Source organism: Colossoma macropomum, unplaced genomic scaffold, assembly GCF_904425465.1.
Source record: "Colossoma macropomum unplaced genomic scaffold, Colossoma_macropomum, whole genome shotgun sequence".
NCBI lineage: Eukaryota > Metazoa > Chordata > Actinopteri > Characiformes > Serrasalmidae > Colossoma > Colossoma macropomum.
In genome coordinates this window covers 9,862,878-9,970,037 of record NW_023494797.1, presented here as the reverse complement: position 1 = coordinate 9,970,037, position 107,160 = coordinate 9,862,878, and the positions used below count along the sequence as shown (strand labels likewise).

The 107,160-nt window shown below is 38.3% G+C and overlaps 1 protein-coding gene across 1 annotated transcript; it reads left to right on the top strand.

The window, feature by feature from the left end:
* Positions 1-23,598: 23,598 nt before the first annotated feature.
* Positions 23,599-105,557, top strand: map2k5 (mitogen-activated protein kinase kinase 5). Its single transcript, XM_036584245.1, has 22 exons — positions 23,599-24,046; positions 25,878-25,926; positions 26,998-27,065; positions 36,459-36,528; positions 37,311-37,351; positions 38,190-38,257; positions 40,096-40,144; positions 42,584-42,648; positions 52,056-52,095; positions 53,389-53,457; positions 54,153-54,234; positions 54,391-54,452; positions 55,208-55,256; positions 55,676-55,749; positions 58,056-58,106; positions 59,835-59,906; positions 65,384-65,413; positions 74,737-74,763; positions 75,105-75,137; positions 87,068-87,129; positions 89,188-89,233; positions 100,979-105,557. Exons 1-22 carry the CDS (start codon positions 23,915-23,917, stop codon positions 101,087-101,089), a joined length of 1,350 nt encoding a protein of 449 aa, XP_036440138.1. The 5' UTR covers positions 23,599-23,914; the 3' UTR covers positions 101,090-105,557.
* The last annotated feature ends 1,603 nt before the right edge of the window (positions 105,558-107,160 follow it).

The following is a 107,160-nucleotide window of genomic DNA, read 5'->3' as shown; positions in this document are numbered from 1 at the left end:
CTTAATTCACACTGTTTCTTGTTGTTACAGGTTTTTTTCATTAAATACTTATGTTAATGTCGTTCAGGAAAAATATTGCTTGTCATTTAAATTATGTTCTTAAATTCACAACATTTTCCTTTCTTCTTCTTTGTATATATATGGTTATCTATCTATCTATCTATCTATCTATCTATCTATCTATCTATCTATCTATCGATCTATCCCAGCTGCCATTTTTACTGTGTCATAATGTCATGACAAACAGATCTATATACTATGTACCATATATGTACATTTTATAGGTTTACAGTTACTGACTGTAGGCCAACCGTTGCTGCACTATTTATCTACCACTTGGAAGGGACCATCATATGACCACATTTGACCACCAGACATTGTGTGAGTGGTGGGCTATTTTCAACACAGCAGTGACATTAACATGGTAGTGGCATGGCAGTGTTAATGGGATTACCTACTTATCAGTATCTATAATTTATATGCAACAAAAGATTTCCCATTATTCATATGTGGCAACAACTATTTGAAGACCATTTTAAAGTTTGTATAGAATATGTATATCATATATACTGTATTTCTCTCACTCCAGCACCATGAAACAATCATCGGCAAAGAACCTGCAATTCCACACTGCAAAAAAGCTGCAGAATTTTCAGAATTCCCAAGTCTCTTCCATCTTGTCAGACTGTATACAGTTACATATATTATAAAGAGAAAAATCTAAAACTTTGTACACTGACAACCAAAAGAATCTTCCAGAATGTGTCTCAGTGTAGGAGCACGCTTCAGTTTACTTCACTGAAACTGAGTAGTTTTTCAGCTTTTCACTCCAGTTTAAGTTGCAGGGTGGTTTGCAGTTCCCTGAATGTCCTGCAGGAGGCACTACTGTAGTCCAGGAGTTTGAATCAGCCATGAATTCTGCCACATTTACTCTAAACGCCCACATTACTGTAGAACACGTAAGGTCCCAAATACAAAAAGTGAAGCAGGACAGAGCCTTAAAAAGTAGCCCTACTATAAAGGTCTTAATAAAGGCCTTATTCTTATGTTTCAGTGAATATGAGTAGTACTGAGTCTATGCCTGCTTGTAGTGTTATAAGACCTCTTTTCTAGTTATTCCTCATGAATCAGGCAGTTCATATTTCAGATAGGCCTTATTCAACATCCACCACAACGATAGCCTCTTTTTTTCTGCTTTATTCATGACTGTGCGCTCTTCGTGATGTTGTTTTCTTTTCTGAGAGGAAGAAAGTGCAGACGCAAGTGATTTTTCCCTCTTCCTCTCCATTTTTCTTATTGATTTAGTCTCCTCTTTGACGTTAAATTTGCCCGACACGTCAGAGAGATGAATCTGTGTTGGCGTACATCCCTGACAGACGGGGTTTGTTCCGCACAGGCTGCGTAAATACAGATGTGCAGTAATTAGCTCTGTTCTCAAGGAGTTCACTGCTTTACACTAAAGACGCTACAGTGGAGTTTCTTTTAAGGGCCTATATCTTGGAAAATCAACTTGTCCTCTTTTGTAAGAAAGGTGTTTAATGAAGTAAATAAGTTTGAGAATGTATCCACTCCTCAGTCTATACAAAGCAAAACTGGTATGTTCTGGGTGAGTTTTTCTCTGATGTACATACATATGCCAATTCTACTTACAGCACTTTAGCCTGCTCATTCGCATTGGAATTATGTGTTTCAGTGTTTCAGACTGGACTGCTTGTGGAATGATACACAACACAGGGCAGTCAGTCAGAAAATAGCTCATTCAAATATATCAATTTATGAGGCACAACAACAAAAGCAGCCTATTTAATTGTAAGGGATAAAGAGAGGTTGTAAAATGGTCATTTTCTGGCATATAAAAAACATCCTATTTAAATATCCTAATGTCCTGTGTCCTAATTGTAGAATATGGGCCTTCTTCTGTTGTTTTTTTTTTCAAATTTTCTCCATAATTTTTAATATAACAATCATTAAATTTTTAATTTAATAATCTTTGAGGTGTAAACAAAGTCATTCAGAATGGTTTGGTGAAAAATGGTCCATTGTAGAGAAACTTACTAATTTGAATGGGGTCACAATGACGGCAACACAAACACAGCCAATTTATTTGCTATCTAAAATGTCCAGTGAACTTACATGTCTGCTGAGTTTTTATATAAAATGTTGATAATGGTAAATTAGTCATAAATCTAAAAAATTATGTTTTCTTTAGGGACGTACAACAATCTGCATGAACTTCTCTGACAAATAGATTTTAAAAACTATCATAAAACAATGTCGCAGGTGTCAGACAGCGTATTTTTAACTATTTCATGTAAACATCTGGTTCCTATCACCACCACTGTATACAATTCAGCCTCGGTAAAATTCTCTACAGTGAAGAATCTGAGTTTGTTTACATCTTAACGATTGAATAATGCATTTTGAAAAATTGATGCAATTCCATTTTAATGCATGAATGACCATTAGCAATGTGTGTGTAGTGTGTTAGATGTGTGTGTGATTGGGCTACCATCTCAAGACAGACTGGACAGAATTAGAGGCCTAGATAATTCTGTCTGCTGCAGGGTCAAAGGTTTCAGAATGAGGGCATTTTCATCTTGAAAACTAGATGCAAGCTTGAAAACGTAGATGTTGTTTGAAGCATATTCTATGTGTCCTGTTAATGTCTTTTTGTCTGCATGCGATTAAAATCCTTTTACATAATTTTTGCCCAGCTTGATACACTGCAGGCTCCTGTCTTTGGATAATTCGAGTGGGTTGGACCCATAATTATAGTGTAATTAGTGTAGACTGGGCTTTGATCTGTAGGCCTGTCTGGTGTGTGGTGTATAGGGGGGCCTTCTAGGAAAGCCCTTCCATGGTGGACAATGGATAATAATACATGGTCGGGTCTACACTTTGGGCAAGAGCCGTAATTCTGCGCCTATGTAATCCTCTCCTACCTTTTTGAAGGAAGCAGGGCCAGTCCTCCATTCTCCCGCAATTATAGGCTCTTCACCCAACAGCTTATTTGTGCCAGCAGTTAGCAATGCATTGATTTAATATGTTTGTAATCAGTACATACAGCCTCAGGCCAGAAAATGTAAATTTTTTTCTTTTTTTTCTGAGGCCTACAAAGTAGCCTTTGATTTTCTGTCACGTGTTAATTACTGCGATTCGCCGCTAGATGGGAAAGCTTTTGTAAACTAATTACAAGGGTGATCATCGTCTAACCACGAGCATGTTGTTTTTCACCTTGGTTTAATTTCGCTGTCCAAGATAGCGGCTGCCACCCACCTTGCAGTGAGCTACTGGTCTCCCAGCTGCACCCTACAGCTATTAGCTTTCGCTAATTCAGTGTTTTGGTGGTGGTGGGGGTGGGGGGTGTTGCAGTGACTAGATCCGACCCAAAAATGGTCGTGGTATCAGCGCTGTTAATTACTGGAGTAAACGGTTGAGCCGCTGCCAGGGACCTATTGCAGCGGGGCTTTCAATTGTGTTTCCACCATCTGGGGAGCCTAGAAGAGGAGAGAGAGAAAGAGAGAGAGAGAGAGAAAGAGAGAGAGAGAGAGTGAGAGAGAGAGAGAGGCTTGATCGCTTGCCTACAGCCTCAGGGTCTGAGGCCATATGGAGACAGCACTTTGCCTGCGCTTTATTGCACACCTTGCTGTTTTAATCAATGGCAAGCTCGCTCACACGATGGCAAGAGCAGGGGTTATTGCAGGGGTTATTCGGTGTCATTGGACTATTTGCTCTGCTTTGTTTCTTTTCTGACTTCGTAGCCCGGTTTTGTCTTCTTGCTCGCCTGTTATTGAAGGACCATTACTATTCATATGGCATGCCATAAACAGCCATTGTTAATGTACACAGGCCAAAGCATTTCCTATTATACAAGTTTATGCCATAATGTGTAGTTATTCATGCGTTTTAGTAGTGTTGTTAAAAAGTCCAAATCAAGTCCAAATAGTGTGGCTGAGCAGTTCAGACATAGCACAGATTGTGTTTGTGAGATTTAGATGAAAAATTGGTGAAGAATATTTATTTTCTTCTTCACATATTTATCAATATTCAGTATTCATTAATACAGGTATATATCTATATCTATATACACACATATATCATATATACATTTCAATCCACAATTTCTGTTTATTCAGTAATTGTGCATTGAAATGTGCAGAAGTGTGTGTAGAAATTATGTATTTATTTCAAGAAAACAAATTTTAAAAATCTGACAATTTACATACAAAAAATATTACATAAATATACATAAATTACATATTTAAATTTATTCCCTGGAGAGGGTGTCAGCTTATTTTCCCTTATGAAATCAACACAACCTGTCTGTACATATATTTCAGCTAAACTAAATTCCATTGACAAATTCCATATTAAAAGTCAGATTGGCCAAAATCCAGCAGCCACAGCTCTTCACAGTGAGCTCATTCTCTCTGTAGTTGCTTTCATCATGCCATCATGGTTGCCACAGCCTAATGTTACAGCTTCTGTTAATGGCATATATCGAGTGTATGCGTGTGTTGGGTGTAATGTTATAGCTTGTGTTAATGGTGATGGTGCAAGTGTTAGTGCCACAGCTGTAGCTCCAGCCTTTGGTCCCCATGCTCCAGCAGTGCTGGGCCCTAAAGGGTCCTCTCCAGCCCGGCCGAGGGGAACGTAGAGAGGCCCCCGCTATTCAGCAGCCTGTGTGCATGTTGCTTAATTATTGTCTGTGCTGGGGGCTCTGCAGGAGGCCAAGTCAGAAAACTCACCATGAAGAACACGAGAATACACCCTCCTGTGAGGAAGCAGAGAATAAAAACCAAATGTCTCACTGCAGACACAGAAGGGAAGTTGAAGTGTGTGTGTGTGTTTGTGTGTGTGTGTATTTATTTTTGTTCACTTTCAGGCATAATGTCCTGACTTTGAAGAAAACCAGAGTGAAACAGGGGTAACCTGTCTTGTTAGGACCTTTGTAAAGAACCTTTTACAACAGCCATGTTTTATTAATTTTTTTGTTAAACTGAAAAATACATACATGTATGTGTGTTTTTTTTGTTTTTTTTTTTTCTCCAAAATGATTTTGCTTCACAGGAGAAGGAAAAAACACACTTTACTTTTAATGCAAGCCAACAGAACCAGATTTAAAAATTTTTTCCAAGTAATTTTGGGCCTTTTCTTTTGGTCTATTTATCATGCAATTTACACACAATGCAAAGAGCATCAAGCCTTTTCAAATTATGTCAAAAAATGAAAAACAGTGTGCGTATACATATATATATATATATATATATATATATATATATATATATATATATATACTGAAAATAAGTAAAAAAAAAAAACAAGAGTTTCAAAATTAAGACAACCAAAACTGTCACCATCAGATAAACAGCACTTAAACCTTACATCAGTCTTCTGAAAGTCTAAAAGTCTTCTGAAAAGAATGGAAGCTGTAATAAAAGCAAAGTGTGGATTCATTGAATACTGGAAAAAAAAGATGTCATATTCAGTTGTTGAGTCTTCTCTGTAATATATATGTTTTTTAGTTTTTTCCCCGATACTGAAAAAGGAATGACTTGTACTTAATGATCAGGAAATGAATTCAATTAATGGACAGAAAATTAAATGCAGGGTGGTCTCTTACTTTGGCATAGTACTGTATATAATACATATGGGACTTGTTTGTTACATGTAGATGCATATTATTGCGTGTATTTGTGCATACATATGTTACATATATGTAAGCTCACATCCTGAGATTGTACAAAAACGAGTATATGTGTGTGTGGATGAGAGTTGGGGGGGTTGTGGGAAGTGTGCCTCTTGTTGATCTGACTGTTTGGACCCTGTATTGTTGCACTGCCTGAAGCAATGAAAGATAGAGTGCTTGTGTGTGTGTGTGTGTGTGTGTGTGTGTGTGTGTGTGTGTTGTCCTCAGGGCGTTTAACATTGCTGACATGTGAAGGCCTCTGGGGAGTTTGTGGGCTGCTCGACTTCATATAATGGACACAAGTACCATTCACAGCTGATAATCTTCACCATCCATACTGCATCCATGGACATTAAACAGCAACTGGATGGATGGTATCCAAAAATAACAAGCAATACTATTATTTAACAGATATTGGCCCATTTCATTTCATTTCATTTCATCTGGTCCAACACGTCAATTATTTTTACCTGATGCTTTGCACCATGTATCAGATGAGGCAATTGAAATAAAAAATATTAGGCTCGTTATGAAGCTAGTAACAGAGAAAAATGAATATGGCTCCTCAAATTACAGTCAAGATCTTGAGCTCTTGCTGTTTTAACTGTAGTAGCTTATGTATTATCAATGATCACTTCAAACGCTATGGTCTCCCTTTTAAGATTCTCTGAGGCTACAAGTCATTGAAAACTCCTCAGTCTCTTATGCACAGCAATTCCAGTAGTTCAGAAAGAGGGAGGTATGGTGTTCAGATTGAGGGAAATTGGAATTTTGGTGCTAACACATCACATATTTTGACATAAATATGTACACATATATTTTGAATACAGGGAAATACATTGTCATATGTTTGTTTTTATTTATTTACCATCTAAAAATGTCAGATTCACAACAAATGGACCAGTAGAAATGGTCTAAAGTGCCTCCGAATAAAATCTTGTTAAAGTGATTTTTGTGTTTTTTTTCTTCTCCTATTAAGTTACCATTTCAGAGATAGCTGGTATTGTTACGAGAGTACATTTCATAACAAATGGACCAATAGAAATGGTCAAAAACTTACTTGGAAAAAAAAATAAAAGAATATTTTTTCCTCCTGCTTTTTAGTTTAAAATGATAAAGTTTAAAATTTTAGGCTGAACCTTCACATATGTGGTCACATATATTGTGGACATCAGTAAGTATAAAATATATTGCTGTTGTCGGAAGAAAACCTTGTATCTCTAAAATGGAAGCTTTACAGGAGAAGGAAAAAACATACTTTACTTTATTTTTAATGTAAGTCAATGGAACCAGACTTTTTTTTCCAAATCATTTTGAGCTGTTTCTTTTAGTCCATTCATCATGAAATTTGCACACAATGTAAAGGGTAACGTTTTTTCAAATCTTATAATGACGGAGCATGTTAACTAACAGATGTCCTTGCACAACCACATTAATATTTTTCAAGGGTTTGAAATCTTTAAAATACTTTGTTTTTTAACTCACGTAAGCATTGGACTGCAGTTCGCCATTGATATTGATGTTCTCCACCGGTGCAGGTTAGCTGTAAGGCCAGGCATTGGAGAGCAGGCTCTCCACAGACAGTCATTAACACTCTGCTCCACTTATTGAATTTGTGAATTAATGCATCGTGCTGGGAATCTGCGGGCCCAGCCACCCTCAATTACCAACCTGGGGGACCTCCTGCAGAAAGCTTAACACAGCAATTAACAACATAATTAAGTGCTAAAGTCGTCATGCCATTTCTCCTACTGCAGGAACAAGAGTGGTATTGATCAGAGGAGGGCCAGCTGACCCCTGATTGATCTGTCGATTGATCGGCTTGCATAGGCATTCATCACCTGCTCCAAAAGAGAGAGAAGAACAGTTTCAGAGAAGGAGAGGGTGTGTATGTGTGTGAAAGAGAGATAGAAAGATGAGGCTGTTAGGCCAGCTGATGTGTCAGAGATCCTGCATCATCGTCATTAGGATGCATTGTGACAATCTGGTAATGGCTTGTGTAGGTTGTATAATGCAAGCGGTGCTCCTCACATGGGGCATCATTTGAATGTGCTATTGGTGTAATTGGTGTTATTAATTGGGGTTATAACATTCTCAATTAATAAATTAATAAAAAATGGAATTTTAATGTTAATTAAAACCCCAAATGCTGTTAAGATGCAGATCATTTTACAAGACTTATTACTTGCAATGTACTTGCAATGCAATTTATATCAGCAGTGCTTGCACTTGTCACATTCAGCACTTTACCATGCATGTTTCTGCTGCTGAAGCTGTCATGTTTATCATTTGTTTTGCTTTTTATTAATTGCTTTTACATTAAAGGGGAAATCCACCAATTAAAAAAGGTGTAATTTAATCCTTTAGATGTAAACAGTCATTCAGAATGGTTTGATATGAAATAAACGCTCTATTCTAGAGAAACTTCTCGTGCCAAAGCCACAAGGCTAATGTTGCTAGCAAACACTAGAAGTCAATAGTCACCCAATTTTTTTCCATGAATTCAAATTCAGTTCATACCCGAAACTTCTCTCAACCTGCTCAAACTGTACCCAGGTCTTCATTAGGGTTGCACAGATGTGTTGATGTGGTTTAGAGTACAGCAAGACTTAATGTGAACTATAAAAATGTTGTGTGAACACCGGTCTAAAATGACTTTCCACAGCATTCAGCTGCACTATGAAGTTTTGTTCATTTTTTACAGTACGTCATACTGACCCCGTTTACACCTGGTCACTTGATGCATCTTCAGTAGCAGGCAGAGGTGGTAGTAGTACACAAGTCCCTTACTTAAGGAAGCATAACAGTAATCTAGGAAAAAAACTGCTCAAGGAAATGTTGAAGTATGACTTAGATTTTTTACTCAAGAAGAAGTGTAAAAGTACATGTTCATGTACATATTGTATATACTGTACTGTAAGTACTCGTACTTAAGTATTTCTTAAAAATCATTTTTAATTTATTTTTTTACACAGGATATCTTTTTATTGAGGGTTGGAGGGACACAACCATCAAACTAAGTGTATATAACAGTTTATCCTAGAACTGCAGGCAACATCCACAAAAATGCACTTGTCTAGAGCATCCACACTTGTTTATATGTTTGACTTCCTTTACAAGAACTTGAGATGGACATTGTCAAAAATTGTCAATTTTTATTTTAGCAGTCAATACTGAACACCAGATCACGTAATTCCTTTAAGTATGACCAGGACTGGAGTGGGTTTTCTAACTGGGAGTTACATGATGCATACCAGCATACACTCCATACACACGCACATGCACACACACACACGCACACACACACATTTTATAATGAATGGACCAACAGAAATGACCCAAAATTACTTGGAAAAATGTCTGGTTCCATTGACTTACATTAAAAGTAGAGTATGCTTTTTCCTTCCCCTGTAAAGTTCTAATTTTCTAGTTTTGATCTGACAACAGCACATTACATCAGGCTATAGGTTAGTCCTAGCATCAGTGCAGTCATTGCCCTACATATTCCACTTCTGCCCTGACACAAAACAACAGCAACTAATCAGAAAGATGGATGCACACAAACAACCAACACTTCAGCACCTTCCGCTCACCACAGACACAGCTTCTACACAGAGAAGATAACAAAACTAAGTTAAAATCAGACAGCTGGGATGTTCGAACGTAAACCTGATAACTTTCAAAGCCAAAAACACACTGCCGTAGTGGCAGACCCAATTGAAGATGACATGAAAGTTAAATCAAACAGCTGATGTGTGAAGGTGAGAAAAAACAACACAGCAATCTTAAAAACCTAAACCCAGTCATCCTAGGCTAAAGCATATTGCCACGTCGGACATGAAACATGTTTATGGTCTACTTACGTTTTACCTGTAATGACTCAAAGCACTGAAGTAACGTCTGTACAGGCATCTGAACATAATCGCTACATCATTTAAGGTGGAACGGGAAATGAAGCTAACTTCAGCTTCATCTAGTCTCTATCTACTGTTCAGTTACAGTCAGTAAACCGGGGCTGTATCACTTGAGATGCAGGCTGCTGATTTAACCCCTAAATTACTACATATATACACTTAGATTGACATTTACAGTTTGACCACTCTTGTGCTGTGAGTTTATTCATTAGCTCACGCTAACCGGCCCAAAATACTACCGGCCCACCAGGAATTCTCTCGAGTCTTCTGGCACTGAATAAGGCCGTGGATGTAGGTTTTTTTCAGACACGTCACCCAAATTAAGCACTGGCTTGTTAAAGTTTTGCTTTGACATTTTCACAAAGTCCATTTTAGCTTTTGTAGTAAAAGAGTATTGTAAGGAAACTGATGATGGCTTTGAATAAGTAGAAAACAGTGTACTCTCTGGCATGGAATCTCACTTTTAAAGGTCCCCTGTTTATGTTTTAACTGAAAGGAAAAAAGATGGAGACCTTAATGATTTGATTGGCCATAATACAGTGACAGCACTCACAGAAAATAAAGGCAGTGGAAGGAGAGCAAATAAATCTCATTAAAAATAAAATAGCCAATCACAGTCCCTGAATTATTTGTCACTCCATGCATAAAACTGGCTCTGTTGATGTAATCTGAGCAGGGTGAGAGAGGTTTTGGGGATGAATTTACAGAAAACATTTGGGTGATTATTGACTTCTAGTGTTTTTAAGCAACACTAGCCTTGTAGCTCCAGCTGTAAACTACAGAACCAAAATTTGGACAGCAAACATCTGCGTATTTATGGCAGAGAGGTATACATGCAAGGCATAATGAAAAAGCTATTTTCCCAGATCAACATTATGTATGAATGTACATACAAAAACTGATTCTTTAAGATAGCAATTAAAATGGCAAGATTTGCATTATAAACATTATGGCCCCTGGTTCCTACCACCACTGTAAAGAAGTTTGTGTTTAAATCTACAATAGAATAGTGCAGACATTCAGAAAAATCTATGTAATTCCACTTTAACTTCTTTTTTTTCCTCATTCTCCTATAAAGTTACCATTTGAAAATATAAGGTTTTCTTACAACAGCAATGCTATATGTGTCCCCAGTGACCAGTGCGACTGGTCTGATCCACATCAAAACCTAACAAACTACTCTCCCTCAAACCGAGCTGACTGCTTCATCTTTTGGTGCGCAGAACATATGTCTTCAGTATTTGCAGAAAAGATTGTTTGAATGAGGAAAAAGAAGTCGCAGTGCTGCAAGGCTGCTCATTTGCTGAACAGATGCTAGTGTGCAGCATGGGTTAAATGCTTTTCAAGCAGCTCTCCAGGAGCATAATCACTACAGATGTGTCCTGAGCCAGCAACATACTGCCAGAATGTAAAACACGCATTGTCAAAACATTTCACTTTCTTTCTGAAATGATACCACCAATAATAGCTAAGGCAACACCATCCTGCCTGCAGTCTTCTGGGGTTAAATGATAGTAAACAGTGTCTTTGCTAGAGAGGGTCTTTTAGAAGCCTCCGTCTGAGGGCCTCCCGTGGGACCTGTGAGATGGAGAAACAAACAGGAGATAGGCGGGAAAATGGGGCGATGGAACATACAATAAAGTGCCAGGTCTTATTGTGTCAATAAACTAATCCACCTTTTAGGGTCTGACCCCTGACCTTCAGACACTGGACAATCCAGGAACGTGATAGAAGGTCCCTAGAGAGTGGGAGGGAGAGAGGGAGAGAGAGAGCGAGCTAGAGAGAGTGAGTGAGAGTGAGAGAGAGAGAGAGTAGGTAATATTTTGCTGCTACTACCACATTTAATATTTTGTCGCTGTCCAAACAAAAAAAAATGTATCTTCATTTTTGTTGATCTTAATTTTTCTACATTATTTGAAAATGGTGGCTTTATTTGAAGACCTTGAACATTAACTTACGTTAAAACTTAAGACCGTTTTTGCCTTCTCTTGTAAAGTTATTATTTTGGAGGGTTTTTTTTTGGACAGTAATAATATATCAATGTGTTTTAGCACAACATGTTTATGTTACCACCGCGACCCAGTAGGATAAGCGGTTTAGATGATATGTGTGTGTGTGTGTGTTTATGTTAACGTATATATTATATAATTCAATTAAATATGGAATAAAGCTGAATTTGACAGAACTCAGCCAACATTTAGCCACTATTGCCCAGGCATTTTCTATGTGAAAGGTCATGTGGTCTGAGTTTATGTTGAACATTAGAATATTTTTTTACATTTCTTAGCACTTGGTAGATTATATTGGGTAACACTTTACTTGAACCCTGCTTCATAACACTCACATGAGGTCTGATGATATGTCACATGCTAATTTTTGCTGTGTACTCAAGTTAGCCATCATAGCATCATGATAATTACCAGTACTGGTAATGTGACACTCTGTGTCCTACCACTAGAGGGCAGCATTATATGGAAAGGCTACAGAAGGAACATTCAATCAGGTTCACTCTCAAATAACTAAATATTTTTAGAAGAAATTCTTTGTTAGACATTAAGATTGGAAACTTTGACTTTACTGAAGTCATGGATATATTTTCACAATGGTTTTGCCACAAAACTTTGGAATGTCACCAGTCCTGGTCTTGGAGATCTACTATCCTGCAGAGTTGGTTCCAACCACAATCTTCCACTCTTCCTTCAGCTGATTAAATTCTTCAGATATGCTTAATTGACTGGATCAGATTCATTAGTATTAGGTAAAGGGTGGGCATCATGTTAGATGCAGGTTGGAACTAAACTCTGCAGGAAAGTAGGTCTCCAAGAAATGGTTTGATGACCACTCCTCCCTTGAGACGAAAAGCAAACCAGACTTGGAATAGTATCAGGAAATAATAACAATTATTTGCTAATTTGGCCTCAAAATCTGCTAGCATAATGAGGTAGGCTACAATATTTCCCCTCATCTTTATCCTTTTCACTGCTGTCTGTGAAACCAGAAATGTTGAGATGGTAAAACAATGGGCATGTAGCAGTCAGAGGTTGGTAGTATTATAGTCAAGCATTTTCAGACTGTTGGTTCTAATGAGGTGAACTACTGCCCTGAAATTATGCTACACAAATATATACTCGATAATGTACATTCAAATTCGCACTGTTCTGAACAAAAATTCTTACTCTTAACCTAGGGAAACTCTCATTTCCAGTTTGTTGGGAATGAAAATGACTTGGAGTCCAGCCCTATTTACAAAGCAGTTGTATGTAATATTATCGGTTATACAGCTTATACTATACTCTAATGGTGTATCAGCATAATACATCAAAGGAATCAAAGCAGACAAAGGCAAAGGGGGGCATTCTGTCCCAGAACCTTAAAGTAAAGAAAGCCACAGACAGACAAAACCCAAACAGCAGGCCGCCCAGAGAGACGCGTGTGTCCATTCAAGCCTCCATTTACATTCAAACCTGTTGCAGAAAACCATCTTGTTTTATTATGGCTGGAAGGCCAGCGGCGGGTCATGGGCGTTTGCCCTTGTGCTCCAGAGCTGTATTGTGGCTTAGAGGGGGCCTCAGCTGCACGACTGTGGTTTTTAATGAGAATGTGGCGCTATAGAAAACAGGTACAATCCTGGTTCGTATGTCACTCGCCTTTGTTATGTCTGACAATGCGGTTTGATTCTTACAGACGTGGTAAACGTCTCTCTGGAGTCTGCCCATCACGCGCCTCTTTGGATCCAGCAGACGGGAGCCATCTCGGGATCAATACGGCACTAAATCAGGATTACTCTCCCTCTCTCTGATACCTTAATCTGCACTTTTATGTCTCTATGTAGTTTTAACCATTGATCGGTCATTGGATCTACACGTTTTTTATCATTGTGTTGAGAAGGAGATTCTTTTCGCTTTGATGGTGAAGATGTCATTATTTAATTATTATATATACTAAAGGGAAATTTCAATTACAGATTATTTTCTTGTGTTCTCTCATTGAATCCATAGATGTTGAAAAAAAGGTTTATTTTTTACATGAAACAGCCCAAGCCTAACAAATTATATGCTGTTTGATGCTAAAGAAAAAGGAGCCTTTTCTTTCAGCATATTAGTGCAAGACTATATGAAAATTTTTAGATACAATTTTCTATTCTATTAATATTGTAGGAGCAGTCATAGTTACTAGTTCATAGCTCAGTGTCAGAACATACAGTCCAAAAGTCTGTGGCCACATTGGAAATCTGGGATTTAAATCTGGAAATAAACAAGAAGAAATATTCAACATTCTGCTCTATTTTCAGGTCGCTATTTAAATTTAGGTCAATTTATGATACTGTTAAAGCCTTTTGTATGAAAAGGTCAGATTTTGTATTTTGGCTCTTTTCCTTTCCACTGACGTGGGTGTTCAGATGACTCATCAGTCTTTAAAGAGACACACTATCAGTCTTTAAAGAGACACACCAAATACTAAGAAAACACTGAAATTCATGTAAATATTTCAGAGAATGTACTTGTCACCCAAATTGTTGTACTGATAATATAATTTGCAATGAAACATTTTGTATCAAGCATTTTCACTAGTATATGCTAAATTGCCCCTAGGTATAAATGTATATGTCTGTCTGTCTGTCTGTCTGCCCTGTGATGGACTAGCGACCTGTCCAGGGTGTTTCCTGCCTTCCACCCAGTGACTGCTGGGATAGACTCCAGCTCTCCCGCGACCCAGAAGGATAAGCCGCTTAGAAATGTAGAAATTTTCACTAGTGGTCTCAAATTATTTTCACAGAGAAAGTGATCTGAATGAACTGATTTAACATATTAGTAAAACCTACTAAATGAACCCAGGCTGCTATGATGTGTTTTATTCATGTGGACATGATGTGGGCATTTGAATCATATTAATTCAATTGAATGCATTACTTTTTTCAGTGCTTGTGTGCTAAAATGTGTATTTATGTACCATTGGTCAGTTTTTGCTCCTCAGTGACACTGAAGGGGAGGAATCAAGCAGCAATTTGCCTGTCCTAGCAGGACAGATGAAGAAACTGCTCTGAGAACACTGTGTACTATATCTACACACTTGCTCAGAAAGTTCTGTCACTCAGAATTTCGCAGATTTTTCTACATTTCTGCATAATTCAGTCACTGAGATGTAAACAAAGTCGTTCATTGTAGACTTACTTTCCTGATTTCTTTGCAGTGGTGGTGATATGAACCAGGGGTCACAATGTCTGTAATGCAATTACAGCCATTTTATTTCATTTATCCAAAATGATCATTGAACTGACACATGTCTTTACCAGCTTGAATCTTTCACAATGGTAAAACAATAGCAAATCTGTTCAAATAAGTTTTCTTTGGGTATTATTTGCATTATAAAGCCTCACATGTTCCTCTTTGCCATTAATGTCTTTAAAAATGTGTTTTAAGGCAAATTCTCATGTCGAAACTATCAACAATGGCTTTAGGCAGTGCATTGCAATTGTTTCATGTCTTATTTTCTGTGAGGTACCTTTTAAAGACAACTTGAGCCCTTTGGACGTCTGGTTATCACCACTGCAGTGAACAATACAGACTTGGACAGTTTCTCCAGAATGGCACATTTGACATCAAAATACTCTGTATTTTTCACATTTTAATGACTTAGTCATGCAGACATTTTGAAAAATCAGTGGTATACAAGTCTGTCTCCTCTAATCCTTTACTTATATATAATGCAATTATGCCATTTAACATGTCCATGTAACATTTGTCATGGCTGAGTCTGTGCAAGGATACGAATGTATTAAAGGCACATCATGACCCAGTTCTATAGGAGGTACACTCTACTTTCAATTGAATTCAACTGAGCTTCTGCACTTAAGCTTTGTACAATTCACAGTATGTAGGCCTACATTTACAAAATACTTTCATTCAGATAATTAGGAAGGTTTTTGTATTTTTTTTATTGTATTTAATCTGTGGTTCTTCTCATCTTTTCAGAACAGTTCTTCTGGAGTGCTTTCGTGAATTGTGAACTGATTTCCTCTGTGACAAATTCCTCTGAGTAACAGTTGGCCTGATTTCTTTGAAATATTACTTTTGAAGCAAAGTGAAGGAGGTGAACTACACTTTAGTGCATTTTGTATTGTAAGTAACGGGCTCCTCAGAACTCACAGTGGAATCTGCCTAAAAAATCTATGATGAGCAAACACAGATAAAATGATTTGGGATAAATGAAATTAAATAATAAGGTAGGAAGAGAGATTTTTTTACTGAACTCAGTACATGCTGTTCCAATAATGAATGTTGCAAAACAAGTATGTATTAAATATTCATGTGGCCGTCATTATGCATGCATCCATTCTTTATAGACAAAATGGACAAAATGATTCTGATTTGCATATTGCTTACACCTCAATCATAAGACTTCACCAAGCACAGTTTCGGTATGCACTACAATATGCACTACAAGATGGTTTAACCAATCTATAATCTTGCTTTCAGACACTATGCAACACTTTGAAATGGATGCCAGTCCATAGCATTTAAGGCCCCATATCATGGAAAACATCGTTTTCATTACTTTTTGGAAAAATACTTTTATGCTGTATGTAAACATTGTCAAAGTTCCAAAAACAAACCATTCACTTTCCTATCTATATGCCTCTTTTGCAGAAATGAATCTGCAGCCCATTTTGGATTCATTGTACTTGTGATCTCACAAAAACCAATGCATTCACATACATCCACTTATTCAGTCTGCAGGCATTTAGCTCTGCCCATTTACAATTAAGTTATAAGGAGTCTTTCAGCATCGACCATTTTTTGTTTGAGGAGAAATCCAGGGCAGCCAATCAGAACATAAGTCATTTACATTTATACGTTTTGCAGTACAGTCACAAAGCAGCCTATTTTCATCCTAAAAAAGAAAGATAGGTTGGAAAATGGTCATATCAAATTTCATTTTTGGTACATAAACCCACACTGACATTAAAAGTGAATCTCAGGGGAAAAAATAAATAAATGCAAGAAAAATGTAGGACATGGGCCCTTTAATACACATGAGGAGGAGAGCTCAGTAGCTGTATAGGTCATCAGCTATATGTAATTGCATTGTTATTATTGCCCTAATCATGACTCTGCTCTCTGAGCATCATTTACCTCACTCAGCATCAGTTATTCACCTGGGATGGAACTTTCAAACTCTCCTACACTTGGCAGTAATCTGACCCTGAGGAGCTCCAGTGTGGTATGGTCAGAGGGTCGTAGACTCTTGTCCATCTCAACCCTGAACCACACTTACAGTCTGACCACATCAGGTTTAAATATCCACCTGTTCTCTCAGGTGTTCCTAACCTTAACCTGACCCTTTACCCAAGCATTTAAGATTAGGCTCCTTTCTTTTTGCTTTTTTAGAACTATGTATTCTTATGAATATACTCTTTTATATGTATATGAATATCGCTGCTGTCAGAACGAGATATCTGTTTTTACCGTTTTTCAGGTTTTGAAATTATTTAAAAGTGTCTGTTGCTCTTTACATTGTGTGTAAATTTCATGAGGAATGGACCAAAAGAAATATTCTACAGTGGCTTGGAAAAAGTCTGGTCCCATTGACTTACATTAAAAGTAAAGCAGGTTTTCTTTGTGTAAAGTTCTCATTTTGGAGATATGAGGTTGTATTCTGACAAAAAGCGTTCTTTGGAGTGATGCCACAGAAGAACCACTTTTAGTTCCCTACAGAACCTTTCAGTGTATGGTTATTCAAAGAGCCTTTTTTGAGATTTGGATATGTTAAGAACCTTTTTGAAGTTCACAACATTCACAACATTCACATATTGTAAAGGCGCAATACAATACAAATTAAGGTTTTCCTTGAACTGTACATCTAAGCACGGAACTGGTTAGGAAAATTTATTTTCAAGAGCATAACGACCTGAGAGCATATTCTGTGCTAGGTACACCTACGTAGAATGAAAGTGATTTCTTACAGAAAAAAAAAAAAACATTGTAAAGTACTAGAAACCATTTCAATTTAAGTTAGGTTGAAGTTTCCAGATTCGTATTTTGTCTTTAATTTTGCCTAAACTAATTGATGTAGTCTCCAATAACCTCTAATTCTAAATGGTGCAATGCTTTAGTGCTAAAGAGCCAGGACTGGGGTTGACATTAGGGTTTAACATTGATGTTAATGACGTATATGGCTTAAGGTCACATTAAGGTCAAGACAGGAGCAGGAGATATTCAGGAGAATTATTCTGGGGAAGTTACATAAAAAATATATCTCACTTGGAAAAAGAAGGGGAAAGTCCAAGGAAAATAAATGAAAAGTCAAAATGTCCTTCAAAAATGATTGAAATGGGGCTTCACTGTGAGAAGACAACTCAACACGATAAGTATGAAGGATGTGTAGCCATCAAGAAGCCCTTGCAAAGAAAATTAACTACACAAAAAAATTAAGAAAATTTGCAAATGAAACAAAGAAGATGCTGGTGTTCTTAGAACAATGGACTGACCACCCCAGAGTCCAGACCTCAACATCACTGAATGTCTATCTCTATAAGTTTTTTTTTTTTTGAGAAAATGTACACTTTCAGATTGGATTTATAATGCTATGACACATGCTTATCATTATGCAATGTATAAATAATGTACTGTAAACAAGCCATCAGAGTAAATAATAGCTTGTGTAGTGCAGGGTGTAAAACACTGCCATAAATCTGACAGCATGTCAGGCACTGTGTGCAAGCCTCTTTATTGATTGTGTGGATGCGGAAGCCAATGTCAAGCATGATCCGTTATCTCCATGGTGGCAGACACCATAAATCACACAGTAATATGGAACAATAGTTGTTTTAGAGGGGTCAGAATTGGATGTACAATGTTGGATATACAAAGCTTTATATTACACACTTCTACATTCTCAGAAATAAAAGTACAAAACTGTCAGTGGGGCAGTACCCCTCTTGTCATTTATTGTTCTGTTTTAAAACATTAGGTCATGAAAAGGTACAAATATATATTTTTCACCTGGGAAAAACTTATTTAAGGTACACGATTGGACCATAAAACCACTGTTGTGTCTTTGAAGGTACATTTACATTGTTTGTACCTTGATGAACAAAAAATGTACCTGAACAGAACCTTTCTGACAGTGTATAACCTTAGAATAGCTCAACCAGTTTGCATTGAAGTGCCTGTAGTTATTTAACAATAAGCCTTAGTGTGTAATAATATTTTAAGGGGTTAAAGTAATTGTAAACTAAAAAATGTGCACAGGTTCCTTCTTGCCTAAAATGTAGTAGATCTACAAGACATGTTTGTGTCTGAAGTTTGCTTGTTTAGTTTTTCTAGTATAGCAAAAAAGCAATTTAGTTTCGCTTCATAGACCCAGTGCAAAAGTAGAAAGGGAAAACTTCAGACACCAAGTATATCTTGTCTGATTGATTACATCTGAGATAAGTTGACAACTTTGTGAGTTTAGAAAAAAGAAAAAAAAGAAAGTGATAATTTTTGTGATGTTTTGAGATGGTTGCCAATGACAACCAAAAAATGTAAAGGTATATAAAGGTCACAATTAAAAGTCAGATTTTCTATTCTTTCTTAAATAGAACAGTTTAAAGCAGTATGTAAACATGGCTAAAGTTTCAAAATGTTCCATTCACTCCCCAGTCTACATAGTCCATATACAAAAAAAACAAACTGCAATAAAGGTAATGCGTGGACACACAGAACACCGGCAAAAGATATTTTATTTAGTAGTTGAGACTTTCATGTAATTTTCTGATAAATATTTATTTTAAGTTTTTTCTCGATGAAGAAAAATGAATAACTTGTATTTAAAGACTGTTTTGACTGGAAATGATATTAAAGAAGGGTGGTCTTCTGGACTTCTGGATGTAGACATTTTCTACAGAATGATATTTGAAGCAAATCTTTATGAGGTCAGAGATTCGCTTACCTGCTACACATATCACATGATAGTTTCACAGAAGTTACTAAATAATGTGTAGTAGTAGTGAAAAATAAGGCGAGTATTATCTGAATAATAGTATTATTATGGAGAAAAGTATGGGGTGATAAATTAATTTAGAGTTCTGTTATTTCTAGTAACTGTGATTTTCACAAGTTTCTTTGTTTCTCCTTTTCTTCTGCCTGAATAAAGTTAAATACCTCCAGCTCATCCGTCTGGAGTCAAACATAGCTTCCTCTCAGCTAAGCAGCTTGTCGATAGGGAAGAAGAAAGAACAGAGAGAGTTTAGGCTGATAAAACTGCTTTTAATTACCCACCACTGTGCGCTGGCCCTCTCTCTCCTCACCTCTCTCTGATCCTCCTTTAAGCCATCTCCTGAGTTTGATTTCTGATAATTAGAAGTGCTGACTAGACTTTTAAATTCACACCAGCGCAAGGCCGTAACACTGCGGCCTCAGAGGGTCAGTTTGACAAACTGCCATCTGCATTTGTTTCCTCATCAGCACTCTCCTGCTGGGCACATTAACCCTGCTCCTCCATTAACATCTCTGTCTGTGTCTTACACCAAGGGCTCAATGCAAGAGGATGCCACCCCCCGTTTAAAATAAATGACCAAAATAATACCTTTTGTAAAACTGCCATCCAGCCTTTCCATCCCTATTGTATTAATGTCATTATGTAAAGTCAAAGGTCTAATGTCTGAATTATATATATATATATATATATATATATAGACACCTCTTCTAATTACAGAATTCAGCTACTTTTATGTGTACAAAATTGTATAATCTCTGTAGAAAAACACTGCTAATAAAACAGGATGTTCTGGAGTACCCAGACATGAGCCTGAAGTCACCATGCCAAATCCCAGGCATCAGCTGGAAGGGTATTATGTTACCCAGAAGTGGAGCAGTGGAATTGCCTTCTCTGGAGTGGTATGAGTTGGAGTGGCATTTGTGATCCAGACTTAATCATCTAGGCTGTTACTGCAGTAAAGGTGGGGGGACAAACTCCTTATTAAAGTACTTATATCCTGACTATTGACACGTCTGTTAAATGTGCTGGTTTTGTTACTGTGCCTTTAAGACTGGTATAAATGAGCTCTGTTCTGATTGGCTTACTTACATTGTGCCTCATTCAAAATACAGTCAGAGCTGAAACACTCCTTACAACTTTAGTGTGAATGGGTGTGGCTAAACTGCTCCTGCCTGAGTAGGTGGATATATTGCCGCAAGTCAAAAAAATAAAAGAAATGTACCAGAGCTGTCGTTCACACTGTGTAAAACTTTTACGAAGAATGGACCATAGAAATGCTCCAAGATCACTTAATGTAATTCTCCTTTCATTCACTCAAAAATTAAAGTAGCACTACATAATATTTTTTTGCAAAAACTGAAAGAAGTAGCATTACTGAGTATGGAGAAAAAAGAACACACTAAAACATGGTGTGTATGCGCCACTGTGAGTCATCCGGTAAAGCCTGAAATTTAAATGTCTGAAGTACTGACAATAGTAGATACACATCCTTCACCAAGTTCTCTTTCAATACTCATTCAACGCACTCACAATCATGAGATTAATGCACTTCTGAAGCACAACTGATGTTTCACATGTTTTGTGCAATTACATATTCCCACCAGAGAGGCTGCCAAATCCCCAAATCCTACATAGTGTTGCTTTAAGAACTTGCCTTCTCCTCTGAAATTACAATTTTGGAGATACTTGTTTTCCTTTGTAGAGATAAACTGTGTGCTTTTGTCACAAAAAAAAACAATAACAATGAATTCAGAACAGTTTTTGCAACCTAATTTTCATAAATGGACAGATGGACTGAATAAACACACACACACACACACACACACGCACACACACACTATATCAACTAAAACTATATCAAATTCGCTTATTTTAAAAAAGAAATGAGAATTGGCCCCTTTGATACCCTTTTATTTCAGAGGAAGCCTTGAATAAGCAGGTGTCTACAAACTTTTGGACATGTGTGTGACACAGTGTGTCTCAAAAGGCTTTTTAGTTACACTTAAAAAAAATATTTTAAAAAGTATGACTACACTGCTTATACACAATAACAATTAACCACAATAAATAACTCAAACCTCTGATTTTTGCATTAGATGACATTCGGTCAGTATTGCACAAAGGAAGCGGATATCCTTTGTAAAATGCTGACATAATAGAAAGTTAACCACGGATGTTAAATCTAATGGTTATGCACTTGTGTGGAACCGGGTGGCCTCAACATTATGTGCATCCAAAGTGTGTATTCACCTGCATGTTTATGTGGTTGCTCGATTTATTATTTTAGGACTTTAGCAAAAGCTCTTTTCTCTTTCTGAAACTGAACATTAATCTAATGAGTTTGCAAACATACAAGTTTGAAAGCATACTGTTTAACTTTCACCTTGAGACGAGAATAAGCTGCAGTCGCACTTAACTCTGCTGAGTATTTAAGCTTTTATCTTTTGTCCTCGTACAAAGTGTGTGTGGAGAACGTTACGAGTGGCATTCTTCCACTCCCCATTCAGCCTTTGAAATGAAGCCTATTGAGGGTGCAGCTTGGAGCTGAAATGCTCCATGGCATGGAGAGACCACACAGCACTATTGTTTTAGACTGTGATATGCAACCTGAGCTGCTCATCCCATGGTTGACAATTTCAGCTTAAAGACTTACGTCACATTGTGCATTAGCTGGTCAGTTGGATAAGATATCAAGACTGTATTTGTATAAATGTTGAAGGGAGCTCTTCCTTGTGGAGAGATCAATGTCTGTTATAGTCTGTATACTTAAGCTCTGACTAAGATCGAGTGGCTGAATCACAGTACAAAGACAGAGTGTCAGCAGCAAAGCACTAAATGGTATTAATATGTATATCTAATATCTAAAATGCATGTATATCTGAGGTTTGTTGTATTTATTAGCTCATACCAGTCAGGATTGGTTGACAACACAGGGATTCCAAAAGGTTGCATGATGTATTTGCATCACATGTTTATGAAAACGTGAAAACAATATAAAGTAGTGAATACTGTCAATCCAGGCTGAGGCACAGAATACTACACTAGGGTATAGTGCATAACATGATAAATAACTTACTAAATCTTAGTTTTAGACTGGTCTGTGCATTTAAGCATGTAAATGAGTTAGTCTAGGTTCACTTAGACTACAGACAATGGACAAAAGTTTGGATTTCCCTGCAACAACAAGTGAATATACTTTACCATTGGGAAGCTCATATTTTCCCCCAAGAATTGAGTACACTGTAATTTCACACATGCTTCTTATTTATTTTTTATTGTATTATGTGTGTGTGTGTGTGTGTGTGTGTGTGTGTGTGTGTGTGTGTGTGTGTGAGTGAATGAATAAATGAATGAATGAATGAATGAATGAATGAATGAATTAAACAAAGGTAAATAAATAAATAAATAAATAAAGCATTTGCAGCCATGACATTCATGTGACTTCTTGTAAATACTCAATCCTTACACTCTTAAAGGTTTATAATATTGGTATTGAATGACAGAGAGAGAGAGAGAGAGAGAGAGAGAGAGAGAGAGAGAGAGAGAGAGAGAGAGAGAGAGGTGCAAGATCAAAAAACAAAATAAAAATTATATACATATACGTGTATATATATATATATATATGTATATATATATACACGTATATGTATATAATTATATGTGTGTGTGTGTGTGTGTGTGTGTGTGTGTGTGTGCGTGCGTGCGTGTGTGTGTGTGTGTTTAGATTTTTGTAAACAAGTCAGTCTTTATTTTGTAAAAGGATATCATCGTTTTTTAAAAGGCTAAATCGACATTCAAAACCACATAACTTACTACTACACACTACACATTCTTCACAAAAGAATGACCGGTGGTGTACTAATATTTTTGATATACTACTAACAGTGTGTCCCAATTCAGGGGCTGGATCCTTCGAGGGTGGTAGTGTGCGGTTTTGGACTCTATGGTGCTCTATTCAGCAGAACTCTATGGTGCCTTTCCCTGTTCCGGCTAAATGTAGCTTTCTTCCGGCAAACTTCCTCTGAGTTTGTGTTGACAGTTAGCACGTGAGAAAACTTTAGCAGTATTACAGTTAAAAGATTAATATTTTAGGGCTGTTCTACGTCTTAAACATATGCCATGAGGGCCGCCTTTTACTAACCCGAAACTGAAGCGATGCCTGCCCGTCTTTTCAGAATGGAAACGTTAGTGTTGGTGTTAGTTAGCCAGCGCGCTAGCCGGTTAGCTGCGTAAGTTTAGCCATGTTGTTGCTGAGCTGCTGCTGCAGGCGGCTGAGACTGTAATCAGTTTCAGCTCAACCCCATCCCAAAAACTCACACACTCATCTGTTATGCTCTTACTCGTTCTGAATAACCTCTGCGCTATGGACACCGAAGCTATTGTGATCCGAATAAAGACGCCGGTTGGAGACATGGACTCTTCAGTGGACTGTCCTTCCCTGCTGAGCTTCAACGATTTACTGGTAAACAAAACCCTATTAACCTTATTAAAGTCTTATGAGTCCTTATAGACCTTATAGGAGCCTTATGAATCCTTCAACACTCCTAGCAGTTCCATTTCACTGCCTCACATCAGTGTATGTTTCTCAGTTCCTTTCCTGTAGCTTAGTCCTCCTGCATTGCACAGCTCAGTGTTTTGCCTGCACATCAGTAGTAACAGTAGGTAACGCTACAGTATCGACAAAATAATGTTTGAAATGTTACGCTGTCATCACTGTCTACACTTGTGGTTTTCCTGAAGTGTGTGATATATTCCCAATTTAAAGGGGTATTTCACCAATGTTTTGTTATTTCTGTATAATTCCATCTTTGAGATGTAAACAAAGTAATTCAGAGTGGTTTGGTGTGAAGTGGTGCATTACAGTGAAACAGTGAGACACTGATTTCTTTATTGTTGTATTGATGATTTAAACCAGGAGTTGTGTTGTCTATAACACAAATGTAGCCATTTCATTTGAAAATGCTTGTGGCCCTTTACATTGTTTGTAAATTTCACGATGAGTGGACCAAAAACGATGGCCCAAAGTTACTTTGAAAAACATCTGGTTAGGTTGACTTGCATTAAAAGTAAAGTGTGTTTTTTCCTTCTACTGTAAAGTTACTGTTTTGGAGATACAAGGGTTTGTTCCGCCAGCAGCGATATGCAAAGTTGATAATGGTGAAACAGTGGTAAATCTGAAGAAATATCTTTTTCTTTTGGTACCTTTTGCCTTACAAGGCATATACATGTCCACCATATATATATATATATATATATATATATATATATATATATATATATAATATACATATATATAATCACCACAAAAGTATCAGAAGATAATGTCTCGGAAAATGCATTAATAACCCTGTCATGTAATTCTTTCTGTCACATAGCTTTTAGAGGCATTAAATGCTTAAGAGGCTTCTGGTTCCTCTCACCACCATTGTAAACATTTCTGACTCTGGAACAGCACATTTCATATCAAACCACTTTGAGTTACTTTGTTTACAGCTTGACCATTTAATTATGGAGAAATTGTTAAAAATTCAGTGGAATAAGCAAAAGTGCACAAGCAGTCATTAAGTATGTACAGATATGTATCACATCTTTGTGGGACAAGTTTTTGTGGCGGTTCTGTTGATGTTAATGTTCTTCCCTGATATTTTACCAAACAACATGTTACAACATCAGCAACTTGTTAAACTGTTGGATCTTACACTAACCCAATAGTGCTATGACGGGGTGTTCAGGAAAGGGTGTGTTTAGTGTGGGCTTACACACTGTGCTTTTGCAGGCTTGAATACTTACCAGAAAGCATACAACACGTACAGAAATGTACAGGACTTGTAACAGGAAGCACACCCCCCCATGTACCATCTTTCTTGGAAACCACCGTCACTGATAAAAACTAGTCACCTAGATACATCTATTGTTGTATTGTTGATAGCAATTGTGGTCCTCAAAACAGTCCTCAGGGACCCCTCTATTCCTGTGTGTTGGAGTTGGAGCAAAATTATGCACTGTCTGGGAGGCTCTGAGGACCAGTTTGAGAACCACAGATTTATAGATCTTTTGCACTGTTAGTATTTTTCTGGGCCAAACCACCTTATGTAGTATCTAATTGGAACTCTTTATAATAAAGATATTTTTGAACACATTAAATATTTGAACACAGTAAATGTTGGTACTTTAAATGTTGTTAGTTTTTGCAAAAAACATATTCATTTATTTTTGAAAATGCAGAGTCAGTTGTTACTTATTAGATGAAATGATCATTGTCATGATTCCCTGTGTTCATGTGTGTTTTTCAGGTTGCAATCAGAGACGTCATGCCAGAGGCGACAGTTACAGCATTTGAATGTAAGCATTACTGGTTTAAAGATTCTTAATCTAAATGCAATACATTTTATTCATGTTATCAGCTGTACAGTAACTTTTAAGAGTACATTTATATTGACTGAAATAGCTGTAAATTTCCTTGGGCTTGGTAGATGAGGAAGGTATAGTAACATCAACACTACTTGTAGAAGAAAAACTGTATAGCTTGGGCTGGGAGACTAATCATTTTTATATTGAAACCGCAGTTGGAAAGAGTGTGATTTTCAAATAACAAGAGCTGCAGCTTTTATTATTGCTTTCAACAGCATTGGTTTAGCAACATACTTTTAAGTGGGGAAATTTAACCTAATAACGCTGAGCTTGTGATGAGTCAGCCCAATCAGAAGTAACCAAACACCCATGTGACATGTACACGATAACTCAGCTACAACTAACTGACAGTATGGCACATTACATTGACTGTCCAAGCTTTAAGCCAGAAAAAGTGTCTATGCCGGTTTTCATGGCCAAAAAAACAGGGCTGAACCTCAGTTTATAGAAAATAATTGTAATTTACATATTTGCAAACTTGATGCTCTTCGACAATAATCCCAGTTTTTATGCTGATGTGTACCATTCATGTGAATCATGTAGATTTAAAGCGTTTTCAGTTTTATTACACAATATCAACAGCAGTTCAAAGTGATGGAATTGTTGTGGATTTCAGGAGTCTAGTCATGAGCTTGAGGATTAAGAATCTGGGACAAATCAAGGTCCATTTTAGCACGTTAGCCTTGTCTTTAGATTGCAGAAAAAGTGGAAGTGCCGTTTTCTGTTACATATTACCATTATTATCATTTGCTACTACCATTACTAAAGGAACTCTGAATTTGGTGAATTATAGAAGACTATTCGCTCTGGAATTATTACTTAGTGCACTTGTAAAAATTACAAACATGATGAATTCATACTGTTTTAAATCTTGTCGGTAATCACTCAAATTACAGCACCTCTCCAGATCAAACTAATCTAGCTTGAATAGGGCTTTAGTTGACTTGACTCTCAGTCATTGAGCAATCTTGGTGCACTTGGTGATGTACTCCTCTATTTTAGATGAAGATGAGGTCGGTGACAGAATCACAGTTCGGAGTGACGAAGAGCTCAAAGCCATGCTGTCATACGTAAGTATTTAAGGTTTCAACTACCAGGTCTATGACAATAGACTGTCTAGAAAAGTCTAGTGCCATATTGGTAATAAATGCCAGTTTGAGACAGTGAGGACTGGTGTACTTAAGACTATTCTGTTGTATCTGGTGTCACTGGTGAGTAGTGTGCAGATTTGGAAGGACGTTTGTTATAAATCACTGTTAGAAAATGCTGTTCACTGTAACTTAGTTTGAATACTCCAAACTCTGTAAAGAGGTGATGATAAGCTATTTAGTGATGCCTGTGGATATAATAATATAAATTGGTATGTAGGTTTTAATAAGCACTCACAGATTCCAGGACTGGTCACTTCCTATTAAAGGTGTGGTCGATACAGTAATTTCCATTGTAGACAAAATGGTCCAAAGCTGACTGTCCGGCCCTTCTTCATTTAAAAAACAGCATCTGTATGGGATGTGTGAAGTGCGATCAATCTTTATTTAAAATGAGATGTTTTTTTTATTAAATAGAGTTTTATTCTTTTCAAGGAAATGGGGTTGTGTGCAAGGTGAATGTTGTTTTCGAAAAGAGAAGATGGAAAAAAAATGTATTTGAAAATAATCTTTCTTTATGTGAAAGTGTTCAAAGTATTTGTGGCCCAAGTGAATTATAATTACTGACCTCAGACTATTGAAGTCTGAACCACAGCCTGTTTTCATGTACTATTGAGTCTTGAAAGTGGTTTTGTTAGAATGGAAAAGCTATTAAAAATCTATTATCGTAGATCTATTCACCCTTGGGCAAAATCTTCTCATTACTTAGTGGATGGGCAGGGATAACAAGTAGCTACGTTTCCTTTTCTCTCTCTTTATCATCATCTTGCATTTTTGGGCTGCAAGAGTTGAAGTTTCCATGGCAACTCATGACCTCTGGCAGGGTCCTTCTCTCCTTTTTTAAATTATGCTCAGCATTAACTACACACAGTGAATGTAGCAAAATGTAAAACTAAATTTCTATTTCTTTCCTCACTGAGGTTTGAAATATCATGCCCTAAAGCACAGTGAGGATTAAATTAAGGGCAGCTTTTTATTGTTCGGTTTTAAACCTGTATTAGTCACACCATGTTTTAGAGTAAGTCTTATTTGCCCACACTCTGACAATCTCTGATGATATCAGTGCTTGCTTCTTGAAATATAGATGATCTTGCATAAAGAATTTGTTTTTTTATTTTATTAATTCTCTTTTGAAATAGCACAATGCAGAGTGAGTCCAAATCTATGACTCTGTAGGATGAGAATGAGTTTTGATTTATGAACATCGACTTACAGGCGCATGAATGATTAAATGGCTAATGGACTTTTTCTGCCATGACATGTTAATACAAGATGTTAATTTCACCTTTTTTTGATTGAAATAGTTTTCATCAATAGTTTGATGAAAATGTCTTTTAAAATTACTCTATTTTTTGTCATATTGATCAAATTTAGTATATATTAATAAAAATGACTAAAATGAGTGTTTTAGGAAAAATACCATTTTAGACAACAGAATTGTGCACATTTGACTGCAGAGGTCAGACAGACAATAAAACAGTGCATACTGATTACATTCATGCAAATAGATGTTACAAACTTACAAAAATGTCTGTGTTTTTAAGCTGTACTTGCCTTAAGTAGCATTAAACCCAGTTTGGGAGTGTGATTATACACAAACACTAACTTGGTACTAACAATTTTGAAAAGTGCATAAGTGTGCTAACGCTATATTGAATTCATTATTCAGTGTTCCCTTGTTGAGCTTTCTGGCAGTGACAGTCATTGCTTTAGACACCATGTATTACTGTAAATAGATTATTTGAACAAAACAGAAGTAGACCTCTGAAGTTGTGTGTCATGCCTGCGTTGGGAACTCCAGGGATAAGCTAGTTTTTCCTATGGGAAAGATGAATGACCTTTTTAAAAATGGCTGATATTGTGTCCTGTGGTAAATGAAAATGCTCCAAACTTAATTTTGTCTTGTGAACATTTTTCTCTGAATTTTACTGAATCCTATGACTTAGGAGGTTATTTAGTAGTCATAGGAATGATGCTACATACATACTACGAGCAAGCTAGCTGTCCAGTGCTTTGAGATGATGTTGCATTAAAGAGCTTGCCAAAGCTTGCTGGTTTGTATAGGTATTTTGGTGAGGTTGTCTTTCGTATAGTGTCAGTTCAGTGCACAGCTGTGTTAGCTTGCGTGCAGTGAAAACTTTGACAACTTAAAAACCTCATCATTTGATGGATTAGTGATTTTTTTGTTTAAAAAAAACAAAGGTGAAAAAATTTGCGAATGGCAAAATGTGTTGGCTTTGAAACATTTTGGCTTACCACAGGACAAAATAGCAGATTTTCGAAAATCGTTGAAAATTGATTTCTCCCTTAAAAAAAATCTAATATGGTTCCTGAATGTGGGCATGACTGAAACCATAGAATGATGACGTGACTTCAGATGTCTCTACAATAGTGCTAAAATAGGTTTGATTGTTTTGTTTCATATTATCGTTGGAAAAAAGTAATCAACGAGCATTTTTGAGTGATTTCACTGACGATGGCCAGCACTGATCGATCAATAGCCAGCACTGATAGAAGAAGCTGTTTTAAGTTTTTGTAGCTGTTATGTTTTTTAACATGTGCCAATTAGAGCTTGATCAATTTAGCAGCTTTGTCTTGTTATAAATTTTCAAACTGATTATGAAGTGACATCTTGAAAAAGATACACATGATCAGGTCAGCTGTGAGAGTACACCACTAAATTGCTTGAAGTTTTTCCTATATGCTTTGAGTGGAAGCTGCATTGCAGATTTGCAGCTATAATGCAGATTCACACACTTACAAGAGTAACTACACCCTAAGACCTTTTTTTCCAGTAATAGCTGAAATGCCTTGTTCTGTAGTAATAATACACCCCAGTCTTGCTTGAAATGTGAACACATCTTCTCATCAAAGTACAATGACACGTCACGGTATGCAAATCAGTCAGCCAATATTACCGCGTCTTGATGATGCTGTACATGTGCCCAGAGCCACGTAGAGAGATGGCGTTGCTCGTGCCGCGCTCATAAATATGCAACCATACAAGCGAGGGAGAACATCAGTGCTGTTTTTTATGTTTTCCTGTATATATCGTCTCATCGCGTTTAGCGTCTTATTTAGTGCTCAGGTTGTATTGAATAAGGACCTGCTGAACAGATAATTAGAAGCTAGCTGTCACGATTTTAGGGAATGTTCTGCCATTCGAACGCCTCTTACACTTGCCGTTAATCATTTTCTGGCCCTACGTTAACTCTTTGGCCACTTGAGTCACGTGCCCCTCCCGTTTTTGAACATTTTGAGCCAGGGGTGGAGTTGGCTGAAAATAGTGGGGTGTAGTTACTCTTTAAAACCTGATGTACTGTTTCAAGTTTGAACTCATGGCATTTGTAAATAAGGAAAAAACAAAAACAAGTAGACAACAAAGAAATAGGATATTTGTAAAGCTGATTTAGCTACAGTACAGTTTTGGTTAATGATGGAGCAAGTAGCTGAGTTGCTGCAATTCATGTTGATTAATGGGGCTTATTTAATACGTGTGACCAATTTACTGTCTAATAACAAAAATTCAACAGTGATCGTTGAAATGAAATGCAGTCTTAAACCTTAAATTTAAAACGTTATGCATCGCCCCTCTTTTCCTTTATAAAGGCTGTTTATCACTGTTTTGCTTATTGTTTCCCTTTGAGCCAATATTAAATGCATTCTGCAATAGTTACTGTTCACATTGCGGACGTCAGGAGTAATGACTTGTAAACGTTTCTCTCTGAAGTACAGGGGAAACTAAATGAAGTATCAACTTTTATTATTTATTATTCAGTACTTAAAGTTTCGCCTCATTAGAAGCATGCCCCCCTCTGGGCAGAGAAATTTTTCAAAATCCACTTTCAGCTGGTGTTGTCTTTTACCCCCCATCAGCTTCCAATGACTATGCTAGCCACAGGCTCAATAATCATGATTTCTGATTCTCTAGCAAAAAAGTGGATATTTATTTATTTATTTATTCATTTCTATGCCAGCTGCTTTATTACTGCTTCACAAGACTGACTGTTTCCTAAATTAAAATCAAGGTTTTCATCAAAGACATCTATTACGAAACCCTTGCTCAATGCTCTGCTTAAATAACAATATTTCAGTGGATCTGTATAAAGACGTGGAATATTTATAGCCAATTAAAAGCTTTTTTACAAACAGAGACTTCTAATACAAACATCTTTTTCTCTTATTACTACCTCTGTGCCTTTTGGAAGAAAATGCAGTGCTGAAGGAAGTGAAGTGTTTAATGCAGGGGACAGACAATATAAACGTTGCATGGATCTTTTGCAATGCATGTACGTTAAATTTTTCTCTATGCATTTATTCAAGCATAAGGGCTTTTTCTTTTGCCTACGTGGCCATTTGCTCTCCAGTGAGACGTGTGCTTGTGAATTGCTTTGATGTCATCAATTCCAGATGAGGGGATGGTTATTATGTTGAACTGGTAGGAATTAAGAGATGGCTCTTTCTAAATACTTAAGCAAAGACAAGAAACTGAAAAAACAGAAGATTGCATTGAATATGTTACATGTCACAATTGGTTTTAAGGGTAGCAAAAAGGAGGGAAAAATAAAAGTGTAATTAAAAATGAATTAACAATCAAAATACATTATGATTGTAAGTTAAAGTATAAAACATACAAAAGAAAAAAGGAGATAAATGAGAAACTGTACGACTGTACCAATACAGTCTTTCTCAAAATACATACATTTGAAGTGTTTAAAATTTAAAGTATATTTAGATGTATATGTTTAAAGTGTATTTGAGCTTGAGAAGGATGTGTATTTTGAATACATGTAAAAAGGTCCTGCTGTTTGAATTCAGTAGATGTTTTTTGGATGAATTTTAGTTCAGATGCCAGATTGTTTCATTAATTAATTCATTGATTAATTTAGTTTTTTCACGTTCAGTTTAATATACTTCCTTTCTGGGCACTGATTCTGTATTCAAATGAGAAGACTCTCATTGGCTGACTCCATAGAAGCTGTGTGATTAGGAAGAGCATGTGTGGATGTGGGGTGGGGTTGGGGTTGTCATTATGTTTATAGCTCAAAAATGGCTGCAGTGACCACAACATTGTGAAACCATATAGCATCATGTAGCAGAGCAGTGTGGCACACATAAACAAATTTTGAGATTTTTAAATTATTTTTAAACATAAATTTAATGAATTAAAATGTCATTTTCATTATTTTTATTTATCACACTTGACCAGTTGACTACCTTTTCTTCACAAACTTGCTGTTTTTGAGCTGAAAGGTACAAGGTGATAAAAAAAGACTAGGCTAGTAACATTAGCTAAGGTAACAGACCATTTGCATTTGTGTGTTTGTCTAAAAGACTGACAGCCTTTCTCTTTGCAAATTTCAAGCCAAGTGATAGTTTTGTATCACTAGCCTGATTAAGGTCAGAAAGCTCAGTACTTAAGTTTAAGTTAAAATGTCACCTACATTGCCTAGCAATTGCATTATTTTTCAAGAGTTTAACAAGCTGACATCTTCAACAGCAAACATTTGACGGGCGGGCACGTCATGTTATAAAGTGTAGGGCTTGACAACATGGTTTACTGGAAACATGGCATCGAAACACCAAAAAATTACTCTTACGTACCTCCGAAATCACGTCAGAAACAGTGGTAAAGGTGAGCTTGGTGGGTGTGGTTATGTTGGTGGAGGGGGAGCTACTACTTTGCTGTGACATATAAATGGGAAAAAAAATGCCAACAGCTTATTGAATCGCTTGCCTTTTTGAAAGAAAAATGCTCCAAAAAGACACAGAATTCACATTTCATGTTTTCTAGAATAGAATAGTGACAAGTAATGCATATATGAACTGGCAAGGAAAATACAGGTTTGTTAACTTCGTCTCTTTTAGCAATGGTCCAATCTGGCTACAGTAGCTATAAAGAATGCATTTGAGGGCAGAACTTGGATAGATCAGTTGTGCCCTTGGTTTATTAGTGTGAAACAGGAATCTGTACAAGATTCTTTTCTCATCGTGATCAGTTGTCTTTCTCCAGTGGACATCAGATGACCATTTTATCGCAATTGGTTCAAACCTGATGGAAAGTTAAAAGCATTTGTGTTGACATCACCTCCTGTGTTTTCCTGGTTTCAACTCACTAATTGAGGAACACTCCATTCTGAGTGTGTTAATGATGATGCGGTGGGGAAGGGTCTGCTCACACTGTCCCCATCGGCACGCAGCAGCAGCCAGCGTATGATCAAAATGCCTTTAGTTATTGTCCAACAAAGGAGGATTTCTTTAATACACTGCCACAGATTAGTTGGTAATTGTGTCCCTAATCAATAAAGTAGTGGAGCAGAAAATTAAAGGTGTGTGTGTGTGTGTGTGAGAACACACATATGTTTTGGAAGAGCCACATTGTTTCTGAATGACCCAGTGACAGTGCTCGAGGCGATAGAGAGAGCACAGTATGTATAGAGGAGAGTGAGGGAGGAGAGAGAGGCACTGGTGAGGTGACAGTGATAAATAGGGCTTTTAATATAACAGCTGCAGCAGCTCTGCTTCCACGGCATGTCTTCATGTACACTTATGTATTTATCTCGCACAAGCGTACACACACACACACATACACACACAGAGGATCTTGACATTACTGGTGCCCTACAGTGTTTTTGTGGGTGACATTTTCAGGATCCAACAACATAAATAATTATGATTACAATTTTTACTACATGACTACATTGCTGTAATTATTAGGAGAAATATATAGATATATTGCACGATTGTATTGAACTTTTAGACCGTAATTATAAACATGTTATAAATATGAGCTTATTACAGTAATATTTTCATAATTTTAGAACATTATATCAACTTACAATAATTACATTAATTGCATTAAACATAAATATAGTAAAATATCACACTACTATGTACTGTCACACTGTTACTGTAATTTAAGAACCTTGATTGTTATTAAATAATACTGTATTAATATAATTATAAAGCCATAGCTCTAAAGCTATCATTGTGCTTTATTATACTGAACAAAGTAATGTAAGCATATCTTTAGTCATGTCACAACAAGGACTGACCAGTGTGTTTTTAATATACTGCAACATTGCAATCACAATATATTTATAAAATACTTTTTTCCCCAATATTGCACAGCCCCACTCCAGACCCATGTTTACTTACTTTGACTTGTTCTATTTTTCACCAAAATAAGTTCAGCCGAATTCATTTCATTGTTATTGCCATGACGCTACTTTCTAATGATTGTGTGTAACAGAGTCAGAACAGTCACTATAACAGGGAAACTGTATTTGATTATTTAATTTAAATATACACAAAAATGTTTTACAAAATCATTGAATTGTTTGAGAAACCTTGATTAGAGATCCTGTTGGGTCACATAGCCAGTGTGATCACTGAGACAAGGTTGATAAGGTTGTTTTTTTTTCTTCTCACAGTGGTTATAAATCCCTGTTTACAGTTTGTCATCTGATTAATCAAAACACCTGCATAAACTAGAATTCTGTATGTTGCACTTGCATAAAATAGATTTCAGTATTTTGAAAGATGTAGACTGTCTACTGCAGCCCCTCAGGCCCCCTAGAGAGTTCACATTTTGGTTGTAGTCCTGAACCTGAAACACCTGAACCAAGTTGTAAAGGGCTGTAGAACACTGATGACCTTTCTCCAGTGTATTGGGAGCAGAAACAGAACATAAATGTGCTCTGCTCTAATGCTGCAGTTTACTGTGTAGGTCTTGAACTGTGTAGGGCCTAAATCATAACCCTGTGGCACCTCTTGTAGTTGAGCTGTTTTGTTTTAGCACAATTTAATTGCAAAAATACACCAAGACTTAGCATGCCACTACAATGACAACTACACTACAAATGTTTACTGGCTGTAGGCCCAGTTTTTCTTTATTTTTGAAGATAATTGCTGGAGATGTATCGAGATCTTTTCAATCTTTTGGTCTTTCGATTATTTGTTGTTGGTCAAAATGTAGATACATATTGCTGAGTTGACTTTTAAAGTGTTCCCTCTACATATATCATTCATTTGTGCACTGACTTTCTCACACACGCCCAAACCTACCTCCCCCCCATGTCCATCTGGATTTGTGGTTGCAGGAGGTTGATTGTGTGTGATTGGAGCCTGTGTCTGGGTACAAAGGTCTCATGCTCGACAAAGAGGAGGGGTGGCCCAGCTCAAGGCCAGATGGTTCTGTTAACACAAGCATCAATTGAAATGTCCTTTTGGCAGGAGGCAAGGCATTCGGGTTTTTGTGTGTGTGTGTGTGTGTGTGTGTGTGTGTGTGTGTGCGCGTGTGCACGCATATACTCTCAAAAAAATGAACCAGGGAGGTCATTTGACTTAGAAACTGAAAATATGTTGACATTAAATAAATTAATTGGTGTTCTCTTTGAGTGACTGGTTTAAGTAAGATGGACAAAAATTAATTTCAGTGAAATGAAAACTGTTTATGTTGATCCAAAGAGAATTTCATTCCAATGAAACCCAAATACATTGCACAGACACACAGAAAAATCTAAAACCAAACTAACCAGTTCATGAGATATTAATTACTTTTTTGAAAACGAGTTTCTCATTACTTTTTACTGTATTAATGTTTATTCGTATTTATTCAAATGTTACATAGTGTTTCAGTTGACAGAAACACTGTTACTGCTAACATAATTGGTTTATGTAGTTTGCTTAAAGACTTTTGCACGATACTGTAAACTGGTGAATACTAATGAATAATAAGTATTAAGATTAATAGTTGAATATTAAGTTTATGGTTGAAGACATTAATGAATAAGTAAAGTAATGCCTAAGAAGTAGGTTCTTTCACAACTATGGGTCAAGCTATTAACCAGATATTTGGTCTGTGCAATGTCTTTAATATTAGTAATATGATTCAAAGCATTATGAAATTAATGCCTTCATAAGAATTGAATACTTTTTCAACTATGGATGAAGCTGTTAGCCAAAAAATTCTTAACCAAAAATATGATTTGTTCAATCAAAAAATGTAAATAAATAGTCGACTTCTGAGTTTGCTAGGTAATTGAAGTTTAAACGTGCCTTTTCAGATAAATGGAATTCTAAAAAGATAGTTGGTAGAATAAAGTGTTACACCTGCATGACAGTACCAATGAAAGAAGTGCTTACTATACATAAATAATAAAGACAATGACATTGCAGACAGAATTATGCCTAAACAAAGGGCTGCTTCCAGTGACATCCCATATAGTGGTTCTCTTGAAGGACTGATATTTGTTCAGTGTAGCTTTAATTGCTTTATTAATGGAATGTGTGTCTGTCTTTGATTATCTGCAGTACTGCAACACGGTGACAGAGCAGCGCATGAATGGACTTCTACCAGAGCCGCTGCAGATCTTTCCACGAGGTTAGTGAAGTGTGCATTATGTATGTGTATATCTGGACCGCACTGATTGTCCCAATCACACTATCGTTTCTGAGTGGAATTGTGGGAGTCGTTCAGTCATCACACTGGATTAGCATTGTGATTAGGGTCTGGAACTGGAACTGGAACTCCAAATCTGTGATTTTAGTACAAATCTGCAATGTTTGTAGTCTTTACAAGTCTGACAAGTAGTAATGCATAATGGTATTGGAATCATTACAGTATCAGCAGATAATTGTTTAAAAAAGATTTTCAGCTTCGGATTGATGTTTAGATTTGACTGATAATTCAAATGATGTATTTGTTGTACTCTGCAGAGGAGAGTGTATAGACAAGACTGGGCTACAGTGCTAAAATATCAAAATTTTATACTTAACCCTCTGTAAGTGTTACATTTCTCTTTTAATGCTAATCCAGGTAGATTTAGTCCCAGTTTCTAGATTTTGTGTATATAAAACCATCAGGATTGGCAGGTTTAGGATTTTGAGTTTACGCAGGATTTCTCAGGCCTACTATAACATGCTCTTGTTTGCCTGTTTTGTGTAAGTACATTATGCATGCCTAACCATGTTATTGGTAAGCATACACCATTCTACATGAATAGTGTAAATAGCTTTCCCTACAGTGGGCTTTAATTCTTTGAGGGGCAATTGTTAATTTATCCCTCGGCCTCATTTTCTCTCCAAAGCGCTTCAAATGTTTTTTTATTGCTCCTTGTTCTCTGGCCCCAAAGTGCTTTACAATCTAGCCAATTACTTTTGCAGCCGGCAAGACTCCTGGGATCCGGAACATCCACGGCCTCAAGGTAGGTGTCCCTGTGATTGTTTCAGTAAAGTTGCCCACGGACGGTTCATGCTGCGTTCCACTTATTGAAATGTCAATTGAAGTCAGACCACTTCGCTCTTTGTCTCTGTTTCCACATTTCCGTCCTCTTATCTCATTCATAATCGAAGGCGAAGGTGTGTTGGGTTTTCTCTGTGCAGATAGTTTCTCTTTTCCATCTGTCTGGCTCAACAAAAATTCCAACCCAGCAACTCTTCACTGTAGTCATAAACATGCTGATTTCAGCTATTTATGAAATGATCCTTGAGTCGATCAACTCACAATCAGAGTTCAGCTTTTTTTCAAATAATCTTAAGCGTTTTGTCTTTTCTCTGTTTTAATCCAAACTTAATTGGCTTGAAACAAGGAGGGGGAACAGTATACATCTAAATGAGGTCTTGGTGGGTACTAATTAAGGAGAGAATCACTGCTTTGCTGGACTACACACCATGACCTAAAGACCTCAATTAAGCTAGTTATTTTTAGTCACTTTGCCCCCCTCCCTTCTTTATCGGCCCCAGTTGGTGAAATGTAGATCTTACAACAAGCAGCCCTGTTAATCTCCTTGTTGAATGACAAATAAAGGGCGTCATGTTGATTTGTAATTATTCTTTTTTTAATAAATACATAAGGATGTTCCCAAAGTTGTTTTCAATTTCATCAAGTAAATGGAATGACCTCTTTCCTCAAGCCTATCTTTTCCACTCTCATCTTCCCTTCCTCAGTTCTGTCTTCTCTTCCTTACACATGCCCTTTCTCAGCTAGTTATTGAACTGCAGATCGATTAGTTGAGGGTAGTAATATTTTTTGTTTGCCTGCAGGTGAACACACGACCTGGATCGTCCAGCAGCCGCGGACCCTCTCCTGCTGACTCTCTGCCCAACAACAGGTGAGACACTCACAAATGCCTGATTTAGATGGAGCGTAAAAAAAAGTACAGCTCTGTTCAAGCTGGATTAGCAGTTTAACCCTTTAAGGCTGACAGTTATGTGCAAACATTTGGGCGCCCCTCGTCAAAGCAACATGTTTTGTAGATTTTCTCAGTGAAAACAAGTACACATCCTCTACTGAGAACACTGAGCGGAAAAGAGAGCTCTGAGCTTACAAATACCATGTTTAGGTTCCTTGTAGAGGATATGTTAAATTATTTTCACTTAGAAAATCAACAATATGCAGTTTTACCAGGGATACCTAACCTTTGCATACAGCTATATTTCTGCTGTGTAATGTGTTCTTCTCCATTAATGACATGATTCTTAATGCTTTTGTTACGTGAAGTTGATATATATAGAACATGATCTAAGTTGAAAATTTGTCACAAACTGTTTTTTTGAAAAAGAAAACACATGAATGGCAATATAAGTCACACATCAGTCATGGTTTATTGTTACTCTCATTAACCAACACAATAATAGGTGCATACTTGTCCAAACTGGATCAGAAAAAAAGCAGAGTGCATTACATTCTTTACTTTGTATTTACTTGGTGAAATTACCTTCTGTAATTGGCTGAACTGAGAGCATCTTGTTACTAAGCATAACTGAGCATAACACTTAACATGTACATCTGTGACGTCTGAATCCAGACTATCTGTGGTAATTTGGGGAAATTACACAAGTAAATTTTATCCCATACCAATCGCCCAGTTAAATCCTGACAAATTACATTACAGAATGTCCCTGGTAAAACTAATCCAGCTCAAATAGTGCTTATTATAGAGAGAGGATCTCCTTATCAGTGACAATGATGTCACTGAAGACACCAAGATGTCCAGTTCACTGTACCTAATTCATTCCTCCTGTTTGACCTACAGGAACAAAATGATTGGACAGACGATCATAGTAAACATTCTTTAAGCTGCTTTGAAGCTTCATTCCATCCTGTTCAGTTGCATCATCCCCTTTGTTGGAGCTTAGCTGTGGAGAGCTGAGAGCCCCAAAGTCAGCCTGTAGGTTCTATAGAAACATTTGACAAGGTTTAATTGCATTTGAGTAGATAGAAAAACAGCTCTTAGCACCTGTGAACCACCACCAATTATAGACTGGTATGCAGACCACCAGTGCTCTTTTTATCCACTTCAAGTCTAAATGTTTCTTTATTACATCTAGATTGGTTTTATTCAGTCTCGCTCTAAGACTGCCACAGCATTGCACAGTTATGGGTTTCTTTGCTCTAGTTTAAGTCAATTTATCAGCCAGTTAGCAAGCATTTTATGAGCTGAAGCTGAGAAAGGTGCTAAATTATGCAGTGGTCTACCAGAACACTGATCTAGATTCATATACTACAAGGATAAATTTTTTAAGACTGGTTATTTGGTCGACATCTGACTATATTTTGCTGTCAGTATGAATTCTTCATTATGTGTCCTTTTTAGTCATGGATGAGGTTTGAAAACCAGACACAGGATTCTTGAAATGGAAATGATTAAGTGAAGATATTGTTGCGGAAATCCTAATGGCTCCTTTTTTTGATCTTTTTTTTTCCATGTTACATCATTTGAAAATGCCAATTGCCCCTTACATTATGTGAAAATTTCATGATGGGCAAATATAAATGGTCCAAAATTATTTGGAATAAAATTGAGTTATGTTAGCATACACTCAAGGTTGGGAATATTTTTCCTTCTCCTGAAAAATTGCCATTTTGATGATAGAGTGCTGATATGTTACAGCCATATGTATTGTTTGTAATAACGAGAAAGATCAAGATTTTCTTTCTTTTCAACAGTTTAAAGAAGTCCTCAGCAGAGCTGAAGAAAATATTGACCAATGGCCAGGTACTACACAGTACACTCCATAGACCTCCTCAACAGGATTTTTTAGCTTGTCCTGTATCCTTCACATACATACAATATTGAGTAATTTTCCTTTTTTTCCTGTAAGTGCCTGAGTTTTTAAGTGTCCTCATTCAAGTCCAAATGATACTTGAACTTGACAGCTTTCAGCTTGTTCTCTTGCCTGCTTTGTGAATAGTGAATCTATATGCAGCTGATGCTTTTTACAGTTCTCTTTCTCTGTGTACTTGACACAGAGTGTGAAAAGCATTTCTTCACGTTTTTAGGCACTGACCTATATTTTGACACATCCTAAAAAATGGTCAGTGTATGCTACACCTATTAAACCAGCTCCCACTTGACCATCACTTAGCCTGTCCTATTAGCTCCTGTTGACTGCCATGTGTGAGTGTGTGCATGTGTGTCACTAGATTCGTATCGATAGCCTCTTGAAGGGCTGTTCAGGTCCCTTTTCTCCATGGTGCGTTGGAGATCTTTATCTTGACTTGAGTGGAGTGATATCTGTATTCGTTTGTTGATTGTCTCGTCCCTCGCTTGGCCGACCGCTCCCCTCCTCCTCTCTCTGGCAGCACAGCAGGGGAAGCGTGGAAGCGAGACAGTGTCAGATAGACAATTAAGTGAGTCAAGCCCCCTGTGACACCTGTAACATGCACAACTAATGGAGCTGTGGCCTCCATCCCCTGGCACATGCTTGTTCTCGCTCTCTCTCTCTCTCTCTCGCACCCACACACTGAAACCTAATCAATGGACCTGCATTGGAGTGAATGCCATATTTCCCAGTTAAAACGAGGCTTGACAGCAGGACATTGACTTCATTTCAACCTCAGCTGCAGGGGAAAATACTTGTCAACCAATAACACCAGGTATTGACATGCTGCCTCCCTGGTAAACCAATCAGATCAGATATCAGTGGGTGAGATGTAGAGCAAATACTTGTGGGCAATGAGGTAAGATTGTGACTCATATCAAGTGAATGAAACAGAACAGAATATTCAAGCATTCACATCATAGTATATTCAGAAATTGAACAGTATGTATGCCTACCTTATAGGTCCACAATATGCAGGTACTATGCACAGGTCAGAGACCACCCATTCATTTATTTAATTTATAGTCAAAAGAGCCATAAATAAATATAGTCATAAGTACAAATTATAATTTTTTCTGGGTCAGAAAAAAACAGGAAACATACACATTTACACAAATTAAATTACACAAAGGCCTCTGACACTATCTATGATATCAGATCTATCAGGAGATTTCCAAAACTGGAAGGACCTGAAAGAATGTGAAATCCACAAAAAATAAGAAAATTTGTGCTAGAGTACCAAAACTGAACAATATGAGATGTGAAGAAAGGTTTTATGGACTATGAGTCTAAATTTGCATTTGGAATTATTTGAAACATTCAAAGCAGTGACACTGAAATGATAGTGGCATGGCAATGTGTGAGGCACAGCATCGTTGGTGAGGTGTTTACGGCTTAAAACTAGCATATAAAGTGTTATGTGTCGTTGTATAATATTCTGTAGTACAGCATTGCATCCCTCAGCCTCATCAGTCACTACAATGTCCAGCATGCTTTTTGCTAATACGTCATAAGACTACTCTGAATTTTTGAACAGAAGTAAAGAAATCCACTGATGTCTCAGATGGCGTGTGTGAATGTTTCCCTACAGTGTGGCTCACATGAGTGATGCAAGTCTGAAGTTGTCATAAACTTGCTGCAGTTTAAAAGTAGGGGCATTTATAAGCTTTAACGCTGTTTTGTAACTTTATTAGGTGTCTAACAGGCCTTGTTTGATCAATAAAGTAGATAGTTAACATTGACTGTCCACAATAAAGTGATGATTAATCGTAGGTACACTGCCACAATTTTCTCATCCTCTGAAATACTCCAAAAACTACGAAAGGTCAAGGAGATGGTATCTGCTGTGGTATTATGTGTGTAAGAGAGAGAGGAAGGCAAAGGGGTCACTTTGTTTACTGATGATGCAGGGTTTTTTCTGTGTCTCACTGACAGGGAGAAAGAACAACCGTCTCCCTGTAGCCCCCTGGTGTCAGCAGGGGCCAAACTGTATTACACTCTTTTGACAGCTTTTATCAAAGTCGAACAGGACCGAACAGGCAAACAAATGGTCGTTAAACTCTCCATCACTCTCTCCCCCACCCACCCAAAACTCCTGTCCTTTTATAAATTGGAAGGCACATGTTGTTATTGATCCTGCTCCCGCTCTGCTGCTGAACGTGAAATGACCTGAGAACCTAGTCTTTTATTTATGGCCTCCAGTAGCATTTTTCCTCCCTCAAATATTTCTGTCCCCTAGTGACATCTTTCTATTTTATACTTGTATGCCCTCTCCCTTTCTCTCCCTCTCTCTGTATCTCTCTCACTACGTACTCCTTTTTTTTCCCTTGAAGATAAATGAACAAGACATCCAGTACCAGGAGCAACTTGGCCATGGAAATGGAGGCACCGTATACAAGTGAGTGCTCTTCACCTCTTCGTTACCTTGAGTTTTAATTGGACCCAGCATATGCTTATCTCTTCACTGGGCTTTCCATTTCATTACTGTAGAACGGAGCCACATTGGATACGGTGTAATTGAAGCAAAAGGTCATGCGCTGTTTTCTATATGTTTACTCATCTTCTGATCATTTCTTTCACACTGCTCTCCAAATTTATTCAATACTCCAGCGTCCACTCAGCCTGACTGCATCTTCTGGCAGCTTTGAGGCGCTGGGGTGAGACGATTATTTATTTTATAAAGTGAAGGTTGCCAAACGCGGGCGATATTGATTGTGACGTTGAGGAATGGCATTGATTCAGTTTGACTCCCTGTGAAGCCGGTTTCAATTACACAGATGATCTATTAGTAGCAAACGGCTAACATGACAGGTCAGCACACGCGCACCCTCACACACAGACGCTGTTGAACCTTGCCTATTCTCTGTCTGCTATCTACTGAAATGCTTTATTGAGATTGATAACCTAGACCACTGTGGATTCTTTGTGTCATTTACTGTGAATTACATAAATAGCCATTCACTATTCAGGTGAACCAGACTAATTAAATGCATTTTATTGGATGAAATTGAGAATGATCAATGTACAAACCTCACGGCACTGCATTCAAAACTGTAATGCTTCTCTGATGGATATCCACACATGGGCACAAGAATACTTTGACAAAACCATTATCAATAAATACTGTTCGTCGCTGCATCCACAAATGCAAGATAAGACTGTGCTATGCATAGTGAACACATACGTCAGCAATGTCCAGAATCACCGCTGACTTCTCTGGGATAGAGGTCATCTGAAATTGGCTGATGCACCGTGTAAATGTGTATTGTGGTCTGACGAGTCAATCTTTCATGTTGTTTCTGGAAATATTGTACGTAGTGTCCATTAAGAAGAAAAGGACCACCCAGATTGTTGCCAGTGTAAAGTTCAAAAGCCAGAGTCTGTCATGGTATCGGGTGTATTAGTGGGTAACTTGCACATCTGTGAAGGCACCATTAACACAAAGATTTTTTGGAGCTACAGATGCTGCCTTCTAGACAACGCCTAAACATGTTCCTGTCGCAAAAGACACGTTTACATGCAGCTGGAGCTGGGCGATATGGCCAAAAATGTTATCACGATAAACAAAATTCATATCGTTCGATATCGATACATACTGCGATAAATGTCAAATCATTATTTCTTTCAAGTTTGAAGGCTGATTTTTGCTCCTCGGTGGTTAATTGCTGTTTTAAACTATCCTTTATGGTCGGAACACGACAAACATTCACCAAACAGTGGAACATTTTACCAGCTGGAAAAGCATGGCTATTTTGTAATAGTCATAATTTAAGAAAGAAAACAGATTATTTTTAGCTGGTGACGAGCGCTCGGCTACCCCGCTACAAATGACATCACAGTATTCAGACACCAGCTAGCGACGACTGGATATTCAATTGTAGTAGTTTAAGTGGTGAACCGCAAAATATCAACACTAGACAAACAGAGTCCTCCTTTTAGGTACGTTTAAACTGAAAGCGGTGCTTTTGTGTCGTGTTTGATCTACAGTATCATCAATTCTCCGTGTTTTGGAGTGACGGAGCGCTGCTTCAAGTTAGCCAGCTGCTAAAAACAGCTAGCCTGGAAAGATAGCGCTCTCCTGCTCTTCAATGCGTCACAGCTTCCTCAGTTTACTTTCATTTAAATCGGAGCTGTAATTTACATGAACCCACTTCTTTCTTTCACTTTCGTTGCTTGGGAATGCACTAATATTAAAATATGACTGTCCGAGTGCTGCAACAGCGCTTTAGTTGTGAGGATTGTGATTTAACGCTGCTAAAGCTGGTTAGGATGTACAGAAAGAGGTGAGTTCGCTGTAGGTCAGTATAGTTACACCACTGACCTTGTCACACTCGGTCACAGGAGAACAGATCGTCGGTCGCTCCACTCAAACAGGGAATGTATAACTCCGCGTTTCAGCCGTTGCTAAAGACTCATCTTACTCGTGGCCCCCTCCCTCTCTAATCATGTAGAAAACTTCAGAAGTGTGCCCTCTCCTGGCGACAGCAGAGTAGTGTCGCCTTCCTTGCAGTAGAAAACGCCTCCAAGGCTTTCGCTGAACGTGGGAGTGTGAGAATGGTGTATTATATCGAACATTTATCGAACGTGTCGTATCGCTCTATCGAGGAAAAGTTAAATCACGATAATTATCGTTATCGTTTTATCGCCCAGCCCTACATGCAGCCTTATAATCCGTTAATAATCCAACGAATAACAATGGAAATAGAATAGTCTGACTGAGGCCATTTGGAACACAATTCTGTCCGATTGATCAAGGTAGCTAATCCTGTAAATAATCCATTAAATATAAGAATAATAGCCATGTAAACGCCTGTATCCAATTGGAAAGTACATTCTGCACATGTGCGTCACGTCATAGCAAAGGTTTATAACGTTCAACATGGCAGGAGCAGAAACTGGACTGCAGAGGAGATGGAAGTTTATGCTTTGAGGTTTAAAAGACGGCGGTGGGACGGGCGTCCAGCTTATGTCTCTGAACATGAACACTTACATGTGAAGTACATTTTCCTGAGTCTGCCATAATTTTAAAGTGATCAGAAACACAAGCACTGCTTACTGCTGCTCATCTCACTTTGACAGGATTCGCGTGATGCTTGTTGTCATGGTTACATCAACGCTAAGCATTATTCTCAGCATCGATGTAATTTGCGTCGGATTACTTGTAGTGTGTAAGTAAACAGATTTCCACCAGATTGTTGAGTAGTCTTAGTCTATAATCGGAATGTATTCAATTGGATTGGCAAAAATCTTTGCATGTAAACACAGCCAATGTCTAGCAGGCATTACATTTGGAATCAGCAGATATAAAAAAAATAATAAAAACAACAACAAAACAATTAGTTATTAAAGTAAAACATTAAAAATAGTTTTCAACTGAAAACAGGTACAACAGAATTCACAAATGCCAGTATTAACATTTGACATACTTTTTGGAATTGAGGTTTATAGAACCTGTCAGCTTTATGCCTTACCTGTTTATAAATGAGTTTAAAAACTAGTTTATCCTTTAAATCCTTTAATGTAGTAAGTCCTTTAATATCAGCAGTTTCTGCATTTATGCTGTACAGTACTCAATGTGGTGTTTGAGGACAGGTCGTTTGCTTACTTTTGTTGTTGCAAAATGTCCTGGAAACTTATATCTTGAGATTATTGAGGGCCTTGGTAGAAATTTAATTAATGACACGTCCCCTGGAACAGAAAATAATTAGAGCTGATAAACAGCTTCATTTTTAGTTGGTTTTATGTTCCTTTCATTCTTTCTTTATTTATTTGTTAATGTTGTTTATTTATTTAATTTTAAAAGCCAATACTGCAACCCAAACATATTCACAGGCTGCTGAACTCAGCACAAAAGCCTATACCCCCATTTTTATTCCCATGTGAGAGAGTGCTTGCTGTCTTTATTTGCATTTCATTGAAATCAGTTATTTTAAATGCTGTTTTGGCTTTTGTTAACATGAGAAGCAGATATTTCTGGACCCATTTAAAGAACATTTTCCATTTTCCACACACTGGAAAACCTGAGTGCCTGTTGATAATGCTAGCCAGGCAACTGAAGCTACAGATCGTAGCTGAAAGATTTTGTGGTCTACCAGGTCTTGCATGGTTGTTAGAGGTTCCATTTTCTCTAGAACTTTTCATAATTTTGTAAGCTCCAGTTTTGAAAACTCAGATTTCTTTGACTTTCCCCCTCCGTATGCAAGTGGGTTATCTTAAATGTACTCAGAAATCTCAAATCTCAAACATCTCTGAAATATCTCCTGAAAATAAGTAACTAGTTAATGGTTGTTTTGACTGGAAATTATGTAAATGAAGTGTGGTCTTTGACTTTTTCTCAGTGGATTTTATATGAATGTAATATTTATATAAATCCAAGTAGATCTGTAGGAAAGTGGGGGGAAAAAAACAGAATGCATAGGGCCTTAGAAAATCAGGCTGTGTTCCCAGTCCATCTCCACCACTGTCCTCAGTCACCTTTACTTTACACTCGCACTCTTCCCCTCTTGCTGTCTTTCTCTCTCTGCGTTATGTAAAATACACACCTCTGTGACCATCACACAGGCTGTGTGCTCCACAGTGCCTGGGGTATTAGCTTAAATTGCTTTTCTTAAAAAATAAATAAGTGTGCTTTTTTCCCCCACAGGGTATTTACCTAACCTGCTGTGCCTCCAGGTGTGCTGTTATTATGTGTCAGAGCGTGAGGAGTTGATAACCCTACCTCTTGCTTACATCCACACGTTTACAAAAATAAGGGTACTTAGATTCGCCCCCAGGGTATTTAAAACCTACATTTGGAAAATAGATGCAAACACCTTACTCTGCATTTTGTCATATGCGCTTCGCTGTCCTACACAGCCTCTTTGTGCAAGTTCTAGTCTAAATCTCTGGCAACCCAGTTAATGGCTGCTTAGCTGTGCTGAGCATCCTTGAGGACATGGCAACCCAGTCATCACATGTTAAGCTGGAGTGACCAGGCCATGATCCTGGCCTTAGCCTTCAAAACTGAAGCACGTTTATGAGCCTTGGACATCCATTCACAATTGCACAGCAGTGTGTGCGGTGTTATTGTTCTGCTGCGCTGATCTGGTAATGGATCAATACAAGCCCTGTGGTTTATTGCAGTGGCCCAGACTGGACAGTGCTGTCCGCCTGCAGTGAGTTTAGCCTAACGGGACTCTTAATGCCTAAATGCTCTGACTCTTGTGTACCAAGAGATTGCTTGTTGCTGCAGTGCTTTATTATAATGAATCATTTTTGCTTTTGTTTTTTTCTGGTTCAGAAGTCATTCTAGCAGCTAGAATAGTGTGTGTGTGTGTGTGTGTGTGTGTATTTGTATACCTTTTTATGGGGACCAAACATGCTTGGAAAACATGAAATTAAAATGACATGGAGAGTTTGTGGTGATCATCATGAGGAATAATACTTAAACACAAAGTATTTGCGTGTGTTATAAGCTGTAATCATTGTTTTTTAACAGTGCCCAATATAGGTTAAAAATAAATAAATAAATAAATAAAGCAAGCAATATTTAATCTGCCGATCATGCTGCATAGATATATAAAAGCTGAAATTAACTGATCTGACCATTCATATATCACAGCTGTTATTGCTTAGTGAAGCCACTCCCACAACAGTTGATTGGCTTGATTTATAAAAATTGGAACAGTATTTCCAAGTTTCTTTCTGTTACGTGTAGGAACCAAGTCCGCTATTTCATTTGAGTCCTGCCACTAAAAGTTTAACTGTGTTGGTAAAAGCTGCTTCTTAAAATTGAATGTTGTTCTTTAAGCAGTGAAGCAGTGACAAAGTCCATGAAAAGACTAAATATCCTATACTGCATTTTATGGTGATGGTGTTATCAGAGCACCTTCAGAGCTGTAATGTGTCCATGTTTATTCATAACAATATTAGATTTTGGTAACAAATTACTTGATGGCTGCGACATAACATTTGCATAAGATGTTGTATGCTGTCATTGTCCTAACAGAGTTTGTTCAGTTATAAAGCAGTATCTTGTTACCTTTACCCATGTTTGTCATGAAATAAGTCATAATGTTTAATGTCAGGACAGCTAACCAGTGTATACTTAACAAAAAATAGAATTATATTCCATAAATTATGTCATGACAGTTTAGGTCACATACTAATTTAATAGGGTTATCTTAATGTCATGTAGCAGAGTAAATTGTTAGCTACATTTTGTCTTCTTTGTTATGACCTGGTCTAGGGTCAGGCTAAAGCAGAGAATGAGAGTGGGCTTTGTTTTAAAGTGTAGCCCCTCCCCCCAACTACACCAGCCAGGCTTCTGACTGGTTAGGTCCTCCTCACATGACTGATTGCAAAACAGGTACCCCTGAGAAGGGAGAGACCAAGACAGAGAGAGAGAGAGACACACACACACAAGCAAAAAAAAAAACAAACAAAATTTGTGCTTACTTGTAGTACATTGAGAATATGATATTCAAATACTGCTTGTTTAAAAATTTTGACTCTCATTTAGCAAAAATGGTTGAAACACCCATCCCTACTGATAAAACGGTACTTGCACTGTCGTTAGGAAGAAACAGTCTATTTTCTGCGTCTTGAGAGCGCAGGTTTGTTTTCTTTCGTTTCTCTCGTCATGCGCTGATGTTTAACTCTCTCTCTGCTGACCTCTGACTTGATTCCACACACTCAGTGAGCCAAAACGCCCCTGATGAGGACTGACTAGAGCCTGACTAGAGTTGACGTGCAAACTACAGGTGACTGTTGTCCACTGACGCTCACCGACAGTCTGGTAGCATCGGCAGGCCAATAGTCGGCTTGGTGTGTCAGGGCCCTTAGACTTTCACCTCGTTCATACCTTGTCACTGTGTCCTCTGTCTTTTCTTCTACCCCTCCCACTCTCTCTCTGAGGTCATCACCTGGTCATGAGTGATCTCAGGTGAGACAGGGAGATGGAGAGAGAGAGAGTGCATGGTCTGGTGGCTTCTGTAACTCAAACCTGTGTGTGTGTTCCGATGGGTGCCGTCAAGAGGCCCATGAATAGTGCATGACAGAGCTTTCATTACAGCAGACACTGGAGTTTAAATAACACTGCACAGAGGCACGTTTACCGAGGCCAGGACCGGTTACTGACTGTCGCTACGGTTACCTCACCCAGGCCACAGGCCTGTCAGTCTTCAATCATCCTTTCCTTTGGCTAGCTAGCAGAGTGCAGAGGTCAAGGACAGAGACCATATCTGGACCATATTAAAATCCCATAAAGTGGGCTTTATATGCTCTCTCTTACTCTCACAACTGGGCATGGCAGTATTAAATGCAGTTTGTCATGTCAATCTGTCTAAATCTTTTTTTTTTCTTTCTACAAAATTGTTCCCTTAACTGTTTTGATGACTGTTTCAGCTCTGTTGTGTGCAAATATCCTAGAAATCCATATATTCTATGTTCTTTACAGTATAATTACTATGTGCATTTGTGACATTTGCTTATCAGACCAGATTTAATAAACAGTGCCTTTGTTAAATTACATTTGATTAAACACAAGGGTTCAACCAGCAAACCAAACATTCTTAGACTGTTGCAAAATTTCTAAATTGACTTTACTGACGTGTGTTGTGTTGTTTTGTCTTGTCTTGTATAGTACATGTCCTAAAAGTCTTCATGCATGATCATAAAAAGACAAGAGTTTGCCTCACTTCTGCGGTGTCCCCAATAAATATGTTATCAGTGGGTATGTAAAGGTGTGCTGGAAGGCTCCGAATGTTCCAAGGTAAAGTCTACCCTGGCTAGGCCGGCGGGTCAAACTGGATCGAGTGTCTGTGGCGCAGATGAGGCACGTTAGCCGGCGCATCACTTAGAGGTGTCATTAATTAAAGGCCTGTGGCAGTTACGAGGTGTCTGGGGTAGAAACCAGATCAGGCATCTCTTCCAAATTAATCACACACACACATGCACAGCTGCCGGAACAACAGGGGCAAACTGGCATTCTTCTCGATTTAGTTCTGTCTTTATTTTGGAGGGGAACTCCACTCTCCCTAACCACAACCCTATTGGCACAAGCTGACATATACTCAGTGGTAACCAGTTAAAGTCTCCATTTCAGCTGGAAGGGGAGGGACATGTACTTTATTAAATTATATTAAAATGAGTTATAAGTGATTGTAACATTCCAAAAACTGATGCCACCTTCAGATTAATGCATTGTGGTACATCAATGAAATGTTACACCACTACTTGCAGTTTATATAATTGCTGTAATTTTAATCAGTAATAATTTAAACAGTGTGGTTTGAAATGCTGTGAGCTGGACACCCTGAGGTAATTTAAGATGTGTTTTTCAACATTTTAAATGTTTTTTTGGGAACACCAAAATTATTTATAGTAATTTTGAAAAGCATTTTTAACTTACTGTTTATAGTAAATCATCTGCCTGAGGTTTGATCACCACTTTTCAGATACGAGGCAATTGGAATGTTAATAATGAACTATTAACCTCATCCTCAGTGTTTTACAGCTGTATCAGTCAATAAGGAATCATCTACAGCTCTGTTGAAAACTCTGGACACATCTTGAAGTTCTTTTTTACAATGTGTTGCTAATTAATTGAACAACTGTAAAGCTCTGAAACTATCAAGAATAACGTAACTGTGAAACTATGATGAAATATAAGAATAATAATATTAGAATTGTTTCATACTTTTGTGTTAATAGTGATGACAGACTTTAGAATTGTGTTTCACATTTGAACATTTGAAGACACATTTGTGTCTCTCTCTGCCCTCTCTTTCCGACACTCATTCCTTCACCATGTCTCTGTCTCTGTCTCTCTCTCTCTCTCTCTCTCTCTCTCTCTCTCTCTCTCTCTCTCTCTCTCTCTCTCTCTCTCTCTCTTTCTTTCTCTCTCTCTACCTGCCTACCTGCTCATTTAGCATCTGTGCGTGTTTTGCCATGTTATTGTAAGCTGATCCAACCTTCAGAAAACAGAGCTACCAGTGAGCCATGATCAAGCATCATAATTAAATCATCGCCATGTTGCTGTTTATTTGCCTAAAACCAGAGGCCACTCCAGGACAGCTTGAGCTGAAAGTGGGCTGATAACTCTCATGTAGTCCCCCTTTTCAACCTTGCCATTCCTGTACAGGTCCTCTGCACACACTCAAGGAGACATGCTTGACAAGAAAAATGCATCATTTTTTCTGATTAATATTTACTTTAATATAGTGGCCCTGAAAAATTTATAGTGGCTTTCTCCTTCCTTCAATATCAAACAGACTATGTCCTTTTTCACTGTATACATAGTGGGATAATTTACTTTGTCACTTTGTTGACCTGTTCATGTCCCATGTTTCCCCAAAAATGCATTCTTTCGTAGCTGTTGCTAGGTTGGACAAGCTTTACAGAACATTAGCAAAAAAAAATCATTTTATGAGTAATTGTAGAGCACAGCTTATGTCATTTGGAGTGTGTTAATAATTTCAGATAATATTTATACATTATATGCATGTGAAAGGTCAGATTGTTAAACTAGGTTGAGTTTATTTTTCTTTTGTCATTCCCAAGTTTTGATTAGCTGCACCAATGTAAAATCCAGTAGGTTGTGAATAGGATTTTTGCCAGCATTCTGTAAAGCTTGTCCAACCCAGCAACAGTTGTGGAGAACGACTAGGTGAGTTGGTTGATTAGCTGTGTTCTGCTGCTTTATTATGGCTGTCCGACAAGGCAGTAGGATGTTATGACTCTTTACTGAGTGTCTCTCTCTCTCTCTCTCTCTCTCTCTCTCTCTCTCACTCTCTCTCTCTCTCTCTCTCTGTCTCTCTCTAACAGAGCATACCATCTCCTGGGGAAGAGGGTTCTGGCAGTAAAGGTAAGAGGAGAACACGTCTTCAATTTGAGAAGAGAAACTGAGATGTGGTCTTAGAGAGTGGGCACTTAATTTGACCTGTGAGTGGTGTGTGTGTGTGTGTGTGCGTGTGTGCGTGTGTGTGTGCGTGTGTGTGTGTGTGTGTGTGTGGAGTTATCCATGGCAGATAATGATAAATGGCTGTTAGTCTGGTGTTAATAGGACCGTACTAATTGGAGGGCACTAAGAGCAAATGTAGCACTCCATCACTTGATGGCTGCAGTTAAGCTCACCATAGCCCCAGTGACCCCAGCTGTCTGAGCTTCTTTCTTCCTTTTCACTGCTCTCTCTCTCTCTCTTACTCTCTCCTTCTCTTTTCTTACTCTGTCCTCTCTCTCTCATTACACTCAGTCTTTCTCTCTCCTCAAGTCATATGACATATCTTGTCACAAATACATTATTTATTTACACATTTATTTAGCCAATGTGTTTCCATTGTAATTTCCCCACAGTTCTTATCAGCAAAAAAAAATATCCATGTGAGCATACAAACTTTAATATAATTTAATTTCCTCGTTCAATAAAGTCTTTTCAAAATTCGCACTGAAGTAAGTAGAGGGAAAATTACCTTCTCTCTCTCTCTCTCTCTCTCTCTCTCTCTCTCTCTCTCTCCTCTCTCTCTCTCTCTCTTCTCTCCTCATCCTCTCTCCTCTCTCTTCTCTCTCTCCCTCCTCCCTCCCTCCTCCCCCCTCCCTCCCTCTCCCTCCCCCCCTCCCCTTCCCTCTTTACTCTCTCTATCCGTCCTTATCTTCTCTCTTCCAATTCGGTCTCCTCTCTCTTCTTTCGGGCTGACCTTTAACATTTGGCTGCCATGGCCCAGTTCTCCTCTCTGCTCGGGCTCCGGGCCGGGCTGTAAGCGATCTTCTCGTCCCCAGCCTTACTGCCTTACCTGTAATCAATTATTTCAATGGGAGTACGCTGATCTAACCTTAACTAAAGAAGCATTTTAGCTAATCTGAGGCTACATTACACATGTTTTTCCACTCTGTTGGGATAGGAGAGAGAGAGAATAAGAGACAGAGATACCTCATTAACTATTCTGTGTTGTGGAGTTTTTCTGTGTTTTACTTTAAGACTGTCAGTGCTGTACGAATGCTTCTTTACTGTATGTCAGAATGAGTGTTGTGTATTTCAGTATTATCAGTAAGTGTGTTTATACAACCCCGGGTGAGCTGTGTGTGTATTAGAGAGAGATGTCTTATAATAAATATGTCTTCTAATAAGAGCCATGTCCATGTACTACTTCTTGTGTTGTAGGTCATTCCTCTTGACATCACAGTGGAGCTGCAGAAGCAGATCATGTCTGAGCTAGAGATTCTTTACAAGGTCAGACCTGATCTCTCTGCTACTGTTTCTTTGTGCTTTCTCTTCTCTTTCTCTTATTCACTTATATAGTGTAATTGCAGCCAGTATTTACCTATTAGAATTTGGAATTTCAGTAATTATCAATCAGCACCTTGTTGCTGATATTGATACTTGTAACCAGTAAGTTCATACTATAGTCCTTGTATAAAGTGCAGTGAACATAAAATCTCTTCTTGCCTGTCATAATTCTGAAACTGTAGCTGACAAGTAATTGCCGTGTGAAGAATTGCAATTAACATTATAAATGTCTTTTTTGTTCATTGTGTGCAGCTTTTGGTGTATTCATTATATTAAAGTAGGAGTGGCCAAAGTGCCTGATTAGCTGATCTTGCTTTCTAGTTGTTGGTACTTAGTTCCTAACTGACCTCAGAAACAGCTTGAGCTCAAATAAACAAACGTTACTCACCTCTGCCTTTCAAGCATGGTATAACACTAAGATGGAAGTTAGAACTTTTCATAAGACTGATGATGTGTCAGTAAAATGCTCTCTTGCATGCTTTTATTTCTTATACATTTTCCTCAGCACAATGGATGAAAATGCACCTCGTTCACATTCTGTTTGTAGTGCTGTAAAACTTTTTTGACCTTTACTGGCGTATATTTATAGGCTGCTGGTGCTGTCTGTGTTTCTGATTCATTGTTTGATTGGTTTGCAGTGCGACTCTCCGTACATCATAACATTCTACAGTGCTTTCTTTGTGGAGAATAGAATATCAATATGCACTGAGTTTATGGATGGTGAGTTGTCCTTATTTTGTTGTTTGGTGCGTGTGAATACAGTGGTCTTGAATTCTGTATATTGTTTCTTGTGATCTAGTAAGATATGGTTGGTTAAACTACAATATAATGTGGATAAAGTACGTTCTATGTGTGTATGTCTGTGTTTGTACACAGGTGGGTCTCTGGATGTGTACAGAAGAATTCCAGAGCATGTCCTGGGCCGGATTGCTGTGGCGGTGAGTCTTTTCCTCATTAGCTCCTTTAAAACATTTCAGTTTTTCTCTCTCTTTTTGATTCATGTTCAGATACCTTTATGAGCACAAATTGTAATTAACTGTTACTGAAAGCAGTGAAAGGAATGCACACGGTTCTTTATACTTGTGTACACTGGTTTGGCTTTAAATGACATTTTATTATTTTCTCAAGACTTTGACAGTTTTATAGTTGTTTTTCTGATACTTTCACAAACTCTAGCATCACCCCATGTATACCACATATCCTCATTTCTAATAATCTTTTCCCCAAATCATATGTTGTACATATACATTTAATTATTTAATTAATTAATCTTTCTCATTCCTGTTGTCTTCCTCTTGTTATAATCCACGTATAGACCTATAAAAGGCATAAGGAGCACACTAATAAGGTGTTTAAGAGCTGTAGGTGTAATCTGAATAAATTTACACTTTGCTTTGTTTTGCTGTGAGCGTTAAGGATTTAATTAATGCCCCTAAGTGTATCTGTGGATCTTTGTATCTTTATTCTCTGCCCTCCTTTGCTGTATTTCTCACCATAATCAGCTGTGATCTGCTGTTTTTGCTGTTTTCAGTGAAATTCACAGCTTTGTCCACACACGCCCACACCCTGTACATATATACACACACATCCTCACATACCAGTTGCTTGACTGATTGTTTTCAAAGATAAACCATGAGGCTTAGGTTTTATTTGTCTGATTTGTTGTAATTGCTAAATTTGAATTCCTGTCTAGGTGGTGAAAGGGCTGACTTATTTGTGGAGCCTGAAGATTTTACACAGAGGTGAGTGACAGACCTCAGCACTAGTGATCAGGGATGGGACAGTTACCAGTTTTAATAAAATACTGTTAAAAATGTATAAACACTATGACAGTCATATTTCATGTTTTAATAATTCTGATAACCCTGTATGATTATAAATTAGACAGAAGAAAAAAAACGTTTTCAGCATATCGTGGCTGAAAAGAAAACCTTTTTCTCCAGATTGGTAACTATAGAAATAGTAAATAAAAAACATAACTATGTTAACATAACCAATTTTTTTATTTTGGGCACAAGATTTCTTGGCTTGGTTATTAATCTGTTTCCCCCCTCCATTTGTGTTTCTGTAGCACATCTCTGATTTTCTGCAGCCACACCCACAGTAAAATAGCCTCTCTTTGCCCCTTTGTACAGAATAAAGTGTGTGTTTCTGTGTGCAGATGTGAAGCCTTCCAATATGCTGGTGAACACTCGAGGCCAGGTCAAACTCTGTGACTTTGGAGTCAGCACACAAGTATGTTCGACTTTGTTTTGCAGTATCTGTGTCAGGGAGAGCCTGTTTGCACATACACCAATCTCAGTCAATCTTGGTCATGATCTCTCCATTCTCTGCTATAGTTTGCCTGTCATTCTTATGTTTCTCCTTGGGGAATTTTATGTTCAATCCCTAAGCCTTTCTCCATCACTCACGTCCCTCTCAACTCTCTCTAATTACCACACTGACCAGTCACGCTGCATGTGCATTTATATAAGATGGTATGCATGTGGTGACAATAGCCCAGGCTGAAAGAATCAGCGTCGTCTTCCCCCTCTCCAATACACAAAGGAGTCTAACAATAAAAACCCTGTCACTCCACACGCCTCTCTTTTAATTATTATTCATCATCCTGTCCTTAGAGATACAGTCTATGTCTGACCCATAGTTAAGGTAGGATACATATCACTGTGTGGGTTGGGCTTCCTTTGCACGCACACACACGCACCAGGCCATAGGGGAACACTCATTATGTTTGCCCTGTCATTGATGGCATGTGCCATTGTGTCCTGTCTTCTCTCGCGTCGCCCAGTTTCTACAGGCTCTCCTGAGAGAGAGAGAGAGAGACAGAGAGAGAGAGAGAGAGCAGAGAGAGAGAGAGGCAGAGAGAGAGCGACTAAAATTACACCAGGCAGACATTTCAATAACACTCTAAAATAACATGCCGTGCCGTGTCAGTAGATTTACACTCATCTCAGAGTCCCTCTGTAGACCTTCTCTCCCCACAGCTAAGAGCTGAGGTCACATACTCTTCCCTCATCTATATCCTCACTCTCAATACGTCCAAACACATAAAGCTGCGCTCTCTCTACATCATTGAATGTGACCCTCCGCTCCATTATCCATCAGCTTAAAGCCATTACAGACAAATTCAGCTCAGGCTGAAAAGTGTCTCTAAAATGCAGGTCCTGGATCGGTCTCCAACAACTGGCTCCTAGCCTTCACTTTTATGGAGAGAGAACACTGATCTGAGATCAGAATCTGACCAGTGAGGCTCTAAGCAATAATCTGTACAGATCTTCCCTTACCCTAAATGTATTTAATCATCAAAGACATGTTTGGCGCCTGAAGTTTGTTTGTTTAGCACTGAAGCTACAAAGTTGATGTAGCTAACAAGTAATAAAAGCTTTTACACGTCACTTAACATTGTGCACACTTGCATCAAAACAGCTGTTAGAGGGAAACTCTGGAAACTCATTTAACCACATGTTCTACATCTGTTGTAAACATGCTTACCTCCTACTGCAGTACAGTAGTAGTGTCTAGAGTGAGATTTTCCACTTTAAAGGCTTGGGAAACCCCTTCTGATGGTGTATTTTGAATGTGGGAGGAACTATTGAGAAAGCTCACATTAGCTGGTGAATGCAGGAGTTAGGCAGATAGCTAACATTACTGCTAGCACGCTGAATATCTTATTGCAGCCGCATAACTGTGGTAACTGTTTTCAAATCATCGTTACAGTGGAGAGAATGGATTTCTAAAATGATATCACTAAAAGTCAGCAGGTTAACTATCTGGCTATCTAGATACCTTACCTCAGTTTTGCTTCTTTTATCTGCCTAAAAGGGTAAAAGAAAATGTCTCTGGCATCCAAGTTTTGCTGAATAAAAGTAGAATCACTGTTTTCTTTGTCATTTTGTTCAGTCAAGGTAAGGGGTACACTAGTGTAGCTTGGTTGTGTTTATTAACCTGTATCTCAGTGGCTAGGCTAACAGTTAGGACTGACACTACAGAGAACTCCAGTACTTGTTTAGTGTGTTTGTGTAATCTACGCTGGGTGTTGTAGTGAGAGAACGAAAATTGATGAAAACGAAATAAAATATGAATATAAAATTAAGAGTTCTGTCAAACTGTTGAGGCAGAGAGATACTATGCTGCACACAGAATATTGCATAACACAACAAATAACATGTTAAATTGTAGTTTTAAGCCAAAGTGCCTCTTACATGGTTCTTGACACTGTTGACAATGTTATCTTTACAACTGAACAAAAGTACATTGCATAACTAAAAACAGTGATTTTCCCATACTTTTGTCCATTTGTATGTCTTGTTTGAGATTACTAGACACAATTGATGTGGGTGGTGCAAATATAAAGAAACAGAGTTCCAACACCAATTGTGATGAACTGCATTTGGGGCAAGGTGAAAATTGTATAAATAACTAACTGATTTTTTTTCTTGGTACTTTGGATTTTCTCATTTTGAATCTGGGTGAGCAGAGGCATGTTATTTGTCTAAATAAAGGTATATAAAATTGATTTCTGCCTTTGCTTTCCTCTTCAGTTGGTGAATTCCATCGCAAAAACCTATGTCGGAACCAACGCATATATGGCGGTAAGCAAGACAAGTTTCATCTGTGTGCTGAATAGCCTCCTTCTAGCCTTCAGATTTCTTTCAGTTTCATATAAAGGGATGCAAGTCATTCAGCAGATGTCTTAAATCATTCTTCTAGATAAATATCCTAAGCAGTGAGTTTCACCCGTGTAAATCTTCAAATGAGGACTGTCAGTGATGAAATAGGCAGGTCACTAAGGCATACTTGCGAAAAAAGACTTTCACTGCAGAAAGAATGCCTCCTTTTACATTTACTGAATTAAAAAGGACCTTTTTCCCCTTTGTACTTTCCTAACAGAATCTAACTTGTGAAATTTTGAGACTGTAACTGAGCTGCCTGTGATCGTCTCATTGGTAGCTAATCTTTGAACTTCCAGGGCTTATTTGTGGGCCACACTTCAATTTTTCAGTGTCATTAACTACTTAGCATCCATAATAGTTTCCCTTAATTTACTGAATAGTTCATAATAGTGAAATTATAACCCTACACTAAGAAGTTAACCACATCCATTATAAACTTTCATTTAAAATGATTTGAAGTGTTTAGACCCACTGCTGCTAACACAGCTTCAAAGAACAACTCTGCATGCTTGGAAAGGGACATCCTACCCACACACCAGAGTGCAAACTTGAGATTTCCATATGATGGGGCCAATTTAAGGCCTAATTTAAGAGTTTTATAACAAATTTAATATAAACTGACCTAATAGTCTATAGTGACAGTAGATTGTAGGCTAATTTAACATAGTATTAACACGTTAACGTATAATTACATAATAATAATAATTCGACAAGTAGTTTAACAAGAATTTACTAAACCTAGAGCAAAGGCTACCGAACCACATTGAGAAGAACCAGAGCTAAGAACAAATGGAAACGTTTACTGTAGGGCAGTGTTCATGAGGCTATATGGCACCAACATAAGCTGTTCATTACAACTGACATAGACCTAAATGCCTAAATGATCATTTATAAACACTTTTTCCAATAAGCGACCTGTCCAGGGTGTTTTCTGTCTTCCGCCCAGTGTCCACTGGGATAGGCTCCAGCACCCCACTGTTAGGAAGGATAAGTGGCTTAAATGATTTATGTGTGTGTTCCAATACGTGTAATTTGTCATAAAGCATTTCATGACAACCCAAAATCAGAAAAAGTCAGCCTTATCTGTATTGTGAACTTTTGAGCTGCCAATGCCTATTGGATTAAACCTTTATAAAAATTTAACTGAAGTTGTCATGACGATATTATGTGGTGTCATGTATACTGAAAAAAAAATAATTTACATGATTCAAATGTGTACATGGGTTCCACACAAATTAAATGTTACATCAACTTAAATTAAGAACAGACACATAGTAATGATGTTGATGTAACATATTTCATGTTAAACTAATGTACACATTTGAATCATGTAAATTCAAAGCAACCCTTAAAACTTTTCCCCCCAATATGAATACTGCCCTACTGTAAAGTGCCACTGACCAAAGCAACATTTCAAGTTTCTGACCAGAAACACAAGTGTGCTGAACATACATATCCTGTTGTCCAATGGCAGTGGCTATAGAGTGCAATTGGAAAATGGTACATTGCACATGATCTTGCAAGCCTATATGCATGCAGCCTTGCTGGCAATTCAGTTACATGGCCAGATTACCAAATTCTATTTCATTTATGTTCTGTTCTAATACTATTTCTGCTTGCTTGTATTTCTGTGTTTGTGTTCTGAAGCCGGAACGAATATCAGGGGAGCAGTATGGCATACATTCAGATGTATGGAGTGTAGGAATCTCATTCATGGAGGTAAATGCTTCTTTTCTGGCCTAATACACTACATATACATAGTGCAGCTCAGCAACCAGAAAGGCACATGTGAACTTAAATGCAAGCACCTAAAATGCACCTCAATAATCACTGTAGAAACTTCTGTTTGTGTGGTGTGTGTTGACTTGTTTAGGCTCAAGATCTTGTTTTATTTGTATATGGGTATTAGCTTCTGTCGCTGCTGTGGACCGTTATGCGTGTGTGTGGTGTGTGTTAGCAAAGAGGTATTAATAGTCCCTGCAGGCAGCCTGTCCAAACAGATGTTGGCCTGCAGCTATGCATGGATCACACTCAGAATCTCCCACTGACAGCAGTAAAGACCCACACTTGCAGGCGCACAGACATAACCTATCCTCTTTTCACCCGTTGCCTCCTTTTACATTTTCTGACATGATTGTTTCTTTCAATCTGTCTTTCACCTTCAGCACTTTCTTCAACAGTATTCATTTTTAGTTTTAGCCTTGTTGATAGATAATAAACTTTTAGCAGCCAGCTGGTATTACACAGCAACAGCCAAGCAACAGCTTAGCAAGCACTTGGGATAGCATAGCAACACCCTAGCAACACCTTAGCAACCACTTGGGATCACTTAGCAACAGCCTGGCAACACCTTAGCGTCCACCTGGAATACGATAGCAATGACCTAGCAACATTTTAGCAACCACCAGGGATAGCAAAGCAATGGGCTAGCAAACCTTAGCAATCAGCAACAGCCAAGCAATGCCTTAACAACCACTTGGGATAACATTGCAACAGCCTAGCAACACCTGAGCAACCACTTGAGATCACATAGTAACAGCCTGGCCACACCTTAGTGACCACCTGGAATAGCATAGCAATGGGCTAGCAACACCTCAGCAACCAGTAACAGCCAAGCAATGCCTTAGCAACCACTTGGGATAACATAGCAACAGCCTAGCAACACTTTAGCAAACATTTGGAATTACATAACAATAGCCTGGCAACACCTTAGCGACCACCTGGAATACGATAGCAATGACCTAGCACCATTTTAGCAACCACCTGGAATAGCATAGCAATGGACTAGCAACACCTCAGCAACCAGTAACAGCCAAGCAACATCTTAACAACCACTTGAGATAACATAGTAACAGCCTAGCAACACCTTAGAAACCACCTGGGATTACATGGCAACAACCAAGCAACACCTTAGCAACCATCTGTTATTACATACGACAGCCTAGCAACACCTAAGCAACCACACATTATTACAGAGCAACAGCTTAGGAACACCTTAGCCACCACCTGTTATTACATAGCAACTGCCTAGCAACACTTTAGCAACCACCTGTCGTTCCATAGCAATTGCCTAGCAACACCTTAGCAACCACCTGTTATTACATAGCAACTGCCAAGCAACACTTCAGCAGCCACCTGGGATTTTATAACAGCTTCTCAAGCCAACTTGAAATTTGTTCACAATTTGTTGATAATAATTGCTGCTGTTTTCTTCAATATAATAACATATACGTCACAATATTTTACCTGGATGTTACAATTATCATCTGATACCATGGTACTGTAATGTATTTGAAAAATATTGTGATGTTCAATTTTAACACCACTACTGTTCAAAAGTTTAGAATCATTTGTCATAATAATTGCTGTTACTCAGTAGTAGCCTATACAGTGCACACTGAAATGCTGTAAGTTATTATAAGATGTTCTTTTCACACATTTCATGTGTTTAAGAACATCAAGAAGTTATTGATAGGTCATTAAATTCTAAATAATATGATTTTATTATTTAGTTATAATGATTTCTTGATACGTGCTCTGCTTCAAGATCCATTTTCCAGTTTTAAATGCTGCATTCTGGATATTAATTTTGTTTTAATTTCATTTTCATTGCTTGCAGCTTTTTCAGTCATTAAGCAATTGTCTGCTTGAATGCAAGAACCAAAATGTTGTTCATTGTCAACACATCTGAAATGTCTTTTTATAGCTTTCTACTAATGAGTTGAATCCTATGAGGTTGTAGAGTAGTAATATCATAAAATCGTTTTGTCCATGTATCTTCAACAAAATTGTTTTCAAATTAATGAAAACAGCAAATCCAAACGTTGGAATTGTGATTCCATGTCACAACACTCTGAACAGTGGTGTAATTCTACGGCTACACTTCTCTTCACATTCACTGAAGTGTGTGGTGTGGCGTATATGTGTGATTTTTGAGAATGTTTGATTAATAGAGTGGGGAGGTGTGTTCACTTGTTTCAAAATGAATGGCTTTGATAGAATGAACAGGATACGTTTTGAAATACCACTTGCACTAAATTTGCCATGCTAGTAATTCACATCAGCTCTATCGATTTTTAATTTATTATTGTCAGCAGCTCTCGGTGACTGTGACAAATAGCCGTCCTGAATTTGTCAATACTGTTGAATATCTTGACAATTACAATAGTCATTGATTTGGAGTTTAAAAAAATATTATTGACGACTTTTTGTTGATAATGATAAACTGTGCTTCGGGCAGTGTGGTCAGTTCCGCCACTCATGCCTTGCACGACAGTCCGAATGAATTAGCCAATGAACTTTACAGTGTAATTCAGATTAATCTTCTAAATGCAGCCAACAAGTCCACGACCTAATCCGGTTCAGAGATTATGTGTGAAGATAATCTGGTTACACTATTAAGTCCCATTTAACTAAGATGAAAGCTGTCATGTAGACTTTTGATGGATCGTCACATTGAAGGCAACCTTTTAAAATCAGACTTTCATCTCCACCTCTCTTTTTTTGTCTTCTTGAGTCTTTATCCTTCTTCTCCTTCTCTTTCTCTCTTAGCAGGGGGTCACTGGGTAGGAATTAACTAATGGCTGCCACTCTTTGAGCGGCTAAAGTTCAGGTGTGCAGCTCTGCAGCTCGTCCTTAAGTCTTCCTTTTAATCCAGCACATGTCTTAGTCCCTCTAAGCCTTTGCTCATTTAAACACACCTGCGGAAGAGGCACAAGCTGCTCCGTAAAGTGAGGATAACGCCACTGCTCTTAGGGCCTGAGGAACAGGACTACCTGAAATCTATTATTTTTTTAAACTCTTAAATGTTTAAGATGAGTGGAACTTATTATTTATTAAGATGCATTATTTTTTTTTTTTTTAAATCTTTAAAGTGTATCTCAGAAGGGTTGCAATGATGAGCCACTTAGTTGTCAATGCCATAAGTTATGGAAAAACTCAATAGTGTTCATTGTCGCTGTCATGTCAAAATCTTGCAACTCCAACTTTTTTCAGTTTTTAATGTTTTTATAACATTTTAAAACATTAGCTGCTACTTACATTATGTAAACTTTTGTAAAACTCCTTGCATGACTAAAATTAAAGAGCCACATCATAGAAAAATAGCTTTTCCTCATTTTTATGAAATAAAAGTTTGATGCAGTATATAAACATTGTTGAAGTTTCAAAACATACCACTGTTCGTTTCCCAGCCCAGACAGTCCATTTACTGAAACTAAACTGCAAAAACAGTTTTGAATTCATTGCTTCCATGATGTCTCAAAAACTAATTTACACACACAAGCCTATCCAGCCTACTGGAGTTTAGCCCCACCTATTCATGCCACAGTTAAAAATTTTTTTGAATGAGGCAAAATACAGGGCAGCCAATCAGAACAGAGAGAATTTACATATGTCAGTCTTAAAAGTGTAGCAATAAAAAACAGCCTGTTTAATTCTAAGAAATAGAGAGAAGTTGATGACTATTCTTTATATAATACCACACAAATGTTATAAGTGGACCTGGGGGAAAAAAAAATAAAATGCAAGAAAAAGGTAGGATGTGGGTCCTTTTAAGAATTTATTTTCCTACTTCAATGTAGTTACAAGTCCAGAGATGCAAGTTATAGAATAGAATATCGTAGAATAGAATATTAATGTTCAGCAACATTGTATATCTTTCTTTATTCTCATTCTATGACATAAAACAATTACAATAACAAAAATGTTACACATGGACATTTCAAACCATTTCAATTTTTTTTTCAAAACAAATACGATTTTGGGTACCTGCCGATACCATGTTGAGTAACGCGGTGTACCTTAACAGTAAAACTGTTAAAATCTAGTTTAAATTAAGTGCATTAGCTAGCTACATTACATTACCTTGGATTGAGGGGTGCTGCAGTGGAGTTGAGTGGGTTTTGTTCCACATCAGAAAACTGCTTCTGTACAGCTGTGAGAAAAGTATGTTTCATAGTTTTGATCCCTACTCTTCATCTGTCTTCATTGTCTTAACAACAATCTCTGTAGCACAGTGACAACAGGAATCACATCCAAAGCTAATGCATCCGAGGAGCTCACTTGTTTTACGCCTTGTTGGAGTCTTTTTAGCCGGTTGGCTGGTGGAGCTGTAGTTGAATGTGCTCTAAAGCCAGACATACTGTGCAAGGTTAGAAATCTTGTTCCATGGTGACTCACGCAGTATTTTTGAATAGACGATTGTGTATGGATAAAGCCTACGGTTTACATGCTCACGCTGATTGGCATGCTGTGACATGGGTTCTCCCACTGCACATGAAACACAGCCCCTACAGACAGCTTTGTTGACAATTGACAATAAGTTTGCTTTTCCTTCAAAACAACACAAAACAACTGTGCACCCGAGTACCAAGCAAAAATGATGAGAAACTGTGCTACAGAAGCTTTGCTAACTTGTGCCACACTGTGCACTCAAACTAAAAGCAGGCGGTGATACGGTAGGACAACATGGTCTCTCTACGGCCAATTTTACGAAGGCAATTTAAAAAATCACTAAAATAAATGAAAGAGTAAAGTTGACATATACAGACATGCTACAGATGACAAGTTTTTTGCCTCCTTTTGTTAGATGTGTCAGCCTGTATTGGGGAAGTGGTTGTGATTGTGTTTCTTCGTGCTTAAAAACAAAAGTCACACAGTGTATACCTGGCAGAAATGTGCCAAAGTGGAATGTTTAAAGGGACCTGCGGCTTTGCATTCGACTGCCACGGCATCAGCAACACTTCACTGAGCGAGCAGACCCTCGTTCACTGCTAGCTTGAGACGTTTGTTCATTAGCGCAGCAGCATACGCTAGGATTTTGTCATATAGTATCAGGTGATGTTGGATGTATCTGTGTATTTTTTTTATCACAATAAGTACGAGTAAATGAGCACGGACAGATGGTCAATACCAGTATTTCAGTGCATCCCTAATTCCGACAGATTGCTGTACACTACAAGAAATGTAGGGGGCAGTGTACTTTCTATTGTTTTGTTTTGCCATAAAAGAAGAAATTTTTGCAAAGACAGAACTTTGAATGATGTGGCTCTGTGATGAAGTCAGTTCATCGAAAGACAGCTGATAGACTAATTGATTATAGAAATAATTATTAATTGCAGCTCATAATCTAAAGTTTAGTCACAGCATTTGTGTGTCTGTATCTGTAATTCTTTCTCTTTATTTTTCTTTTACAGTTGGCGCTTGGCCATTTCCCCTATCCACAGGCGAGTATATATCTATAATCTATTATCTGTGCCTTTCTCTTAGCCTCTACAAACGTAATGTTTTCATCAGACTTTTAAAGACCCTGGTAGCCCTGTAATCTCCCGTAATCAGTCTCTGTGTGGCAGTAATTACCTTCCTTTTGTTTGTGATCACGTTGCTCATCTCAACCCTATTTACCCTTTTACAATCCTGCTGACCCAGTGGATTCCTCAATCCCATTAATCCCTGTAATCAGATTTCACCTTGGGATTTTTTCCTGGATTAACCCATTCTTAGAACCCCAGTCCTGGATTATAATCCTGGTCCAATCAGAGGTCTTCTTCATTTAGGAGGCACATTGTTAACTTGGAGGCATGCTTTTGTTGTTGCTGGCAGGTTGAAGGGCAAAGTAGGTTTAGTGGAGCTGTGTGCAGGTGATCGCTATGTTGGCCAACAAGCGGAATATTATTGGCACATAGAGGTAGAAAATGTTACTGCATTTCTTTCAAGGTTTAAAACTGGCAACAGCTGAAACTGTTTAGATCATCTTCATTCGTTGGATTCTGTATATTGTTGTTGTTGTAACTCTCATATCTGTCATACATCTGAAATTGCAACTTTATAAGAGGAAGGAAAAAGTAATGTTTTTAACTTTAATGTATGTTAATACAGCAAGATTTTATTGCAGTTTATTTTCAGTTGGTCTATTCATTTTATCAGTCCAATCACGTAATGTTTATGCAATGTAAAGGGCAGCTGAATGTTAAATTAGGATGTTGCCACAACAGGCACACTGTAATGGATCAGTCTGATCTGGTTCTGATCCTTTGTGTCTTGTTTTTACCACAAGCAACATGCCACCAGAAGCATGAACAAAATGAATAGTTTCATTCCAAAATGCTGCATTTTTGGGAAAAAAACAGCTGATTTTAATTGAAAACACAATTTTATTTCTCTAGTAAAGGTCGCAATAATCACAGTATAACGTAAATGATTCCTGGACATGTAAACCCCACTCCTAACAACATATAAAAAAATGGAATTCTGTAAGCATAGTCCATGTTTTTTCACTCGCGAGTCACAACCATTTGAAAGTGATGCTATTGCAGAAAAGCTTTGCTGTAGTGGACATACTATTTCTGGTTTAAAATCAATGATAGCAATAACAATGTCAAAAAACAGTCCAGACACATCATGCACGTAATAAAAAGCAAGTAATTTTATTGTAGCATTTATTGCCAGTCAAACATATCTACATTACGTGACTATTATTTTTGAAAACACAAAGACTGGACTGGATCAATATCGGCAGATGCTAATGTTAATTCATTATTTTTGCATTAGATCAGGGTACATCCTTAGATTAAAAAAAGAAATATGAGCCTTTGATATGACAGTGATGTATCAAGACCTGCTTTGTATGTCTGTATGAAAGTATGTTGTCTGACACACTGTAAAAGTGCAGTTTTTGGTCGCTAAAGCCCTCTGGAAGTGTGCAGGGGCTCTTTAATGAGGGAAGTGTTGACTAATGCTCAATAAATTACTCCCAGCATGCCTGTTGGGTTAATTAGCATATTAAACTGAAGCAGCCACTCAGGGCAGCTCATGGAAAACAGGAAGGAACACTCAATAGCTGCTTCCACTGCCAAGACCTTGAGTGTTAGAATGGATGCGGTTAGTTATTTATAAATGTGGCATTGTGGAATATCATATATATGCAACCAACATTAAGCATAAGAATGTCATGATACTGTTGGTGTTTATCCATTGAAAGGTGTATCACTGCATTTAGTTATTTGAGTGTGTCTGTACAATGTATTAGCTCTTAGCCTGAGGCATATCTCATTTGTAAATGTTTTCCGTGTCTCTCCTATGACTGTCTCTTGTCATGTTAATACAGTGAGTGCTAGTACATAAAATAATACACGCACACACACAATGACAGGATGTCTGTTGCTCTTTTGTACCATCAGCAACATATCTGCCACTTTTCACCATCTGATGTTGGTATTTAGAACAAAAATAGAGTGTAGTTTTTAAGTGACTGGACAGTAATGCAGATTCTGTTATTTTGTACTCATAAAATACTCTTTGTATTTTAAATGGCACAATTACTATGAGAATAAGTGCAGAATATCAGCTCTAATATGTGCGTATTATATGTGGTTAATCAATTAGGACCTGTAACTGTTTTTATTAGGTCTGTCAAAGTTAAGATGTTATTTAAAAAAAATAGTAACAGTAATTCCGTTTGCACAGTTTGACCCCTCTGTAGCAGTTCAGGCTGAAGCTCAGCTGCACTTGTGCTGTGTGTTGCTATGGTAGAATTGTTGCCCTCTCATTTATATACAGCTTTTAAATGGCTTTTACCTCCAGCAGACTTTGCTAAGCAGTGCTCACAGGAGATTTAGGGTGCTTTCACACCAGCCTTGTTTGGTCCAGACTCTTAGACTTTTCAGTTTGGTCGGGAACCAAAAAGCAAGTGTGACAGGTGCCTCGGGCCACAGTGCGGACCAAAGGACCAAAATTTGGTCCGACCAAACGGGTGGTCTTGGTCCAGATCAAACTGGTCCATGTTTGGTTTGTTTGCAGCGTGAAAACACTTTTTGGATGGTTTGGACCAATTACAGGAAGTTGAGGCAGGCCATCATCAACCATTAAAGAACAGAAGAATAAAAAGAACCGGGAGAGAAGTAAAAATTAGTCACGGTAGTGCATGGGGAGAGGAGGAGACGAAATATTTAGTTGTAATTTGGTTCAACAAAAAAAATTTAAAGTCAACTTGAAAAATAAAAATGCCCCAACTTATTCCTTATTTTCTGAGATGATGAGAGAGAGGAAATTCATTTTTCTACATTCAAACGGAAAAGGCTTCCCACTGAACTGACAACACGCTGACGTCAGACGCATGCTCTACTACAAACAGATCAATGGGCTTCGTTCACCAACCATTTTGTAAGATGAAATTTCTTCTTAAAATCCACTTACCCAGTTTTCATGAAGATTCTGATATTCGCCAATGATTTCTTATTTGAGATTTGTTCTTAGGTAAAAACAGAATCTACACACACTCAAGAGCACAAAGGTGCAAATAATTCTGCGGTTTAGGAACACGTCATGAATCGTATGTAGACTTTTTCTTAGGACGTTTCTCAAGAACACATCTAAGAAAAAACTTAGACATTGATGAATGAGGCCCAGTGTTAAGTATAGGGAGATGCAGTCCACATAGGTGATGACAACAGGACATAGGTATGTCATGCAGTGCACTCACTAAATTGCAGTGTGAAACTAAAACTAACTGGATCAAATATATGCAGAGTAACAAAAATATGAACCTTGGTTTGGACCTTGATCTGGACTTTCAGGTGTAAAAACACTCTAAGTGTAAATCAATGAAAACCAAACTACCAGGAGCAGTAGCAAAGTGGAAATCTATGGTTCGCATATCCACATATCCAGCGTATCAAGAATCCATATATATATATATATATATATATATATATATATATATATATATATATATAAGTCATCAGATTCATATTGATTGCGCATGTGACATCTGCATTCGGAGCTTGTTACTTCTCAGAATGACGACCGAGGTGTTGATGCTAATAAACCAGGAAAGCATAGGTTGAAAAATCTGAATAAATCAAAATGAGACAAAGTCTTTTTTTTGCCTTTACACTGTTGAGCTTAGTAATAGCAAACATACAAGCAGACTGCAGAGTAGTGGATACAAAAATATTTCGAATCATGTAGAAAAACTGTTGAAAAGATCAAACGCATTATCCAGGATGTAGACATGGATGTGTCAGACACTTCATAAAGAGAAGAACACACCAGTGTGACCCTGGAGGGTTTACTGAAACCTCCATAAAAAGCTTCTGGAGTCTTATAGACAGGTGAGAGGAAGATTAACCTGTGCCAGTGATGGGAAGAGGAACTGAAAGAGCTGCTCTTGTTTAAAAAATACCACCACATCTGTGGCCACATGGTGCTGTTCACATAAATGATTCTTAGTAGAACAGTCATCACTTCCAAAAGTGGCAGTCAGCATTGTAAACTTGATTTTTATGATCTGGACACTTGCCTATATAAGGGCTGTCAAACGATTTAAAAAATGATGATTAGTCACAGTATTTGTGTAGTTAAACAATCTAATTTGCCTTTTTTTCTCAAATTTTACCATAAAGGATACATTTCCATTTAAAAAGCAGTGCATTTTGTTCTAGCTCAGTGAGTGGACAGAACAAGCTTCATCAAATTATATTTATTAGCTTTAGTAGTTTCTAATTTTCATCACCAGTGTCTAGTGAGAGCAGCAGTGGCTGCATGTTTCAGTCTGTGATTTTAGCTCTGTTTCAAGCGGAATTGGATCTTTCTATCTTGTTACTGATATTGCTGGTATTGTCGGCATCAGTACTGTTTTGTTTACTTCAGTCTCTGTGTCCTTCAGAAACTTATTCACCATGGCAGTAACTGGAAATAACATTTCAAGAGAGCAATCAGTGCAACCTCCTGCCATATAGAAGCTGTATTTGAAGAGGTCTACACTTGTGGAGCAATGGCAACAGCGTGTGAGAAGCTATGCTGGAACTAAAACCATAGCAAATACTCTTGCATTTTTGAAAGACTATGTTGGATGAGTTTGATGTATGTAAACCATGTTGAAGCTTCAAAATATAATGCCTACTCTGCAGTAAGCTGCTAATCTACCTCACTTTGAATTCATTGTTTTTGTGATGTTATAAAAACCAAGGTGCCTTTTTGCATTGAAATTATAAGGAGTGTTTCATATATATGTATAAATCAGGCATAACATTATGACCACCTTCTTGTTTCTATGCTCATTGTCCATTTTATCAGCTCCACTTACTATATAGGTGCACTTTGTAGTTCTACAGTTACAGACTGTAGTCCATCTGTTTCTCTGCATACTTTGTTAGCCCACTTTCACCCTGTTCTTCAGTGGGTGAAGGGTGGTGGATCATTCTCAGCACTGCAGTAACACTGACGTGGTGGTGGAGTGTTAGTGTGTGTTGCGCTGATCTGAGTGGATCAGACACAGCAGTGCTGCTGGAGTTTTAAAACACGTCAGTGTCACTGCTGGACTGAGAATAGCCCACCAACAAAAATATCCAGCCAACAGCATCCTGTGGGCAGAGTCCTGTGACCACTGATGAAGGACTAGAGGATGACCAACACAAACTGTGCAGCATCAGATGAGCTGTTGTCTCTGACTTTACATCTACAAGGTGGACTGACAAGGTAGGAGTGGCTAATAGAGTGGACAGTGAGTGGACACAGTGGAAAAAAAACTCCAGCAGCACTACTGTGTCTGATCCACTCGTGCCAGCACAACACACACTAACACACCACCACCACGTCAGTGTTACTGCAGTGCTAAGAATGATCCACCACCCAAAAAGTACCTGCTCTGTGAGGGTCCATGTGGGGTCCTGACCACTGAAGAACAGGGTAAAAGGGGGCAAACAAAGTATGCAGAGAAACAGATGGACTACAGTCTGTAGACAGATAATCAATCTTAAAGGCAAAGCAACAAAAACAGTCTGTTCAGTTTTAAATGGACCTTGGAGGGACAAAATGAAAGAAAAAAGTAGACCTTTTGAAATTCTTTGTCCAACAATACACATCCGAAAATCATTTATTCAGAATGGTTTGTTCTTGCCCAAAGGCAATGAAAATAGTTTTGCTTTATCTTTAGTCAGTCTACGACCGAATAGAGGGTATTTGTGTAGAGGGGACTGTTGCATTTAAGTGGGCAGCAACCTTCCAAATGATGCTGACATTTGTAGTTTTTAGCAGACTGCAAGGCTCAGCATATAAAGCCTCATGAAGCTGCTTGAGAGAATACCATTTTTTTGAGATATTTAAAAAAATCTTTATTATCACTGCATAAATCCAAAAGTTTCATATTTGATGTATTTAGTTTTATTCTAAAATTAGAAAATAAATAAGTAAATTTGTGAGTATGTCTAAACATTTGACCAGTAGTGAATTCAGTCTTCATCTTAACTGTTCAGAACTAACCAACTTAACATCTTTTTTATCTGTCTAGACCTCACTATAAAGTCAGCAGCTGTACTTCCCTTGGTGTCTCTCCATCTTTATCGTTAGGCAGTGTCGTCATCTGTATGATTAGCGAAATGGTGAATTGAATGTGTAGCAACTTTTCTGTTCTTAGCGCACACAGCCAAAGGCGTTATACTGAAGCTCTTCACATTTTTACACCCCATTAATTTATTACTCACTCTCTTTCTCTAATATCCATTCCCCTCTCTCTCTTTTTCTCTCTCGCTCTTCTCTTTCTCCCTCCCTCTCACTCTGTCCCCTTCTCTCTCTTTCTTTCTCTCCCCCTCTCACTTTGTCTAATATGCCTTTCTCTCTCTCTCCCTGCCTCCCTCTCTTTCTCTCGATCTTTTTCCTCCCTCTTTCTCACTTTTTCTTGCTCTCTTTTTCTCTCTCACTTTCTCTTCCCCTGTTCTCTATTTTTCTCTCTCTTCCTGCCCATCTTTCTCCCTCTCTCACTCTCTCCTTCTCTCTCTCTCTGTCTCTCTCTCGCTGTCTCTCTCTCGCTCTCGCTCTCCTCTTCTCTTTCTCCCTCCCTCTCTCTCTGTCCCCTTATCTCTCTCTCTCCCCCCCTCACTTTGTCTAATATGCCTTCCTCTCTCTCCCTGCATCCCTCTGATATCTTTATCTCAATCTCCTTTACCTTTCTATCTCTCTCTTTCCTTTTCTCCTACTCCTTGCCTCTTTCTCTCTCCTCTCTCTACCCCCTCTTTTTCCTCCCTTTCTCACTTTTTCTTGCTCTCTTTTTCTCTCTCACTTTCTCTGTTTCCCCCGTTTTCTATTTTTGTCTCTCTCTTCCTGTCCGCGTCTTTCGCGCTCTCTCTCACGCTCTCGCTCTCTCTCTCTTTCTCTTTCTCTTTCTCTTTCTCTCTCTGTGTCTCTCTCTTTCTGTTTCTCTGTCTCTCTCTAAATCTCTAAATTTCTTTTGGAAAGAAGAAAGAGGTCAAGAACAGAAAGAGAGAGAGGGGGGAGAGAGAGGAAGAGTGAGGGAGAGAGAGAGGGTAAAGACAGGACCTCCTGCTGCCGCTGCGTTTTTGCTCTTGATGTTAATTTTCACAGCTCCATATGGTGCTGCAGACTCTTCACCTACAGGCATCACACACATGCACACACACACACACACACACACACACACACGCACAGACACACACACACACGCGCACACACACACACACACACACAGTACCTCAGGCTTGTCCTGTCATTTATAACATCCCTAGCATCTGTGCTCTCTCTCTCTCTCTCTCTCTCTCTCTCTCTCTCTCTCTCTCTCTCTCTCTCTCTCTCTCTGTCTCTCTCTCTCTCTCTCTCAAACACTGGTACTCCTCTCTGTTGTGAGGATACAAACTCTCACCCATGTAAAGCTCCTTTTCTTCCTGAGATGGTTGAAGGTCAGAGGGTTATGGTGGTACGCTCGGATCGGCCTGAACTGCCTCTGTTCGCTTGTGTGCGTTTGTGTTTGTTGTCGTACGTGTGTGTGTGCATGTTATCCTGTCTTGTCATTGATTATAAAAGACTCTTTAATTCTGTCTCACCCCATGTTGGGATTAATTTGCATTCTTTGTCAGGAGTTAATGGCGTCTCTCAATGGCTCGCTCGGAGAATCTTTGAAGACTGCAGACTCGCTGGCATGTGTATACAGCCGCCGGCGCTTCTTCCCCTGATTGATTTGTTGTTGCCTTTTGTGTTCTCCGGCTGTTTCTGTTTCGGATCATTTTTCCCTTCATATTCACCCAAACGTACTGTATAAAATTGCTTTTCCTAAAGCCTCGATTTTGAAGACGGAATCCATTTTAGTAGGAAACGTTTAACTGGTTTTGTTTAAATGATAAAAGCCTCTTTGGTTATTTGTTTCTTCTCATTTCTGGATAGGAAGCGTTTTTTACTTTATCAATTATTTAATTCTAAAAATAAAATGTTTTTTTTCTCTTTTTTTCTTTAAGAAAAAAAAAGAAGGCCTGCAGTATAGCGCAACCAAATGCAGCGATTGTTGCTTTTTGAAGCTTCATCAATGGCTTATTTGTCAATCTTCGCCAACATCTGCTTATGTCACGCTGTCACCAAGGCCTAACAGCCAATTGTGCTTTTGTGGACTTTCATTGCAGACTGTTGTAAATAAGACTGGCTAAAAAAAATGTTCTTCGATTAGATCCAGAATTGAATAGCATTCCATGCCAGAATGACTAAAGAAAGAAATAACTTTAATTGTACTTCAGACATCAGTGTCAACAGTTGATGGTGCACTGTACGTCTTTGGGTATTTAAAAAGATCAAAGCGGTGTGTAGTTCAGAGTGAATCCTCTGCACTGACTCCTCTTCAGAAGGACCCTACACCAAGAACTATTCTTTTCAGCATGACAAGCAGGCCTGATCGGATCAGGAGAGCAGCGGCCTCCTGCTAGGATGAAAAATGCTGTTTCAGCTCAACTGCTGAACATGTGAAAATGTTGCAGGAAGTTGGTGTTCAGTCACCCTAATCAGACAAAAGCCCAGCATCCCTCTATCTCATCATATGTAACCAGATTATCCTGTTGCAGAGAATGCTGAAAACATTCTACGATGTTGGTTACTATGTTATTTACTTAATTTTCATCTGTATGATTGTGTTTTATGATGGAGGCAGTAGGCCAATTGCAAAGGTCACAAGTTGATTATCATTAATGTTAGACATAAGATACAGTCATGCGCAAAAATTTGAACATCCCCCGTCAGATTGCCTGTTGTATTGATTTTCAATTGCTAATCATGTGCTGAGCAAATATAGGCTGATTCTGCTTGCATGTATAATCTTTAATTGTATGATTATACATGCAAATAATGGGACACATCCGAGGACTCCGCTGCTGTTTTGCCACCATCCCAACTTGTCTATCTGCTAACATGTGCACCATTTATGCCCAAGACGCCGCTCCTGTTTAAGATGCACATCGCGCATCCACTTTTCCGATCCAGCATCTCTGTTCAACCTGGAGGCAGCATCGGAGGAGAATCGGCTCGTGCTGCGTTGCTGGGCTCCGCTAAATGAGGATCAGGCTATTAGCGCTTGTGTATTTTCATTATGCAAATGCTGTTAACACGTCGTGCCCGCTCATGGCCACCGGGCTTTTCAGCGCTTTCCCCTCAGTGATCATAAACGTGTCCTAGTGCGACGCTTGTGATTATAACATGCTAATTACATATTGCCTTGCGTCTTTCTTGCTGTCTCTGTGTTTATTTTTAATCTTCTTTTTCTGTGTTTTTCTTCCTGCAGATTCAGAAAAACCAAGGTTCCTTAATGGTAAGTATTTGATAAGGTTTTTTTGTTCATTTCTTTTTCAGAGATGAAGGTGACCCCTCCTTTATTTCTTTGGATAGTCATCCTTCGCCCCGCTTGGCTGCTTGCCTCTAAAGTTAATACAATAATACAACAATACGCCGGCACTTAACTGCCCTGCATTCCGATGAGAGGCCATTAGAAATAATAGAGCGTTCCGGATCCAATGGCTTTTTCTGTGTCTGAGTGCATTTGATTAATCTGAATCGCTACCTGTTTTGCTGCATTACCGATTTCATTTCCTTTGCACTGTAAGGAGATTGAGCGCAGTCTAATCTTCTTGTCTCTCCTCCCCCTCTCCACAGCCTCTCCAGTTATTGCAGTGCATCGTTGATGAGGTGAGTCTGCGTCTGATGTGCTGGAGCTCCTAAAGCCGTGGCTAATGGGGCAGAAAGCTGCTGTTTTGTTTCCTAATGAAGCAAGGTGTTTTAGCAGATCAGCTCAGAGTTTTGAGCTTGTCATATGCCAGAGGAGCAAAAAGCCACCAGGCCTCACTAAAACCAGGGGCTGGAGTGGTTAAGTAGGCAGGACTTGGGTTACTTGATGGACTTAAACCTGCACTGGGTAAAGTAGGGGCTGGTTTTAATTTGTCATGGTCATGTTTTTGGTAGGGATGCACTGATTTCTGACCGTTTCTGGGCCTATAACAATAATCGAAAATTAGCACCTTGTCATGACTAATGCCAGTAACCGATAATTTTATGATCCAAGACAAACTTCAAATATTAATTCATTTTTATATAGCCATTATGTAGATAAATCTGACTTCACCATCACTGTAAACCTTTATGCATTAGCAGAAGAAATGGTAGGTGAAGTAAGAGTCTTGTCCAAGGACTCTTATTTGTATAGCAATCAGTTTCCAATAGGAGAATTTGGTGCTAGTGATTGTGTGTGGGAATGACTCAGGTTGCTTGACAAATGGGTAAATTTCCAGTCTCTTCTAGGTTTTTGATGTTAACATTTCATCCAACAGTTTGTGGTGGGTCAGTTTGTATGCTCCTTCAAAGCAGGTGGTTCCTGGTCACATTGAGCAACGAAACATTCTAATGTTACAATGAGCGACTAAACATTGTATGACATATTACATATTCTTACACAGCCTAATGAAAACACAGTATTGGATTGCTACATGGCTGCTAACATTCTATTGTTTTTGTGATCTTTGTGGCCACTGCTGACTTAAAGTCTGATATATAGAAAAAGTGTAATAGACTATTACTGCACACCACAAAGTGCACTTTTGTGTACTGTTCTAGAAACATTGGCCACCTAAAACTTCTTTTGAATACATTATTTCCTTCCACATATAGTCCTACATTCACTAAAGAACATGCATTTTCATGAAAATGTGTTTTATACTCTTGTTATTTGTACCTTGAGTGAACAGTTTTACCAGACATTGTGCCTGACAGGACTTTAATTTGGAGTCTTTTCTGGTCAAAACTACTGTTTGCCTGCTAACTGAAACTGATATCAGTGACATGTCTGCCTGAATGGGAAATTGAACCTCAGTATGTGTGTTGGTGGTATATCCACTATGCTATCCATTCAGTGAGTTTGAAAAGTACAGAAATGCCCACTGTCCAGATGGGTTATCTGTTGTAATTATCAGCAGTAATTGGACCTGCTAATAATGGTAATAATAATAGAATTTATTCATTTATTCACCAATAATGTATCAGCCACTGATATTGTGCGCTCCTCTTTTTTGGTGATGAGTGACATAAAATTCCTCACTGTTTCTTTGTCAGAGTCTCTTTTACTTCTACTCACTCACTCTTTCCTATGTCTCTGTCTTTCTTGCCCTCTTTATCAACAGCTGTGTCTGTATCTGTCTCACTCTTCTTCACTCTCTCTCTCTCTCTCTCGCTCTCTCTCTCTCTTTCACTCACTCACTCCACACAGTTTGCTGGGGTAATGTAGCATGACCAGGCTTCAGAGCACAGAGTCTGTGTGGTGTTGCATTAACCTTGACCTGCGCTAGGCACTAAAATACACCCACCTGAAACCTTGACACACTTCCTCACCCCCATCTCTCTCTGTGTTAGCCAGGGTGAGGGACAGTGAGTCCATATATTCCCCTACACTGGACAAGCTCACCGCTTTATATTCTGCTGCGCTTAGGCATGAGTGAGTTAAGACAGTCACTTGAATCTAAAACCAAAGCAACCTGAAGCTGGAACTGAGTGTAGTGGAATCTGACTGGCTAAGGCCTGTTTAGCCAGCAATTGCAGCATTGACCCAAGCAGAATGTATTGATGGGCATTTGGAGTGATTTTGTCGTGGGGTACTCTAACATAAAAAAAGCAAGTAATTAATTACTTGAAAATAAAAATCTGTCTGACACAGTCCATATTGAGCTGAACTTCCTTTCCTTTATTATATGTTAAATTAGGTAACATCTTAAAAAACAACAAAAAAAACTTTTATTTAATCATCCATATGCTAGCTAGTCACCAGTAGCAGGTAGTTGGCTGCTCTGCACACTGAATACCACTTTGTTTCATGGGTGTGTTTTTGTTATAGTACTGCAGAAAGTGTTTGGTTGTTTTGCATGTCTGTTAGGCAGCCCCTTCCTGTCAAAAAGGTTTTTGACTGTGTTGAGCAGTGAAACCTAAAAGAATCACTGGCATCAGCCAGAAATCTGACTTGTGAACCAACAGGAAAGATAGCCTAGTGACACTGCTGTGCCGTGGACTCAGTAGTAACTCAGACATTCACATGAGATATACATTGCGGTTTTTCAGACGTCTTATTCTGCGTCTGCCGTTGCAGAGACAGAAAGGATCCAGTGTTACATTTCCAGCGTGTTGTTCTCAGTTACCTACTGTCTGCTTTACTAATTGTTAATTGAGGTTTTGAGATTTAAAGGCAAGACAATAGAAAGTCATCCATCAGTAGGTACACAATGAACACTCATCAGGATTTCCTGCTTTAGCTGAAGGTGAATATTGTAAGTACATTAATACTGTAAGATTTAAATGTGCTTTCCTCATCTGTGTGAGTGATTAATAAGTAATTTTGTTAATTGCAAGTAAGTGCGTGTATGTGTGAGAGAGACCTCTCTCCTCTCCGCTCGAGCAGCTCGCTGACATGTGCTAATAGCAGAATGGCAGCAGGGAGGGGAGGGGAAAGCAGCATAAACACACATTAAACATACTGAACTTGTCCTTTTCTCTTATAGATTGAGCGTAATTAATAATTAAACGGCGACCGGTGTAATGGGTTGACCCAGCTGAACTGTTCATTACTCAAACGGCGGAGGCATCACTCAAACTATTTTCTGCCGTGCCCTTCCCTTCAGCACCCCGAGGCCAGGGAACACTGCCTTCGCTGCTGCTGCTGCCGCCACCTACTTTCAGCTGACCAAGACCTTATTACACACACACTCACAGAGCAGCCACTAAATTACAGCTTTGACCGAATATGAGTGAGTGAGTGAGTAAGTGAGTGAGCCACACTGTCTGGAGAGACTCTGTGGGACCCACTTTAAAAGAGTAATCCAGTACAGAAGGAGAGCGAGAGCAGGAGAGAGACTGGCTTAAAGAAAGAGAAGAAAAGTAGAGGGCAGAAGGAGAGAGAGTGAAAGGCAGTGAGATAGGAGAAACTTATCTGGGTGAGTGAGAGAGCTAAAAGGCACCTGAGTCTTCAGAGGAAGAGGAGAGGGGGGACTGTGAATTGGCAAAAGAAAAGCAGGGAGTGAAAAAAGGGAATCAATACAGTAAAGGGAAAATATTGTATGATTTAGTTTTGCAGTTTGCCTGAACCTTGTATTTGGAACATTTGCATGTACATCAGTCATCAATTTCCAGCAAAACAGACTTGGAGGAGTGTGTGTGTGTGTGTGTGTGCGCGTGCTGGTAGTGTACCCCAGGAATCTCAAACTCAAATTATCAGGGGCAACTAGCCAAGTAGGCCATCTGAAAACATCCAGGGGAAAAGTGTCCCATGATATTTTTTTCAAGTATGAATTTTATCTACATAACATACACTGACCAGCCATTTCATTAAGTACACATCTGCACTCTGTCCATTTTATCAGCTCCACTTATCATGTAGTTGCGCTTTGTAGTTCTGTAGTTACAGACTGTAGTCCATCCGTTTCTCTACATAATTTGTTAGCCCGCTTTTACCCCATTTTTCAATAAGCAGGACCACCACAGGACCACCATAAAAACGGCGTTGGTGGATCATTCTCAGCACTGACTTGTCTCAGATGTGGTGGTGACATGAAAACAGTCATTTGAGTGCATTTTTGACAGTGTTTATTAGCAATTGTTCCACAAGTCTACTACTACTGCTACTGTTACTAATATTAATAATAATGATAATTATTATTGTTAGTAATTTATTGTTCCTGCTAAAGACAAGTGAAGTTATTGCAAGTGAAGTGTTGGTAAAGCAGTTAAATCTGAGTTCTCAGTGGATTTGTTCGACAACTCTATTCATGTCTTAATGCTGACATGCTTTATCTACTGCTGGAAAGAATCCACAGTGCCAGATTAAACTATCTGTCTAAATTAGAGTTATATATTGTTATAGCTAAACAACAGTCATGTCCGCTCAGTGTGCAGCATTCATGCTGCATCAGGTTTTCGTCTGAGTGATTCCTCTTATGTGCTGCACTCTATTTTTGCCTTTTACATTTTAGACATCTGTCTTAGCTGATTTTGTGATTTTATACAGCTAATGTTAACCAGCCACCAGTGTTTGGTTGGTAAAGCAGACCTGTCAGATGTGAATTAAACCAAAGAAAAACTATATATATAGCGGGCTGGATGTAATGATAAATTGTAAATATCTGATGGGCCGTATGCTGCCTTGATATGGCCTGCAGGCCGGAAGTTCGAGACGTCTGGTCTACACTGTGTTTGTTTATGTATTCCAGAGGTCTTCAAATCTGGACCTTGAATCCAGCTTCTGGTCCCGGATCTTGTATTCACTGGTGATGACATATGAAACTAGGTGGCCAATCACTTACATCAACAGTTCAATTAAACAGGGGTCCAGGACATGCTGCACTGGATTGAACACAATTAGCAATGCCCTAAATGCACTTGCACAGACCCTATTATGCTCTTTTTATAGTTAAACATGCAATTGATCAGTATCCACAATTTGCTCAGGAAAGCATGATGTTCATCATGATAAATTTTATTACGATAATGATAAAATATCGTCATGTTCCAGTGCACCATGGACCTGTTGTGCATGTGTTTAGGACTGCAACTATCAAATAGTGTTATTCTATCATTTTTTCTTGAATGTTCAAATGTTCTCTGAGAAACATGAAAAGCTCAGGATTTTTTTTTTTTTTTACTGAATGGGACTTTTTATTCTTATTGTTAGTCTTCTTCTTTTTATTATTATTATTGTTATTATTATTATGCTTAACACTGCCCAATCTGGCAAACCTGAAGAAACCAGTAGTGCTGGTTGAATGTGTCTTTTGAGCCATCGTCCTTAAAAAAATAAACTAAAAAAAAAAAATTGGAAACAACTTCTTTGGTCAGCTCTTGTCGAGGAATAGTGACCGTGTTTCAGATTGTGTATGTTCTAGATTGTAACTTATTTGTGCATCGGGTGTTAAAACCAAAGCAGTGTGCTTGTTGACAGATTTTGTTGGTCTACTCTGTGAGTTTGTGTGTTGCATGTAGTCTGGATCTGGCCTGTGTGAAATGCCGTGTATGTGTGTTTGTGTGTGTGTGTGTGTGTGTGTGTGTGTGTGTGTGTGTGTGTACGTGTGTACGTGTATGCGGTTGCCATGGAGAGGCATAAATAATTGGTCGCAAGGTCTCATGGGGCTCAGGTGAGGGGTGAATAAACAGCTAAATGAGGTAATACATACAAGAGCTCTCTTTGTCCTTTCCCTCTCATTCTCTCTCTCTCTTTCTCTCTCTTTCTCTCTCTCTCTCTCTCTCTCTCTCTCTCTCTCTCTCTCTCTCTCTCTCTGCCACTCTCTTTCTCACTCTGCCTGTACTTTCATTTGTTCGTGTTATGCAGGCTGAGTTTGTGCTGGACTGAAGCGTTCAGGCTGCTTTTAGTGCCCAGCGGCTCGTTTGGACATCTGCAGGGCAGCTTGTCTTTTATTGTTCCGCTCTGGCCGTGTGTTGTGAAGGAGCTGATGTCTCTAATAAGACTCCTGCTTAAATTCACCGCTGTAATTACTGATCTAATTTTGCCTGATAATTGCTGCTGGGCAATTACATGTATATTTACCGCTGGTATTGTGGAGGGATTGAGGCTCCGGGTCTGTGGCTGTTTGTAGTGCCAGATAATGGCAGCTTGCTGCATAATACACCAGCACTTTCATCATCATCACCATCATCATCTTCATCTTACTACAGCCACATCAAAGCACCCTCACCAAGGTGTGCGGGCACGTGCATGTGTGTGTGCACATGTGTATTTTCTGTGTGCATCTGCGTGTGGTTGTTAGGGCTTTGTTAAAAATATCGACATACATGTTCAAATATATTGTAAATTAACTTTTGTAATGCCCAAATCAGTGCAGTTATGGATGTATCAATGATTATGATTTTACTTGTACACAAGCTGTATATGTACAACAAAAGCCTATTTTGTGTGTGATATTTACTATTGTGCAAACCTACACAAAAATAGCTAAAAATATAGTTAAGTAGCTGCCACAAGCTGACATTTGGTTTAGAGCTTGAAACATTTATTGGTGTGCGGGAGGTTGTTTCCCAAGTACGTGTCGGGCTCATGACGGGTTCAGATTTCACATTGGGTTCTAAGAGCCGCCTCTCGTTTTTCGAGGGGAATCTACAGATTTCTTAGAATTTCTGCATAACTTAGTTTTTAAGATGTGAACAAAGTTATTCCGAGTGTTTTCATATGAAATGCTTCATTGCAGAGACTCTGATTCCTTTACAGGGGTGGTGATAGGAACCAGGGGTCACAGTGTCTACAACAAAATATAGCCATTTTATTTACTATTCAAAGTGACAAGAGAACCTACAGGTGTCTTCTGCGTTCATGCATAATGGTGATAATGAATGTAGGTTATCTTTGGGTAGTATTTTGCCTTACAACGCCCTGCATCTCTCCACTATGAATGCATTTTATAATATATGTTTTGGGCCAAAAGCTTATCTAAAACCTATTGTTAAACAACATATCAGGCATCCCGCAATAGTTGTGAGATCTCAGAGGTATTAAACACTTCAGAGGTCTGGTTACTATCACTGCCACTGTGAGGAATTCTGACTCTCTGTAAGCTTCTTATAGAAATGCACCTTTCACATCAACCCATTCTGTAGGATTTGTAGGATTTTACCTTGCATTTTTCCTGCCTTCCCTCTGTACTTTATTCAACCTCCCTGCTTGTCGCGGAAATAAAACAGCAATTTGATTCAGGAGAATTCAGTTAAGTGCAGTCACTTGTTTATATTATTTGGAATTATTTTATTTATAGTTTGGCTAAAAACACTTTATACTGTTTTGTTTTATGCTCAATATGTAATATGTGCTCTGTAATTAAATAGTTTTAGGATTAAACAAGTGAAGGCTAACATATGATATAAGATTAGTGTGAGAACAGACAAAAAAGAATAAAAAAAGTTTATCCAAAAACCTTTGGGATGTTGTTCAAAAGCAGTACTTGATAAATAAATTTCAGAATCTAGATTTTAAATAGCTGTTTGCTTTATTATATCATAGTATTTTAATTTACAAGTATTTTGTTTTGTTCATCCATGATCTATTGACTGCTATTTGTTGTTATGTGGGAATTTAATCAAAACTATATTTTCTGGTTTTATTCTTTGGGTGGTGATGAGGTGGTTCAGATTTTGGGCATCATTTTATTGGGCTCTGGTTAGTTTCAGACCCAAAACCTGATGTGTGTCAGGTCAGATATTGGCAACATTTTGAACTGAGCATATATTTTAACAAGAAATTCAAGCAATCCATGCAGTCTGTGAGCTACTAAGTGGAAAGAGGCAATGGCAAAAAATCATGATACTTGAAGGCATTTCTATGATACAATATACATCATGATATTCACTGTATTATAATACAATTTGCAGGGCCAGTTGGGGTTTAATAAACTGCTAACATTGTCGCTATTCTGTATTTGATGCTTAAAATATGTGGTGACCTAATTTATCACAATGATATCACATCATATTGCCCACCTCTAATCTAATGTTGTATGTTTGTGGTGGTGTTCTGTCGTATTGCTGTGTTGTATGAATACCCTTTCAGATGTATGTATATGAGTGCGTGTGTGTGTCTGTCTGTGTATATGTGTGTTTGTGCGTGTTTGTTTAGGCCTCCAGGCTGTGTAATGATGTATGGCTGCTCCGCTAGGCTGCAGCTCACTCGAGCACTGGCACATCGCAGCCTCTTATTATTGCTTTGTTAATTTAAATAGGTGCATGCATCATATTCCTCCAGCCCACCCAGAGCACAGGGCAGAGAGAGGAAAGCAGCCCAAAGGGCTTTTTAATAGCCAATGAGATCAAACCACTTTTCTGTGATTTGACTAGATGCATTATGTTGTATGCGTGAGTGTTATGGTCTGTAATGAGATTGCTGCTACAGAGCAGTTAGCGTTTAATTTCACAGCTAATACTGACTATTAATTCTCTCTACTCTCTTTTTTTCTTTTTGAACAACCTCTTTCTCTCCTCAAATCGCCATCCTACCCCAACCCCCACAATCACTAGTCCTCTGTAGGTGCAGTTGTGTATTCTGAAATATTTTAGATTGTGCCTTTGATTACTGATGGTTTTCTTCTTCATTTCATGGCCTTTTCTTTATCTAGTCTCTTCTATAAAGACTGTTGCTGTTTGACACAGAAGTCTAAAATTTTACTCATTGTCAAGGTTTTTCTCTATTACTTGGTTGTTAATTGTCTATACGGTTTACGTCCAGTTAAAGCCAGATTCCCATGAAAACTTTTATATTTTATGTTGTGTTTTATTGTCATAATTTTACAATTATGTCCCTGTGGTTCAGATGAATCTCAGTTTCTGCTGAGGCACACAGATGGTAGGGCCAGAATTTGGCACAAACAGTTTGAATCCAAACCTGCCTTGTGTCAACAAGCCAGGCTGGTAGAGGTGGTGTAATGGTGTGGGAAAAGTTTTCATGGCATATTTGTGGCCCGTTAATAGCAATCAGTCATCACTTGAATGCCACAACCTATTTGAGTGTTGTTGCTGACCATGTGCATCCCGTAATGGCTGCAATTTACCCATCTTCTGAGGGCTACTTCCAGCAAGATAATGCACCATGTCACAAAGCAGAAGTCATATCAAACTGGTTTCACATGACAATGAGTTCAGTATTTCTCAATGGTATCCACCTTCATCAGATCTGAATCTAATAGAACACCTTTGGGATGTGTTAGAATAGGAGATTCATATGAAATTACACCTGAAAAATTGTCAGGAATTGCATAATGCAGTTAATTGTCCATCTTATCAGCTCCACTCATACATAGGTGCACTTTGTAGTTCTACAGTTCTTACAGACTGTAGTTCATCTGTTTCTCTACATAGTTTGTTAACCCATTTTACTCTTGTCTTATTTTCTATGATCAGGGCACCGACAGGACCACCACAGAGCAGGCATTATTTAGGCAGTGGCTCATTCACAGCACTGCAGTGACACTGAGGTGGTGGTAGTGTATTGGTGTGTTGTGCTGGCACGAGTGGAACAGTCACAGTAGTGCTGCTGGAGTTTATAAACACTGTGTCTGCTCTGTTAGACACGCCTACCTTGTTGATCCCCCTTGTAGATGTAAAGTCAGAGACTGTAGCTCATCTGATGCTGCACAGTTTGTGTTGGTCATCCTCTAGTCCTTCATCAGTGGTCACAGGACACTGCCCACAGGACACTGTTGGCTGAATATTTTTGGTTGGTGGACTATTTTCAGTCCAGCAGTAACACTGAGGTGTTTAAAAACTCCAGCAGCACTGCTCAGTCTGATCTGCTATTTGTCCACTTTAGGCTTGTAGTAGTTGCAAACAATGAACAAAGACAGTTAAATTGTTAATTATTTATATATGACAGTCATTGACTAAAATTTAATGACTGTAAAAGCACTAACGAGGACACCTGTAGCTTAATGACTTGCTTATGCCATATAATATTCCATTGGTTTAAAGGTAAAAGGTCTAAAACATTACATATAAATATAATTTTTAGATGGTTTATCGAACTGTTCATAATTAAAGTAGTCCTCATTAGTCCTCAGTCAGTTTTCTTTCCCAAAACAGCGATTATCAACTTAGTGTAATTATCAGCTTACTTGCCAACAATCACAGACATCTAATTATATCATCCTATCACCCAGGCCTAATACAATATGATATGACACAGAACGGCATGCTAGACATACCAAATATAATGTTAAATTTTTTGCTGACTTACTAGCTTGCAGAATGAAAAAAAAAACCTAATGTAAACTTGGGACATGTTAAGACATTCTTTTTAGCTATTTTAGTGTAGATTTGCAATATCTGTAAACTCATGAATTAATCAATTTGCGTATCAAGATCAAGAATCTATATAAAATATATTGGCACTGATATTTTAAACACAGGCCTAATCTTCTTTAAACTGTACATTTCTTGATTTTTTTCGTTTGTTTAAAACGGTCATCAGATACAAGTGATCAATTTTTCAGGAAATGAGATATAAGAGATTAGATATAAGATAATCCATGTGCATAAGAGGGGGAATGTGAAAGGAAAAAAGTGACAAAAAGAGTTTCCAAAACTAGGAAATAAAACAACAGTGTAGACAAAATGGGACCCTTAACAACTGTACAAGAATTGATAGACCACCAAAACTGTCCCCATCAGATAAAGAGTATTTAAATCTTTCATCTTTGAGAGAGAAAGAGAAGAAAATAAAGCTCTAATCTTGCTTCAGACCTAAAAAATGTATGAGTTTCTGTCCATCCTTCCACTGTGAGAAGACAACTCAGCACTATGGATCTGAAATGGTTGTTTTAATGTCAAGAAGCCTTCACTGAGAGAAGGAAATAGCCAAAATGAAGAACATGGTCTGAACACCCCAGAGCTCAACATCAATGAATGTGTTTGGGATTACTTGGATTATGAGAAGCAGAAAAAACAACCAACTTCTAAGACTGAACTTTGGAGGTGTGGGAAATATATGATTGCAGATTTTCTTTGAAAAACTGAAAGCAAATGTTCCAAAAAGAATGGAAGCTGCAATAAAGACAAAGTGTGGACATAGTAAATACTGTAAAAAGAAAAAAAAGAATACATATATATAAAATATGAGGATTTGAGGCTTTTTGTGTAATCTTTCCATAAAATGTTTTCTGCTTTTTTCCAGGACTCTAAAAAAAAATACTTTAATACTTTAATGAATACTTAATGGCTGTTTTGACTGCAAATTAAGTAAATGAAAAAAGGGTCTCTGACATTTACATTGTACTGTATTTTTCACCATATTACCCATATCTTCTGAAGTTTTTTATTTGGGTCATGAAGTCTGCCTTTGATTTTTCTCTGTACATGACTCGGTTCAATGGGGTCGAGGTTGCTGAGGGGTATGCTGTGTATTTTATTGTAAGTTGAATTAAAAATTTTTGATTGAATTATTACCTGCCACTTCTGCTTGAGCCTCTGTCTACTGCTTTCATCATCTCTCTCTCTTGCGCGCGAATATGGGCTGTTACTCTGTTTAGGGACGTCCATGCTGTCTTCCTCCATCTTTTAGTTCAGGGACTCGGTGTTTGTTCAGATTGTAATCATGGCTGTACGTTGTTCTGCATTGTGCTCCATCCAACAAAAGAGGGGTTCAGGTGCTGCAAAAAAAATTAATATACACTGCCTCCTTTCACCGAAGGAAAATCTCTTCATCAAGGACACATGCACCCTGCATATCATTCACTACGAGTGTTTGTTGTATTTTTGAAAAGCGTACACGAGTTTCTTAATCAGTCTGCAGTTTATTTTTTTATTTTATTGATTTTCTATGGCTGTGTTAAAAAATAATAAATAAATACAGGACATATTCTCTTGTGGTCATTTGTACTTAGTCTAGTAGTTAAGATTGTATTCTTCATTAGCTTTTGAACTGAGTGATAAAACATGACTGACACTGGCTCAATACCACAAAGATACATACTTCTAAGCAACACTAATATTGTAAAGAATCACTTTCACTTTATTTCTTTACATTACTAAGCATTTGTACAGATTTCATTACCGTATTTTCCTTGTTAATTTAATACCCTCTATACTATATTTTTCAGGACCCTCCTGTGCTTCCAGTTGGTCAGTTCAGTGAGAAATTTGTGCACTTCATAACACAGTGGTAAGTGTGTCTGATTCGTTAATGGTGTAAAGTGATGATTTTCACTCTGTGGTTTTCATCAGTGGTGGTTGTAGTTTGTCTGTTAAATGAATGGAAGCACCTGCCAGGTTTTCAAAATGTCAAAAGCATGACATTGCCCCAAGGGTGTGCACTTTGAAAGCTGAAATTTAATCCTGCACTTTTTGCTGAAGTATGCAGCTGCCGAAACCTTCAGAGCAATCGCACAGATAGTAAACCTGTATGAAATTTTTGGGGAAAAAACAGTCGTACGCAAAATTTTGAACACCTAGTCACATTACAAGTTTTGTTGATTTTCTACAGGAAACAAACCTAAACATGGCTTTTTATGCTAATTTTAGTGCTGTTCTGTTTATTTAAGTTTAGCATATTGTAAAGAATAAAATGTAAAATATAAAAAAATGCCATAACTTTTATGTTTATTCAGCAAATAAACAGTAATTGTGCATAAAAATGTGCAGGGTGATTCTTTGTTTTGACCTAGAAAATCAGCATAATTTGGGTGCCAAAACGTTTGCAGACGACTGTACAGGAAGAGGTGGCTTCAATCTGATACGCAGTAACTATGTCAAGTTGATGGCAGCAGAAAAGGCATGAAATAGTAATGTTAGGCACATTTCCAACCACTTCTTATTTTTGCTGTACTGAAAAATGGTTGAATTGAGACACCACTGTATCAAACCGAATCAAATAATACATTTTGTGAATGGTTACCGCCCCCCCCGCCCCACAACACACTGGTGAATGTCATTTTTTTTTAAGGATGAGAATTGAATAAATTAAAAAAACCCACTTTAATACACCTGTTCCTTTTACCAGCCCAGCTTTTTTCTACTCCAGCACGACCATACAGTGCAGTCAGTGGGCTATGATTGATGACTTTATTACATAGTCAACCAAGCTTTACATGAATAAAAATATTTACACTACCCTGCCCCTCCTTCCCCAGACACACACATGTGCGCTCAGTTGTCTCTCTCAGGTTATGCCCCAAGTTCCCACAACCCCTGTACCACCTCTCCCTGGTTTCCTCTGCTGTGTCAGACCTTTGAGTGCCATGGCAGCAGCCAGATGTGTAGGGACTTGTTTAGCAGCTGTTGTTTACTTGCCACCCACTTTATTTACACAAACAGGTCACCTGGCTCCATGGTGCCACCCAAGCCTGGCACTGCTATCCCAGCATACTCTACTATTATTAGCCTGTTCTTGAGGATGCTTCATTCATCACAGCCCAAACAGCCCGTTCATGGACCTCTATGTCCCTGTAATCCCTCCTATCTCTTATATGGGTCAGTTTGACTGATTTACCTGTGCTTTAGGTAGATCTGTGCCAAGGAGAGCTGTTAATGGACTTACTTACATTTACCACTGCCACTAACGAGAATGGGCTGTTTCACCTTAATTCCTTGCAGAAACATTAAAGAGGACGAGATGATCTTGAGGTTGATGTTATTAGTGTTCTTGAAGGCATTTAAAGTTCAAAATAAAATCATTTTTTGCTTTGTTAGGCCATGTCCCTGGTCATATTAAGCATATTAAGCATATTAAGCAACATTGTTTGGTGTCCTGCTTCACCAACTATACAACCTACCATCAAGAAAAAATGCCCAGCAAGCTCAGAGACCCCCCACCCCCGTAATTCCCTGATTCACCTGGAAGTACTTCACTCAGTGGAAGGAAAATGCATTATGGTTTCCATTTAATGTTGACTGTGACATTTTATTTCCTAACAAATTAGGGCATTTTCACACTCTTTTTTTACAGCTTTTTTACAGACCCAGGACCGTTTAGACCAAGAGTTCGATACATTTGAGCAAGTTTGAAAACTGCTTTCAAGCCTGGCAGTGGCCTAAAAACCAGTCCCTTTTTCTCCTATTAATCTGGTGCCATCCAAATTAATTTTGTTTTGTAAAAACAAACCAGCGAAAATCAGTCTGTCCTGTAAACGAGCCCTGAGCCAGACCGGATTGCGGGCTCGGTTATTCAGCCCTAGGGAGAGAACGCCCTCACTGTCTTTAATGGACTTTTTTCTCTCCACAGCATGAGAAAGCAACCAAAAGAACGTCCTGCTCCCAATAACCTTATGGTGAGTGAACTTCCTTTAGCATATATTAATACACTCATGTAGTCTCTTTCTACTCCCACAGTTCCAATCTGCCTGTTGAATTAACTAGAGTATCAAAACTGGATGGACAAAGGACGGAACCATGGACTCTTTCTGCTAGTCTGTGATAAATAGAGCTAACCTTGGTGACAAAATCAGAATAAGCTAAGCAGCTATAGACACCGCAACACTGGTAGTTTGTGTGACATTTGCAATTACATTCTTTCTTATTAGATCAGTTACAGTTTCACTGACAAATTAAAGATGATTGTACAACCATAACTTCTTTTTTTTGCTATGCTTGCATATAAGATGGACAATCTTAAAACTGCCCCAGCAAAAAATGTCGCTGTTATTATTAGTAGTAGTATTAGAATTAGCATTCTGCTGGTGCTCCTGGACACATCATCATTGATGTGTTTGGAAGCATCAGCAGAATTAGAGATAATAACAACACATTTTCTTCCAGTAATTTTGAACACTGAAGCAGATTGGAGCCAACATTGCATTGAAGTTGAGCTTGTGAGCTTAATCTTGGTCAAATAAAAGGTAGAGCAAAGGCAAAAAGCACCCCCCCCTTCGAGTTTAACCACTGTGATTATTTCACACATGGTTTTCTGAATAAGAGGATTCTGTTACCATCACAGGGCTAAAACGAGACTACATTTAAGAGTTACATTATGCAAAGTTTGAAAAAACAAAAAAAGATAGAAATATAAATAAGCTCTGCTCAAAAAACTCAACTGATCAGAGCTGTCTGAGAGCTGTCTGGGCATGGTCCTACTATTCTAATGAACCACTTGATTGACATCTCTCTATCCAAGACTCCCAGTACTGTTATGCCACTCATGCTGGACAAAACACAGTAGTGAAAGCAGATAGTAGTGAGTGAAACGGGTAACGTCGCTGTCCAAAAAAACATTTCAATTTTCTGTGAATTTTTTTCTTTCTTTCATGATTTCATGATGAAAGGGACAGTAGAAATGTTCCAAAATTACTTGGACTTTGCTATGCTTGCAAGGTTAGTTTTTCTTACTAGCTTTCGCCCAAGGTTCGGACTGCACAGTTTACACAGTTGAGAGTAATTACCATCATTTATTGGGCTTTGGAATGTTACTCTTAGGGCATACTTTGTACATGTGTATTGTGTGCCCACAAGAGCAAGAGAATTTGGGGATTTTAAAGAACCATCCATTGAAAGGTTATTCTTCTATGGTATCACTCTGAAGAGTCCTTCTTGCCACCTTTATTTTTAAGATGGAACATGCAACAGAACAAGGATGGAGGGTTAACTGTATGGCTCTAGAGTGTGAATACAGGACACTTTACATGTGAGAGTGTGCAACCGATGTTCATCATCCAGATATTGCTGAAAGTGTCTCACTTTAAATGTCTTTCATTCTCTCTTTCATTGACAACACTCTCAGTGTTTTCCTTTTACATACATGATGATTTATCCTTCTCTGCGCATTTGAGTTCCATGAAGTTCTCCTTCAGAGAAGTTCTGTGTCCTTTCTCTCCTCTATCTGTGTTTGCCACAGAGACTGAAACCCTTTTGTGTGGACTTGATGGAAATCTCTGATAGTGTGTTAGCGCACAAGGTTGCAGCTATTTGCACTTGAGGTCTTTAAAGGCTGTCAGCACAGCAGCCAGAGCTGTTTCAGCACCATGGATAGCAGCACAGTCCACTGAGAACCAGGTGCAAATGCAAAGTGTGTACGGGTGTGTGTTAGTGTGGCTGAGTGTGTGTCAGTTTGGTTACACGAGTTTGTCATTTAGAGGGACATGAGTCTTCATCCGTGACATTGGCTAGCAAATTGTTTCCCTTTAGTACAGAAGAACAGCTCTTCTGTCATCACTCCAGTCAAAGAGCTGCATGATATGGACAAAATACTAGCATTGCAGTTATAATGGCACATATTGTGATTGCAGTACACCTAACAAGCAGGAACGAGTCCAAACTTCAAAATTTTTGAACAGACATTCAAGTTTAAAAATAATAATTATTAGTAACAAATTATCATCTCTATAACAATTTAGAACAATGAGATGTCTGAACTCTTTCCTCGAGGCCAGTGTGTATCATAGGGGTTTTGGTTGGAGGGATTCTAATCTGTTTAGTCCAAGAAAGGAAATGTAGAAAGACTAACATTACTGCAACCACACAGCACAGCTCTAGCATATAGGGAGCGTTGCCAAAAAGCACCAATAAATATCAAACTCAAGCACATTTTACATTCTGCTCATATAGATTTAATGGATTTCAACTTTCAGCGTAATTTAGTGAATCACATTTGGTAAAATTTAGATGCACAAAATAAGCAATGTTAGCTGAGGTAATAGACAATTAGTGTTTGTCTAGTTATCTTGTCGACTTAGAGCCTGTTTTAAATCTTGCATTAACATGTGTCCAGATTGTATCTGGATATGCTTTGGCCTGATTCCATTTATACTTTTCACTACAATGCATCTCCAGTGTGACCAGATGAGAGCCGGTTGTGCTGTTCCGGCGTGAAAAACATGTCAACATATATATTGTTTCTGTTTTACTTTTGTTTAAATTTTTCCCCCCATTATGATACAAGTCGAGCTTGGGCTGGATGCTTCATCGGCTTGGAGTGCATGACGGCTCTTGGTCTGACGATGATTTCATCCTTGTGTATCATCCATCCATTTGTTACGTTGTTTATTCTTTCACTCATTAGTCATCACTCGGCAGACACATTTCTGCTCACGTTATACTGATAACGATCACGCATTCTGCTTACATTTCTGTTAATAGCAGTCAAAATCCGTCTCTGACCACCCCCGAATATGGTTTGAGCAAACATAATAAGGGATATTCACAGTGCTTCTGTTTACATCTGGCTTTTTATGCGGTCAAGTGAAATCCGAATGTGATCCGATCAACAAAAATGCATGTTAATGGAAGGTGTAAACAGGCCCTTAACTGATTAACTGCGTTTATCTGGGTAAATTTCAAGCTACATGTAACCTGCTATGGATTCTGGTTCTGTGGTCCTGTGGTCTGGGTGTTAAGTGGCACTTAGACAAATAGAGCAGTGCTGGAAATAATGGATACAGATTTGTTATTTATTTTTTTGTGGTGGGTGGAGTAATTTTTTTCACCGTCTTACAAGTTTACAAGATTCCCTTTTTTCTTCTTTTCCTTTTCTCTGTCTTTATGCAAGAGGATTTTCTTATCTGATCTTCTCAGAAACACCTACTGAAAAATCACATCAAATAAATGAAGGGTGCACCCTGACTTAAGCACAGTACTGTGTGTGTGTGTGTTCGGTCAGCATACTTATAACCTACAGCAAAAAAAATGTGGTTGGTTCAAGAGCTCATTTGCATATTGCAGTATTCTATGATGTCAGTATTGAATAGGCCAACTTCATGATAGCGATTAACAATTTGTAAAGCGCTACCTTCGTATTGTGAAGTGCGACCACAGGAAAGGAGAGTGACCATGGCCTGCATGTATGTGTTTATAGGTAATAATATGTCGATGTTATGCCAGTGAAATCTGCCTGACGTCATTTAATGAGCGTTCAATCACTCAGTTGGTTTAATATCCCTTATTAGTATGAATTTCTCCATACCCTTTCCATTTGTCCATCTGATTCTCTCTGCTCAGTGGCACTCACCTCGTCTCTCTGCCTACTCCTGCGAGAGATCCAGTGTGTCCTCTAAAAGACATACTGCCCGAGTGATGAATTACTGTGTGGTAGGTCAGTACTGATGGTACTAAACTAGCTTGCCTGTCCATGTATGAGTGTGGACACACGTAAACCTAAAAGGGTTCTTTGGAATGACCCCATAGAAGATCCACCACTGTAATTAGTTAACTGTAATTAATTTAATAAGAAAGAATGTAATTGTGAAGAACCACTAAAGATCCTTTCAATATATGTTTTTTGTGTTTATCCTGTGTGTTTATTTAAAGGAGGGAAACACATCAAATGATGGATACTCTGACAAGACAATGCAAGATGCCACACAGTTCATTAAGCAAAACTTACTTTGGGAAATGTAGGGAGAAGGAAAAATCCGACCACTGTACTTTCCTAAGGGCCAGGGGAAAGCATTTTATTTTTGCCTGTGGTAATTGTATGCTACAGCAGGAAGAGATTTTGTTGAAAGATACTGGAATATTCCTTTAAAACATCATGTTTTTTGAGGAGCCTAAAGTGGTTCTTCAAATGTCTACATGGCATGATACGTTCTGATGAGACTGAAAGGGGATTTTTTTCATTTCTGGTATAATTCGGTCATTGAGATAACAATAAACATTCAGTCATCCAGACTGTTCTGCTGTGAAATGGTGCACTGTAGAGAAACCTACCAATTCGGGTTTATTTACAGTGGAGGTGATAGAAACCAGGGGTTGCAATGCCTACAGTGGAAATATATTCATTTTATTTATTTATTTTTGTCCAAAATAACCTGTGAACTTGAAACATGAATTTTGCATGTAATATTGATAATGATAAAATCAGAAAATCTCAGTTTATTTTGTACTACTTTCTTTGTACTGGTACTATTTTGCCTTACAATGCCCAGCATGTACTTTTCCACCATGAATAGATAAAATACATATTTAGCCAAAAGAACTCAGAACTCTACAAAACAATGTCTCATGCATCAGACAGCATCTTCCTAACCATTTCTTGTATCAGCTTTCTGTAAGTGTGCTTTTAGAGGCATTCATTTCTGTGAACAATTCTGATTTACTTATTCATTTCATAGTAGTTACCAAATTACTATACTGTAAATAATAAGCTCAGGGTTCAGTGTGATAAATCTGTTCATCGCTCAGAATTTCAGCATGTCTGTGACAAACACAAAGCTGATCCTGGCATCCTGGAGCATGATTCAGACTCCTGTTTGTGTGTGAGAGACTCTAGCAATGATTGTGCGATGATTGACATCTCCCCCCTCCCTCTGGGTTTCTCTTGTTGTCACTCAGCCTTTTAGCACCTTTGTCCCTCAGCTCGCCTCCCCATCAGTGCCCATCTCTGGCCCAGTCCCAGAGGAGCTCGCCGTGGTGCAGGCCCCAGCTGCTGCAGATGATGCTGCCTGGGACAAAAGAGCGTAGTAGCCCTGCTTATAGAATGCTGTCGCCCACTTCTCAAATTTGAGAGACCTCCCCCTCCTTCTCTAAAGAGGCCTGAGGTTTGGCATATGTGCGCTCAAAAAAGAGCATGTTTGAGTCTGCTTTTGTTTGCTAGTGATTCTGTATCTGCATATGTGTATCATACTGTGCAGAAGTCAGAGGCCTCCAGTCAAAAGGTCCATTAAGTACAAGTTATTTATTTTTCAGCACAAAAAAACAGCAAACATGTATTTAGTAGTTGAGGTCTGGATTCTGGGGTGGCTAGTACACTGTTCTGAGAACACCAGCAGCTTCTTTCTTCTTTTCTTTCTGTTTCCTTTTTTCAGTGACGGCTTCTTGACAGCTACGCATCCTTTTAGATCCGTTGTGTTGAGTTGTCTCGCAGTGGACCGACAAAAACAGATGTCTGATTTTTTTTTCAGATCTAAAGCAAGAGTGGAGATGGATTTTCTCCTATCTCTCAAAGAAGAAACTTTTAAACACTGCTTAGATAATGATGACAGTTGTTTTTTTGGTGGTCTTGTTTTGGTGGTCTACTAGGTTTTGTACAGTGTTAGAAGTGTTAGAATTTTTTGAATTCCAGTTTTGGAAATTCCTCTTCTTCCCACTAATTTTCCTTTGACTTTCCCCTTTCTTAGTGGATTTTCCTAATCCCCTAACTTCCAAATTTCCTAATCTCTAACTTGCACTTAATGTCTTTCTTGCCTGGAAATTAAACAGTTGATGGGTGCCGTCTGACTGTTGCGCTTACAATAAATGTATTTAGTTTATTATTCTTTATCATGAGATGTTGCCATGCTATCACAGAAGGCTGCAAATGACCACTCTAACCAATCACAGTGGGTTTTTTATGCATGCAGACTGGTCTTCAATCATATTACAATACTGATTCTCCAAAGTGGTTTTAATACATTGCAAGGTTTAGTATGTAACATGCAGTCACAGTATGTAACAACATAATCGCAGTACTAGTATTTTGTCCACAGCATGCAGCCTGTGTGTTGTGTGGAGGTAGTTCTCATGGGACAGGCCCTTTAAGAGATCTGCAGCCTTGCTGAATGCCTCTGGCCCGTGCCGTGGGGAGCAGGATGAGAGCGGGCTTTGAAAGCCCTTTGACATTGCTCTGATGACTTGTTTACACATTAGCACACTGAGGACGTTTTGGGAGTCCCGTGAGGGTGATCTTCCCTTTTAGCTTGCTAGCACTGTGGCTTTCTGCTGTGGCCCTCAACCCCCAAAGAGACAGTGCACACCACTCACACAGCTCGCCTAACCACACAGAACTTAACAAAGGTCAGATTACTAGCGTTGCCCCCTGAAAGTCCAGCCTTCAACTAATCATCTGTTGCATTCCTGGTTGACTGAAATTTTGTCAGTCAACTAATTGCAGTTATTTTTTTTAATGTATGTTTTTGTTATTTGTTTAGTTTTCCAAGAGAATTATAGTCAAACTAGATATTTATTCAAAGAATGGGCTTTATACCATTTGCACAACTGTCTGAAAGTTTGGAGTCACTTGTTATATTTATTGTTAATTTTCATTACCTTTCATTTCATTGTTTTTTATTCAGTATATCAGTTATTTTGATTTATTATATGTTGTAAACCCTATGCTATAATAATCTATTTACAATCATATTTGTCAAGTTATGTACGTTTCAAATATGATGCGTTCTGGATGTTAGCTATCTAGCATACTAAAGTAGGTCTAGCATACCAAATTCATGCATTTATCCAAAACTAAATTAATTTTATATTGTAGAAAACCAGTGATTCCAAACTTTTGAACAGTAGTGTAGCTAGTGTAAGTTGGAGCATATTTCTCTTATACTGAGCATAGAATTTACATACTCAATCATGCAATGCATTGGACACTAAGAAGCAAGGTAAATGCAGCACAATAAAGAAAGGAAAAATGTCTGTTGAACCAGTCACAGATTTGGACCTATGCGCCCTACACTTGTCATCCTGAAATGTGAGAGCGTCAATGTTATGTTCTGCTTGCACATGAAACACAAAGTTTGTTGAAGAGTGGGCTAAAATGGACCATTAAGAGTTACATATATAACCAAGAATTAGAGACAAAATAGATAATGTATGAGTATTTTTTGTATAAGAAGCTTAACATTAAAAAAAGAATTTCCATTTTAGATGAATGGGCTGATTTAGCTAGTTTTTAGCTGGTCATTGTTTTAAAGATCTCTGTTCTTTGTTCATTAGCCAGCGGGTGATTTGTTGACTTCTTCATAGAAGCCTTTTTGATTGATTAAATCTGTCTGGGGGGGCAGCTCTGCAGAGCACAGATGTCAAAATAAGCGACCCTCTTGCTAGTCAGCATTGTAGTGTCCTGAATCATTTGTGTCAGAATTGTGGCAAATTAACTGGGAAAAACAATCCTGCTAGCTGCTAATAGCGTTTCCCTAGCTAGGTTGTTTTGTTTGTGTTATTGATTGTACTTCTGATGTTAAAAGAGCACAGACTATAGGAATTTGTTGGCAGGTTGTAGTGGGATACCCTTGTCGCTACCTGATCTTCAAGCTCTGCTTGATTGGCACTTTGCATGAGCACCACTGTCACGGATGCTATTAGTCAAGCTACAGTGTTCCCATTCCTTTTCTTAGCTAAAATCTTCTGAATTCTGCCGTCATTTTGGCTTAGCATGAGAGCATGTCTATGGCTAAATTTCACGTTTAAGCATCCATACAGGCTAAAAATGTTTACATTCACAAAGCAAAACTTCTCAAGTGGGTAATTAAACCTTAAAGCTATATATTTTCTCTGGTAAACAATTAAATTATCATGCCAACAGAGCATGAAAGAGTGCAAAATATACACGTAACTACTGGGAAATATGCGGTGGTGAACCATGAGTATTAAAGCTAGGCCTTCAGTTTTGGCCATAAATGTAAAAACATGGTCAAATTATTAGGAAAAAAACCCACCTCAACCATAGATTGTGAGCGCTGAACTTATGGCCATTCACACAGACAATTTCTGAAAAGGCCTTAGTTAGGTTCTAGGCACCAGAGGCACAAGAGCAAACGTTTAGGCACCAAATTGTAACTTCTGTAGCAGTCAAGGTGGAACAGAAAGTGTGTTGGCACCTGAATGTAACTGTTACACTGTTTAAGGTGGGACAGAAAATTTGAAAAGGGCAGTTCTATATTAAACACAGACATTTGAAGCTTCTAAAAGACATTGCACGTTTTACTTGAAGCTTGTGATAGATATATTAGCATATATATTTTACATTGTAGCAGTTTCACAGTGATTTAGTAGAGAGCCTGCCTGCTGTAGAGCTGCTGCCACTGTTTTCCATTTCAATCAAAATGTGATTGGTTGATTCCTCTGTCACTTTGTTAATTATTCTGATAGTTATTGTGATTAGCAATTATGTTGAGCACATTAGGCCTCTTATTCAGTGCTTAAAGTCCTAACCAATAGGAGAACTCAGAAGCTATATCTAGCAAGAATCCTAGTAAGCAACACCAAAAGTTTAACAGGTTGTCCTGAGATGTGTCTTCTTGTTACAAGATTACATCTGGCCCTGTCCTGAAAACGGTCTTGTGTCAGAAGGAAATTAGTACACTTTTATGGGTGTGAGTTCATGCAGTTGGGTCTCGTTTGAGAGTCATTCCACAGGATGTAATGCTAGTCTGGCTGCCCTGCTCTTTTGTAATGTAGACTAATAGTCTTTCCCTTGGTGACTGCTGAATTAAGAGATCAGCATTCATGAAGCTTTGGCCTAGTCTGAGCACACATACACACATACGTCTGTCCGTATCCAGTGGGAGCATGTCATTAGTATGCAAATCTGCAAAGACCTAGTTATAACAATGACCTCTTCACCTTTCTTACTCTGTCTGTCTCTCTCGTGCTCCGATATCAGCCACATGCACACGCACAGCGACACACATTGCACTCCGCCGTCACTGTTCGGCAACACGTTCTAATGAGGTGATGACCAACCACTTGTTATAATTGCTTTAGACTCCTTTTAATTTTCAAGCTTATTAATCATATGTAGAGTTATTTAAAATAGCATAAATTAATCTTAGATTAAAAAGCCTATCACAGACTCGAAACAATTAAAGAGTAAGGTGAGATTTCCCCTGGGTTTGGCAGTTTTATTTTAATGGAGAATTCAGGTGATTATCACACTTTGATATGGGGCTGTGATTAATGTAGCCACACTTTTAAATGAGATTTTTTTTTCCCCCCGTCCGACGGCGTAGAGGTAAGCAGGAGCTGATAATGACCTAACTAAAAGAGTATTTATTCTGCTTTTTCCTCTCTTAATAACTTCCCCTGCATGGGTGCAATGTTAGCAGCAGGTGGGTTAATTAATGGAGGTGCTGTTCCTGGCATGCTCCAAGACACACACGCTAATTCTTTCTCTTTTCACCCGCATACACACAGACACACTCTCAGAACAGAGGGACACACAGGTGGTGGGGTGTGTGTTTGTGTGAGTTTGGCCTGTCACAGTCCAGCCAAACAAGCAGGTGACCGTCCGAGCTCTGATTTATTGCCGCTTGTCATCGTCCAAGCGCTCGCGTCTGCTTGCTCTGATCATTGAGTGTGTATGTACGGACGCATGTTATTTATATATTTCCTTCCTCCGCATGCGCCTCGGCGTCCTCTCCTTGACTGCGTCTCCTCCCAAGCGTGCTCTCAACGCTCTTATTCTCCACGCTGGGTCAAAAACCCGGCCGCTCTACAGGGTCGAACCCTCGTCCAGGCTGGCAGGGTCACAGCAGAGAGCCGGGTTCAGCTCCGGAGTTGCATATTACTCCTCTTCATCTGGGCCCGGAGCTGGTGTAGGCTCGTGTAGGCCTGCGCCCGGGCCCAGTGATTGATGAGATGGGTGCCTAGTACGGCTCGCCCTCAGCACGGGCCTCTCCAGAACCCGGAGCTGAGAGTGATTAACCTCACTGTGGCACAGACACAGGCTCACCATTAGCAGGACAGCACGATTGATGGGCCTGCTCTGTCCTCACAGAGAGAGAGAGTGTTAGGGAGAAACACAGCATACACTTAGCAAAAAGGGTTCTGTGTAGTGTTAAAAACATTAATAGTAGTAGAACCCTTTTGGTGCTGTATAGAACCCTTTTTAAGGCTTTCTTTAAATAACTGTGCACAACAGCTTCATCATAATAATAAGAAGAAAAAGAATGACCCAGATGGTATTATTAGTTTTCAAGTTATTATTGTTAGCTGTATAGTGTCATATGTATATTATATGAACATTTTATAACGAATCAACCAAGAGAAATGGACCAAAGGTACTTGGAATAAAATCTTCTTATGTTAGCGTACATTAACAATAAGAATGTTTGTTTTTCTCTTCTCCCATAAAGTTACCATTTCAGTATAGGTTTTGTTATAGCAGGGATAACGTGAACTTGAGAACTAGTACTTATAAACCGTATTGTGCAGTGATTAGGTTAAGGAATTGTTGATAGTGTATATGATTGTATGGATTTCAATAGATAGCTCTCTAAGAAAAAACCCGTTGTCAATGCAGTGGAACTCTCAAGGGTGTGTCTTCAGTACCTTTAGTTAGGGAACATAATTATACCAAAATCCACTGAAATTATTATTATTTTTTTCTAAGTTGTATTGACTCCACCTATCCTGTTTTGTCTCCAGGCTTTTTTTATTATTCTGTTTTAATTGTCATGAAAAGATACAAATATGTATACAAAGATGTAAATAAGGTACACAGTTGGACCTTTGAGGGTACATCTACATCATTTGTACCCTGAACAATGGAAAAAAGTACCTGCACTGTACCTTTTTTCCTGACAGTATATTAGATCACTTGTTCTAATTTCACTTCATACACCCCTTTAATCCTCTCTCTTTTAATTGGTATTAACCCATACAATTTAGCAGAGCACAAGTGCCTCTGCCAGAAACACCACATCAGAGCAATGAGAGAAGACACATTCATTTAAACAGAACAGTCTGTCACAGCCGATTTATCTCTAAAGTTTAAAGCCCCAGTCAGGAATTGCTGTAATTGGCCAGCCAGTGATGAGCACTGCAACAGCAGAAGCTGCTTAGTAACAACAGCACAGCCACTACAGTAGACCTATGTGTGTTTAGCATGTTCTGTATCAGAAAACTAGTGCTGTTTTCTGTATTTCTGCTTGTGATTCTGTAATAGATAGTATAGAAATTTGTACTGTTAGTAAATTTTGTACTGATACCACCTTATAAGCTTGCATACTTTTTGCAGTTTTGTTTCGTCTGAGCCCTTTTTGCACCGACGAATCACAGTGAATCTTCCTAGCTACCATGTGTGAGACACGCAAGTGAAGCCATCATTCAGTGTGTGTAGTTGGTCGTTTTCTCCACTATTACATCATATACAGCATATCTCTAGAGCCTGACAAACATCTGCGCAAGAAGTATACCAGGCCGTCACTCCGTCTCAAACTCATTTCTTGTATATCTCACTGTTAACATCCTTGTAGTTGGTCATGAGTGCAGAATGGTGGACTGTACACTATAAATCATATATATTGATTAAGATCAATATAGATCAATCAAAAATGAACTATTTTAAACCTCCATCCCTCTTTTTTTACTCTCTTCTCCAGGACCACCCCTTCATCAAGCAGTATGATGATGGCAATACAGAGGTGGTATCCATGTGGGTGTGCCGAAGCTTGGAGGACCGCAAATCCCAGCAAGCTCAGGGACTAATGTGAGGCATCATGGGAAGTGGAATCCAGTCGTCATATTTCATTCTTCACTGAGTCTTTAGGGGTATATCGGCTGAGCTTACTTGAAGGAGACCACCCGACTCCATGCACAGAGCCCAGAGGACTTTTCATTGCAGCCATTGGCTTCAATAACCCTGAATCTACAGCTTGATTTTTTTTTTGTGTGTTTGTGTTTTTTCCCCACTGCTTTAGCAAACTGCGGTGTGAATGTTTGAGAAAATGGCCTCTTTGCAGATGGACCATGAAGCGAGGGCTGCTTAAAAGGGTGATCCATAGCATTAATTTCACAAAACAGGACAGGCTAGGACACTCTATAATGCAGCATAAGCGTTTTGCAGTTTGACCCAGATGTCAGGTCATGGGAAACCCTCGTGGGTATATTTTGACAAGCTTGGACATCTTGTGCTCATACATCTGCCTCACTTTGTGCCTGATGAAGTTCATCAAGCTGAATTAACCCTGATCGGACTGCATTTGCCAAGCACTAACCTTGGGACATTTAGCACTGGGATATTTTCTTTCATGAAAGATTAGCATGATGTTAAGACATGGCACATTTCTTCTGTAGTAGACAATATTAGTGCAGTGCTAATACAGGACATACACTTGTAAACAGAAATCAGAGCAGAGCATCTCAGGAAACAAATAAATTAGCGTAATGAGTTAGCATAATGCTAATGTATCCATTCTCCTGGAGACAGTGCTAAATGATATAACGTTTTGCACGCAGTAGTTTATATTGTCTGAGGAATTTCAGTTCTACCAAATAATGGAAACCCGGTATGTAACGTCACCACTGTACAATCGTAGACAAATATTACTTAGCTATTATTTCAACTTGTGGGGAGAATTGGATTTATAACTTTCATATTTTTAACCTTTTGTTTAAGTACATATTTGAGTATGTGAATGCCAATGCCAGTATATCTTAAGTGTTTAACTGAACTGACCCCACTAATCTCTTAGGAATCCATACGGCAAATCAGCATCACCCTCCCTCCCCACTTCTCCATGTAATCATTCCACTGCAGGGGGTAAATCATTTCTGCTCACTGTTCTATTAACCACTGACAGCTGCTGACTAACGTGGCTCATATGTTACAGATGCATCTACCCGCCACATCTGCCTGTTATATTAATACTGTATGAGCGACATGTAATTATTTGTACTTTTCTTCTTTGTTTTTTAGTCCAAAAAATGAAGTAGTGGAGGCGTGGTATACACTATATGTCCAAAAGTATCCAGACACACTTTTTTTCATTTGTGAATTAAGGGGCACCCATTGCTAGCACAGGTGTTTATCTGAGCACACAGCTTGTATAATCTCCATAAATAGGCATTAGCAATAGAATGGGATGCTCTAGAGCAGTTACATATGGGCCTAAGGTCATCATGCCCAATGCCAGGCAAAGGCTAGTGGGGTATAAAGCCCCCTACTTTTCTCTAGAGTGATGAAGCATCATCCAGTACCTCTGGATGGAGTGGTGTTTGTGATCTAGTTTGTGATACCTGACCAACCAGTTTCAACATCTGGAGTACTGTGCAAAAGTCCCATCATTTATTTAGTTTCCAGTCAAAACAGCCATTAAGTACAAGTTATTCATTTTTGGGAGATATTCTGAAGAAATCTACTTGAGTAACAAAGGGGAAAGTCAAAGGAAAAACTTTCAGGAACTAAAGTTTGAGATAACTGAGCTTAACTAAAAATCTTCTTTAAACTGTACTGTTTCTTCATTGATTTAATTTCCAGTCAAAACAGCCATTAATAAAGTTTAAAAACATAAAGTTTTTCATTTTTCTAGATAATTTTCTGAGGAAATTAGGTATAAGATAATTTGCTTGGTTAAAGAAGGACAAAGTCAAAGGAAAAAACAAGAAAAGCAGGAGATTCAACAAATTAGGAGAAAAAAAGAAAATGGGTTTCCTAACAACTATGTGAAACCTGGTAGACCACCAAAATTGAGATAAACAGTACTTGAAGCTTCAAGAGAGAGAAATAAATCAAGTTCCACTCTTGCTTCAGATCTGAAAAAAAATCTACCGGTGTTTTTGTCCATCCTTGCACTGTGAGAAGACAACTCAACAATATGTCCCTGAATGACTGTTTAGCTGTCTAGAAGAGGTGACTGACAAAAAGGAAATAGATAGAAAACGTCGAATCTCTAGGAAAATAGATAGAAATGTAGAATTCTGTTCTCAGAACAACGCACTGGCCACCCTGGAGTCCAGATCTCAACATCACTGAACGTGTTTGGAACTGCTTGGATTATGAGAAGCAGAAAAAGCAAACCAACTCCTAAGACTGAAAATTGGGAGTTTCAAAAACAGTTTTCTTTGAAAAACTGAAAGCAAGTCTACCCAAAAGAATGAAGGATGTGATAAAGACAAAGAGTGGACACATTAAATTTCTTTATCCTGATGCTGAGAAAAAGAATAACTTGTACTTAATGAGACGGATTGTCTCTGCTTTTAGCACAGTGCTGTAGTGTAAAGCTTTCTGATTAGAGGAGAGTCTGTTACTATAGATATGGGAGCAAACTGCCATGTTTTTCAGAAGAAACAGATCAGTAGAAGTCTACAGACTTTTGGAAATATAGTCTATATTAAAGTGTTAAGGACACCCCACACCACTTTACATAAAAAAAGAGATTCAAAAATCAGTCACTGAGAAAATTCCAGTAAGATTTTATACAGTAGAGCATTATTTCCCTAGACTAAGGCTATTTGAAGGTTTCAGATGGGTTTTTAAACATGCTGCCAAATATTCATTCACCAAAAGCATCTTCATGTATACTGTGTGAAGGTTTCTTTTGTTAATTAGGTTTTATTTAGTATTTAGTCTTTAATCAAAGGGTTGAGCTACACTATATCCAACAGCTATTTGCTTTGTAAAAACACAGAAGTGTGGTTGTTCTGAGTTGCTCTCTGATATTGCCATCTGACCTTGGCCACATAATGCAAAGCCGTTAAAGTTTGCACACCTTGGACTTTTACTGAGTAAATGAAAACCGTTCAAAACTTTACTGCCTCTGTTGATGATGTCTTCTCAACAGTTCACTTCACTCTCTTAATATAAAAGAACTAACGGATTATTCTAGCCATTAAAAGGCTGTTTTAATGGGTGCGGTTGAAAATGCTTTTTCTGTGAAGATATTCAAAAGCGTTCCTGTATCTTTTTTTAAGTGCTTATTTATTTGTCTGAATCCATTTGTAGGTGAACAAACAGCACAAGCTTGATCATTATTGTGAAAAATAATGTGACGTTTTCTCTCCTCTATCAGCTGAAATGGTCTTGCTCTGGAAAATATTGTGGCTATAACAAGACATTAGGGTTAATATAAAATACAGCTAAGTTCAAAAATGACTTGTTCTCCTGCCGTTGTTTGAAACATCATTTCCTGCTTAGCGGGGAGAATCTCTTTTACACTGTCAGGTGTTTAAATGTGTTTGAGAAACTTAAAAATATTACAGCCTGTTTGAAAAGCAAGCTGCAGAAGGTTTTTTGAGACACCAAGCAGCTTTCCTTACACTGTCATGTTTCTGAATGAGTCATTTGTCATCAATGATCTGTTTGGACTTAGAATGAATTTGTTTATATGCTAGTTTCATTTCTTCATTCATGCACTGAGATCTTGACCTTGTCATGTTTGCACATGTGCCACTTCTACACTTCTGTCAAAGGTATCAATCGCGACTCTTCTTTATATTTTAGACTTGATATTCTTTCATTTATCTACTCATCGTCACTGTCCAAAGAAAAACAACTATTTCTAAAATAGTAAGTTTACAGGAGTGGGCAAAAACGCTCTTACTTTTTAATGTAAGTTAATGTAAAGAGCCCCCCCCCCCCCAAGTGATTTTGGAGAAAAATGGAGATACATGATTTTCTTTGGACAGCGACGCTATGCTGCAGTATTTAAAGCTCATTCACTGTTATTTACCTGTAAGCCTTAACAGTAGAGTTCCATTTGATGAAACTAAGTTAGTGGTTAGTAAGCAGCCTCATTTACTTACATACTTAAGTAATGTTTTGTTGGATTTGTACTTTTCTGTTTATTTTAAATGGTGTCACTTTGCTTGCATTTGGTTCCAAAGATGTTTTTTGGGTTCTGTTTTGTTTGATTCTATTGGCTCGCTGCCCAGACTGTTTTGCTGTTACTCATTTTTGAGGTTTAGCATTTTGTTTTAGACCAAAATGTTTCCAAAAGAGAATAGCACTTGCTAGTAGATGCCAGATGCACTGTAGGAGGTTCTACTGGGAACTCAGTATTGGAGTTATTGGACCTGATGTTGCTTAGTTGTTTACTGTTACTTTGTGCTTTGCAGTGGTTAAGCTAGTCTACCCTCTGGGTCAGTCTACCCTTAGATTCCAATGGGTCAGTGACATGACATGCTTTTTTGTGGTGTGTGTCCAAGTACATTAATTTCCTATAAAATCATTTATTAAATACACTCCATATATCACTTTATTCTACAACACCTCTTTTATGTGAAAGTATTTTTAGTGCATCAAAATAAATTCATTTTAGGCATTTATGCCTCCCAGAGTGTAATAATATCAGATGTTAGACCGTCTATCATTGCTGTCACAACAAAACCTTGTATCTCTAAAATGATAACTTTACAGTAAATGAAAACAAATGTTCTTAACATTGAATGGAAGTTCTGAGCTCTCTAAATAGGACACTTTTAAAAGTTTTTAACTCACTGAAAAATGTCTGTCTGTAAATTCTGATTTTCTCAAATGTCGCGCAGCACAACAACAAAAAGGACTTCTGGCATGCTTTTTGAGAAATGCCAAGGTTAGTTGGTCTTTCATAGTATAGAAAAAAACATTTTTGTGTCTGGTTAGGCTGGTGGTGTGATCCCAGGAAAAGCCTGAAAATGTCTTACTATTATAATAATGTTTCTTTATTTGCAAAGAAATGTAGGTGTAAACTTGAGCTCAAGGACAAAGGTTTATACAGGTGTCTAAGTACAAAGACTAGTGTATAAATGTTTTAGTAGTGGTAAATAACTCTATATTTTATTAATGTGTGGCTGCACCACCTGACTGTGTGGTTGAGATGCTTGTCTCAGTGCTAGAATTGAGAATCCTGTTTAAAAATGTATTCATACCATTATAAAAGCTGCGGAACAAATATATTGAATAGATTCAATAGCTTGAATAGATTGATCCAGATGCAAAAATGTGCATCATATCCTTTTTAATAAGAATGTTTTAAATGATCATTTTGAAAGGCCTTCTTTGTCATTGACCCATATACTGTTGAAAGGTATGTTGGAATGTCATTCTGTAGTAATTCTGTGGACATGCATAGCTGTATAGTATGTCTGAAGCTGTAGTGTTCCACTGGAATACCTCTTCGTTGCCCTCCGTCCATGTCATGAAGGGACGTGGAGGGCCCATGAGAATGAAGACGAACTGTGCTGCAGAAACCTGAGAAGGATGTCCTGTCCTATAAATCCTGCCGTGCGTTTCAGCACTGGCCTGGCCTCAGCCACACAGCCACAGCCTTTAACCCGTCAGTAGCACAAAAACAGTTGGAGAAGTGTCAGAAACTAGGGGTGGGCAATATGACAATATGTAAGTGTTATCATGATAAATTACAACTAGGGTATAGCAACTGCATAGTAACGAGTACCTGATTGGATGTCAATCCATTATGTCATCATCTTGGATTAATTGTTTTTAGATGCAAAATATTTCGTGCATCTCACTTGTAACTCATTCACGTTTGGCAGGCTTAAGAGTCTCCACAAGGGGTCACTATTAGCACTCAAATAGCTTTTGGTGCTTTGCATCAATGACAGTGTTTACCAGTTGACTTTTCCTCATGTTCCTCTATTTATGCAAATATTCATTAATTAGTTTTTGTAAAACTACTGTGTATTGTGTCTGTTCCAGTTTGCTTAAATCAGAAACGATAAATTTTGTGATGCATTGTATTGCAACGTTAGATTTCCCTGGTGTTTTGTCTAGAAACAGTATGGCAGTCCAGCCAGATGAGGTGCAGCGAGTAGCCAGGGTGCTGGACCTGTTCACGGCCATTAC

Bases quoted from the DNA above. Each gene is read 5' to 3' on its own strand.
- map2k5 (XM_036584245.1), top strand. From the start codon at position 23,915: ATGCTCTTACTCGTTCTGAATAACCTCTGCGCTATGGACACCGAAGCT. The intron at 55,750-58,055 runs GTATGTTCGACT...TTTCCTCTTCAG, and splicing joins ACTTTGGAGTCAGCACACAA to TTGGTGAATTCCATCGCAAA. The intron at 65,414-74,736 runs GCGAGTATATAT...TTCTTCCTGCAG, and splicing joins GCCATTTCCCCTATCCACAG to ATTCAGAAAAACCAAGGTTC.